We start from the raw sequence: 144179 nt of genomic DNA, 5'->3' as shown, positions 1-144179 counted from the left end.
TTTTTTTCGCTTCTGAATGAACTGCAGCTGTCTGATGGACTTTTTAGGGAGACCTGTAAAGACACTGTTACAGTAGACGAGCCTGCTGAAGATAAATGCATGGACAAGTTTCTCTAAGTCCTGCTGACACATACGTCCTTTTATCCTTGACACATGCTTTAGGTGATAGTAGGATAGTTCAGGTCTGAGTCCATGATTACACCTAAGTTTCGTTAGCATTACGTTTTGAAGCTGTGTGCTGACTTTCAACCATTCTTCCTTGGCTCATAAACCATAGTTTCATTTTTTTCTTTCTTTATTTGGAGAAAATTCTGCTCCATCCAATTCCTGATTTGCTCGATGCATCTACTCAGTGCTTGTATTGGACTATAGTCGCCTTCAAGACGTCCTGGTAGTATGTTGTGATCGACTGTGTTGAATGCAGCACTGAGATCCAATAATACTCAAACTGAAATCCTGCCATTGTCTGTGTTTAAGTGGATGTCATTGAAGACCTTAAAATGAGCCCTCTCAGTGCTGTGGTGTGGTCTAAAACCTGACTGGAAGACGTCAAAACAGCCGTTCATTATCATGAAGTTGTTCAGCTGTTTAAAAACTGCTTTTTCAATGATTTTGCTGAGGAATGGGAGGTTTGATATTGGTCTATAATTGTTCATTAGTGAAGTGTCTAAATTGTTCTTTTTAAGGGAGGCAGGAGTTTTCAGGGCCCGTGGGAAGACACTTGAGAGAAGAGACGTGTTTACAATCTGTAGAAGATCTGAGGCCACGCAGTTTGATATGTCTTTGAAAAGGCCTGTGGGGAGAATATCGAGGCAGCAGGAGGAGGATTTCAGATGTTGTAAAATGTCCTCCAAGGTCCCGTGGTTAATTACATGCCATGGTATTTGAATTGATTTGTAGTGGACACATTGACCTGGGAACGCCTCAGGATCCCCCAGTTAGAGCTGGTTAATGTGGCCCGGGAAAGGGAAGTTTTGGGTCCCCTGCTAAAGCTGCTGCCCCCGTGACCTGACCCCGGATAAGAGGATGAAGATGAGATGAGATGAGACATTGACAGCATATGTCCTGCACCTGATGTGGAGGCAATGACTGCTTGCCTAACTTTTTTAATTTCTGTCATTGAAGAAGGGGGTAAATTCATTGCAGGCCCTGATGGAAAGCAGTTCAGAGGCCACTGACACAGGAGGGTTTGTTAGCCTGCAATCTGTCCTGTAGTCTGAGCCCAGCCTATACAGTGTAAGTAGATTGTATTGGATTGTACGGCAAGCTCCATGTTCATATGCAGAGTGGACCCTCTGTAGTTTGGGAGAAGGCAGTCATGTCTACAAAGCGCAGCTTTATGAGAACACGCAGAATTGTCCACATAAATGACATTGACAGAGTTACAGTAGATATGTTCATTGTGGAATACTGACACCATAGGTCTTCCAATATATAGTTTTTCTTAAAAATCGGCTCTGTTGTTGTGTGGGTTATTTGGGGTGGACGTTACAGGTCTATACTAACAGCATGACAGGTCAAATATAACCAGTCTCCTCATCGAGTCTGAAGCAGATAAAACCCCTGAAAGGTGCAGGGGGGGTTACACTTGCAGGCCCAATGCAGAGGTAGAGTTGGGAGGTCTCTAAGTCATCAAATTTTAAAATGTTGACACGTTCGTATTCATCAACTCATGTTACAAATAGACAGCCAAGCGTTTGTAACATGTTGATCTCGCTGGTCGGGAAGACAGAGCGTGCTCAGGATCCAGAGTAATCACTGAGCCAAGATGATGTATGCCTATGTCCTTGGTTTGTTTGTTGTATCATTTGTTGACGTATGCTGTATTTTTACATGTGCTTTTATTTATTTGTATTTTGTTGTGATCAGGGCGTCCTTGGAAAGGAGACCTTGCTCTCAACGCCCTTCGCTGTTTTAAATAAAGGTTCCAATCTACAAGGAAGCATGACACCAGTCCTTTTTTGAATACTGTAGGTTATCCACAAATTATTCTTACGCCAAACCTGCTCACCATTACATTCAAACATGATGATGCTCTTGGCAAAAGTGTCATCTGAATGCCAACAACAGGAAAGTCTGTGATGCAAACACAGGAGTATTTTCAGACCTCAAGTCAGGAGTTCCATTTTGAAGGCAGCGCGGGTTACACGTAAAGGATCGGAGCTTCACTTGTAACCTTTACGCTGCACTTGAGGAGAAGTGACATTTACAGTACATCCCTCATTGTCTCATATGCTGTATATTACAGTGACTGCCCTTTGTGTGTGTGTGTGTGTGTGTGTGCGTGTGTGTGTGTGTGTGTGTGTGACTTAGATTTTCTAATTGGCTCCACATGAGGAAATGGACTCTCTAGTCACACAAATGGGATAAAATCACACACACACTCACACATTAACACTCTCCCTTACTCACTGTTGTGCAGGTTCCTTGTGGAAAAGTCAAGATCGTGCTTCATCATCTCAATATCCCCCGACTGCCTCTGCTCTCCAAATCTCTATGTTGGGGAAAATAACACAGATTTATGGGTGGGGCGCAAACAATATCCTCAGTTATTGCTAGAAGCAAATGAATAAATCACCATGCCAAGATGCTTCGGCTCCACTGCCTGGACTCATAAGAGGCAGTGTGTATGCGCGCATTTCTGTATTGCATAGTGTGTGCAAACTCATTTGTTCCTCCACACATTCACGCATCTGTATGTTTGTGCATTTCATTGCAAATGTACCAACGAACCAACGGCAGCCTCCTTAAACCTCTCCTAGTGTGATTTATTCAGTTGATTGCCGTTGATTTTTTCGTGGCCGGATGAGTCCGGTGAAATGCAGTCAGTTGTAAATCTTGATTGCAATAAACTAAATGTGATTCAGTTGAAAAAAATCTCCTTTCCTTCTTCATTCTCTTATTTATTAAGATATGCATTAGGTTTCGCTGAGCTGCTTGGAGAAACATGTGTTGTGGATGTTCATCCTCCTGGAGTCGACTGTGAATTCCTAACACAAAGGGAGAAATGTATTATTTATTGTATAATAAGTGGACATGAATATAAACACTCAGAAAGGATTAAAAGTTCTGTGTGTGTTGTCAAGAACCAGAAAGAATATGTCCAAGGGGCTCCACGCGTGAGGCCTGTAGATTATGTTTTGTCCAGGGGCAGATCTTCAGAGCGGGCATAGAGAGGCAGCTGCCACCCGACTAAAAAGAAAAGAAAAGTTGGAGCTGGTCTTCTTCAAACATCTATCTATCCAAATCCCGGCTGGGGCCCTTCTGTGTGGAGTTTGCATGTTGTCCTCGTGTCTGCGTGGGTTTTCTCCGGGTTCTCCGGTTTCCTCCCACAGTCCAAAGACGTGCAGGTGTTCGGTTAATTGATGACTCTAAATTGCTCGTAGGTGTGCATGGTTGTCTGTCTCTGTTCGTCTCTATGTGTCCTGTGATAGACTGGCGTCCTGTCCAGGGTGTCCCCTGCCTCACACCCAATGTCAGCTGGGATCGGCTCCAGCCCCCCACGACCCTAACAGGGACAAGAGGCTGAAGATGAATTAATTAATTTTTATGGCCACAGTTTAGGCAGAAGGAAAGGGCTTATGTTTGAAAGGGTCTGAGTATTTGGAAATAGAAGAGTTTATTCACTTCTAATGCCTAGTCTAGTACACGGGTCTGCAACCTGCAGCTCTTGGGCCGCATGCGGCTCTTGGGCCCCCTTTCAGTAGCTTTGCCCAAAAACTAACATGGAGATAAATAGCATGTTTTTTTTCAAAGGGAACACCTGTAATCGTGGAGTTGAAGGTCATTAAAAAAATGTTGAAACCAGAAAATCATCACATCCTTGGTCTATGGCCCAGTGCCTTTCACTGCAGGTGGCTAATCTTGAGTTTCAGACACATGCTGTCCGTATGCGAACCAATAGACCAAGAACCCCCCCCCCTACCCCCCCAAAAAAATCAGAGGAAAATAGTGTCTGTGGACATTAATTTGCTTTCACATGATGATGTTAACTGTATGCTTGATATGTGGTGAGGAAGTCTATGCATTTTTTTAATCTATTACTTGTTGAGTATCATAAAACGTGCATTTCGGCATTTCATTGGTGTTTATTATTTAGAGACATGAATTACCCAGTTCGATCGTATAGGACAGAGTTGACTTTTGAAGTCTTGCTCTTGTGATCACGTCTTGTTGGACTCTGTTAATGAGATCTGATCATGTTGTTCCTGTCTGCTGATTCAGGATCAGTTGTACAGAATGTTGCCTCAACTCTATGGATTGATTAGTTTGATGTGAGAGGATAGATCAGTCTTATTTACGATTCCAACCTTACTCCTTAATCTCTATATTAGCATAGGATAGACACTATTGCACATAGTCTTTAACCGGTCTTGACTGCCTTTGGACTTGGTCTTGACTTGAACCGGTCTTGACTGCCTTTGGACTTGGTCTTGACTTGACGACCGCCCTCCCTACCACTTCTGACAAGCAAACCAGAGAACTGCAAACCTCCATGCAGTCAAGTGTCACTGTGCATTACAAGCACGTGGGAAGTCATTTCCCTGGGTCCTGTTTCTGGATTTGAACTGTGGAGGCTTGTACGTGACATCATTATGACTTGTGTGGGGAGTGGGGTATCAGAGGTGTTGCTGTGATAAGATTCAGTATCATTTTACAGCTTAATTATGCTCAAAATGTGCGCATTGCTTGCAAATGTTCATTTTTAGTGTACTGACACGGACTAGGGTATGCGGTGGGCTGCTGGCCTTCCAGGGTGTGAAGCCATGGATAAATCCTCCATAGAACACCCACTCTATCCAGTTATTCATTCTTTGACCCGGATACATCGCATCTTCTCAAAGCCATGAACAGTAATGCAGAACAACCACTTGCCAAACAACATGGTTATAATCAAGCAAAGTATATTATGTGTTCTCATTAGTCCAAAGGTGACTCTCGGGCCAATCCAAAAGGTCACTGAGGTTGTGCGTGCCTGGCCTTACTTCAAGTTCTATTTCAATAAAACAGAGCTATGAGAATATGAAGGTATGGGAGTCAATAAATATAATTAATACAATGCAAGATGTGGTGTACACAGCCATGATTTACATCTGTGGTCATTGCATTAATGGTCCTAGTAGTATTTAGTTGACTAATTGCATATATTCAACTTTAATGCAAAGGCTAAGAAATCCATTCAGCAGCTGCTATTACCATTTTGAGCCAAGAGCATATTCACATATGTTTTTAAAAGAAAAAAAAACTGCTGTAGGCCGCCCCTTCATACACGGTTTTCTAAAAGTCTATGTCCTCTGCTATCAGACGGCTAATAGCTTGTGACCTGCTGTCCAAAGAGGATTAGACCACAGCATGCTTCATTGAACTGGAGCTTGCAATGGTATGCCCGACTATTATAAGTATAATCTTTAAGCAGTAGTCTTACAGTAGGTCCTGTGTAAACTAGCAAATTAGCACATTAGTTATCCCATATTTTTTGGGATAACTAGCCGTTGGACTAATGACCCTTATGTGCAATGGGACATTTTTTTCAAACTAGAGTGCTGCAGGAAATAATTTGTTTTTGCACTTTCAGTTCCCTGGTCTCTGTTTACATCAGTAAATACCACACCTCTAAGCTTCTGTGTGCCTTATAAGAGGGTGGCTAATAAGACTATAAACATCATCACGCCAAACACACAGAATCAGCTGAAAGACAGTGGTGGTGGTGTAGTGATGCGGCCGTGGTGTTGGTGTAGTGATGCGGTCGTGGTGGTGGTGGTGTAGTGATGCGGCCGTGGTGGTGGTGTAGTGATGCGACCGTGGTGTAGTTAGTTTATAGCCTACAGTTAGTTCTTCACTTCTTGCAATTGCATTAAACTTTAAAAATCATAAAGGGGGTAATCTTGCTGAACAAAACCTTTAAGTATAAAGTTTTTTTTACGACATTACTCATGATCAAAATGTTGCAATGTTGCTGTTTGCTAACCAACTGTTATGTGGTGAAATGCATGAAACTGTCTTCATCTCGAAAACCTATTTAAACTTGCAGCTAACTGAGTTTGACAGTCTCCGAATGCCTCTGTCCTCCTTTTCCAGCACCTCGGGTAATTTTTGGAAACCTGTGTTCTGAGGAGCAGCTGTTGAGTCTCCTCCAAGAAACTTCATGGCAAAAAAAGATATTTGACTCCCCTCGGGCTGACCGTCAGCAGCGCATTCAACAATAAAAGATCCAAATAATTACTGTGCCTGCGGTGGTGATGTGTCTGCAGCCCCCAGTGGTTTTCCACACAGTTCTGTGGTACAGGGGGATATGAGGGACTGATGGAGGGAGAAAGTTAGTGATGAAAGTACTGAGGAAAACAGGCGAAATGGAGGCATAGTGTTTCGAGTATAGGTGAGAGAGCACATTTCTAGACACATTTTGGGCCTTATTTCAAGTCCCTGAATACCCACACAGGTGATATCTGGCTGATTAGCCTCTGCTTGGTTTGAAGGTGGGCGGACCTTTGATGGAAATTTATGAGGTCACAAATCTCCATCTACCACTAAGAATGAGAATGGTGTTATTTGTCTTACCTTAATAGGTGCGACAAAGCAGGAAACTCCGGAAGATGTCAGTCAATCACAGTAAACACACCCACACAGTCCTGAGAATAGGTCTAATTAACCACCAGCATTGGAGCCACACTCAGTGGAGTCCAGGTTGCGGGCCAAACAGAGTCGATATTTAGTGAAATTGTTTTTTTTAGATGTATTTTGCACAAATAAATCTAGTTGTCAGGTAAGTGACTATCTATCAAAGAGTGAGTTAAAACAATGGTGATTGATCGTATGACCCACTTATAAAAGCCCTCGTTTCCTCTTTCCTGAGTATTACAATCTGAGTGTCTGTGGAGACATTCCCTCCCTACGTACGTATGCGCCACACGTTTCATTGTAATCAGAAATCGTAAACTACCAACTTCCAAGAAGGTGACCTTTAAGGAACGGACTGGAAATAGAGAGGTGAACGTGTGTCGATGAGGTTTACAAAAAAGCACAATAACAGTCAACACGCAGAGCGACCACAAACGTGACAAGATGGAGGCTCGCCTGCAATTACATCCTACATCTGATTTAACCATGTTCTAAATGCCTGGTTGACCAATCAGATTGCCTTGTTGGATAACTATGGTACACGTTTCTCTTCGCAATCCTAATGATGGAAAAGAAACATGGTTTGAGAATGGCTCGTAAAGAGGTGACTGCAAAAAAATGTTGAAATGTGAAACTAGAAGTGACAGCTCAGGAGCACAGCGCTGGATCATGGATGGATAATATTTGAAGAGCTTAGTCCCCTATAACTCTAATCCCCCCTCTGAGGGAAGAATATTTCTGCAGGAGAAAATGACAAAAAAAAGTTTTAGTATGAGAAAATAACTAAATGATACTGATGCATTTGATATCCAATGCAGGTTAGTTTGCATTATGTACTCTATATGAAATATCCTCTCATATTCCTTGTGAGTTGAGGATCAGACGAGTGTGGAACAAGACTGTCTAATCTATTAGACAATAATGAGATAAAACACTCTTATTTCAGGTCTGTGTGAGGTGAAGCAGTCCTTTCACCCCTGTCTCCCCAAGCGCATGGGTGATATGGTTTTTGGTGGCATCAGATGTTCTGTTCTGTGTGGCCATCGATCCGATCGCTGGTCCAGACTGAAATAGCTCCTCTACCACTGATGTGACTCTGATGTGACTTTCAGCTGGGTCCATAGGTGGAAAGTGTCAAAGTAAGCTGTGAAACTCTTAATCATGCTGAGAGCAGTCTCCTGGCTTTGCAGTGCAGGCACAAGTAGGTTCTACGTGGACTCATACAGCTCAAATGTCTTCTTATTGAAACTTATATCAATGTGGACAACAACATTTATCTTAAGAAAAGATTTGTCTGAAAAATGATCAAGCTGCCGCAAAGCCATGTGCTGTGCTGCAGCTACATTTGTCGTTCCTAATTTGTCTTGTAAGTGCTCCTGCGTCCTGTCCTGTCTGCAAGATAGAGCTGCGGTTGTCACGTGGCTCAGAGACTGACTCAATGAACCTTAAACTGAAAAGAACCCTAAAGCCGGGGAGCGCTTCATACAGTCCGTCTGCCTCCTTTCCAGCATCAGAACCAGAGCTCATGTCAATGCCCTGACAGCTTTCACACATCCCGCACACCAGACTGTGTTCAGTTTGGTTTTACAGTCTTAGTGGAGGGAAGCCTCTTTAACCCTGAGACACAAACTCCTGCAGAGCTTGAGTCAATGGATCCACTCCTTACACTAGTGCTGTCATAAATCCACCTAATTCCATTGAGTGCTCAGTGGCATCCGCTGAGATCGACACACCAAACTGAATGTTATATGTCAGATCTCAAGAATGTTCTGTACTGACTGAAACAGAATGACAGCTGTAATTGTTGGCCCAATCAAACACTTAGCTATTTCATACACATTAAGCACCCAGATACCAATCATGTACCTAAAAGGTCAGAATAAATGCACTTAACATGGTTCAGAAGAAGAGAAACTGGAATCTTACACAAACATAAATGCATCATTGTCACTTAACCGTAACTCTTCCATGTGCACAAAGTCTTAATGCTGCCCTCCAGAACCATGTTGCCCAGATATATGTGGATACATATTTTAAATTAACTTTTATTTTCTGCTTTAAGGCTACAGAAAATGGTTCACCAGCTTAAAGAGGCCTCAATTGCCCATCACTACCGATGAGGAAAGTGGTAAAAAAAAATAGTTTTTTTATTGGAGATGGTGGAAGTAGTGCAGGAGTGAGTATTCGGTTTACTTCTCATCTCTGCTGAGAGTTGACAATTAACTGTAGTCTTTGGTGTTATTTCTTAACTGCTAAGGGCGCACTCACACTGTCCTTCCGCACCGCGCCCCGGGCTTTAGGATACTTGTCCAGCCCCCCCTCCCTCTCCCCCCGCTGGCCGGCCCGTTTGTACTCACACTACCTGGGCCTCGCCCAAATGCTACTTGCCTATCTATACGTCATCACGCCATAACACGTCACACGCATTGATGACGTCATCTCGAATGTGTCGCTTTGTTTACAAATCTTTCCATAGACCTCTGAGTTTTTGTGCGTCTTGTCGACTGTTTTGGAATCTTTTCATCGATCAAATCTGCAGTTAACACTCCACCTCCGCATCACACCAACGTGAACCTTTCGTCGCCATTGTTGTTGTTGTTAGATGTCCACGCATGGTCCATCATGGGCCGTAGGGGTCGTGCTCGTGCTCGTACACGTGCGCACGCTCGTGCTCGTACATGTGCAAACGCGCTCTACAAAAGCCCACCTCTCCCAAACGGGCCGTGGACGGCCAGCTGGCCGCAGCTGGGTGCAGAGCGGTTGCACACACACTGGTCAAACGCACTAGGCTTTACCCGCAAAACCTGTTTTGGCCAGGTGCAGAAGGACAGTGTGAGTGCGCCCTAATAAGTAAGGGTGGGGTTGATGGCTGCTGTCATTGTACATCCACTGGCAGTCATGGACTACAGAGCCCCACATTGTGATGTAACCACCCGACCCCAAAACCCCCCGTTTGACTCGCTTAGCACTAAAGCATGTGGTCTTTCCCTGTCCATCGGAGCGCGAGCGAGAGCCACGGATACAGTCACAAATGCACTTCTTTTTACAGTCTCTGGAGCGGACTCATTTCTGGCCATCTCATCTGAAGGTCACAACTGATGACAGTCATCCTTTGCTTCATAATGGCGGATATAGCTCCTGTCACAGGTTTTGTGTCCACATGATTTAAGTTTCACTTTCAGTCAGGCAAGTGAAAAAGTTCAAACCCATCATTGACTATGACATCATCGTTTGAGATCCTCAATAGCTGTCCTGCCAACAGGGTAAACAAAATAACTATAATTATCTTAGTTGTGTAATTATTCCTCTGAAAGTATTTTTGCTTTGGGATTAAAATATCGACCGGTTGGATGGAGGAGCTAAACAGAAACTGAAAACAATTAAAACAATTACCAACAACTGATTTTCAGACCCACAAACAAAACAAGGAAAAGTAAAACGCTCGATCGACCTTACTTTCACAAGAATGCCGTTTCTCTGAGAGAGAATAACTACAACATACAATCCGATCACTGGATTTAAATATCATTTTATGATCCAAAAACAACATAGTACCAAGAATGACATGAAAACTGTAAAATTAGGGTTTTCAGAATATAGAACGGTAGACTTTGAAAAAGACGTGATGGGATACAGTGAAAAGAACCCATGATTTGAGCACTAGCTTTGTTAACTTAGGTAGCTATTAATGGTTTAATTGACACACACTACAACATGGAAGAAAACCCCTAAAAGGAGCTAACTTCCACGTTGCAACTTTTTGCGGTGGGCTGATGCGGAGGTGGAGTGTTGACTGCAGATTTGGTGAGATAAAATGTTCAAAAACAGACAAAACTAAATATCCGAGGGTTGATCACGTATAAGCAAGCAGTCGAGGTGAGGCTTGGATCATTTCAAGTAATGTGAATACAAGTGCGCAAGAGGGAGGATCACGCTAGAGCACAGCACGGATCATCTGAGCAAAGTGTGAGTGCGCCCTAAAATGGCAAGTGGGCACTGGGCGCAGTGTGGGGCTCCTACCAGTAGGTTACTATGACATCATCGTTTGAGATCCTCAATAGCTGTCCTGCCAACAGGGTAAACAAAATAACTATAATTATCTTAGTTGTGTAATTATTCCTCTGAAAGTATTTTACTTTGGGATTAAAATATCGACCGGTTGGATGGAGGAGCTAAACAGAAACTGAAAACAACTAAAACAATTACCAACAACTGATTTTCAGACCCACAAACAAAACAAGGAAAAGTAAAATGCTCGATCGACCTCAGTTTCACAAGAATGCCGTTTCTCTGAGAGAGAAGAACTATAACATACAATCCAAATGTGAGTGCGCCCTAAAATGGCAAGTGGGCACTGGGCGTAGTGTGGGGCTCCTACCAGTCGGGGGCCACCCACGCACAACGGGGCCAACAGGGCTTCCCCAACGCCAGTGATAATGAGTTGCTGATTGTTGGCTACAACGTAGGTCATTTTTTACCTGATAGTTGTCCTGAGATCAGCAGGTAACATGATATAGACCTACAGATTACAAAATGAGTGTTACATCAGAGCAGTCACAGTAAGCTATACTCTTTCTACTGTTACAGGTTTCCCTAACGTTATTGGCGTGCTGGGGTGTAAGCACATTAAAGCCCCTGAGGTGCACATGATGGGATTTTTGTGAACAGAAAATCAATGTTCAGGTAAGAAATACTTATGCTTGCTGCAGACTTAATTCTTTACATGAGATGACCTTCACATACTGTATGTTTTAGATGATCTGTGATGCTGACAGCATCTTCAGCACCAGTTAGCCATGCAATTTTGTTGATAAGCACCTTGAACAGGATGGTGTCAAAAGTTTGACTCTTCTATTTATGCAGCTGCAGCAATTGTGAATGTGCTCTCAGGAGGATTCTCTGGTGTGTAGCTTTGAGGCAAGGGTTTTGACTGTCAGCCATTTCTACTTACTTCCTGTGCAGACCCCAGACAGCCACACAGCACACAGCATACAACCTTGACCATGCAAGAACAAGGGCCTGCACTGAAATGACATTCAGCCTTTTCAAGTCAAGTTTCCATTGCCTTCGCCACCACAGGGTCACCCCGGACAGGGCCTGTGGCATCACTGCTGCCTCTGCTGTCCTTCACAACATTGTCTGTCTCAGGAAGAAAGGGCTCCCAGAGGGGCCTTGGAGGTGGACTGGCACAATGCTGCATAGTTTCCAGACAACATCAAGGCAGACTGGTCTGAGACCAATATGTTGCCCATGCCCTCTTCAGCCAGTTTGAGCTCAGGAAGGTGAAACAGAGTCCAGCTGGCAACTAAAAATATATTAAAAAGTACTTTATCCCAAGTTCCATCACCATCCTTAACTCAACAAGTAAAAGTTAATCCACAAACATGGAAGGAATTGATGTTGCTGTCGCTATTGTATGAATTTTTAAATTAATTGTAATAGGGATGCACTATTGACTCATTAGCTGCATCGGCTATCGGATTATTATCCATGGACTGATCCGTTCAATTTGCTGAGCGTCCCGTGTGCAGCATGCAATATCTGCAAAATAGAATACAACAAACATAATCAAGCACCTACAAAAGCACCATGCTAAAGAGCACGCAGAACTCCTGCAGTTGAACAAAACAATACTAAAATACAGAACTAGATATTTACAATTTTTTTTCATTACTGTTTCTTAGTTAAGTTACTTTATTCTCATGTTCACTGTTCCATTTAATTTTAATTTTCAGAAGTTTAAGCAAGTGCACAATAGTTTATCTTAATAACAAATCAGTACATTTGTATCTATGTGTCAATTTGTTGTCTTACAAAGTTAACTTTAGTCTAACGTTGTCTTACAAAGTTAAGAAAGTAATGTTTAAGCCTGATGCCTAGAGTCTCTTCCACACAGTGAGGTGAACCGTTGATACAGATTGGTATCAGGTATCCACCGATATGCAAGCCCAGGTATCGATATCGAGACTGAAAAGTTGGATTGTTGCATCCCTACCTTGTAACTAACTCTCGTTTACTAACTGTATGACTGACTCCTGTCATGTAATACATTAAGTTATTTCTTGTGCCCTGTGAGCCGAAGACACATTTCCACCACGGTGGACAATAAAGATCTATTCTATTAATTTAAATTGAGGATCATATACAGTATAAATACAGTATGGTACTCTTCTACCACCACTCTTAATTATGTTCTGAAATCAAAGCGTATTTCAATATTTATCAGTTACTCTTGGAAACCCCATGAACCCCCGTCACATCATTTGCTGTAAAACACACTTTCTTGCAAAGCAGCGGTGAAGAACACCAGCAAATACAAGGAGTTGAGTTTTCATTAGAACTTAAGTATGACAAGTGTGTTAACTGCATGCTAAATTATTCAGGAGTAAAAGCCAAATGGCCTGCTAAACTACAATATGACCAGTTGCTGACGGCATTTACATGGCTGCATTGCATCTTTTCCAGCAAACTTCATGGAGAACAATGAGGGCAAAATGGCGTCAACAATGTGTTTTTACTGAAAACACTGATCCAATAACATTTAAGGATTCATTTCACTACCGCAAGTCCTTTTTTCTAACCGGTAGGCTTAAAACAATGTTATTGTCACTTCACCTGTTCAACTGATTTGAGCATTTTAGATAAGAAAAACTTTTGGCAAACAGTCAGATTTGCCACTCGCTGCTGCGTCTTTATACTCGCCCATTCATTTCTGCAATTCAGGAACTCTTCCCTCGCCAGCGTTTTTCAACAAGGCAGCGGAGGAGATATAAATGTGGGAGGCGTGGCCTTGTGGCTACATAGCCTTTTTATACTTTATGGTATTATCATGCTTCGGTAAAAGGTTGTCACTTTCAGTCTTGAAGAGAGTTCAGTTCCACTGAGCAGGGGTGTCGCACACTCTGCCCCTTCAAGGATGATGTTGGTGAAAGTGTCGGAATACGTAGATGAATATCACAGTGAAGGTCACAGCTGGATGTGTTAGTGTGGACTACATTGAGTTTAAGATGCTCTTTATGATACAAAATACAGCCAGAGAGCCAGCTAAACTGAGAATTGGGCAGCCAATGTTCGTGCTGCCCCGAACTAATCTGTGTTAGCCACATTCGGCGACTGTTAACGACAGTCTGGGATATCTCGGTTATTAATGGTTACGCAAAAGAATTGTCTCAATGGCTTATTCAATTCAATTCAATTCAATTTTATTTATAGTGACAAATCATAACAACAGTTATCTTAGGACAGTTTACAGAGTAGGTATAGACCACACTCTATGACTTATTTATGATCTACACCGACCCAACAATTGCATTTGAGTGGACTATAATTGTATATGTCTGTATCATTCGTATCAGTAGACACAAGTTACAGTTGGAATATTCTCTGTAACAGAAACAAGTTAGACTGGACATCTAACAATTATACAAACAAACCCAACACACACACTAGCATGGTGGAGAATATTGAAATTCAGTTGATTTGGGCCAAACAACAACAACAAACAACAACAGAGACATTAAATCAGAAGTTTGAGGACATAACATACCTGTCCTGGTGGCAGATAGAAGTCGGGAGAGGGACTCTGACTTATTTGATGAGTGTATTTGCCGAAAAGACCCTGGGATGACTTTAACAAATGTATTCACCTGTAGAAGAGCTCATCAGCAACTTGAAGTTCAGTGGAATGGCCTTGCCCATAGGGCTGCCAGTAGTCTCCCGCATACTAATGTCGGGCTGTAATTGGAAGGTGCTTCCTTTGAAAAGCAGCATATACTCGGGGGGGAAACCCTGTTTTCCTTTTATTAAAGGAATCGGTAGCCTCTGTACTCTTTTCAGCAGATACAATGCTTTGCCACCCGCTTTTCTCAATTTTGAGAATGGAGTGAACGTTTTCTCAAAGATTGAATCAATGCCTCACAGTAAAAACCTTACTAATGATATGCATGTGGCGTGATAGTGGCACTGTCAGCTTGTCAAGTTAGAAAAGCATGAAGCAGGCACACTGTACGGCTGCTATGCTCTTTCTTGTGTACTTTCAATTCAATTCAGTTCAATTTTATTTACAGTGCCAAATCATAACAAAAGTTATCTCAGGACACTTTACAGAGTAGGTAAAGACCACACTCTATGACTTATTTAGGATTTACAGAGACCCAACAATTCCCCCGTAGAGTACGGTGGCGTTGAAAACCTTCACCATAACAGACAGGAACGTCAGACAGACCCAGCTCTGTGGAGGACGGACATCTGTCTGCACCGGAGAGAGAGAGAGAAAAGACACATAGATGGACAGAGAAAGAATTTTCTTTTACTTGTCTGCAAAATAAAATTTAAAAGAATTGGGAAGAAAAGCAGAATAAATGTTCATGGGCAACAAATTAAAGTATTCCTACTGTGAACATTTGTAAGCTTCATACCTTGGATTCCATTGTAGCTACTTCCTCACAAGCGTCTTAGAGGGACAGTCTGCATCCCCCTCACAAAGTATAATGAATAGAGTTGCTGTGGTTAATACTTTCCCAATGTCACCGTAGGCTCCATGGTAACCATTTCAGCTTCTGCTTCGCCTCCTCTGTTCGTCTGAGCTTCTGTTGTGCCTCTTTTGTCATTTCCATGCTCTTTTGTCATTTGTTGTCTCACTTTCAGGCTCTCTTTTATCTTTTCTCCCTCAACATATCGCAAAAGCAATAGTCTGACAATGTGATTTTCCTAAATGTGTCTACAATGAACACATCCTGCAGCAATCTTAGACGTATAAATAACCTTTGCCTATGTGGTCATTGAAATACTGTATCAAAACCAAGCAAGGCATTGGTCAATGTCATTTCCACTGGGCGATGGGTGAACGGGTCATGTCAGACTTTCTTATGTGGAGATTTTTATACATGTGTTGTGAAGTGAAGGAACTTGGAGTAGAGCCACTGCTCCTTTGTGTTGAAAGGAACCAGTTGAGGTGGTTCAGGATCATCTAGTAAGGATGAACCCTGGGCGCCTCCCTAGGGAGGTGTTCCAGGCACGTCCAGCTGGGAGGAGGCCTCGGGGAAGACCCAGGACCAGGTGGAGAGATCTTAGACGTATAAATAAACTTTGCCTATGTTTCATAAATACTATTTTCTGATCGTAAACATCCTTTTTATCCTGTAACAAAACTCTCACATTATCGACATCAGCGGATCTTTAGATTACCTTTACCCTTAGATTTCCCTTGATGCACCTGGCACTTGAAATGTGACCCTAGCTTTTATTGTCATACTGTCATAATGTTTTGTGCTGTTCAGACACTGTGTACATGAAGTGTTCTACACATATTTGAGGGCTTTTCAACTGATACATATACTGTATATAAAGATGCAGTATCGAAGGATCAGGATACAGTAGTTATCTCCTTTCTAAATGTGAAAATGTTCATTTTCTCATGAATGAATTCATCATATTAGGCTTTGACTTTGAGCTTGAAAAGAAAAATGTTACGACACACAACAGTAAAATAAAACAAGTAAAAACACAAAAGTGAACAAGAACCCATTAATGAATACAGTATGATTATAAACAGGTCACAGGTCAGTGACATTACGGTTCAGAAAGTGGCCCTAACCCTCAACCAGTTACTTTAAAGATTGCAATCGCGACCAAAGCACAGACCTTATCAGACTATCATCCATCCTTGTACGAGAAATTGAAGTTTCCTTTTCTTTTCTGAGCAACGCAACATCTGCTTTCAAAAGAGCTTCATGGTATTTGTTCTGCAATCAACATCCGCCACTTTACTTCCGCGGTATTGTTGTCACAACTGTGTAGCCCCCAGGAACAAGCTGCTTCTGTTGCTAGGAGAAAGGGCACTGACAAGCACATGGTTTCATTCTCATAGGGGGGAGGCAGCAGTAGCTCAGTCTGTGGGGCCTTGGCTTTGGAACTGTGGGGTTGCCGGTTCAACTCCCTAGACAAGTATGTCGAGTATGGACTGGCATATCCTGCATTGTGCCAGTTAGCCCACTCACTCTGTTTGTGCATGTGTGTGTTCAGGCCTGTGTGTGTGTGTAAAACAGTATTATTCTGGGCCCAGGCTAAATGTGCTGTAAGGAAATGATTAACCTATTAATATTTACAGCTCTAATACTGTATGACGTGTTGAATTTTGACCTCTTTAGAATATTTACAGCCCTTGAAATACTATATCAAAACCAAGCAAGGCATCAGTCAATGTCTTTTCCACTGGGCGATGGATGAAGGGACATGTCAGACTTTCTTATGTGGAGATTTTTATACATGTGTTGTGAAGTGAAGGAACTCGGAGTAGAGCCGCTGCAGCTTTACGTTGAAAGGAGCCAGTTGAGGTGGTTCAGGATCATCTGGTAAGGATGAACCCTGGGCGCCTCCCTAGGGAGGTGTTCCAGGCACGTCCAGCTGGGAGGAGGCCTCGGGGAAGACCCAGGACCAGGTGGAGAGATTAGATCTCCACACTGGCCTGGGAACGCCTCAGGATCCCCCAGTTAGAGCTGGTTAATGTGGCCCGGGAAAGGGAAGTTTGGGGTCCCCTGCTAAAGCTGCTGCCCCAACGACCCGACCCCGGATAAGAGGCTGAAGATGAGATGAGATGAAATTGACTCTTCAGGTCACAGTTACCTCTGAGATGCTGCACTGAGCTCCAAACCTGCATGCAGCTAAATGGGAATGTAAACTAGAACTAGAACTAAATCTGTTGCATCCATATGAAGTGTTTTTACAGGCTTTTTTTAAGTCCATCACTAAAATTTGTCACGGAACAGATCCAGTTTGTTTTATTTAATGTATAAATCCACACGCTTTTAACACTTCAAATGTATTTATGTGAAGCGAAATCTGCATTGAGGGTTCTTTAAATGAGAAGTGAAAATAATGTTTGTTTTGTTTATTGTTACGTACCATATGCACTCCAGTAACTGCCCTTTCACAGCCGTACTGTCCCTGAAAAAGAGGTATCTCATTTAAAAGGCGTCCAGTGCACTCACTCTTAAAACACACCGTAGCTACATTTAATCGCTTCCGGCCAACTTTAGCAGTCCACCTGACTTTAGCAGTTAAGATAACAGACTGTATTGTCCGACTGTGATTACAGACATGCGAACGAACCCGCAGGCTTGTTGTGCATCGCTGCAGTTAACAGCAGGAGAATGAAACACTGATGTATGAAACTACCAATTAGATTCATTTACTTTAACCCCTGGTAACAGTATGTTTGAGCATTTACCAATTTATTAAGTAATTGCTGGCCACAGTTCAGCAGACGTCACGCAGGCATGTTTTATGTGACTTATAGACAAAAGTTGAGACAAAAACCCCAGAATGAATTGATCTGGTGTCGTGATTTTTACGATGCCGTATAAAGTAATGTGCTTTACAGTTCTACGTAAGTTCCAGTTAAGTGTTTAACATGTACCTTCTCCTTTATTCTATGAACTCACTCATTAGAAAGAAGAGGGTTTCAAGGGAACTTTGATAAAATAGAGCCGCGAGAAAATGTAACTACCTCACTGAGTCAACAGAAGAACTGGCATGAACAGGAACATAAAGTGTTTTCCATTTAATTTTCAAGTAACTCAAACCGCAGACTGCAGACGGGAAGGAGAACAGGAGGGGTAATTCAACAGAAACTCATTTGAAAAGGTGACAAATCCTTCCTTCTGCAAGAGTGCTACACCACAGACAACATAAGAGGCATGCAAACACAGACAGACAGTAGTCATGGCAACCGTGTCTGAAAAGGTGACAAGGTCATTTTTTTTACTTCAGAATCAGAATCAGAAATACTTTAATAATCCCCGGGGGAGATGATGAACTGTGTTTGACTCTTCAGAAATGATTTAGAAGATAAAAAGTAGATAAGAAAGTTTACAGGAAATTATAAACTGCTGTGTGTGCGTGTGTGTGTGTGCTTGTGTGCGTGTGCATGTGCGTGTGTGTGTGTGTGTGTGTGTGTGTGCTTGTGTGCCTTCACCCTGTGATGAACTGTTGATAATGTCCCACTAAAGAAACCTCTAGGTCAGATGAGAAGTCCAAACGTCCACACCGTAACAGATGTGAACTTTCCACACACCACTTGTGTGCAGGAAGTGGCGTACGCTTCTTTCAGTCACCTTTTTTTTTTTGCATACGCACCGGGGATACATGAGACCCCATCTGTGTGTAGTGATAAGGAGACTGTAACCTTTAGGTTCGACTGGTGCTCTTTTAATTGCATAATGTTGTGTCCTGTTATGAGCTAAATTAGCACCGCCGGTTGTTCATCTGAGTGCACTCACATTTTTTTTAATTGGGTATTTCCTAGAAATGCTTTAATAATTTGGATACATTTGAAATTTCGCCAATTTTACCACCTTTTTTTTAAGAACCACGATCAGACCCTGATGAAGTACTGTTCAAAGGCTGAGTAAAATATCGATCTAGTCTCCATGACGTCACCTTTAGTGTTTTGAAGAGCCAAAATGAAGCTCCGCCATCTCGGCGTTGTCATGTCTTCGCCTGCTCCCAGCAAATCCAGAAATGGCCGAAGAGGTGGAGCCAAGGCAGGCCGAATGGAGCCTGACTCAAAGCTTCAAGCATTTGAAGGTTAACGAGCTAGACTATGGTGGGACAGCTGAGGACAGCAGCCTGGGGACAGAGCTACTTAGTGAATCAATTACAATTCAGACAGCTCTTGCTGCAGCCCCGGGGGTCGGGCTGGAGGCCTACAGCAGTAGTAGTGCTGGGTCAAACCTGGTCTTTAGTCCCACCCTGGCGCTGCAATTTGTGCTTTCTGAACCTGAGCTCCTGCAGCGGCTAACTGAAGGTCTCCCATGGTCAGTTATCACTCGTGATGATGATGGAAAAATTCAGAATACTATAATACTATAATGTGTAAACTCCTGCCGTGTAAACTGTTTAGTCTTCCACTGTGGGAAATGGACCTAGTTCATGCAGTGGCTGCTGAGGAGAGGACTGTGAATTGTCTTGGAAACAACGGCGATAACAACTCAGGTTTTCAAAGCAGGTAACCATGAGGACTGTTTCTCTTTCACTTGGCCGTTAAAAGACTTGGTTCATGAGGACTGACTTCAGAACATGCTGGGAGACCCTGATTTGAACTTTGTACTGTGTGTTCTTTTCTTGTGCAAGAATAAATGTAATTTTATTATAACTTGAGTCTGATTTGTTCTTATGTTAAGAGTTTTTCAAACAGATGAGCAAATGAGGCTTCATTAATCTATATGAACCATTTTCTTTATTTCCACTTGATGGGGCTCTTTGTTCAACAAAGGGTTGAAAACACACTGAGGGCGCACTCACACTGTCCGTCCGTCCGTACCGCGCCCCTTGCTTAAGGGTACTTGTCCCCCCAATCCCTCTCCCCCCGCGGGCCAGGCCCCTTTGTTCTCACACTACCTGGGCCTCGCGCAAATGCTTCTTGCCTGCCTATACGTCATCACGCCGTAACACATAGATTGACACTGGTCAAACAAACTAGACTTTAGCCATGAGACGTCCTGGGGCACGGTACGGAAGGACAGTGTGAGTGCGACCTGAATCACCATTCATTGAGCCCTTTTCTTTAAACCAAGAGCTCTTCTTTAAATCAAGTGGGCTCAACAAATACAACTCATGCTTCATGAAGCCTTATTTGCTTATCACTAGTTACCACAACAAATAGATTCTAAGTCTGCAGGAAACACTTAATACATGTCTAACAAACAATTTGAACCAAATGAATTAACCTGAATTTAGATTTCACCAACGCATCAGCAATGAGATGAGATTCCCCACACCGCTACTGCAAACAGTGCATACGTGAATATGACTGTTGTGAAATAATATTACTAATGCATGAATAAAGTTTCTTAGCCATAATATTAGTCCCATAATGCGATGAAATGCATGCATCCATCGAGTCAGTTTAGTATCTATTCACCAACACCACAAACGCAGCTGAGAACTGAGGCGTCGTGTCAATCGTGAAGCACACAGCTAGCAGCTAATATTAGCCTCCTGAGACATTACGCACCTGTCCCTCAAGCAGCCCATAATTATGCAGAACTTTAAGCCCTAATATTATTGGGACACCTGAACAGTTGTCATGAAAAGTGAAATACATTAGACATGTTTATTTCTGGTGTAAAGTTTATCATTTTATCATGGGTTCTTCATGGGGATTTGCTCCATTTTGGAGCCTCATGTGGCCACTTGATGAAATGCATTTTTGACACGTCCGCGTCGGCTCCATTTCCAGAGGCTGCCGCTTGGTACTGTACTCTTTTCCCCCCTCTAGCCTTACAAAGATGTGAGGCCGATCCACAATGGCCTGCATGATGACTGAAGGCTGCAAAGCATAAGCCATTTGTGTCCAGGCAAAACAATTCAGCATTATTATTTTTTTGGTGCATGTGATGCCGAATGAAACAGCCTTGTCGACTCATTCCGATTTATTTGGTGTTGAAATGCAGACTTCAAGGGAGGTGGCCCGCAAAATGGGACACAGTACAACAGTGGGAATTATCATTTGTCTTTACATTCACACTGAAATGACTGCAGCACACAAACTAATCTTGGCAATTTACCGCAGGCATCCCAAAGCAGACTGTGAGATATCCAAAGCAGATACAATCAGGCCTCATGGCATGAATATCTCCCTGATGTGCACAGATTGCTATATGAGGCTGAGTGCCTATTAATGGGGGAAAAAAGTAGTGAATGTTACTGCAGAGCACAGAAACTAAGTCTTAACAGATAAAAAATGTCCAGGGTGTTATGTTGTAATTGCATCAAGTTTAATCAACACATAACTTTTTTCTCTACAGGAAATCTCACCTCTGAGCTAACTGGATTTTAAATTAGATGTAAGGCACATGAAACTAAATCAGAGAGCTCTGATCCTTGATGGGGTTTTCTTAATATGAAAATAAGCGTACGTCCACACAATTAAAAACAACCTTTTTTGTCTTGTGTGTGTGTGTGTGTGTGTGCGTGTGCGTGAACTGTATGCTTAGTTTGTCCACACGGTCACCATCAGCTGTCCCAAATCAAAGGCATTTTGTCTCCAATGTCTAAAGATCTGATGAAAAGCTTTAGGTGTCGGGTCAAAATGTATTTGAAAGGCTGTTAAAACTATTTTCTTCTCACTCCGAGCCATAAATCTTTACCTCAGTCACACTTACGTAAACCAAACTTTCCAGTTTCATTACTATCTATATTCTGAAGGTCTTTACTGAGGCATTTGTTCAGATATCATTCAGAGTCTAATGAAAGGGGAAAAAAGTAATATACAACATTTTTTTTTTTTTTTTCTGAAAAACTGATCGTTTTTTAAAAAGCTGTAGAATCCCAGCTGGGGCGTTAAATATCACATTAAGCCTTGCACTCTGGTGTGGGGGTTAGCACTGTCGCCTCACAGCAAGAGGGTTCCTGGTTTGATTCCCAGCTCGGGCCCTTCTGTGTGGAGTTTGCCTGTTCTCCCGGTGTCTGCGTGGGTTTTCTCCGGGTTCTCCGGTTTCCTCCCACAGTCCAAAGACGTGCAGGTGTTCGGTTCATTGATGACTCTAAATCACCCGTAGGTGTGAATGGTCGTCTGTCTATGTTCGTCTCTATGTGCCCTGCGATAAACTGGCGTCCTGTCCAGCGTGGACCCCGCCTCACGCCTGATGTCAGCTGGGATCGACTCCAGCTCCCACGCGACCCCGATAGGGACAAGAGGTTGAAGATGAATGAATTAATGAATGAATGTAGCCAGTATATTTATGGAGTGATAAAAAGAGATATCCAAAACCCCTCTATTGAAACATTTGTCTCTAATATAATAAAAATATAAAATCACACAGGATCTTTGAGCCTGGCTCAATCCATTGTCCACATTTCTGCTCTGGAAATATTTGCAAATTGTGAGAAATATTACAGTAAATTACAGTAAATTATCCCTAATCTATCTCACAAATACAGAGGGATTAATGAATGCTATTTGTTTCGTTCTTGCCCTCATACTACCTCTCTCACTCACACACACACACACACACACACACACACACACACACACACACACACACACACACACACACACACACACACACACACACACACACACACACAGTCAGTTGTCAGGAGAAGCAGTGCTGCAGACCCTAAAGCCATGTCATAAGTCAAGACAGTGTAGAGGGTGCATGTAGCTCTAATCCTCCAATTAATTCTCATTCCCCACAAGTGGAGGACCCCTGAGAGCTTCTTGACACTTCTATTAAAAAGTAAAAATGAAACACAGCATGAAGGTGAAGCAAGAGGGATCTCTTTCTTCTGCCCATCTCCTCTGAGAGCAAAGTTTTACAACATTTTTTGGCAAACAGTAAAATGTTCTTTCTTCTTTCTTCTGCTCATTGGGGAAAAGAATCAGGGTGAGCTGGCAGTCATTAACACAATGCATTTTGTAGAGTACAGTCATTGTCATTGGTTAAGGCAATTACCACACACACACACACAACACACACAAACACACACACAACACAACAAACATTCACCTAGAAAATGTCCAAATAAATGGTTTAAATATGCACCAAATCACACGTTTCAAGATCTTCCTCAGATAGCAGCAGTCAGATCGAAGCCAGGAATCAGATTAATAAATGATGCGAAAATGTTTTTGATCGTGTGTGTGTGTGTGTGTGTGTGTGTGTGTTCGTACCCTTAGAGAGTCAAGAAAGCTCATCGCCTTGCAGACACAGGGCCCATATTTAGCTTGTGTGTCGTGCAGTCTATCTATCAGCTACGTTTTTCTGCACACAACCACAGCTTTGAGAGATTTAAACACTGTGTTTATTTTGTAAATTTGGACTTTTTTCATCACACAAGTTTTAAAATGTATATTTCATAAAATTCAAGAATTACAATAACAATGGATAAACACAAAGGAAAATTATTAGTGCACCGATTTAGCATGACACCTGACACTTGTCTTTTATCTTTTTCCTTATTTAAACCGGGCGCTTTCATTGCTGTTGTTAAAGGTATAATATGTCAGGACCATAACAGCCAAATTCGTCTAACAGTGATTAGCTTGGGGCAGTAAGGTGAACGCATCAAAATAGCTTTTTTAGCCACATATACTGCTTATGATTACACCAAACTTCTGCAGTAGCATGATTACAGTCTGTACACATTAACCAAAGCATCAATGGGCTCCTTCCTGTTGGATTGACATGTTAATTGATTGATTACTATGAGTGGAGCTGGTACAGGGGCCAGCAGGCAAGTCTTTCAAAAACATTCCTTTAATAAACTCTGGGTTCGCTAACTACGTTGTTGGTGCTTCTGTTTATGTGAAGGGACTCTTCTCATGCTACTGCAAAGGTTTGGTGTCATCTTGAGCAGGATTAGTGGTGAAAAAAGACGTTTTAATGCGTTCACCCTGCTGTCCCCAGCTAATCAATGTTAGCCGCTTTCGGCTGTTAGAACTCTTAGCAACTGTCCAGGATTTCTCCGTTAATAGTTGTTACAAAAAAACAATTGTTTCAATGGCTTATTTGATGAGTGCATTTTCCGAAAAACACCCTGGGATGATTTTACGCTGGAATTTCACTTTCAGCTAAAGATACCGTGTCACCAACTCACTGGCCCCGCTGATTGACATTTCCAATAACAGAGAGTGTTGTTAGAAAAAAGGATGACCAATCACTTTATAAATATGTTGTAAAAAATAAGACAAGTTAAGTATGTTGAAATATTCTGTAAGATTAAGTTAAAGTCCCTACAATGTATTCAAAGATGAAAGCGGAGTGATTTAGAAGTCTGACAAGGAATTGGACGTCATAGCCGTGATATACAGGAATTATATAACGGCCAACAACCAATCAGACTGCTTGATTCAAGTCATCTGTTTCATGAATTACAGTACAACACTGCCAGGGTCCATTTCTGTGCATTGAGTAGTTTTACCTTAAATTTACTTTGGTACATTTTCACACTTTTGCACTTTTGCTTACAAGATATTGTCTCTTTCTTTTGTAGTATGTGAATACTGCAGACGTGTGTGTGTGTGTGTGTGTGTGTGTGTGTGTGTGTGTGTGTGTGTGTGTGTGTGTGTGTGTGTGTGTGTGTGTGTGTGTGTGTGTGTGTGTGTGTGTGTGTGTGTGTGTGTGTGTGTGTGTGTGTGTGTGTGTGTGTGTGTGTGTGTGTGTGTGTGTGTGTGTGTGTGTGTGAGAGCCGGTAGCTTGTTGTTAACATGCAGGTCATACTCAGTAGCTCACCTATTCAAACTACCAGCTCTATATTGGACTATACAGACGAATACAACAACATTGGTGTGTCTGTGACAAACTGTCCTCTTTATCACTTAAAAATATTATTCACCTCCCCCAGCTTCTGCTGAATTTCAGTTGCACAAGACTTCACTTCCTCTTTCCTCAAGTTTGCAAAAGACGCTTTATCTGATAATCTGCACTGCAGTAATGTCAGACTCTCCTAACTTTCCCCTGGCCTTGACTTTACTCATGACAAACCAGAGAAAAATGGAGAGAAAGACCTCTTATCTGAAAGCATTACTTTCTGCTGATGCCCCTATTCATTCCTGACAGCTTGATTTTTTCCCTTCCTCTCTCCTCTGGTGGAAAGAATGGCAGAAATTTAAGCCTGGGTAACAATTTGTCACAGAGCAGCGTGCAGGGTTGAATTTAGCAGTGCCAGAGATGGAAAAATTAGGCGCTGAGACAGGAAGAGTGTGACAGGTAATGTGCCAGGGCTTTAAAAGAGAACCCATGCTAGGAGCAAACGTTGGTGTTTAAATCCATGGGTGGGTAAATTCTAAGATAACTTGTGACTGGTCTCACTATTTTGCAAGTACATGCTTTCTAATATTAAAGAACGGATCCAATATGCACTAAATTGAAATTGTTTTGTGCTATTTTATTCAAATGAGTACTTTCTTGGAGTGGCGTCTGATTTATGATTCTATTTGTCCAAGTTTTGCTAGATTTCTGCCACCACCCCGATACGTCGAAGGTGACTCTAGGTGCCTTTGCGAACAGAAAGGGCAATTCCAAAAGACACTCTACACCAAGGGTGTCAAAGTGATCCAGTAAAGAGTCGCTGTGGCTGCAACCAATCAAAAACACACCTGGTCCAACAAATCAACTGTGTGAAGATAGTTCAGGTGATTGAGTAAGTCGAGTCAGGTGTGTTCTTGCTTGGTTGGAATGAAAACCTGCAGCCACACGGCCCTTTACTGGATCAGTGTGACACCCCTGCTCTACACCCATGCTAGTGGCTCTATGAAGCTAAAGTCATAGGCCCAGCTATTTTCTTTTATAGTCAATTGATTTAAACTGCAGATCAGTTTCCTGCAGGCCTGCACACCACTGGTGGTTAGCACTGTCGCCTCACAGCGAGATGGTTTCTGGTTCGAATCCCAGCTGGGGCCCTTCTGTGTGGAGTTTGCATGTTCTCCCCGTGTCTGCTTGGGTTTTCTCCGGGTTCTCCGGTTTCCTCCCACAGTCCAAAGACGTGCAGGTGTTCGGCTCATTGATGACTCTAAATCTCCCGTAGGTGTGAATGGTTGTCTGTCTCTGTTCGTCTCTATGTGTCCTGTGATAAACTGGCGTCCTGTCTAGGGTGGACCCCGCCTCACGCTGTAAACCACATTTGTTGAATGTGAAGACCAAATTTTTTGATGTTCATCTAGAGCTGACGTTTAAACTTCCACTATACATCATGAGAAACATTTTCTATGTTTATATATTGTTTTACATTAACAAAGTATATATGTATGTCGTGATTAGTTGCAATCTTTGTCAAGTTTTAATGGTGAAGGCCTCATGATTGTTTTGGTCACCCTATAGTGAGCCTTGATTATCTGATTACCATCAGATGTGCAAGTAGTGTGTGGCCCAGGCCGATTGAACATCAGTGAATGTTTGTCTGATTTTAAAATGTTGACTGTCGATAAGGCCTGAGGGCTGAAACGTTATTTCTATTAAAGAGAAATGCATATGCAGCCAGAGTGTAATACACTTCTTTTCAACCTTCAAGCAGGTTATTGGAAAATAAAAATACAAAAAGCAGTTAATGAGTAAGCTCTGTTCCTGGGCATTTTTGTTTTTTAGTTCTATTTCTGAATTGTTGGGTTTGTTTAGGGAAACTTTCCAGATGAGACTTTTTTTCCTCCACTAAACATGGAACGCTAATCCTAACCCAATGCTCTGTAAGTGTGACAAGCGTCCTTAGGAAACAAGTAAAAGGGATGTAAAAAACAGAAACACATAGCATACTGAGTCAAAGGTTTGATTTAATCAAATAGCTTAGATGTACACAGGCACATGTGAGAGCCAACTCAAAGGAAAACAAAGTAATTTAACTTCCTTTGTGATGCAGTTTGCACACTATGTTTGAATCAGCCGTCTTTGTACATGGCGTAATTAAATAGCAATTTTTACAAAGGTCCTGGTTCATTATAAGTGCATCTAATAAAAAAAACTTTAAAGTAATGACAAAAGAGACAACATAAAAACAAAACATGAACAAAATCAAAACGGATATAGTCAAAAGTAGCCGTGTGTAAAAAGGCTGAACAATGTGTGTGCACACTGGGGAAGCACACTATACTGTACATGGAAAGTCTATACAAGATGCTCTACTGTCAGATGTTCAACACGTAGATTGTATGATAAAGATTGACGTGAAGCCAATGCAGAAGTTCCTTGGATGTGCATTCTTTCCAGCAGGGGGCGACTCCACTGGTTGCAAAAAGAAGTCTGTTTGTATAGAAGTCAATGGCAAGATGAGCTACTTCTCACTTGAATTTATTACCTAAGTAAATATTTTGAGTCAAGTTTATGGGCTCAATCGCTAGTTTCAAGCAAGCCCCCACCACAGCGATCTGTGCAGAGTCAGTCAGTATTGCATACTGCTCTGATCCATGCTGCAGTGTGATTCTCTCTTTGCTCTCACACCAATCTAATCTTAATGCTCACGTAAGGAGATGCAGATAACTATTTACACGTGGCTAAAAATGTGTTGGGTTACCAAGTGTTGTCTGACACACTTTGAAAGATACTCTGCTGTTTTAATCAGTGTATTCAGTTATTTCCGACTTAATGGGCGAAACAGTATCCCTACATGTATTTTACAGCACTTCCTTGGGTTGTCTTTAAACCCACGGTGTTGAACACACGGCGGTCCTGAGAAACAAAGGGCTTCCTATACCTAAAGCTCATTTCGTGTACTTTTTGTGGACATATTGGTTTTGCTGTGCTCACTGACAGAGACATGTTTCTTTAGCGACGGGAAACGTTTCACCAGCAGCTGCCTGAAATAGTTCTGGAACTTTTTACCAACGAATGTGTAGAAGATGGGACTGATGCAAAAGTACATGTAGGCAATGACACGAGTGACTTCGAGAGCATAACCTATTCTCTCCTGCTCCTCACAGGAACTGGCTTCATTCATCCGCAACAGCATTACAATGTTGAACGGGGTCCAGCATATAAAAAACATCAGGACAATGACGAATATCAACCTGACTGTCTTGAACTTGGTGACTATCCTTGATGACACGACAGTGATAGCGATCCTAACGTAGCAGTAGATAATAACAGCCAGAGGAAAGATCAAGAAAAGGATCAGCTGAAGGTAAAATCCAGATGTTCTCAGCTGCTCCACGTCAATGTAAGTTAATTCACCAGGATAGTCCTGACAGTACGTTGTAGTCTCCATATATTTAAAAGTGGTGTGGAGAATCATCGGCCTGATGCACGCCAGGCCGCTGACCAGCCACACAACGGCACAGGACACTACTGCATAGCTTCGACCTCTCATCCGTGACACACCCAAGGAGTACACAACTGCAAGGTGTCGGTCGAAGGTCAAAAGAGTAAGAAAGAGAACAGAACTGTAGAAGCCCAGATAGTAGATGGTGCCAATAATCTTGCACATGACCTTGCCAAAGATCCAGTAGGAGAGCTGCACATAGACGCCCATGAATGGAAGGCTGCTCATGAAGATCAGGGAGGACACCACCAGGTTCAGTAACAAGATGTTGGTCACAGTGGTCAGCTTCTCAAACCTAGGAGGGGGTCATTTCAACAGTTAGATGGAGAGAAAGTGCGAATGTTTATGGGTCACACAAGCATTTTGACACTGATGTTTCACACTGACTCAAGGTGGTTTCAGTAGTAAACAATATTAATAAAACATTAATCGTACTCTTGTTAAAAGTATCATATGTTATTTTATCCTAAAAACAATGTGTAACCTAATACAAAGACAATCCCTTTCAATCATCATGTATGACCAATTGGAAATGTGTGGTGGTGACATTTCTGGGTGTAGACTTGGCCTATGTGGGTTTTTCAGCCCCCCAGCCAATAACATCTGCCAATCTGTGGTGCCCCTCCTCCTCAGCGTCACATACTGACACACATAGCACAAGACAGTGTGTCTGTCACTAACACACACAAACAGAAGCAATGAAGATCTGCGTCACTTATGATCTGAACCTTCTAGCAGGAGTGCGCGTGTGTTTAATTGCGCTTTAAACATAACTTAAACCGGCAATGATCCTTCCGCAGGTTCACCTACGGAAACCTTGTTCCGATTTTTACTTCCTCTAGATAGGCGTCACGGTGATATGGTGGTAGTCACTGTCACCTCTCAGTAAGAGGGTTGCTGGTTTGAATCTGGGCTTGGGCCCTTCTGTGTAGAGTTTGCATGTGCTCCCTGGGTTTTCCAGCTTCCTCCCAAAGACGTGCACGTGTCAGGTTAATTGATTACTCTAAAATTGCCCGTAGGTGTGAATGGTTGTCTGTCTCTGTTTGTCTCTATGTGCCCTGTGATGGACTGGCATCCTGTCCAGGATGGACCCCGCCTTACGCCCAATGTCAGCTGGGATCGGCTGCAGCCCCCCCACGACCCCGATAGGGACAAGCGGTTGAAGATTGATGGATGGACATAACTTAAATAGTTGACTGCTGTGCGTTTACGAACAGTAGGCGATGCTTGTTACATATTACACCTTTTCATTTTGATTTATAAACCAGCAAATTATCTAGCAATGCTCATGAAAGTAAATTAAACTATACTGTTATACAGATAAACATTTGTGAATGACACGGCATTGTGCAGGGGGGTTTTTTAATCTTCTTGGAACCAATAAGGGACATTTTTCCTATTTGTAGGACTGCTTAAAGGTTAATTTTACCCCCGTGTGAAGCATTATTCTGTTTGTAAAGAAAAATAGTAACGGTAATGACAATAATCTTGTTAAAAGGTGCTCGGTTTCTTTTAGCTAATTCAGCTTTTCCCTATGTCAGATCATTTTGGGGGGTTGGTGGAGGGGTAATGCTGTATTGTGCTGGCTTGAACAGTGCCATCCTACCACTAAGAGTCCCCGAGGGTTTGAATCCTTCACGATTTCTTAAAAAATGTCTTAAGAACCCTGGAGGGTGTTTTAAATGTGGATTTGCATGACATTTTCGTTACTGAGGGATGTTTTTTTTCCATTTTATTTAGCCCTAAGGAATCGAACCATACATAATTCATACTGCAAATTTAAAATCTGAAATGGCAGCCAACAAATGGAAACAGGAAGCAAATATCCCCAGCTCTAGTGCATCGTAACTCTTGTTCTCAATGCATCAACGTAAAATAATATTGATTGAAAATACTTTTAGTCTGGACTGTGGTTGAAAAGAACTGAACTGAAGCAGTGTTGATTTTTGTTAATTAGGTTTTTAAATGTGAAAAATGGAACGAGAACCACCTTTTAATATGTAATTCCTGAGCTATGAATGGTACCATAGAAATTGGTCTTTACTTTGCTTAAGAGCTGTCACCCTGGCATGCAGCTGACATAGCATCTCTTCAACACTCTTTATAATACACTGCATTATAAACACTCTTTGAATCCAGGGCCAGGGAGACTTTGCTGAGCTCATCTCTGACATTGTCGTTTTGTGTTTCCATGACCACCTGAAATACATTTTTGCACACAAAGGTAGAGACCAGAGTGGATAAAGAAGTTTGCAGACAGTGACAGAATGGAGGTATGTATCTCAGGGGGCTGAGAGAGACTTTACCGACTGTCTTCCTCGCTCTCTGGATACAAGAAAAAGAACATATTCCTAGTACGACTTCATCTCTCACTGTCCAAGTGTGTGCCGTCTTTCCAGCTGATGACATCTCCAGGCATGTACACTGGTGCGCCAAATGGTCTAGAACTGAAGCCTGTCATAGCACTGCTCTGTCCATTCTGACGTCCAAATGTCAGAATTGCATAAAGGAAGTGGACTAAAATCTTTAAAATCTCTCTTTAGGACAGTATGGATCAAATCTTCTCTACTGTATATTGATGCAATTTTGGGCACTAATATTTTGTATACCGCATTTATTAAAAGTAAGCAAGTATTAAAAGAGGGTAGTAAAAATATGAATCAAAGTTTGGCTTTGTTGGCATTAAAAATACAGAATCATAACAACACCAGTCCTTTGCCACAGACTTTGATTTCAATTTAACAGCATTTAAAGTAGAATTCAATTGTATAATCCTAAAGATTTTCATTAAATCAAACCCATATTTGACCATTTAATGGTCTGCATATGGTCCGAGTATTTGCATTATTTTCCTCTCACTGTAGTTGTTTTCCTCGCCAGTGGTCCACCATTTTCACGCTGAATTTACATTAATTTGCGCATGATTCAATGGAAATGAAGCAGCATACAATCCAATGTGGCTATCGTTCATTTTATCACTTTGATATAAGCCCCACTGTTCAGTGTTCGATCTCCCACAAAAGTGTAAGAGCTGGTTTAAAGATATAATCCGTTAGATTTTCATCTAGTAAGAGTGAGTTAAAACAATAGTTAATGATCATATGACCCATTAAAAAAAAGCACTTGTTGCCTTTAGCGGAGTGTTTGTGGCAACATTCCCTCTCTAAATGCAAATTCGCCGCCATGTTAATGACACTTCTGATAGCTGTTGGTCTGTCTGTGGTGCTCGTCACTGATGGTTATGCTGCGTTCACTTGTAATCAGAAATCATCAGGTTTGCAGTCAGGGCAGAAGTGTAATAGGAACGTGTCTGTGTGTGTGGATAAATATTAACATGACAATATGGAGGGCTCTGAAAGAACAGGCTCACCTGCACTCAACATCTTACTCCCGCTAGAAAACAAGGCATCAATAATCTTATGATGTAAGACTTTAAGTTACTTTTAAGAAACCAAATATTTCCTACTGCTGCTGTAAATATCCCATTGGCAAAACATAGGCTGGCTTTTATTGTGAAGCATCAACAGGATACACAATGTATTTGTCCTTGAGGTTTGACCACAATCAACAATGTGTCTACAAAACATTGGATATTTTCCATTTGTGGGTCATTTTTATTTTTGCAAAGGAGTAATGTAAGAAGAAGCAAACCACAGTGAGGTAGTGAAATGGCCAAAAATGAACGAATTATTATCTCCTGATTCTTTCACAAGGTCCGTTTATACCAGGTCTGTGGTCGGCCTCCAGGAAATAGCCATATGCATGCACACAAAAGTTTGAATCGTTGGATTTGTCCATGTACCAGAGTCAGTGCTAGTTAGCCTGGGTAGTGGCCATTACTGCTTCTATATGCAGAGTTTAGCTTACTTTTAGTACATAGTGTATTTTGCTGCATTTCTGGTACTTGATTCAACAAACGTGCAAAACTGGTCAATTGTTGTTCATACAGAGGCATCATTACACTCAAATGACCCAGTACTACAGGGTGCTGCTAATTGAAGAGCTGCCCCTCCAACTCCTGTGAGCTCATAGTTTTTCATGAGGTGATGGAAAAAGGCTTTTCATTGACCAACTTCTTTGTTTACTTCTTCTTTCAATTATCTAACGTCACTTTGTGTGGTTGCTCTGTAAACATGTAAAGACCCAGAGAGATTTCTCTCACTGAAGAGCACAAGCAGGCACCACCGGAGATTCAGTATGCCAAATTGACCGAAAAGCCACAGACGAAGGCCAATGGTGCGTGACACACAGCACAATCTAGAGCATTAGAGGCTCACAGACAGCACTATATTAACAGAGAGTCAGCCTGGTGTATAAGGGCCTTCACTCTTCTGTTGTTGATGTATAAAAATAATTTAAGAAGCTTGAAGTTCCCAATTTTTAGGATTACAATGAAGTGCAGCATAACCGGCAGTGATGAGCTCCACCTGGCAGACCAACGGCTACGGATTGAGTATACAGCATCACAAACATGGCGTCCATTTGCATTTAGAGAGGGAACGTCACCACAGACACCCAGATTGGAATAATTGGAAAAGAGGCTCCTACAAGTGCTTTCATTAGTGATGATGATCAATCACTCATCAAAGTGATCACTGGTCATATGATTGAATTGTTTTGACTCACTCTTTGATAGATTGTAACTTAAAGAGAATTAACTAGACGAAGATCTTTCAGATTATATCTTTAACTGACTTTTGCAGTACGTTGTCAGTGTTTTCATTTCGGCTTAGAGTTTGTGTTGGTCCACCTACCGATGGATGATGACCAGGACCAGCCCGTTGCCGAAGAGACTGAAGAGAAACATCAAGTAGAAGAGGATGGATAGCTGAGCTCCCAGATAGTTTACACCTTCCAAACTACACGGTTGGGCCGGTGAGACTTGCTCGTCGCTGGTGTTATCGTAGTCATAATCATATGTTGTAGTTTCAATCATCCTCTCGAATGTCACTGGGACAATCTGTCAAAACCAAAAATGCAACCTCAAACATAACATTCACAGCATGATGCAGTCAGTATGAGTTTGAAATGATCAATCCCTAAGAAAGGCTTTAAGGTGTGCAAGAGCTATTAAATGCTTAATGTGAGCTCCTGTAAGGCATGCAAATAAGCAGAGCTGGAAAACAACCGAGAACCTGGGAGGAGCACAGCAAATAAAAGCAGATGTGTGTGGGAATGAGGATCATGCTGAGCTGATCTGACTTACCGCCCGGCCAGCAGAGAAGCTTCTAATTGTTGTCTGACTCTGAAGGCCAGAGCTGTCTGACTCACAGTGAGTTGAGGTCACTCCATGATAAGTCAGTCAGCGAGGGGAAGGAAGTAACGCAGAAGAGTGTGAGGGAGCGCGTATAAGGGGGAGGGGTTGGCTGATAGCACAGCATACTGTAGCAACACACCCTCTGAATCACAGTCTCCTCCTAAGACTGTACGGTTGAGCCTCTAAAACGGTGCATCTGTTCACATCACATGTTAATGTGACAGTCAAACCGCATGTGACTAACTGTTCATGTTGGACTGGTGCTGAGAGTTGTCACCGCCATGAAGGGGCAAACTACTGCAGAAGACAACAGACAAACTGATCAAGATGGTTTGATAAAGTTAAGACAAGTGGGTGAAAGACAAGTTTGAGACCTTGGGAACCCAGAAAAGTGCTGAAGAGACTCCTGCTAATATTCTATAAGCTTTGCGATGGACCTGGAATACGGCTGTTCAGTCTGGCGTAACACCCTTTCAAAATACGATTTCCGGGTCAAAACGCTCCGTTGAAACCAACAGACACAACGGCCGAACATGTGAATGATTACGATCACCTATAATGTCAGTTAGACACCTTTTTCATCAATTCATGACAATTACGTTGTTTTTTTAAAGCTCAGATCTGTTCAAACAAAGGGGAACACGGCGCTGCGGTGTTGGAGAAATACGTGGATGGACCGACTTGGACCCGGGAATTCATATTTTGAAAGGGCATTAAGTCATGACTTAACAGCCGGATTAGTTACATCTTTTAGTTTGCACTTGTTTAGACCAAAAATAGTGCTTTTAGGGATTGTGGGACAGATAAAATGATTCAATTCTGGATTTTCTCTCACAAAATGCAAATTTTGGCCATGATATACAGGAATTATATAACGGCTAACAACCAATCAGACTGCTTGATTCGAGTAATCTGTTTCATAATTTACAGTATAACGCTGCCAGGGTCCATTTCTGTGCATTGAGTTCTTTGACTATATTTTTCACTTTAACTGAGTAGATGGGCAGGTAGCCTCTGCCATGAGTATGAGTGTCTGTGTGCGTGGCTCAATGTGACAACTATATGTTAAAGCAGTGAGTGGTCTGAAGTCTAGAAAGATGTCATTTACCTTTACCATCCATTGAGTCCATTTACCTTTACCATCCCAACCTCCGCGGAGATACAGGGCTAAAATTCTATTAACTACTGGGATTGTGAACCTCTATCACAGCTAGCATAATCAGCCTTGCTACCACACTTACCTGAACATGGACATGAATCTTCAATAAATATAATAGAGAATTGTTTTGAATTGTGCCATGAATTACTCATATGATGTTTGTCAGTTGAAAAGAGATTTAGCAAGTCTGAGCGAGGTATAACCACAGGATAGTCGTGTTGCGCAGCACAAACACTAATGCCGGTAATTTTACTGAGAGACGAATCTGCCTTGACCTCTCTGGTATAGCGACACCTTTCAGTAATGCAGGATGAACACAACACTAAGTGTGCAGGAGCTGCCGATGACTCAGCTTGTGTTGAAATATTACTTTCTGGTGAACTATGTCATATGTGCCTCAGCAGTGAAGTGAAGCTCCACAATGATCCGAGGGGAATGTAGTGTATAGTTTGTGTACAGAGCCTATGATTTTTTGTCAAAACAGCAATGCAACAGTAATGATTTTCCCCTACTGAGGGGACAATGTTGTTTAGAAGCAAAGAAGATTAAACGTGAATGACTCCCCAGTGAGCGTTATTAGCATTCAGTTCAACATTCAGGTTGTCTGCGAACACACCGATGCCACTGCTCACATGCGTTTGAGTGTGTGTAGCAGGTTCAGTGAGTTCAGATGCATGAACTGAGCTGATGGCAGGATGCACATTAAATGTTTAACGGTCTTAAACAAAGGGGAAAAGAGATCAATGTTCACTCACTAAAGCCCACTCAGAAATATGTCTGGGGATTCGGACAAACAACCCTTCTCCTCCAATCTTCACCTCAGCTCATGATCAACATCAGCTTTCACATGATGCAATTGCTCAAAGTGTGTTCATACCTTGCTGCTACCGACTACTGAAAAGTACAGAAGGTGAAAGCAGCCCAGAAAGAGAGATTTACAAGAAAAGGCGTGTGTTATTCTATATTTTTCATATCAATAAATACCAAAATACATGTGTAAAGGGATTTTTTCTCTGTCGCTAGGACGGATATCCGTCAGTTGGATTCCAGAGAGGCCGTTTATGATATCAGTGTAACTAAAAATAGAGTTTTGGAGAGATATAATCCATAAGATGTTAATCTAGTTAACTGTGTGTGTGGGGATTTTTAAACAGGAAGTGTTAATTATGGTCACAAAATAATTTAAGTGTTGTTATGTGTACATCTAGAAGTTAAATAAAAGTGATTAAGCATGCTTTCACATTATTATCAATCAAGCAAAGATGGCGTAATTAAAGGATGCTGCAGATAAGCGCCAGTGCAGTCAGATGAGAGAGGGTCAGCCCACCAGGAGGTGAAGCTACAGCAGGGAGGGTTCTTCCTACAGGAGCTGGTGGATCATTGGAGGAACCGTGTGCCCAGGGGGCGGAGGATTCAACTTTGTCAGGGAGTGATGGAACCAGGAACCAGGAACTGCTTCAGCAACATTTTGAACCAATCACAACAACCCAATGAACTTTATTGCACTATAAATTCTTTACGAAGTGTAGGAATTTTACACAATACTTTTCAGAATTTCACACAAATCAAAAGGACCTAGCACAGTATATATTGCGTAATTCAAATTCTACAGGAGGCTTCCTGGAGTCAGCAGAGTCGTTGGTAGTTTAGTGCGCCAGCAGGCATTTATTAGCAGGATGACATCGGATAATAACAGACGTCTGGAGAAATGTTCTATTCTCTATCTAGAGTAACTGTGAGCACACAGTACCCGTGATCAGAGGCAAGAAGTTCTGATATCTATTCTAACTACTCCAGCATATAAACTTGTTACAAAGGCGTGGTTATGTGTCTGCTTGTGCGTGCATATGTGTCTGCTTGTGCGTGCATATGTGTATTTCAGAAGTAGCAGTTGCTCCAGCCTCCATCTTCCTCCCTGTGCGTAGGAGTAGCCTCTGTAGAGCAGGAGTCTTCTTCTTTATCTGTGAAGAAAGCACAACACGTACAGCAATTTCCCTAATCTCAACTAACTTTGCCAGGTGCATATTTGCAACATGGCTAGTTCATTGTCTTTGTGACCTTGACCGACTTACTGTTCCTGTGCTTTTGGAGAAAGCAGAAAAAGATTGAGTCAAAAGTTTGTGTGCTTTTGGAAACAGAAAAGTTTGAGCTTGGACTAATAATCACTGTCACACTTTAAATGATCATACCTAATAATCACACTTATCACATTCTTATTAATCATTACTAATAAACTTGCTAACATATGATTATTAATTCTTCAATCATTGATTATCACACTCTTATTAATCATTACTAATACACACACTAACACGTGATTATTAATTGAATTATTACTAATACACACACTAACACATTGATTTTTAATTCTTCAGAAGGAGGGGCTCGGTGCTCTTTCTTTCTCTTTGGTCACAGCAAAAGCTTGGCTGAAAGTCAAGATGTCGGCTTCTGACCCCAGAGAGAGTCCTTGGCCAAGCTGAAAAGTCTTTGCTGTTGTTTTTTAAATAAGCTTTTTAAACTTTAAGAAGAACTCTGACTTTCCTTGAAAATAACACGACGTGCGTTTAGTTCCTATCTATTGAAGAGTGAGTTGAAACAATGGTGATTGATCATATGACCCACTAATGGAAGGACTTGTTGCCTCTGTGCCGAGTATTCCAGTTCAGTGTCTAAGGAGACGTTCTCTCCCCATATTCACATGCGCCGCCATGTTAGTGACGCTTCTCACAGCGGTTTGTCTGGTGGTGGAGCTCGTCACTGCCGCTTATGCTGCGTTCACTTGTAATCGGATATCGAGAACTTCCAACTTCTGAGACAGGCTTGCAGTAAGGGCAGAAGTGTAACAGGAACGTGTGTGGATTTAAGAGGGTAACATTTGGGGGGCGGACTGGAAGTAGGGCGGTGAATGTGGGTCAGTAAAGTTTACAAAATGGCAAAAAATAAATATACAACAGACAAAGCGACCATGAACGTGACCAGATGGAGGGCTCTTACCACCACAGAGGCTGCTAGAAACAAGGTTTCTAGGACAAACCCAGGACAAAACCCAGAACCAGCTTCCTAGCATGTAATCTATATCTTATATCAGTAGGTGGCAGTTCACTAGAGACTATTGTGAGTGGGTACGGGTGCCGGTCTAGCTCATCAAATGACTGCTGAAAAGTGACAGTGTGTTTACTCACTGCCCTTTACAACTTCTCCAGGTTAGTAATAATTGAAAACATATCTGAAACAACTTACGCAGGAACGTTTCACAACTGTATAATTGGTTTTACGGTTGCAGTTTGCTAAATGATGATAGGAAATGTGATGATGAATTTGCCGTCTAATCTTCTGAGTTGTTTAATTGTCAACCTTTAAACCAGCCCACACAGATCACGCTAAATGGGGCGGAGGAGGAGTCAGTTTTTAAGGTGTGAACGTTCAGCAGGTTTTATCAGCACAGGTCTTTTCGGTTTGAGAGCACAGAACCTCATGGTGTATAATATACTGACAGGATCAAAGAGGACGTAACAAAGCCAGCGTGTTGGTTTATACAACATATTCTTGATCAATAATTAACCAAAGGGTAGATTTGTATAAACGCTCCCTTTGAATAAAGCTATAGCTTATGATTTACCCAAAAACTGTACTGACTGGGATATTATTTCTTGACTTACTTTTTCTGTTGCTATATTGAGGTCGCGGGTACAAGCGGCCCAAATGTGTTTCCTCAGGAGGGGGTCTGGAGTCTCCCTTAGAGAGAGGGGGAGAAGTTCAGCCATCCGTGAGGAACTCGTAGTAGAGCCGCTGCTACTTTGCGTTGAAAGGAGCCAGTTGAGGTGGTTCAGGATCATCTGGTAAGGATGAACCCTGGGCGCCTCCCTAGGGAGGTGTTCCAGGCACGTCCAGCTGGGAGGAGGCCTCGGGGAAGACCCAGGACCAGGTGGAGAGATTAGATCTCCACACTGGCCTGGGAACGCCTCGGGATCCCCCAGTTAGAGCTGGTTAATGTGGCCCGGGAAAGGGAAGTTTGGGGTCCCCTGCTAAAGCTGCTGCCCCCGCGACCCGACCCCGGATAAGCGGATGAAGATGAGATGAGATGAGATGAGACCTTTACTGTATCATCTTTAAAAGAAAATTGGTAGATGGACGTGTTGAAGCTTATGGCTGGTGTGTTTTGTACAGGGAAAAAAAATATCTTTCTCTGTAAAATGTTTTATTTGTTACCAACAATCAATAAAATGACCTTCTGAAAGAAAGCAGTCAGTGAAAAATCAGTTACATAATTAAAGTTTATTTTATTATAAAATCATTTTACAACCAAACTAAAAATACAATGTATTCGCAAAAAAAGAAAAATGTATGTAAAAATAATCAAAAATACCGCTGTAAACATTGGATTTCTTTCAGCATTTACAAATATTAGAATATTATGTTAACTTTGAAAAGGTTATAATGCATTTTTTGGAACATCTTACAAATATAGATGATAGACAGCATTATGCAAATGTGTGTTTTCAGTATTTTTTGTTTGTTTGTTTAACCTTTCTCATCTTAAATAATAAAATTAATGACAGTAAAACTCGACTCAAAATGCTAAAGGTGACCAAATTAATCATGTCACCATCTGCAGTGGAAAAATATGCTTTTGCACACCTTTCACACAAGATGGTTACTGATGGGCTGACACCTTTTCCCGGAGGTTTCAGTTCTCAGCAATGACACTCAATGAAATACCAACGATCCTGTTAAAACCAACCGCAGCCACACTTTCCAGACTCCCTCACAGCGTTAAATGTGAGGCAGTACTCCGCGGAACAAAAATTGGAGCTTTCTCAGCAGCAGAAGCAGAAGTTGCATGACATTGATATAATGCCGCAAATAGCCCAAGGTAGCAGGCTGGAGTGGGTAGATGGGTGTACGAAACATGTCATTTCAACACTGCAGACCTTGTTCTGTCATGTGTTGTTAGTTTTGGGCTTGTAAAACACTTGGTTAAAGGGGTACTCCAGCATTTAAGTCTTCTATTTCCATAAAGTTGAGCAACTGACAACAGGCAGATTAAAAATAGAGTGGTCAAAATTGAAGCAGCCATACTATCCTGACTTTAAATATTATTTTATGGGTCAAGCTTAAAAATGCAGGATCTTACATTTCCCATAATTAACCAAAACACATCTTTCATTAGACCCTCGCTACTTAGTAAACTCCCACGTCTATGAAGCACCACTACCCTGGTTTTTTAGACATCTTTTCTGATCAATTCTGATACTCAAAGGGGAGTCAGAGCTGGGTCTGTCCGACGTCCCTAGGAAGGTTTTCATTGCCACCGAACTCACCGGAGGAATCGTTGGGTCTGTGTAAATCATAAATAAGTCATAGAGTGTGGTCTATACCTACTCCGTAAAGTGTTCTGAGATAACTTCAGTTAGGATTTGGCACTGTAAATAAAATTGAATTGAATTGAATATGGTGATAGTACGGGTCAAGCCCCAGCTTCGTTCAACATTTCCCATCATGCATTTAATAACAGTATCTTTACCCTGAATGCATTAGACTTTTAGTGTTTAATACCAGGCCCAGATAACCCTGATGACATCATTGGGGTGATAAAACATTGATAAGCGCCCTCTATAACCACATAGACATTATACATCTGATTTCACAGACTAGTACTCCTTATGGAAAGTAAATTGGACTAAATGTGTAAAATCTGGGGATGAATCCTAAATTAGTTGAATGTGAACATATTAATATACAGTATATATAGTCTTAGGGGACTGACATGAAATGCATGCTCCTCTGCTGATGAACCCTTTCCATGACGTTTTCTCTGGCACCTTTTTTGAGGATGAACCTTTATTATCTGAATGACCCCAGTGCCTTTATGTTGGTATCTCGGGCACATTTATACCCCTGGAACGTTTCGACAAACTCCCAAAATAACTGTTTCAACTAGTCAGTACTGTCAGATGTGATAAACAAAGCAGCCTCTGTGCACTGCCGGCTAAAGCTTTAGCCTTTTAATTTTCCCTGTTAAAACACTTTAAATTTAAGCAACATATTGGTTGTAAATTAAGAAACGGAAAAGCTGTAAGCGAATGGCATAATGTGGCAACATACAGCAAATCTGTGTAATATCTTCACAAAGTAAAATCATATTTTCATCAAACAAACAAAGAAGCGCTGCAAAAACAACAATAGTAATAAACAGTAGGATAAAATCGTTCCTCTTCCAGCGGGACAGGTGGCCTGATGCACGCGGGAAGTCTTCCAACTTTTTAAAGACTTGAATGACTTTGTACAACACAGCAGTGATACTTTGAAACCTGCAAAGCTTAGTTTAACGAGTCCAAATGTACAGTTAGAGAGCAAAAAGCAACAGCCTGGAGAGGGCACGCATGCATGACGCCTGAACCCTCGGGCGCGGTGCGAACCCGTTTGTTACTCCGCAAGAAAGGATTCCAAATTGTTTTACTTGTTTGTCTTATCAGCCCTTACCATACAGGCGATGTTAAGTCTCTATCCTTGGGAAACTGGGACATGAGCAATGAAACAACAAACACTTTCTGTAAATGGGGACGGGATAAAAACAGTCTTCTGAATTGGTGTCATTAAAAAAAACATGTCTTGTACTGCTCAGTGCAAACACATTGTTCCACTGCTTATTCCTGTTGTCGAGCTCATTGCTGCTCTTTTATTTGGCTCCATAGACATGATGTGTCACTTCTCCACGCCGCTTATCTGAATAACTTTTGCAGAGTGAAGTGACTTTAGATGGAGGACGTAGTTTTAATTATTCAAGCAGCAAACACATGGCAACAAAAAAATGCCAACACATGGTCTGCAGGAGTCCTTTAAAAGCAGTGACACATAATAGCAAAAATCCATCCATCCATCCAGTCACATTGTGGGCCTGCTGTATAACTTCACAAAATGAACCATAGTCAGACAAAGAGAGGGTCCAACAGAAAAACACTGAAGAACAAGTGGGGAGAAGCAGCTGCTGAACTCAATGAACAAGATACGTTGAAGAAATCTACAATTAGAGCATGGAACTCCAATCTCAATGTTAAATTTACATTTTTCAATATTTCGTATTGACTATCTGTTCAGTATGGCTTTCCCTAAAAGTGGCTTTCTTATTATTACAAATGATTAACCATGAATTATCAAATAAAGCCTGTATTAATTAATGGAAGAGTCTCAAGCAAGTAATACCCATGGCCACCACACTCACAACTCTGGGTTTCTATTTTAAAGGCAAATATTCTTTCATTCACTTTTTATTTCCAGTCGCTTCATTTCTGGCTTTTGTTTTCTGAGAGTGGTAAGGTTACCGTGAAAAAAACTCAACACTTCCTGCAGACGTTTCAAAGTAAAAGCCTACCAGAAAACGGGGTGGATTATTCCCTTTTGAGTCGCTTTTTGAGGTGTGAAGTGTTGAGGTTCATTGGCAGTAACTGAACAGCATAATCATAATAATTGATGCATAAAAGTATTTTTGTTTGTTGAGCAGCAAAGTGGTGATTATGGCGTGACTGTTGTACCGATGGTCTTAATGCTGTGGAATTAAATTACACTGAATTCAGTAGAAGTGGATAAAACTTTGAGTTTGGGCAAATTAAAATTGAAGCATATTAATAGACAGAGAGGCTTCTTTCTTGAGCTGGGCATAAACTGTACGATCTGAGCCCGTTCCGCCAAAATGTTTGAGCCGCACAGCTCATTTTAGAGTTGAACTGAATTTCAGCTTCCCCAGGCGTCGTTTGTCGTGCATTGTACGGGGTGGAAGGATCTAGACCCGACCAACTGCTCCCAACCAGCCATTGGATATTCAGAATTTTTTTAGTAGGCCGTCGTCAGTTTCTAGCGCAGTTGAAGGAGAGCTACGGGTCTATTCTGACTTTTTCTCTCACTGCACCTACGCAAAATGGCAAACAGAGTGTATGAAAGTCCCATGGCGACATGATTGTGAGAAGGACAGGAAGTAAAGTTGCTGAAACCACTGTGTGTGTGTGTGTGTGTGTGTCTCGCGTCTCTTATGATAGGGAGAATTTCATTTTCCCTAGACGGTTTGTGTTAATGTTCCATCCTTCTGTAGTACAGTGAACAGCTCTTAATTACAGGACTTCTGTTAGATTACTTCTGTGTCAGTAAGTCTGCCCTGAAAACTCTCTGGAGCCTGCCAAGGCCACGATTCCCTTGGCACAGCTGCCGGCTGCAAGATACAGCTGTAGGGTTAAACGATAACACTCACTTCCTTAAAGTCTTGTTTGTGCATTATAGCCAATGAGATGTAAGCATATCTCCGTTCGCTGGCTCGGTCCACCTTCTAGTGTAAGAATCTGATCTTTGCTGTTTGAGCTTTGGACTTGAAGTGGCTTTAAGCACTTCTTTATGTTGACGACTCTGGCATTTTGTCTTCTGTTCTGGCATCACAGTAAAATCCTCCCTAACATGTCAGATGTTTTCGGTACAGTATCGTATCATGTTACAGAGGTCAGAGGTGAACTGTGAACCCTTGGTATAATGTTACAGATCTCCACTAGCAAACAAACCTCTACCTGCCTCAGAGCTTTCAAACAAATCTCTATTGACAATTGTCAATGGTCCACATGTTTGGACGGTTCGTTTATTTTCTATTTCACGCCCAGGTCGTGGCTTAATGATCGGACCGCACAGCCCGAAAATCATGAGCGCTAGCTTAACATCGTTTAGATTTAATCGTACATTATCAGGTCCAAAACCGTCCAGAGTATGCCCAAAGGAGAAGTTAGAAATAAAGGTCTGTCAATAATATAAGCCTGCATAAAATCCTACATTGAGGTAAAGACCACTATTTGAGAACCCACTGTAATCCACACACGTATACAGGCAATGCAAAATAAATCTATATATTATTGGCAAACAAAAACACAAATGTGATACGTTAAAAATAGACAGTGACAGGATTCTTACAACCTCATGTGTCACAGTGATGGATTAGCCGAACCCCCTGGTGCTCCATATACAATAGGTGATAGAATATGTTTTTCCATCAGAGGGGATTACATGTAGGATGCACTAGGAGCAGACTGACAGTTAAATAATGCACTGCAAACTGACAGTGTTGTGGTTGGATTGATTTCAACCTTGAGTTTTCTCATTTATTCGTGAATGTTTTGACCAAACCGCCTAACTGTTAGCTAACCTTTCACACGATGATGATAATGATGGGAAAATGGTGTGTCCCATTCTTTTCATTGTGACATATCTCCATTCATTATCAAGGAGTGTATTATACTTTTCCACATCATTTATAGACACAATCATCTCTCTGACAGCTCCGCTCTGACGGCAGGGATAATCTCACAGGTTGATATGAACCTCACCCGGCAAACCACAGATTTCAAGCAAAGCATAAACACAGCTAAGTCTTATCCACTAAAGTCTGAATTGAATTGAATTCTGTAAATAAGATGCAGTTTGCTTAATACGACTCATAGACTGGAATAACTTCGTAATTATTAATTAATTAAAGGAGACTTGAGTTCTCACATCTTGCTTTGCCACCTTAGACCACATAGGGAAGCCCAATGTCTGTTAAGGCTTTTAAACATGCATTAAGACCTCTTGTTTTAATTATTAAAATGATTTAATATCATGCAAATTTGTGTAGCAGACGCAGGTGCGGTTTCCATTTGTACCGCAAATAGTATTGAGCAACCACGCAGAGTTGTTCTGATACCAGTATCAGTGTTGGTCATGCCTCAAAAATGCTGGTCTCTATATTGGCAATTCTAATTATTAATTACTACGTTATTAAGCCCAGAAAGAAATCTACTTTAAAGTAGTTTATTTATGTTCTTTTCCAGATATGATTGACTGTCAAACGAGATATCAACAGAAAGTTCTGTGGTATTTGTTTATGTTTTTTATAAAGGGTTTAACCTGAGCCAGGCCATACAGCAATGATAGCAACCATATCACATCCATAATAACAAAATAAATAATAATATATATATTTATCGGTATCGGATCAATACTTGGCATCGGCTGATACGGAAGTTTGGATATCAGAATCGGTATCAGGACATCTCTACAGTCATGTTTAAGCATTGGTCGCATGCAGAGAAACGGTCCTTGAGGCAGAACGCTTTGGCCGAAATGCAATCTGGGAACCCAACGGTTATTGTCTGATGATTGTTTAGCATTTCATTAGCTTTTCGTTATAATTTATCGCCATTTATATGCAGGAAATTGTCTCTTTACTCCAACTCCATTCAGCCTCAAGTTGCTAATCGCACCGTAAACAATTAGCGCCGCTTGGATGAGGAACTCTTGGTCTGGATTTTTGCTGGCTACACCGGAAAGCCTGAAATATTGGACTTTGCCCCCTGAGGCTAAATTGCACTTAGACCGATAACCAAAGGGTTCTGGGATTGGCCCGTGAGGACAGTGTCTCTTTACAAAAGCCTTCAGTAACATTGACTTAAACATAGAGAAACTCAGGTAAAAGAGGAGGTAGCATTTTTTCTTTCCATGTCATTTCAAATTCTAGTTGTATTGCTATTTACACAAAAACCAACATAACTCAGTTACATTTTCCATTTTGGTGCTCACCTTGGGATTTGACCTCACTATTTAAACCTGCTGTTCCAACTTTGAAAGTGTTAAGAGTAGCCATGTAAGCCTCAGTGCCCTGCATATTTCACTTTATCTCAACTAACGGGGTTATTTCTGCCTCCACTGCAGCTGTTCTCCACACACACTCTGTCATAAAGGACTCAAGAGTCACACACATTTCTTTCAGTTTTTACAGTAAATCGCTTCCTTGAACCACTTGGGTGTGTTCAAAAGCAGCCTCCTCCAAGCTGCTGTGTCATCAGACGTTGGGTCCTTTGCTGTAATGTTCCCTGAGGTTGTAGGTCTGATAACACATGGAAACATCACAAATCCCTGGAAGCCCTGTGCTGCCCCGTTTACCGGGATCTCCTGGTGGTCCCGGTTTTCCAGGAATGCCCTGGTTTCCTGGGTGGCCAATTCCATCGAAGCCACGAGGACCCTGAATCCCTGCGAAATCAGATAAAGCACAACTGTTACTGGTATTTTTTTTATCATTTATGACGAGAAAGTTCCATTAATTTTGATCATTCATATTCTATTAACTAAAAATAGCACTTGCTGGATCATAAATTACATCTGCTCATGAATTCATAAGCTATTATAGCTACCAGAGAAATACAGCACTCACTGTCTCTCCTGCCGTATCTCCCGCCCCACCTAGCAAGCTGTCACTAAAAGGCCTCATTGAAAATTAAGTACAAACAGGGTCCACCCACATATTTATTAAAAATGTAACACTACAAGCAGCCTTGATGCACTTTTGTTAAAAATTGCAAAGATATGAAGGGCCAGATGTCAGAACACTGAGGTACGGTTGCTGAAATAGCTTAATGGGAGAGAGCATTTTAGAAAGCAGCTTGATGGATGGGCTTTTCAAATACCTGGCTGTCCAGGTGGTCCTGGAGGTCCAGTGTAGCCTTCTCCTTTGCTGCCTTTGAGCCCTCTTGGTCCCATGTCACCTGGGGACACAGTATGTCTGCTTTTAAAACAAAAATACCATCAGAGCTTCTATAAATGTGCTGTCGGGTTGAGATAAAGCTCCTGAGTCCAGGCCTGTGCTGTGGAAGAGTACAAAGCATCTCACCACAAGGTGACACTACAGCAATTTATATAATTATTGTTTATTCATATAATTCTGATCTCTCTTTTTTTTATTTAACCAAATTAAGCAAATTAAGCACTTATTTGAAGTTTTGCATCCATTACAGCACATCAACCAAATGATTTTAAAAAAGAAAAAAAAAATGAATTTAATAGGTTTTAATCAACAGCATTATTCAAATCATTAATATCAAACTTCAATTTAGGGGATTTTTCTTTCTTTCTGGGACCAACATTTTGTGCAGAACATGACGCCCGTCCACACGTAGGCGCATTTTCCTGTAACCGCACATCTTTAGTACCATCCACACACAGCCGGAGTTATTGGAGCCAGAAAACTGGATCTTTAGAAACCGGGTCCCAGAGTGGGAAGATTTGAAAACGTCCCCCATGGCGTTGTCATCTTGACGGCGAAACTGCATGAAGATTGTTAAACCATGCCGTCAAAGATTCAGCAGCCATGCAATCAGCTCTGTCAGGCTGTACTTGGGCACAGTGGTGCTTTGAGCTCAATGCTAATGTGCTAATGCAAATCTGTTAAAGGTTTGAATTAAAATAATCTTACGGTATTTTCTCTGCCAAAAAAAAGTCCTATGTAACCTTACTGTAGGCTACAACTGGAGTGGTTAGCCCCAAAATTAGCTAAATGACTCAGTACGGGTGCAGGAGGCTTCTGTATGCAGTTAACAGCACTTCCACTTCATTTAAAACTAACTGAGTCTATTCACGGAGTGGCTCATGAAGAACCAAATCACACTGGAAAGCAAAGGGGTACTGCTGTGTCCATTTCCCCTGGTTTAGGTAATGAAAACAGCTACTTTAGAGGAGTACGGCTTGGCCGAAACCACTGAGGGGGAAGAGTTTGATGAGAAAGCCTGGAGGATCCAGCATTTAAGGAGCGTCTCTAGGGACATTAGGGACTTACGTCAGGATGTCCCGGCCTTTGCTGTATTGATTTGATCAGTTTTATTGGATTCTTGCAAAGCCCCCAAACTTTATGGAAGTACAGAATTAGATTGCTGCAGTGGAGTGGTACAGTTTGGCATCATTCACAGCTGATTAGCCACTCCCCGTCTTGAAGTGGTGATAAATCAAAGGCAGCTCATTGAGATGGGTTTGCATTCAGTATCTGTTGTCTTTTGCTCTGCTGACTTTCACTGATGTTCGCTTGTTTAATGAGCTTGTTTTATGGGGTACAGTGAACATTAACACATCCAATTTTTTAGTCGTTGACACTGTTTTGATTTTAATCGTGGATGAAAGCAACAGTAAATTTTGTCTTAGCTCTTGTTCATGAAGTTGTGTTGTTATTTATTGTCTTGTTTTCATCAGGGTAAAGAGGCTCATTGAAATATTTTTGTCTCCGTTTCAGAATGTTTATCAGGCTTAAAAGGAGCGTTAAGAGACGGACGGCATTAACCTGTGATAATGTCTTATCGTTGATTAATCTGTTGATTATTTTCTCTATTAATGGATTCATTGTTTTCTCTATAAAATGTAAATTAGTGTTTCCCAAATCCCAAGATGACATCCTCAAATGTTTTAAAAATCACTCAAACTGATCGATTATTGAATTATTGTTGCTGTGTGATTAAATAGTTGACGACTAATGGATTCACTGATTCATTTTACAGCTCTAATGTCAATCATGTTGATGATTACCTTAAAATAAAGGTAAAGAGGCTGAAGGTCCTCAAGGCAGCGGCCCTGGGTTCGACCCTGCGGCCCTTTGCTGCATGCCCCCCCCCTCTCTCCCCCCCATTTCCTGTCTGTCCTGTCTAATAAAAAAGGATAGGTCATATCACCTTTGAGGCCCGCAGGCCCCTGCATTCCAGTAGGTCCCGGGTAACCGGGAGAGCCACTCGTGCCAGGATAACCTGGAGTTCCCATTGAGCCTTTGGGTCCCGGTGCTCCTGGCCCGCCTGGGGGTCCCTTCACACTGTGGCAGGGCTCACACCTCGCTGGGGGGGCCAGACTCTGGAGCAGTGCTGGAAGTTGATCTGCAGGGCACAGCCAGAAGGTTCTGAGTAAATCAGTATATTGAATATTCATCTATCCATCTTCAGCCTCTATGTGTCCTGTGATAGACTGGCGTCCTGTCCAGGGGGTAACCCGCCTCACGCCCCATGTCAGCTGGGATCGGCTCCAGCCCCCCCGCAACCCCGATAGGGACAAGAGTTTGAAGATGAATGAATGAATGTAAGCCTAAACACACATAGAAAATCCATATACACTGTATATATTTATCCTGTTAAAGTGTAATCATAGACGCTCTGGGTTCTATTTAATGACCTGTGAAATATTTGGCATTTCAAGCTTCTCAGGACTGTTTGGTGCCATGACATTGGGACTGGCAGCCAATGAGAAGCCTGTTTGCTGCAGAAATATTGGGTGCTTTCCAGTCAGCTAATTATTCTCCCTCCTGTCCTTGTTCCTCCAGCCCATGACCTTTAAATCACTCGATGGTGACCATTGGGAGGATATTCCAACTATATTAGCCAATTTTCTTAGCGCCACAAGAAATTGGGCAAACTAAAAGTAAAAGAGTAAAAATGATCATATCTGCCTACAATCAGAAGGAAAATGACTTTGTTCAAAATGACTTTATTTCACTAGGAAGTTCATCTCACTTAGGGAAAGTGAGTGGGTTTTAATATTCGCCATCCATAACAGCAAATAGTCACAGCTGTCAGTCTTGTAAAATCCAGCCTGAGTTAAAAGAGGCCACCTGGAGCCTTCCACAAACCAAATATACGTTTCGATGATTGCCTTTTAGTGTTATTCAGTCACACTTATTGATACTGGCAACAGATCTAATGAGCTCTGGAGCAACAGGTATAACCTGTGTGCATCGAGCATCAGGTGATTTTATTTACATCTGCATTCATCAAAATACTTTATTTATTTTTATGACTGATGGGAAAAAATTAATGCATGTAATATTAAAGGGGATACTTGTAGTGACAGGAGGTTACAGACTGCAACTTCTTTTCTCTCAACACCCTCATTAACTTTGTTACCCACAGCAGCAGCAGCAGCAGCAGCAGCAGCTGTGTTCAGCAAACAAGCTCCAACAAACCCACTGTACACTTTCTGTCCAGCACCAAACAGCAGACAGAGAAAGTTAGCGAACAACTGGTGAACATAGTGGAGCAGTTAGCAGCTAAAGAGTTCGATCAGAAGCCGAGACGAGACCAAACCAGAGCTAGATGGCCAGAACACATTAGCCATATCAGGTTAATAGGGTGATCTCGGTGTCCCAACTTGTTCCGCTGCCCAAAAGTTATTATTTTTATTTTTGGTAACATAAAGACCCAGAAGCTGTCTTCTTAAAAATGACAATAGAGTGAGCGAGAATGATCTGTCTGGTAGATGTGATTGCATCCTCTTGCATCATTGTTGGGAGGAGCTATGATGCGTAGAAGAGACGCTTGGAGACGAAGGGATGTTTGGAAGCGAGGAGGCATGTTAAAATGGTAAGCAGCCGTAGTTCTGCTTGGTTTGCTTTGGGATGAGGTTAAAACGGCAGACTGTAGACTGCTCCCACTTGACACATGACTGATTATGTACATTCACATGCTTTTCAATAACTGAACATACCCATTAAATCATGAGTGATTTAACATTGTGCTTCCTTTTACAGAGACCATAATCACTCAAATTGTTCACCCCGATTTAACCCTAGTTTGTTATAAATGGTGCAAAATCAACCAATTGTGTGAAATGTGCAAATCATTTTTACAGTGTGTTGGTCGGGAGTTCAGACCCTGGTCCTCAGCTAAGTGACATAAATACAAACAGATACTTACTACGCAGAACATCAGTGCAGAGCTTTAGAAGATGTTCATCTGAGGGAGGCTTGCCCTGCAACACACAGTTACACTTTGATTCAGCTGAATCCACTGTGGGACTGGGAAAACAGGCTCCACCTGTGATTGAGTGTGCCTGCAGATTTACAGGACCTTCTCAATGCTCCATTTTGTCTTCACACAGCCCACACACACTGACACGCTCCCATTACTCCCCAACATAACTCCCCCAACAGGCAGGAAATCACTGACTGTTTCTCTCCCCCGCCTTTTTTAATCAGACCTGAGGAGATAGGCACGAGGAGGTGTGCTTACAGGTTTCCCAGGATATCCTGGTTGGCCCGGTTGGCCCGGCAACCCATCCTGACCAGGAGATCCCCTGGGACCAATAGCACCGTTGTGGCCCGTGTCCCCTTTCTTTCCTTCGGGCCCCCTGTGGCCTACGTCACCTGTCACTCCTGTCTGAAGAAGCAGTTAGACAGGGCAGAAAATCTCAGGTTACAAATGGAAAAAAGGTGAAATTTACGCTTATTTTGACTGACTTAATTGCGTTAAATGCGTATTTAGGACTCGTTTTACAAACAGCCTGGTTAAATGACAGTATGGGGCTACGTTAGCTTAATTAGCGAGCGAGCTACAGCTGATAAAATGGGCCAGCTGTCACTTCAGCCAGCGAAAATCAACGGCCTCCAGCTACAAATGAGAAGCTGCCTTTGTCTTCCTCTTTCTGACAAGCACTCATTGTTCAAAAATGACTTAATAGTTCAAGTGGTTATACCAATTAAATCTATACACAGCATTTCAAGGTGTTCCACTCGCTCCCAGTTTTTTTTTTGTAAGCGATCAAAAAGCATGCGAATACAGCGTGGAACTGTATCAAATGATATCCTACAAAAGGTACAGCACTCGCACAACTGAGGGAGGCCATTTCTTCATAAATTGTGATTCTGCAGACAGTACTGTAAGTGTTTGATATTTCAGATGTGTGCGCCTTTAGAAAAGAGGGCCTTTGTGATGTATATTTTTGCCCGGGGGGCCAGATTTCCCCAGGCCTGGAGGTATTGGCTCTGTAAGTCTTCTATAGCAGCCGTGCAGGCTTGACAGGGCTTCTCACTGCGGTGCAGAATAAGACAGAATGGATTATATCTAATACCGCAAAGTCTAATTCGACAAACCTCTCCTTTCCTTCCCTTGGGTCCCACTTCACCCTGACGGAAGAAAGAAAAGAGAGCGGGAAGGGTGGGGAGGGAAACAGAGGAGGGGAGAAATAGAGGGAGACAGTTAGAAACTTCTGCTCACATATCAAAGGCTAAGTTAGCATGTCAGAGACGCTATGCTCGCTGCTCTGCATTGCTGATGCAGAACCATTCTCTTCTCTGTCAAAACACGTGGCTTACAAAACATTTTAGATTGGTTATTGTAATGCAATCTCTAAAGCTTTTTTTGCTTTTGCTTAAAAAAGGCTCTGCGTGTGTTCTGCTTCCCTTAAAATGCTTCCTCTTTTCCATCCACATGTACTGGTAAGTGATATAAGCCGCCCTAGTGCTGTAAGAAAAAATAAACTAGTTCCTTACGCCTGCTTCTAAGAAGTTTTGTCCAAGGAAACACGAGTATCACAGGTTCCTTTTAAAGCATATGAACACCCACAGCACAGGAACGCTGCTATTCTCAGCTAGCATGCTTGAAGGCCCCATTCACAGATACAGACCCAAGCACTGGAGATACAGCAGGATGCCATTTATTGTCACTTGGAACATTATGGCACCACAAACCACTACTCAAAAGCTTGTGTAACTTAACTGAACTGGACTAACCAAACCCAAAACTACTGTTTTACAGGAGAAAGCAAATATATCAATATGTATTAGGGGTGTCCCTGACTAAAAATGGTCATAGTCGAATCTTATTGGTCACGTCTTGCCCGTACTCGACTAATCGTCAAATCAGTTTGTTCATTCATTCATTCATCTTCAACCGCTTGTCCCTGTCGGGGTCGCGGGGGGCTGGAGCCGATCCCAGCTGACATCGGGCGTGAGGCGGGGTCCACCCTGGACAGGACGCCAGTCTATCACAGGACACATAGAGACGAACAGAGACAGACAGCCATCCACACCCACGGGCAATTTCATCAATTAACCTAACACCTGCACGTCTTTGGACTGTGGGAGGAAACCAGAGAACCCGGAAAAAACCCACGCAGACACGGGGACAACATGAAAAACCCTCTGATCCGGTGGAGAGCCATGGACATGAAGCAGACAGCGGCGGGTGCACGTGAGTCCAGCGCTGCGTGGTTATGCGTGTCAGGCAGAGGGTTACTGAGAGATGTGATTTCTGATTTCTGATAGGAGCATCTGATTAAAAGTACTTGTTGTTAGAACATAAACGTGTTTGTTTGTATCTTTCTTTGACAGTAGCTGACGGTATATTTAGAAGTGTAGTTTCACTTTAACGGCGCTGTGTCGGACTGAACGTCTATAATGAAAAACAACAAATGGGCAAATATTCAAAGGAAATGATGCTGATGATGAAACAGCAGCAGACGGTTGTATTTCTGGCGCCCAGAGAGATTTAAAGCCAAGCCAAGATGGGCTCTGATGGTGCCTGATCCTGGATAGTACAACTTAATCTAAGAGGGGTTGGGGGTTATTCCTGCACACTAAGGAGACGGATTAAAAGCACATGAGTTATTTTCACATTTTTAGCAACAGTATTTATTAATAGGCTTATATTTATAACCAAATAGGCTATTTATCATGGTTTATTGGGAGAAACTAAGCATCTATATGTAATTCAGACATTCAGCACCCCCAGAGCCAGAATGGAATAATCCATTGTTTCATAACCACATTTCGCGACGATTCGACTGTGAGATTGGCAGAATCGGGCTCCTCGGAGCGAATCATTGAATAGTCGACTATTGGGGGTCACCCCTAATTTGTAGCATAGTTCTTGGTGGATTTATGTCCAAATCTTAACATTTTAGTGTATGGTTTCTCAGCGGGGGCGTTCGTACAAGCTTGAAAATTCATGGGCCGTATTGACTGACGTATTTTATCTGGTAGATCAAAATGTTCAAATGGTTCTTGTAATACAGTCATGGCAGCGCTGAAGACTGTGGAGAGGAGTGGGCGTGTCTCCCGGCCCTACCGATGTCGTCACTGTTCTCAGAGGCATTTTTTGCATTGCCAGGGTAGAGATACTTAAGCCAAAACTCTGGGATTTGGTGACTATCTAATAGAAGAATGGCGAAATCTAGAAAGGTTCAGCTTCACGCAAATGTCCTCTGAAGCACCGGAACGACACCCTGGAGACGACTGAGGCAGTAATTTTAAATACCTTATGAAACTTAAGGAAACAGTTGTTTACTACGTCGGTCTGCTATGTAGAAGTACTTCAAACAACAGGAAAAAAGCTAACAAAGAAAAAGCTGCAGCAGCTTCCCAGTTCTCTGTGATTGAATTTTAACGAGCTACCGGGACTCGACAAAAAACAATGCGTGGAAACACCACTGTAGTGGCAATCATAAAATAACTGGCCCTTTGGAGCTCAACATGTAAATAAGTTGAAGTCCACACTGATGACCAACAGCAGCAATGGTAGCAGTTTTTGTGTCTGTGTATTCCCAGAGGCCTCGTGTCTTTTTGTTTTCCCGGCTCCCACTTTTGTGCCTTTAGTTGCTCTGCCATGCAATTTTCCCCTCATTCTGTAATTGGCTGCCACAACTGTCTCCACAGAGTGCATCTGTACGTGATCTGCTGGAAATCCATCCTGCACCGAAACTTCAAAGAGGTGAAAGGTGTGATTCTGGATTTCCTTCTATCATATTTGATGTACAACACTCAAATGAACTGTCACCCTTGATTTTTAAGTCAACATGGATGAGAAATCCTAGAGACAGAGTATGAATACTAATCTCTTCGGCTCCATTGCAACTGAGCAAACGAAATCCACTGATGACACTGTATTGCCGACTAACAAAACATTTGCTCTGGGAAATAGGAGCCCTCTACAGCTACCGGGATTGTTGCAAATATGCTGTTTCAACCCGTAAAGATCTCCTAGCTCACACTGTAGTATAAACTGAGTTCTGATAGCTACTACTTGCATTCTACTTCAAGGTAAGTCAAGGGTGTCAGACCGATCCAGTAAAGGGCCGTGTGGCTGCAGGTTTTCATTCCAACCAATCAAAAACACACCTGGTCCAACAAATCAACTGTGTGAAGACAGTTCAGGTGATTCAGTAAGTCGAGTCAGGTGTGTTCTTGCTTGGTTGGAATGAAAACCTGCAGCCACACGGTCCTTTACTGGATCAGTCTGACACCCCTGAGGTAAGTGGTAGCGAGGAGGGGGAACCAGCAGAACACACCCTCTCCTGAACTGCACTGCAGAGTCAAATCTATTTTACCCAGGATGCATTAAGAAGTCTGTCTGAAGACGAAAATGTGTCACATTTATTTCAGCAGTGACACACTTGTGATTCACTGCTGATGCATTTAGCCTTGAGAGGGTGTCCAAATGAGGCTGGGCTGCTCTCAACACTGTGGAATTACAGAGTGTGAACATTAAGCTGTGTACTGGAGGAATACACTGGCTTTATCTGTTAAGTGTCACGGACAAGACTACACAACTCTATCTCCACGTGATGCAATGTTGCTACTACTTTGTGCACACACACACACACACACACACACACACACACACACACACACACACACACACGCACAATGTACCTCGGACTGGATTGATTGTCTAAACCCCCTCGACATAAAGATCCATACCTCAATAATCAATCACTACGGATCAATTCCTAAATGCTACTCATTTGCTATCATTCCTATTAAAGCGTATAAGCTACAAAGCATGGCTTGAAAGATAGAAATTGCAGCACACACGTCCATTTATATCATTAAATTTGCTCATTACCACATATTGATAAGGATGATGGAATCAATGTGGATAAACATGTTAAATCAATTATACACTCGACTGAATCGCTGTGACATAGCACCAGCAACAAATCACTTCCAGGTGGACGAGTGGCAGTAGATTTACACTGCAGAGGTACGTAAACATGTTCATTTCTTATTTTGAATCTGCTTTTTTTTTTTATTTCAGAAGCATGTAGAACAATTAGTTATCACAATGTCATCTAAGGCATCTACCTGTCTCTTAGGGGCGCACTCACACTGTCCTTCCGTACCGTGCCCAAACTGGATTTACGGGTAAAGCCTAGTTCCTTTGACCAGTGTGAGTGCAACCGTACCACGCCTAGCTGCGGCCAGCTGGCCGTCCACGGCCTGTTTGGGAGAGTTGGGCTTTTGTAAAGCGTGTTTGCACATGAACAAGTACAACCGTGCGCACGTGTACGAGCACGAGGCCTACGAACATAGAAAAATGTTATGTACCACAGTATTTTAAAGTAGCTGTAATTAAACCTCTTCTTAAAAACTCAGTCTTGATCCAGAGGTTCTAGCCAACTGTCGATATATTGAGACTTTCTTAGACTTTTTTAAACGTTCTCTCTAAGCAACGTATTCTCATTACCAGGTCGTAGGAAATCGCACGAAAATTTTTGCACAGAAATTCGTAAGCACTGCACGAACCAGACACTGATGGAACGGAAGTCGGTCGTGTTGTGGGAGTTTTGAATATTTGTAATTCATAATCATAGTTTTGTCAGGTCAGACACAGTTCATGGTCTCCTCTGTCTCACATTCTTAATGGATGATGCAAATAACTAACTCTTGATGGTATAATGGCATATGTGTGCATCTGTACCCTGTGTTAGAGACCTTGTGATGAGAGAGGTTCAGAATGTCTGAGGCCTGAGTTTCTGTTTGGTCTAAAGACGTCACCCAACCAAGGTTTAGCACGTCCTGTCTCTTCACCTAAAAGACTGGGCACGATTTTGCTCGTTGTCATTTCTGCTAGACTCAAGGTTTTGTGAGGACGCAGGGGTGAACGTATTTTTGTCTACAGAAAAAAATGCTTTAGCAAAATAAACCACGGAGAAAAAGCTAATCCTGTTTGTTGATCTGTATTGAAGAATCCATTTTCACAAGTCGCTAAAAGCCGCCGTCAGACTGGAAGTGGTCAAATTGTGACAACAACAGCTCTATTATTCATATATATTATCATTAGTTTTATAAGTTATAATATCCATTACAGTTATCAGTTGTATGTCTTGTTTTGTAGTATTGCACTTGTTAATATACTACTCGTATAATACGATAATACGATACATATTTACCATTATCATATAGATGAATATCACCTTAACTGCAATTGTTTCTACTATTCATATCACTCTGGTATATTAACCTCCCTAATTTGTAAGTCATATTCAAATTACTGTAGATATTATTATAGTTAATATTCATTTTGTGGTTACTTACTTACTTCTGGTTACTGAGTCGGTCGGTTGGTCTATCTGTCTCTCTGTCTGTCTCTCTGTCTGTGTGTCTCTCTCTCTCTCTCTCTCTCTGTGTGTGTGTGTGTCTCTCTCTCTCTCTCTCTCTCTCTCTCTTTCTCTCTCTGTCTCTCTCTCTCTCTCTCTCTCTCTCTCTCTCTCATTTGGCACTAAAAAAATTGTTTTGCATTGAATTGAGGTGAATGGGTAAACCTAACAGTACACTGAGTATCCTCATACCCCCCTTCAATCCCTCGCTTCTATTAACAAAGTCACAGGTGCCATTCGCTCCTCATATGAAGAACAGTTTGAGAGAGGACGACTGTCACTCTTACGTCAGTACGGCAGATACGAAGCTACTGTTTGCTTAGTTAATCACAGGGGGGGGAGACAGGCCTGGCTCTGTCCAAGTTAATTAAATTAATGAGGACACCTAATGAACTCATTTACACTATATCTACTTTGTTTAAATAAAACCAAAGAACTCAAAGGACATGTTCTGGATCCGGTAGGTCACATGGCACATCTTCTGGCACACAGACAGGTGATCCCTTTGAAATTCATTTTCACTCCTCACAGCTCTAAGACCTGCTGCCTGTCTCTGACCTGCCCTTCTGCCTTCACGTGTCACATTTTTTACCCTTTCAGAAAGCCTTGAAGTTGCCAACTGTAAGGCTATGTTTGAAACTGCACATTCAAGTACTGCAAAATACATACCCGATGTGTATGACTATATCAATGCATGACTGATGGTCCGGACAGCAGCTCTCACATCTTCAAAAACATTGCAGCAAAGTCCTAAACAGGCTTTTTTTTTAAAATCAAGAATCTAAATGGCTACTTTCTCACCTGAAAAAACATAAAAACTTCATAAAGTGACATTTTAGCAGCTTTTTTCCATAATCTCTGCAGTGAAATGCATTGTGGGACAGTTGAGTATGTCCAGTAAGCTCGCGTCTCATACCATGGCGGTATGAAGACCGGTTCATTCCTATAAAAGCTGCTCGGTGGCGCTTGCAGCTGCAAGAAAGTTCAACAGCTGCATTTGAAATGAAATGGTCGCGTGCTTCTTCTAGACTTTTCCAAATGTTATCAGAATCAGAATCAGGTTTATTGCCAGGCAATTTTCATTGCAAGGAATTTGACTTGATTTGACAGCGCCTACATAAACATAAGCATGAACACAAGCAAACTAAACATATAGCATTGAATTATATACATGAAATATAAGTGAGTGTGTTTGCATGACCAGTGCAGGTGGTAGTGTGCAAGTTAAAGTGTCCAGTGGAAAAAAAAAAGGGGGGGGGGGGGGTTAATATAACACCTGTGATTTGGGTCAATATAACGTATGATCAGATCGATGAATGAACTTCCTGATTGTAAAACGGGGCATTTTGCAGGAGGTCGTCACGCCCGAAAAAAAAGTATCAGCTGATTCAGACAAATCTCTTTCCCAGTTTAACGTGGAAAAAGTATTTTTGGGCCGGGCCGAATCACGTGACGGACACAGAAGTTGTAATTCCACCGTGAAATTTGCTTCAAAGCCCGGCCCACTTCCTCGGGGCCGGTCTCATACTCAAATATCTTGCATTGTAATGTACATCCAGGCATTTCCTGCATATACACAATCCACATGGTGTGCAATTGGAACACACTACATGCTTAATGTTACATTTCGTGACGAATAGTGTAATAGTATGTCATTTCAAATGGAGCCTAGTCTGTAAACTGACCATTGCGTCTTAGTTAATCCCCTGCAGTTGAGTCTGCTCTGCCCGAGTGTCTGCACTGGGTGCTTTTGCTGTTGCCATGAATCTGAACCGTGACACTTTGATCCTAATATAGCAGTTCGGAGGTTGAGTCTAAACACCAAAGCGGACCATGGCTTTGCCATGAGGGTCCCTGAGACTCTGGAACAACCCTGCTAAACAGATTAACTCCGCTTAGTCAGTTACCTCCTCCTGCAGGCTGGAAGTTTACTTTTTATACATTTTATTTTTATGATTTTATATTACTGACTGGAGCTTCCTTGCTGTTTTATCCTCTGGTTTTTATTTTGTCTCTTCTCATTTAGTCAGTTTTAGTCTTGTATCACATTCTGCTCTGCACTGCTTTCTGCTTGCAGTGTTTCCTGTTTAATCTTTTATTGCATTTTTATGTTTTTATATGCTCTCTGATTTTGATCTTGCACAGCTTCTTGTAAAGGTGTTATATTTGTGGAGTTTATTATCATCATCACATTTATGTTATGATAAAGTCTTTATGATGCATCAAAGGATCCATGGTATTAACTACAAGCTTTACCAAAAATTAAAACTCAAGCTCTCACCTCAAATTAGCTCATTGTTAGTGCCAAGACGTTCTTCCTCATCCCTGTGTGTGCCCTTGTGGGGACATTTAGGCCCTCTAACTACACGCATACACACAAACACACACATTGAACACTCAGATTCTCCATTCAACCTATAGAAACATAAGCTTCGCTGCCACCCAGTGGAGGCAGTGAGATGCTACACTCACGGGTACACCAGGAGTCCCTGGATCGCCATCTCTGCCTGACTCCCCCTGCAAAGAGATACATCAAGATTAACTGAATGTTTGTATACCTGCTGTTTGGCTTCATGTTGTGTGTGTGTGTGTGTGTGTGTGTGTGTGTGTGTGTGTGTGTGTGTGTGTGTAAGGGTGAAATTGAATATGTGCAACAACAGGTGTGTCGATTGAGTTGTGTGTGTATTATTGTGTGCTGGTCCATGTCTTCACTGTGTGTGAGAGTGTGTGTGTGTGTGTGTGTGTGTGTGTGTGTGTGTGTGTGTGTGTGTGTGTGTGTGTGTGTGTGTGTGTGTGTGTGTGTGTGTGTGTGTGTGTGTGTGTGTGTGTGTGTGTGTGTGTGTGTGTGTGTGTGTGTGTGCGCGTGTGTCTGTGAGTGAGTGAGTAAGTGGAGAAAAGGTCATGATTACCACTAGCAGCCAATAAGAGAAACCCAGAGAGAGAGAGGGAATAGGAATTGGCAAGTGGTGACCTTTAACAAACCTGACTTTTTATCTCGTGTGTGGCTTTCCAACTGCATCCTGCAGCACTGAAACACACTGCTCTCCTTCCTCTGCTCCTCTGGGCTCTCACAGTGTTTTCCGACAGTGCACGCACAAGGACGCAGCTAAATCAGAGCATCCATCGCATGCTTTGATTGTTACATTGGAGACTGATACCATGTTCACAATGGCAGAAGTACAGCAGGTGTTGATGCTGGAATAGGCCCCAGCCCCGAGTGACAGGGAAAAACTAAAGCTAATAAATAGATATTTAATAATAATAATAAAAAAACATATAAACTGCAGCCAAACTGCACAGTTGTCATGTGAAGATGTGACTGTAATCACAGTTCAGTTAGGCTTCTTTCACACACTATTAGAAGATACTGGAAACTACTTAAAGTAAAATTCCAACGTAAAATCATCCCAAAGTCTTTTTGGGCAAATTCAATTTTTTTGTGGTACAACTATTAACGGATAAATCCCAGAGAGTCGCTAACAGTCCCTAACAGCCGAATGTGGCTAACACTGATTAGCTCGGGGCAGCATGGTGAAGGCATTAAAACGTCTTTTTTAACCACTAATACTGCTCATGACAACACCAAACCTCTGCAGCAGCATGAGAAGAGTCCCTACACATAAAACAAAGCACCAACAGCGTAGTAAGTGAACCTGGAGTTTATTAAAAGGGTGTTTTAAAGACTTACCTGCTGGCCCCTGTACCAGCTCCTCTCATAGTAAAGTCCATTCAAGTCAATTACCAAAGTCAATCCAAAAGGAAGGATGCTTCTTTTAATGTGTAGGGACTCTTCTCATGCTGCTGCACAGGTTTGGCGTTATTTTAAGCAGCATTAGTGGTTAAAAAAGCTGTTGTAGCTGTTGTAAGCAGCAGACGCCTCTGTTCATCCATGAAGTGATGCAGCAGTACAAAGTTCAGATGCAAAGTAGTCATGAGTCCGAACTTTGCCAACACAAAGACACGTTGTTGCATCCATGGGCATGCACAAATTGAGGATGTGACATCACATCAACGCTCTTTGTTACCCAGTAACCACAATGCACCGTAGTGGGCATCTTCACAAAGCTTGCTTTTGTGAAGAAGAAAGGCCAAAATGTAGAGGAAAATATCTATTTTCATAGATATCTGTATAAGTGTAGACAGAGCCAGAGACAGATGTTGAATGAATGAATATCATCCAAAAATGTTTTAATAACTTTACCACGATCTAATCAGTTCTTTGTCATCTTCATCCGCTTATCCGGGGTCAGGTCGCGGGGGCAGCAGCTTTAGCAGGGGACCCCAAACTTCCCTTTCCCGGGCCACATTAACCAGCTCTAACTGGGGGATCCTGAGGCGTTCCCAGGCCAGTGTGGAGATATAATCTCTCCACCTGGTCCTGGGTCTTCCCCGAGGCCTCCTCCCATTTCCAAAATCCTGGCTACACTCATCATCTGGACAATATACTGTAGCTGTACTGGAGTGCCTTAATACTTTCCAATCTCCATATATACAGATTTATTTACTTACATAATAGAAGATAATTAGTGATCAATTTAATTTACAACTAAGCAATTAAGCAATGAAAAAGGTTTGGATTATTGGACGGTCCACCTGTTGTTGATTCTGTTCTCTGGGATCTTTCCCAGCTGGTGAGTCTGCCTTACCAACACCGGTCTGACACCACAATTACTCAAGTTGTGTTTTTATAATACAGGAATTGTGCGACCGAACTGTGTGTATGACATTTCAGTAATAGTAGGAAGAAAAAGCACAATACCTGGTGTCCTTTGGAGCCCGTCTCTCCTCTCTCCCCCTAAAAAAACACAGAACATTAGAACATGATTCTGTCTGACTGTAATTTCTGACAGTGTCAAAACAAACGCTGCTCTCATCGTTGTAAGAAAACCAATGATGAGTGCTGTTCGCTGTCCATCGCCATGCTGTTGACAACATACTGCCACATGTTAAACAGACGGACACGGATTAGGATTGCTGGTATTAATTACCTAGAGCGACTGCCTTTAAAGTGTGGAGGACAACCTCTAACACAATTAAAATGAGTCATGTCATCTATGCAAATGTATATATGTATACATGAATAATACATTAATAAGTACACATTATGGTAAGCTGTCAATATTTCTACAGTAGGCCTACAACATGTGAATGTACTCCTAACAGCCAAAGCTGTAAATCATTCATAGTATTGCCTGTGTTGACAAAACTATTAAAGTGAAATTTCAGCGTATACCCATCTCAGGGTCTTTTTCGGCAGATACACTCATCAAATAAGCCATGTCATGTAACAACTATTAACGGAGAAATCCCAGACAGTTGCTTATTGATTAGCTTGGGGCAGCACGGTGAAATCAACCAAATGGCTAGAATTTGTCCTTGAGTTGAACATGAATGTATGTACTAAATTACATAATCAGTCCCAATAGTTGTTGACACTATGAAACGATCGACTAATTCAATCTGGACCAAATGGGGTTTATACGGAAGCCCTGAAAGGCAAGGTGAAAAAAACGACCGGAAAAATCATGCCCGAAAAAATATTTTCACCTCGCCTTTCAGGGCTTCCATAGATACATATTTAAGTACAACAACATATTTCCTCCCTGGATCTTTTTCGGAAATACACTCATCAAATAAGCCATTGAGACAATTTTACATCTGTTAATAACAACTATTAATGGAGATATCGCAGAGAGTTGCTAACAGCCGAATGTGGCTAACACTGATTAGCTCGGGGCAGCACAATGAACGCATTAAAACATCTTTTTTAACCACTAATGCTTCTCATGATAACACCAAACCTCTGCAGTAGCATGAGAAGAGCCCTTACACATTAACCAAAGCAGCAACATCGTAGTTAGTGAACCCAGAGTTTATTAAAAGAGTGTTTGAAAGACTTACCAATTGGCCCCTGTACCAGCTCCTCTCATAGTAAAGTCCATTCAAGTCAATTACCAAAGTCAATCCCAAAGGAAGGAGCCAATTGGTGCTTAGTTTAATGCGTAGGGACTCTTCTCATGCTGCTGCAGAGGTTTACTGTTATTTTGAGCATTGTTAGTGGTTAAAAAAGACCTTTGAATGCCTTCACTGTGCTGCCCTGAGCTAATCAGTGTTAGCCGTATTCGGCTGTTAGTGTCTCTCCTGGATTTCTCGGTTAATAGTTGTCACACAAAAAAAATGTCTCATTGTCTTATTTGATGAGTGTATTTGCCGAAAAAGACCCTGGGATGATTTTACGCCTGAATCTCCCTTTAAGGCCATTTGTTTTAACTGGTTCATTTATGTCATTATATGAATTGACTCTCACCTTGTGACCTTTAAACCCCGGCAAACCCATGGCACCTGGCAGCCCTGGATCACCTGAATCCCCGGTTGAGCCCTGGAGAGGTGAAAGATTATTGACGTCTGGAAATCAGTGTCCGGCATTCAAGAAAAAGACCCCAAGGATACTTCGACATGCGGACCGGTGGATCCAACTGCCGATCTCTTGTATTGAGGACAACCCACTCTACCACTGAGCCACAGTACCCCCCCCCCCACACACACACACACTAATACTGCTCATGATAAAGCTGAGCATGTATTTCACACTAGATAGAAAACAGTCGTAGCCGTCATGCATTTGTTTGTAATCCAACAAGGGAGACGATAAAAGGAAATGTAGAACTTGAACAGTTTCCAGGTGTGTGTGTGTGTGTGTGTGTATGTGTGCGTGTGTGTGTGTGTCTATTCCATCCCCTGTGTCAACTTCCCAGGCTGCTGCAGTGAGTGAAATGAAATTAATAAAGGTTGATTAAATTTTGGTTATAAAGATGTTTGAGTGGCAACTTTTCAACTTCTCTTGTTCTCATCACTTGAAAAAAAGAATCTACGCTTTGAGGAATTGCACCTTTAAAATAACCACAGGATAACTCGACGGTTGACATTTATAATTTCTCAGAGAAAAATGTCACGTAAACAGAAAAAGTGCTGCTGTCAGTCATCAGCAGGATCCAGAGTGCAGGCTGGAGAGGCAGAATGAGAGGAAACAGACGGAGAGTGAGGTTGGTTTAAAAAAAGAGAAACGCCAAAAGCTGTCGCCCTCGTCGCGCCCTTATCCCTTAGGGGGGAATTAGTAGTGCCCTAACTAATCTGACCGCCATGTTGAATCTTCAAACGCTCATTTCTATGCGCCCGACGCCGTCAGACTAACCAGGACTGGAACATACAGTAAAGCTGCCCCGGCTTAGGTGAAAGCATACGTGCTGAGTCAGACTGTATAGCAAACGTCTGTACGGCAACTCAGACTACAGCTGGAGAAGCTCCGCAGAAGTGCCGGGTGGATGGATCGATACACTGTTGTTGATCCTCGATAGTTACCGCACATTACCGCTAACAAATTGAGTTTGTGTCAGAGCTGCAACGATTAATCGAATAGTCGATTAGTTGTTAACTATTAAATTAATCGCTAACTACTTTGATGATCGATTAGTCGTTTTGAGTTGTTTTTTAAGCAAAAAGAGTCAAACTTTCCCTGATTCCAGCTTCATAAATGTAAATATTTCATGGTTTCTTTCTTCCTCTATGACAGTATAATTAATATCTTTGAGTTGAGGACAAAACAAGACATTTTAGGAAGTTATCTTGGATTTTTGATTGATCCGCATTCGTCACCATTTTCTGACAAATTCAAACAACTAATCGATTAATCGAGAAAATAATCAACAGGATAATCGACAATGGAAATAATCGTCTGTTGCAGCCAAAGTTTGTGTACAAATTAAACAAATTAGATATATGTTTAGAAGTGTCTTTAAATGTATGTTTTCCACCGTACTTTCACTTTGGCCAAGCTAGCTGTTTCCCCTTGCTGCTAAGCTAGGCTAACTATTATATTAAGGTACTATTATATTCACTAACTCTGAAACCAGACACTTTGGGCAAAAAAAGATGTGCAGTAAATGCATATAATTATCTAATGTAAGAGCATTAAAATAAAATAAAATAGGCATTACAGAAAACACATAATCCATAGTACAATAAAACACATATTGAGCTTTAGAAGTGTCTGTGTGTGTTCTTTCACTTGTTTAAAGATATACTCTGATATGGTCTAAATCTCTATGATTTCATTAGAACAAAACAAAAAAATAGGAGATTAAAATAGGCAAAGAAATACAAAAAAGAAATAAGAAAGAAAGAAATACAAGAGATAATAGAGAAAGGAAGATGTAGAGTTGGAAAGTGGTGAAAAACTGCTCCACTGCTCCACTCACCTTCTGGCCTGGTGGACCAACAGGACCAGTGAACCCTGGATCTCCACACTTCCCCTGAATAAAACACACACACACACACACACACACACACACACACACACACACACACACATCTAATTGTCTGGGCTCTATTTTAACCATCACAAAGACCGGCACATAGGTCAGTGAGACCATATCAGAGTGCTGCATGCTGTGCAGAGAGCAGCATAAATCACAGCACGCGCATGTGGTGATTAATCACTATCCTCCCAGCCCGTCATTACTGGTGTCTCCCCTGCTACAGCTGTGCCAATCACATCAGGTATGACAGTGGTGCATAATGAAAATGGCTCTAGATAAGAGACAGCTTCTGCATGTACAAAAATGATGCCGCTGTGTTGATTCAGACAGAGGTTCAGAGCAGCAATATGCACATCTATAGCAACAATACTGAATTTATGTTTAACACATTTGTATTTATTTTATTTAAATGATGCAAAATAATGAGTCTTCAGTTGCTACCAGGAAAACGTAAATATCAACAGGTGACTCGGCTGGGAACTGGAGGGTCACTGGTTTGAGTCCCTGTGTGGACCATGAATGGAGTGTGGACTGGTGGCTGGAGAGGTGCCAGTTCATCTCCTGGGCACTGCTGAGGTGCTGTTAAGCAAGGCACCTAACCCCCAACATCTCTCCATTAAGTGCATGTATATAGGTCCTACTTGTGCATGTGTGTGTATTTCGGGCCTGTCTGTGTGAAAAAATGTCCCCATTGTGGGATTAATAAAGTAATTCTTCTTCTTCTTCTTCTAATTTTACAGCCTGTTATAGAGAAAAACGAAAACACACTACTCCAAAGTCCCGTTTCTCAGAAAATACACGCTGTTGGTGGAGTTGTTGAAGTCCAGTGAATGCTAGCCTTACTGACTGTTCACACATTGATCCATTTAACAGAGTTGGGTACCCCGTTATACAGAGGAGACTCCTAAGTCATAATGCTTGATCATAATGCTTGACTCCTGAAGAAAGACTTTTCATTTCAGCTGATGTTTAACATTAACATTTTAATGCCTTCACTGTGCTGCCCCGATGTTATTTATCAATGTTAGCTGTCGGCTGTTAGCGACTGTCCGTGATATCTCCGTTAACAGCTGTAACACGAGAATGAAAAAACACTTCTCCAAAGTCCCCTTGCTTACTACCGAGACCACTCCTTCGAGGCAGACCAGAGCGCAGTAGTTTGGTGCACGCCAGATTTCGAATCAGTTGTTCACAACCACCCGTAGTCTCATTTTAAACTGAAGATATCAAGAGTTGCATGTTGTTGTTTTTTGTTTGTAGGAAAGCCGTGATGAGTGCAGATGTTGCTCCGTGTGCTTTGGTGTTTGCGGATGTGTAGGAAGAGGGACCAGAACTGTGTGACTTACGGTATGGGTCCACTTTCTTAGGACTACTCAGGTAAACAAGGACCATACCACCAGTCTGATGTGTGCACAGCTGCAGTTATTTTAAAAGCAGCCAGATGTTGGCTATGCATGATGTAATCAAGGTAACCACGGTGGATCATTGTGTGTAATGGTGCCGTTCACTTCATAGGTTGTGCGTCCCCTCTGCAATTATCTGCTCCGGCTGGAACACAGCCTGATAGGGAAGTTCCTGTACAGGTGTTAGGGCGTGCATAATTTCAAGTATTTATTTATGTAGAGTGCTTATCTATTTATGTATGCTGATTGACGGATCACATCACCAAATTATCTGGTGCCGTTTGGCTGGTCCTCGTTCTCAGCACACTGTCATAGAGCACAGGTGCATGAAACTCCAGTCGTTCACCCGCTCTCCTTCTTTCTTTGTGTGGCGCATGTTGCTGCTCCGAGTATACAATTTACAAAGAGACGGGAAGTTTGAATTTCAAGGTCAGGAAATATGAATACTCTGCTAGTCTTTGCAAAAAGGAGCATGCCGCTGATTTTACAGATAAAGGTTAGTTGTCATTTCTGCAGGTTTTTGGGTCTTAAAGTGTCGTTTAAATATCTATCAAAGAGTGAGTTAAAACAGTGGTGATGTATCACATGACCCACTAACAAAAGCACTTGTTGCCTCTTTGCTGAGTATTACAACTGAGTGTTGGGGTTGGTCTGCCGGTGGAGCTTGTCACTGCCGGTTATGCTGTGTTCACTTGTTGTCGGAAATCGCGGACTTCCAACTTTTGAGTCATGTGCGTGTGTATGGATTTATGAGGGTAACACTTAGGGGACGGACTACACACAGATGTGAATTGGCGTCAATGAAATTTACAAAAGAGCAAAAAGTGTACAGTGACTGCGACAAGATGGAGGCTCTGAAAGAACGGGCTCGCCTGCAGTTATATCTTACCGCCAAAGAGGCCGCTAGAAACAAGGTATCTCAACTCTTACGGATTATGACTTTACAGTCAGGATATCAGTCTCTGGTGCACCATTCTTGTACATTTGTCGCTTGCAGATCCCTTAACTTAACAAAAGCAATAGCAAATCACTGGAGTACCCCTTAAATATATAACTAGACTCCTTATTAAGTGAAATATGCTAAAACTCCCACTGCATAATTGTCTTAAAGAGTCAATTTGTTCTTTAAAGGACAGAAATATAAGTGTACACACACACCCGCAGTCCAAATATGAACTGTCCTTGGTGGAATAGTATTTATCACATATTCATAAACACCAACAATTTCACTCCAAACAAGTTGCCTCCCGCTCAGCAAAATGCAGTTTTCTCTACGGGAACATCAAGAGAACAGGGAGGGAGGGCACAGCATTAGAACAGGCTGTGAATAGCCCAGCAGCTTGGGTGCAGCAGGCCATTAGCATAATAACTAATTATAACGTTCAACACACAGACCTTGGGACCATCTCGGCCAATCTCTCCGGGCGGTCCCCGGGGGCCCTGGATTCCCTGGATGGAGAGAGATATTGGGTGAGAGAAGGACAAGGGGAAGGAGGGAAGGGACAAGAGAGGAAGGGAATGAGGGGGAGAGAGAGAGAGAGAATGAGATGAAAGAGACAGGCACAGTGCTTTGGGCTCAATGTGACAGAGTGTGTGACGGCTTAGTCAGGAGGCACTGAGGGAGAAATGAGATGGCTCAGGTCCACTCACACATTCACACACAAACACATGCACGTCCACACTTAAACGCTTTGCACGGGCAAACACAGCAGTTTGCATATTCAACAAAGCCTTCTGCTGTATCAAGAGCCCAGCTTGATTTCCCCACATGCCTTCACCAACACACACACACACACAAAAAATCTACTATCCGGTGATCTGATTGACTGTGAGGGAGAAACAGGTAATGGGACCTCTTTTCAATTAAAGGCCACACCATGACTATATGGATAATCTTCATAAATGTAATATTAATGCAGACATAGGAACGTTTGTTGATACGGGTCCTAGGATGCTGTTTATAAGCCAGGGAACCAGACAGATCTGTCAAGCTCATGACTCATGATTGCTCTGTCAGTTGGTCTGGCTCCCCTCCCATTCAGAAAGATTTCAAACAACTTGGGATCCGACGGGCCAATTGCAACCGTTTATCTCATGTGGGGTGGGTTTAAGACGATGACTGACAGACGAGTGCCATGCTTGAATAAAGTAGGGGACAGCTGCGTCAATTGAGGCTGGGGAGGCGACTGTGGCTCAATTCGAGATATCAGCAGTTTGATCCACCGGTCCATATGTCGAAGCATCCTTGGCAAGACACTGCACCCTGAATATCTCTCTGTGCTGTGCATGGGTGTGTGAATGTGGTGTGACTGATTAGATTAGATGGTATGTAGACGTCCACTGCCATCAGTGTGAATGGGTGAATATGACAAGTAGTGTGAAAGTGCTTGCGTAGTCAGAAGACTAGTCCGTTTTCCATTGAAACACTTTTTAGTTAAACCTCTTTTTCAAAGACGACGTTACCTATACAAATACTTTTACCATGTGATTAATAATTCACACGTGTGTTCTCGTAGTTACAGGTGTAATTAAATACATAAGTCGGATGATTATGCTGTTTCTGAACTTCGAGATGACATTTGTCGGGTTGTCGGAACGAATGAAACAGAAACGCGGGACGAATGAAACAACATATTTTACACAGAAACTATTGAACTTACTGTTGTTTTTATGCAACATACCAGACAACACACTAGTGTACTCGTTACTGCTAAAATCACACATCATTAAATAGGTCAAAAAAATATTTTGTACAGTTGTACATCCTGTCATGTATGGGCATTTTTTTCTCTCTTTGGTGATTAATCTGTTGATGCATGTTATAAACATGTTTTGTTCAGTCTCTTATTCAAAGCAGTTGTCATTCATTGCAAAACATTTAGTCATTTGTTAATTAATTAATTCGGTAATTTCTACAGGTTTTACTCACGCAATGTGACCACAATTAGGCATGGTGGCCTCTGACATTAAAACCTTTAAACCGATGGCATGAAACAAAAAACACATCACAGAAGATTTTACTTCCATCATTCATAAACAGGTTCGAGGGGATAACTTTTGAACGGTATGACGCCGTTACATGATCATTGCAGGGTTGGTCAGTCTTGCGGGCTGACCGTAGTGATGAAATTTGACGTGTCAGACTTGCGTAGCTTTCCAGGCAATCACTGTGTTTCATTCCTCCCCCGTTTCAATCGTACCGGCTCTCCTCTAACTGAACATAACCAGTCTCACGAAACTCAGATCAAACTGTGAAACCAGCCAGATTTAATCAAATATGTACCAAGGATCTGTTACTGCATGTGTTGCTCTGATTGGTTATGCGTCTATCCAGTTTTCTGTCCAGAGGCATTTTGGTCTGTACCGTTGATAAACCCCTCGGAAATCAGGATTTAATGAGCAGTTGCAGACTTGCCAGGTTAAATATGAATACCAATCAATCCTAATTCTAGTTTAACATCCAAAAATGTTTGTTACTATAATATTATATCAGGTGTGTCTGCAGAAAGCCAAAAAATAATATTAGGAAAAGAACGCACACACACATGGAAAGAATAATAGACTTCACCTGATTCAAAGCCAGGTGTGAATCCCAGAAGAAGCCAAGAAGTCAAGCTTTCAATTTTCACATGCCACAGCACATGACCACCTGAGGACGGTGGCAGATGTACCACTTCAAATTCTTAGTCATTTTCAAAACAATGGGTTCTTGATTCATGAGACTTGCATGACTTGATGTCTGCGTACAGACGCCCCAGCACGTTTCATGGCTAAAGTCTAGTTCGTTTGACCAGTGTGAGTGCAAGCGTACGTCTAGGCGCGGTACGCTTGCCGTCCACGGCCCGTTTGGGAGAGGTGGGCTTAAGTAAAGCACGTTTGCATGTTTGTACGAGCACGAGCGTGCGCACGTGTACGAGCGCGAGGCCTACGGCGGTTCTGACGTCCCTTTATGTGCGACGCATCGCGATGATGTCAATAAATGCGTGTGACTTGTTACGACGTGATGACGTATATGCAAACAGGCCTGGCCCGTGGGGGGAGAGGGGGGGGCAAGTACCCTAAAGCACGGGGCACGGTACGGATGGACAGTGTGAGTGCGCCCTGAGGCACTTGATGAATAACGTAGTGTAGATGAAAAGAAAGTAACTGTATTCTTAACGCCAAATAACTAAGTTAGATAGTTACGCTGCCTCCAGTATCATACTATAGCTCGGGTGGCTGTCAGCGTTACATTTACAGTTACATGTTGACACAATTGATGGCTTGAGCTGTGGTGCACGCCTGGTCAAATCAGATCTCCTTCGTTACATATTCAGTAGAACATTCTGTGGGAACACTTATTCAGTGTGTGGGAGCCTTTTCTCTTGATATTTTATAATCATAACAAAGTTCCACAGTTCAGAAATGAAAGGTTTCAAAGCTCAAGGACTTGAATGATACGTGTTGACATTTACACATTTTAAGCCCTTTCATTATGTAAAGTTGACACAATCCATTACAACTTTGATAGTTTGCTGCAGAAACTAACTCACAAGTGATTTTGACAACATAGGGAAATTAAATACATCATTTCAAGCAATAACAAACGTACAGTTTAATGTCTATTGATGAATAAAAAGTCAAACCAGGTGTATGCACATTTGAAATGCCAAATTTGATTGGTGTTGGCTGGGTCAACTGACAATTAGTTTGACGTCTATGTATAGTTCTTATATCTGGTTGCCTAGATACAAGCGATGGCTCATCATCCTACTTCCTCCTCCGGACTGTGTTTGGGACTGTGTTTGTGTACGTAAGTGTGTGCCAGATAAGTCAGTCACTGCAGGCATAACGTCATAGCAGCGTGCAGCTGACAGGAATAGAAGGGGGTGAAAACTGAAAGATGAAGCTTGTGGTTGTGGAGTTGACCTCTGTGCTGCGATCTATGCAGTAGACTACATAAGCTTGTAGCTGTTTTATTTTTATTTTTAAGGCCACAGAGAAAGTATGAGCCAAATGTTGCCTAGAAATATGGATTGATGGCATCTATATTCAATCCATTTAAAGTCCTCCTACAGTCAAAGCATGTTTCTTTTTCCTGTTCGTACAGTTTGCTGTTTGAGCTCGATGCAGAATAATGTATGCGCCGAGTTTGACAGGAGGTCTCCGGTGCACAAACACTAAGAATGGGCTTAAAGGGGTCTAGGGCCCAAGTATATCACTGATACGCTCCCACTACATAAGCCTTCTAGATCACTTAGGGCGCACTCACACTGTCCTTCCGCACCGTGCTCCGGGCTTTAGGGTACTTGTCCCCCACTCCAGGCCCGTATGTACTCACACTACCTGGGCCTCGGAGAATGCTTCTTGCTGCCTATACGTCATCACGTCGTAACATGTCACACGCATTGATTGACGTCATCGCGATGCATCGCTTTGTTTCCAAATCTTTCCATAGACCTCTGAGTTTTTGTGCGTCTTGTCGACTGTTTTTGAATCTTTTCATCGACCAAATCTGCAGTAAACACTCCACCTCCGCATCACACCAACGTGAACCTTTCACCGCCATTGTTGTTGTTGTTAAATGTCCGCGCATGGTCCCTGTTTTGTTCCTCCTGTGCGGAGTGATTTTTTTGTTTGTGGCTTTTGCTCTGTGCCACCTTCCTGTCGTCAAGCCAATAAATTCAGTGTTGATCCGCAAACCTCCACATCTGAGTCCTCATTCCTGCCTGGGCCTGACAGTATATGTCTTTATATATGTCTGGAGAGGGTCTTTAAGTTTCATGTTGTTTCATGTTGATGTTGGATCAGGATACATAAAAAAAAATTCTGTTTGATAACTTTATCCATGACCGTCCATTAAGTCATGTAAATGGTTTCCACGATGCAAATGTGTCTTGTAATGTGTGTTAAATGCCTTTCCTTCCATCTATATGCACTGTCACACTTTGACCACAGGAGGGCAGTAGATCTATAACATACTGCCCTATGATCACCATAGAGGGCTGTGTATTCACAGTGCTCAGCTGTAATTGCATCTGGCCGTGTGTAATCTTGTTTACCAGAGGGGGGTGCCCTGACTGTGTGTACAGGCGTAAATCTACACACACTCATCTGACTTTGGTTCTAAATTAACAGCCACTCACCGCCTTAATGGCATTGCTAAGTAAATCCAATGGACTCATATGGCGCCTGGGCTAAATTAATGATCTCATTACGAGCCTGCTGCTGTGACAGTAATGTGAATTGTAGTCTCTGGGAGATAAGACTACATTGCTCAACGACAGGAGAACCGGTGGACCCTGTTACTCACATACTTAGAATAGGCCTTAAATGTAGATCCCATAAGGGTTGAATGTGGGATGAGTAAGGATGGACTGGAAATAGGATCAGCATTATGATCCCTCTTGGAAAGCCCATGTGGGCAGTGTAGTCTAGGTTTCTTGCACAAGGTAATATTTGTCCTTTCTCCACTGCCAATTGGGACAATAATCATTAACCTTTAATTCAGGGGTGTCAAAGTGATCCAGTAAAGGGCCGTGTGGCTGCAGGTTTCATTCCAACCAATCAAGAACACACCTGACTCGACTTACTCAATCACCTGAACTGTCTTCACACAGTTGACTTGTTGGACCAGGTGTGTTTTTGATTGGTTGGAATGAAAACCTGCAGCCACACGGCCCTTTACTGGATCAGTTTGACACCCATGCTTTAATTAGTCAAGACTATGTAAGGCAGTGGATTTTCTTTCCTGTTTACCTTCATGCCAAAGTCCCTATGTACTAGCCTGGAAATCCAGACCCACATCTATCGAGACAGATAGTGTTCCACAGCAGAGCTCCAAGCTTGGGCTCCCTCCAGCGCTGGGACCCATATCCAGCTCCAGGACCCACGGTGGAAAATCACCTCAAGGGGTCTCTCAATCAAAACATGACGCCAATGTGAAGTAGTGTGTGTGGGATCTTGGTAGTTGTAACCTTGATTGCCGTGAAAATCTCAGGCAGAAATAATGTTTATGGATGATTTAATGTATTAAGGTTTTACTCATGTTACGTTTTGTAAGGTCGATTCACTTTATGTCAGTCTTTGTCGATGTAACCAGTGTAGTATGAAGTGTGTGTGTGTGGTGCAAATTAGCAGAATTCACCGGTGCGGCAACAAGACACGTGAACCCCTGCACTAGTTGTATTTGTTGAAACAAATTAGGTAATACTGGGAGTCATCAGTGAGTTATTACAGAAAACTGAAAGAGTGACGATGCTGTACCAACCAGTGTCCCATTCAGTCCAGATGGTCCTGGCGGCCCCGGCAAGCCCCCTTCTCCCTAAAAAGGACATTGAAGAACACAGATAATAAACAACCGATGAACTGAAATGACTTTAATTTTAATTTAATTAACGACCAGGTCGCAATTTTACCTGAGGTCCCTCTGGGCCCGCTTCGCCAGGAGGTCCCCGGACACCCTGAGGACGACACAGTGAGGGTGTGACAAGATTAAGTCATGTCACATAAAATTGCTTTATTCTGAACTTTTAAACGTACTATAAATGCTTTAATATGCAACATTTGTCCTTTAAATACAGAAATGGTCTGTGACCATGTGTGCACATTGAGTCCATATGTTTAATATGCGTTGTTTCAATCCGTCATACAAAATCCTTACACGCAGGAACCTTGCACGCTATGTTCGGTATGTTTTCCCAATACAAGGCGAAATGCTGCGTCATGCTCCTTCTCTCTCAGGTCCTCTCTCCACTGGAGGAACCCGGCTGTCACCACTCTCCGCCCGCAGCTTGTATTTGGCACCGTGGCTACCTGCATGGGTCGAGCTGTCCTCCCTCTCTCTGTCTCCATCCCTACACTGTTGCTCTCCCTCTCTGTTTGTATGCTGTCCTCATCCTTTATTTCGTCCATCTCCTCGTCATCTGAGTTATAAAATGATCATTTAAATACTGCCTCTCTTTGTCGTAAAGTGCTTTGTGCTGGGAGACAAAGTTTACCAGGTGGTTTGGGGGATGACGTCTGCATGTGCGGTGGATCTGAGTGATCTAACGGCTTCTGATGGATCCAAGGTTGTATTTATTTTTAACTTTGTGACAATTTTTGGGCAAAAAATACAGACTACTGTGTGCAAAAGCCTTCCATTCACTGATGCTCTGCTGGATGGACATAGTGTCTACACTGGCAGCATATAGCTGTGATTGCTGTCTTACCCAGGGTCCACCTACTGGCTAATAATCATGTTCGCTCAGTTGCCATGGAACTGTATTGTAGGTTTTTAAACTCTCCTGTCTTTCTTTTAACCTTGATAGCTTTTTTTTTTTTTTTTTACCTTGGGAACAATCTAACCTCAAGCTCCAATCACCCAACTAATTTCGTTAATGAAAACTGTGTGACATGATTGGAAGAATTACCTTGAATGGAGATTGCTTGCTTTTATCACGAAGCACCAACAATGTATTAAGCAAACCCCGAGTTTATTTAAAAAAAGACTGTTTTCCCAAGCTACAAGCCTTAGCAGCCGGCTACGTCCATATTGAGAGGCAAGCCATACGAGTCGATTCGTTCGGTCGGGTTCGTTTTTCACAGGAGTTGCACTTTAAGCCTCTAAAAAGACAGATATGTCCCTCGGGCGTTGGTGTACCCCAAAAATGAGCAAAAAGGAGAGTGAATGTTGGACTTGGTGGCCAGAGTATTTGCCGATCCAACACGACTCCAAATGAACACTAACGTTGCTCTTGTGTCTGCCTGATGTGTAAAAAAGCAACTCTTTGCTAATCTATTTGGCATGACTATTTTATAAGGTGAAGATACTCGTTGCCCCCAAGTGGCCATAGAATCAGTTCATCTCAGTTTGAAGATCATCGACCTACAGCTACCTCAACAAACAGTTGATTTTGATAATTTCAGGACATACTTCTGAAATCTAAAGCCAAAAAAACAAGGCTGGACAAACACAACACTGTTTGCATGGAAACATACAGTTGTTTCTTTGTACTTTTTGGGCAATCCAACACGACTCCAAATGAACACTAACGTTGCTCTTGTGTCTGCCGGATGTGTAAAGAAGCAACTCTTTGCTAACCCGTTTGGCAAATCGATTTTATAAGGTGATGATACTCATCGTGTTTAGAATTTGCCCCCAAGATCATTTAAAGATCATCGACCTACAGTTACCTCCATCTAGCCAACAAACAGTTGACTGTGATCATTTCAGGACACACTTCTGTGATCAAAGCCAAAGAAACTGGTCAGCTGGAGAGTCAGACACAACACTGTTTGCATGGATGTTGTTTTTGGACTTTTTGCTCGAGGATATAATGGAAACAAAGCAGGTTCCACAATATAAACGTTGTATTTTCTTTATTGCATGTGCTTTTTGTAATAAAACCCTCCTTTTCACGATTTGCAGACTTTCCATTAATTTCTTTTATTGTTATTTCTCATGTTTATTTCTTTTCAAAATGTCCCTTACACAGATTGATGGACGTATCCAATTATTAGCACCATTGTAAGTCTATTTTTGTGTCTCGGCAAGGAGTAAACACAGGATATGGCACTGATATAAGTACATTATGTAAAATATGAATGGGGGTTACATTATGCTATGTCCTGTCATGTAATGCATTATCGAACAGGTGTTGGATTATGATCTAGGAATAAATAGCTGGAGGCTTTTTGGAAAAGAGGCTCTGTTGAAGACTGCCATGCAAATACAAACAGATCAAACCGGAGGATCAAAGTGCTCTGGATTCAGACTACGTGAACCTGCACTGATGATTCCACTACAGATAAACTTGCCTTGTGTGTACGTGCGATAAAGTAAAGTGTAATCCTCTGGGTTTAAATAAGTCTGATAGATCCGAATACCAGTGGGTGTCTGACACGGTGGCTTTACTTCAACAACAACATCAGGGCTTTTTGCATCAAGAAGACTTCCTGTGCACTCTCCGTCTTCCTCTGCGAGTCTGTTTGTAAAAGATTTCAGTCGCATAGTAATGTCAGAACAGCCAAACAGACTAATCTCATCTAATCCAAATGATTTGTTAGATTGTGGAGGACTGTGATGTAGAACTAATATCAGATTCCAGTGTGGATTCACTGCGATTAGTACTAAACCATTAACACCGATTTGAGTTCTGTGGCTTTTTAGGTGCCAAGGAGAACGTCCCGAGTTGATACTTGAAACAAGAGATGCATCCGCTTCTCTGGTGAAAACATAAGCACTGATCGGGGTGATAAATAATTCACAAACACATTAGAGTGCAGCGGGCCCTGCATTGTAACCTTCCTCTTAGTCATCCATCTCTCCTCAGCATACCCGCAACTTTGTGGATGGATGAGGGTATGTGATCTGTCTTTAGCAGACCCTGGGTATGGAAACACCGTCATACCTTCACCCTGAGGTGAGCAGAGGGCAAAACAGAAAAAGGGAAGGATGACAGACGAACTGAGAGGCTAGATGAGGCAGCAAGGGTGAGAGGACTTTGAACAAAGAGGACTTTTAGACTGGACCACAGCTCATGGAAACAGTTCTGGACTAATGCCATAAAATAAATACTATGAAGTCTGAAATTATTCACACAACACAAGCCCGGGGCATTAAATCCAGTACCACAAGCATGACTTAACTTTTCGTAGCATTTGGTACGGACCTGTTCGTGTGAACTCTTTGCGCTTTTGTGTCTACATTTGTCTCATCTCATCTCATCTTCAGCCTCTTATCCGGGGTCGGGTCGCGGGGGAAGCAGCTTTAGCAGGGGACCCCAAACTTCCCTTTCCCGGGCCACATTAACCAGCTCTAACTGGGGGATCCTGAGGCGTTCCCAGGCCAGTGTGGAGATATAATCTCTCCACCTGGTCCTGGGTCTTCCCAGAGGCCTCCTCCCAGCTGGACGTGCCTGGAACACCTCCCTAGGGAGGCGCCCAGGGTTCATCCTTACTAGATACCACCTCAACTGGCTCCTTTCAACACAAAGGAGCAGTGGCTCTACTCCGAGTTCCTCACGGATGCTGAACTTCTCCCCCTCTCTCTAAGGGAGACTCCAGCCCCCCTCCTGAGGAAACACATTTCGGCCACTTGTACCCACGACCTCGTTCTTCCTCTACATTTGTGTGATGATCAAACACCCTGAAATGAACACGGAGATAGCTTAATGCAATCTCTGTTAGATGCACCTGCCATCACAGTTTTTGTAAACATCAGCTTGATTAGAAAGGGAAGGTTCAGTTTTAGGATGCAGTGGGGAGCTGCTCTGCAGGCAACGCTGCCTGCTACTGTGGACCTACGGATCTCTGCGTGTGTTTACGTGCCAGACAAACTGGGTGTTTGGGTATCAACTGAAGGCTGTGTAATTAGAAAAGACAGGAAAAACAGCCCCCTCCCCAGGTTTGTGTGTATGTGTGTGTGTGTCTCCATGCTTATTTGCTCTCCGCGCTACCTCCTATAAAGTGTGTGTGTGTGTGTGTGTGTGGTTGTGGGGTGTGACAGTGATGACTTAACCAGTCTGACGCTCACAGACACAGGATGTTAAAGTGTGAACATTTAGAGTGCATAAACATGGCATAACAACAGTTACTGTGTGTTGTTGATATTTTAAATTGATTTTGATATTTAAAATATAAATATAAATAATAAATGTGCTTCACTGGATATTCAGAAACAAGGTCGTCTCGTCTTTTCTTCCAAGGTTTATTTAATTGTTGTGGAAAACATTCTGAAATCATTTCTTTCAGCAGGTAATCCAACCCGACGGCTCACTGCTCAGGCAGACACGAACGCTTCGGACAGATTTGCCCAATCTGCATGTCCTTGTGTGTGCACTTGTGTGTACGTGTGTGTGGGCAGTGAGTTTACTAGCACAGAGCAGTGCGTAAAAGCAGCAATGAATCTGAGCACTCATGTTTATGTCCTGATTATTCTTTCCATCAAATCTTTATGGGGCCATTTAAAAAACAGTTATATGTACAGAATGCTGAGTTAAAGTCCCAGTCGGCAACGTTTGTTTGATCATATCCACTGAAGCCGACACTTTGCTCTGATAGAACAACATAAATCATCCGGTCTTAAAAAGAAAACCCGCGCCCCTACGTGCACGAAGAGCCTGTTGTATGTTTTGCAAAAAGCCTCAGCGCCCGTATCATCCTGTCCACTCAGAACAGAGCTGATTCTCAGGAGCAGTTTGTGCACACGTCACAGATCCCCCCTCCCCGCTTACGCATGTTACGATATCACAGGCACACGCCTCAAGCTAGGCCTACGCTAAATGACGTTAGCAGTTGCTGTCTATGAGTAAGTTAGCCAGCCTACCCCCGTGTAGCCTGTACTCCATGCTGTTTATTGATGAGAGAAGACATGGTGCGTTCACAGGAATCTGGTGCACGCGCACTGACGAGAACTCGATTGGAGAGAGCGTAGGAGCTTGTTAGTAGAGGGGGAGGGGCGTGAGAGTTGTACACACTCTAAATTTGACTGAGGGCGCACTCACACTGTCCATTCATACTGTTCCCAGTGCTTTAGCGTGATTGTCCTCCACTCCCCCTCCATCTTTCCCCGCAGACCAGGCCCGTTTGTACTCACACTACTTGAATTGATCCGGGCCCCGGCGCAAATGTGTATTGCTTATACGTCATCACCCCTCGGAATTTTGTATTGTCTGACCAAATCTGCAGCAAACACTTCACATCCGCATCAGACCACCACAAACCGTTCGCCGCATCTTTTTAAATGTCTGTCACAGGGAGCAGACGCGTATAACTAGACATCCGACCACTGTCAATGCTCTCGCTCGTACCCATGTGCACGCTCGTGCCTGTACCTGTGCATCCGTGCTTTACTAAAGTCCGTGCCTGGGTGCGGTACGGTTGTACTTACAGTGGTCCAACGAACTAAACTTTAGCCGTGAAGCATGCTTAGGCACGGTACGGATGGACAGTGTGAGTGCGCCCAACTCGATCTGCCAGACTTGCGGACTGCAGCTTTAACATCATTTTGTAAGCAGTCTCTGCATTCATCAGCAGCCACACAAGTATTTATAGACACTGATCTTTGTCAACATTTTTGACTTGTAATTGCTGCACAGAGTAGTTCAATATTAGCTCAATATCAAATAACGGAAAGCTTCAACAATCAGATATCACACGTCTACACTGTAATGTAACTTTATACAGCGTTCTGTAATACGTATAGTATCAACTCACCGGGGCGCCTTGAGCTCCAGCAGCACCGCTGACTCCCTGCACTCCCTGAGGACACAACAGACATGTCAGTACCTTTCACCTTTTGGATGGTGTTGTGACGAGCTCAGCACAATAGCATCACATGTACAGTAGTCTTTCAATATCTGTATTCACACGTTCCTGGCAAAGACGACAGCTGAACAGAGGATACGAATAAAATAACACACATGTCAAATATGGTGGACCTACATGTACTTACGATACTGTACTATGCGATACTATACTTACTATAACTCAGCATGTTGTAAAGCAAAGGGAAATGCATGGTTCTGGCTTGTAAGCAAGTCAGTTAATTAATTAGTTAAACATTTTACTGCATATATAGTTACTTAATTACACTATATACGCTTACATATAGTGTATTCTTGAAGTACGTACACTCCAACCCAATGTAATGAATGTTGGCATTTCTGCAAACCACAGATAAGTTGAGTCTCAACATTTCTGACCGGCTCAAACCTGTTTTTGTTCATTACTCGTCACATACAGATCCACAGTCACAGTTTAAACACGAGGTTAACGTTGTGAACTTAGGTTTAGGCATCAAACCTAGATGGTTAGGTTCAGGAAAAGATTGGGGTTTGGGTTAATTAAGTAGCTCTGTTGTGTAGTTAAGTTCACTTTCACAAGGAACGGGAAACAGAAACGGGACCTGAACCGCGCCTCCTGGGAGAAAGTCCGGTGTGTGCGGTTTGACCAAACCATCCACAGCAACCTCCTCCCTAGGTTTGGGGATTGTTCTACTACATCACGGTTACCTGCTCTGAACGTGTAACTCTGATTTGGATGGTTGTTGAAAGCCCTGTGTGACAGATACAGATGTAAAAGGGTGGCAACTACGTTTCATATCGGCATTTCTGTCTCATTGGTGTATTCATAATCATACCTCCAGCTGTATTCTGTATATAATGTCTGACTACGATGCAATGCCTTCTGTAACTGATGCACATGTTCATGCTGTTCATACAGTATTAACTTTAGGGTATTATTTACACTGTTATGTGCACTGTTATTACTGTATATATATATATTTATGTTTAATTTGCACATATTTTAATGGAATACAGACATAAAAAAAAGTAAATATAAATAAAAAGCATGAGTTTGTGAGGTAGAACTATATATATTTAAAAAAAGAAATAAAATATACTGTAGCAAAGCAAAGATAATGACACAATAAAATCTATTTCTATATATTTTAGTATTATGGCCACTCACTGTACTTAAAGTCCTTTTAAGTCAAGTAATTAAGCAAGAATTACCAGAAACAACTGAAGACAAAGTCAGATTATTCCATACGAAACCTAAACTCCAGCTCCACTCACATGCCTTTTTGAATCTTCTGCAGTCTCTTATTGTACACCTTGTTCAACGGAGACTGTCTCATTTTAAATTCAAAATATGCTGCAACACATATTGTTAAAGGCAGTGGCTTTAACATGTATAGTACACTGTGCAAAAATACACCTGTGCAGTGGATTGTAGTGGTTTAGATTCATGAAAAAATGTTCCTCTTCTATAATAAGTAAATCAAACCCGGGAGAACAAGTCATCTTCTGTGCTGCTTGCATCTATGGGAACTGTGTGGATATGGCGTGTCGTGAGTTTATCTGTGGCAGTGATACTGACGCATGAACAGCAGTTGTGTCCTGTGGTCAGAGATCTCGCAGTGAGGCGGGAACTTGTTAAAACAAAATGAACAGCAGCAAACAAACACATTTTGAGCCACAACACAACACGCAAATAAAGTTGAAACCATCTGCAAGACACCAGATCCACCGCTTGGCTTTCCTCTCCGACCTCGCTATACTGTTTAACTATGTTTGTTGAATGTATTATGACGCAAGTGGTATGTGAACGTATTCCAGCGTGTACCGCGGTAATGCGCTGCCACCGGCAATGAACATGAGAAACAAGCTGTAAAGTATATTCTGGTACTGCAAGGCATTCATTTGTTAAGTTACAATATGTTTTCTGCATATACCAGGCTTTTGTTGTAGTGTCCCAGATGCACACCACATCATATTTTCTCTGGCTTTTGTGGCATCAGGGATCAACAAAGCACCGGTTGTACTTAACAATACATTTGTACCATCAATTAAAGTTTTTAGGGGTACATATTTACTGTACTGTGTGAATCGTGTCACACGTTTTGTGCCTGTCTTGCTTTTTTTAAAGCTGCAATTGGCAAGTCGGGCACATCGAGGGGACATTCAGATTTTGAATGTTTACAACTCTCACGCCCCTCCCCAACCACCATGGAGCTCACTCTCGGGGCCCGTCAGTGCGTGTGCAACAGATTCCCGTGAATGCGTCCGTCTCTTCAGTATCGATTAACAGGATGGAGTACACTCTACATGTTGATAGACTGGCAAACTTACTAATAGATAGCATTTACTAACGTCATTTAGCCTATGTCTAGCTTGGCGTACATAACTGTTCATACTTCTCAGACACATGTCACTGTTTCTATGCTAACGTCTGTCTCTCCACCTATCTCCTCTTATGCATCAGCACTGCGCAGGAACTCAGTCGGGGTGGTAAAACACAAGTATGGCATTCTGAGATTTATCCACTCTGGGACCCTGGTTTCAGTAAATAACATTTTAGGCTCACAAAACGCTGCATCCATCTGGATGATCCGCGAAAAACGATATATAAAACGTTTGCGGTTACAGCAAAATGCGTCTCAGTGTTGATGGACCCTGAGAGATGAATTAGTGTTCTTCTTCTTGAAGCACATCACGTTCATGCTTGTTGTATGAAATGTGCTATATAAATAAATTTGACTTGAATTGACTTCTTAGCTGTACCTGTAACTCACTGTGTGGATTATAATAAGTACATTTGTGCACTATTAGGCACAGAAAACATTTTGACTGTTAGATGTTCAACGTGTCCAAAACATGAATTTAACTTGAAAGAGTCTATGTATGTCTCATACAATAGGTCTCCCCTGAGGAAAAGTCTCCACAGGATTCTGTAACTGTCTAAGCATACTGACAGAGAGAGCCCTGTGTATGAAGGGGATGAATACATTGAATGTGTGAGTCATAACTGTCAGCCTCTAACGTGCCACCTATAATGTATGATAATGCATTCTTTCTGATCCCACCCCGTATCCAAGTGCACCACAGGTTCCTCGCTGCGAAATCACCAAAAATGCATTTGGCCTGCCCTCGACACACTGGGAAGGGTGCACTTGACTGCAATCTGTGTCAAATGTTATTTTGCTTTAACATTGTGACAGACATACTTTCTCCTCTTTACATCAAATAAAAATTCAATCTCTGAGTGACCCCATGTGTGAATAGAACCGCTCACTGTGCGGATAATTTACAGTGAACATGTGGGCATGACGTTCCTATTATGTGCTAACCTAAACGACCCCAAAACAAACCTCTCTCATGATACTTGCTAAAAACGCTTTGCGCCGGCCGTTCCATTAATTTCCTATGAAGTAGGCGGCAGCGCCCAAGGTAGCAGCCTGACGCTACGTTTTTTGCCAATGACCTTTCAAAAGCGCAACCATTGAGATAGAAGCTTTGGGTGTGAAGCATACGTTTCCTAGGCGACCAGAGAGCACCGGCTAGAAAGATGGCGGAAAAACATATAGTTTGGGTGTCCAAGTTTCCTGGATTAATGACGCATCAAGATCTCAGACGAAAACGTAACGTGGAGGTTTATAAGCAGTCACCTTAGGGTTTCGAATAGGCAGTTTACGAGTTAACGGTTGTTTTATTAGTACCATGGATTTCGCCGTTTTCTGGGTCTCTGCGCCCAACCTTGCGGTGAGCCCAGCACCAAAAGCTTATCATGTGAAGGCCCCTTGAGGGGGACGAAGAAGGGCTTTCTACAGAAAGATGGCAATGAAAATGTCTTACTGATGGGACGAAGATATTCATGTTCCCCTGGAAAGGCAAGACACTTGGTTGTTTATGACCAAATAACGAACTGGCTCTGTCACCACTGTGTAATCTGCATCTTGTCCCACCTCCTGCACGCTCTACCCAGGTGCCACACCTTCCCTCAAGCCGAGTATTTCCAGTAAGTGAGAACGTGAGACTATCCAGACCTGATCCTTCTGACATTTTCCAGAGTTCTTATGTGAAAACGACTTTGGTGTTCGCCCATATAGACCTGCTCTTGCTGAACCTGGCCTCTCTCTTAACCTGGATTCATCCATGTTCTAACTATAGTTCTGGTTCAGTGCTCTGCAGGACTGCAAGTATGACACCATGAGGTTCAAAGCACTTTCTTTCTGTTCGAGCTCTCTGCAGACATAGCAGATCCCGCCAACATGTATTTTAAGTGCCGAGCTCTGCATGTTGGCAGTGAAGAAACAACTGAATGCGTCTGTTTTCTTTTGAAGTGTCTCGCCGCACTGTGCACATAAACCCGTAAGAGCAGCAGACCTCATAATTACACAGCCAAGACGCCCACCACGGCTCAATAAATGACAAGATGACATACATTTCTGGATGTAGAACAAGAGAAAATAGACAAGTGCACAGAGGGCAGTCTAATCCGTGTGCTGCAGACTAACCTGCTACTCACCAGGCCACACATTGTTGCAGACTGAAGAGACCGTCTGCTCGGTGTCTCTGAACGTAGCTACATTTGAATTAATTCTGGTGGGGGATCTAAAGGAAAATTCAATAAAACATAAAGACAGCTAGTACAACAAAAGGATAACAAAATGTGAACGTCTGACCAGATCCTTTTATAACAAAGGATCAAAGTAAACAGTGTCTATTGTTCCGTTACTGCCCCAACTAAAGTATCTCAAGGGCTCGTTCACAAGTGAGGGTAAAAAGGAACACATAATATAAGCCAATTGGTGCAGAGTTAACAGGGATAGAGACGGAAAAGAAACATGGGTAGAGAAAGAGAGAGAGAGAGAGAGAGAGAAAGGGGGAGAGGGGGGGGGATCCAACTAAAGTAGTTGGGGTATCTGACAAGAGTTCTCCCTTGACGCCTCCCTTTAGAGGTTTTCCAAGCACGTCCAACTGGGAGGAGACCCCAGGGCAGACGCAGAACATGCTCAGTAGGGATAACTTCTCCCATCTGACCTGGGAACACCTTGCAATCCCCCGGGTGGTGCTGGAAGATGTGACTTAGGAGATGCACAGGTAATTAAACCATCGAGTACCCATCAAATTACGGGGTTTAGATGCACTGCAGCAATGTATCAAGTGTGTAAAACCTTTGGACCCAAACCTTTTGCTGATGACAATGCACTGTTTGACCAGGAAAAACACAACAATCTCAAAAAGTCCTGGAACGATAAAGGGTCTGTTTGCTCAAGTGTGTCAAATTTCAACTTCCCACCAAAGAAATCATCCGTTAAGACAGTTGGAAGCGTTTCCTGTGCATTTTGCAGAGTAACAGGGACATTGTTTTTAAAATAGCTTTGTGTGTGCGTCATTTGAATCAACTATTTAACTCAGCTTTCATTAATGGCAAAGGATTTTTGTTGCATGTTTTGCGGATGTGTGTGTCACTCATCTGCAATACTCATGCTGGTGTACAACCACTGTAACCACTGTAGCTTTCTCCACCACCCCTACCCCCATATGTGCTAACCCTTTGGTATTACTCATTTAACTACACCCATCCTTGTTATACCATGCTCCTTTGCTGCCATAAAGAACATTTAGGAGACCTGCCAACTGCTAAAGGAGCAACTGTCCTCCCTCCATGGCAAAAACAGAAGAAAGAAAGCAGACTGTCAGCAAGGCTGATTAATTCTAACCCCAAATTATGAAACTACCTCAGAAAGCATGTCTGTGCACTGCATTATAAATAGTGTATCATGTGTATGCATTGAGCATCTGAGCATTTACATTAGGGGTGTAACGCTACGTTTTTAAAAGGATATTATATCTAATATTACGTAGCGCTAAAATGTATTATTAAACCAACAAAAAGACAGGTACTGGGCCCTTCATTTTCAGATTTCCACCACAGGGGTCCATTTGAGCGGAGGAGATAGACAGACAGACAGATAGAACAAGTCACTGGATACAGTTTGTTAGCATGCTTGCTTTATGTGGTTATAAATAGTAGTTTTGGCCCTAATTTATTTTCCAACCATTGTAGCATTACACAGACAGAAGGGACACGGCAGGGGAGTGAAATAACAGTCAGTGGGAAAGAGAGAGAGAGAGAGAGAGCTGCAAGCTGCAAATAGCTGTTGCTAAGCTCCTTCCCCTGCTGATTCTGACATAGAATTGTTATTGTTAAATATTTAGCGCTCTGCTAGTGCTACTTTCATGTCTGAGTGCTCAGATTAATAAATGTATTCCAAAATAGGCTATACATCATGATCTAGTTAGAAAAAACAAGAAATGATATGTAAAAATCCAACAATCAGCAGTTTAAATCAGTTCACATTTGGATTGAAGTCCTCCTAACACTCACTGTTTTAATATTTATTCAGTTTGCTCTTGTTTTGAAGTTTGGGCTTAAAAATCCACCTCAACCCTCCAAATACTGTACTTTTACACGTTTAGTCTGTTTACATATGAATACAAATGCCCATGCTCCAATGTGATGCATTCAACCAATTCTGTGCTTTCATTTGTGATAATAAATATCAAATTACATTATTGAAAGGAGGTGGTTTGGGCATCTAGTAAGGATGAACCCTGGGCGCCTCCCTAGGGAGGTGCTCCAGACACGTCCAGCTGGGAGGAGGCCTCAGGGAAGACCCAGGACCAGGTGGAGAGATTAGATCTCCACACTGGCCTGGGAACGCCTCAGGATCCCCCAGTTAGAGCTGGTTAATGTGGCCCGGGAAAGGGAAGTTTGGGGGTCCCCTTCTAAAGCTGCTGCCCCCGCGACCCGACCCCGGATAAGAGAGTGAAGATGAGATGAGATGAGATTATTTAAAAAAAAAATGTTTTAAATAAAATCTAAAGCTAAAGGCTTTTGTTCTGGTGGTCAAACTGACCGATTTTAAGACTTAAAGTTCTCAAAAAGTGGCGTATTGACTAAGAGATGTGCTTACACAAAGTTTCGTATATTAATCTGTGTACCACATCGGTAATTGTTATCCAACCCCATGACCCCAGGGGGCTCTGTGCATCTGTACTCGTGGTGAACAACTGATGATTTGGAGGTCTAACAGCCTGCAGGCTGGAGAAGCTGTAACTTAGGAGGTCTCTGAACTTACTGCTAAATTACAAGCACAGAAGTTAAAAATAAACCCAGTGGCTCCCGTCTGATTTGTATTAAATTCCCATTTTGAACATGAAAACGTCTTTCCAAATGTCTCCTTGCAGGTAACAGTTACACTTGTAGTAATTAAAGGGCAGGAATGTGTGATATACAGTATCTGTGTCTCTCTGTGACTTGGAAACCTCTGAAAATCCATAATTCTGGGTGTAGAAAACTCCGTGTGTGATAATTAGAGACCTACACCTAACACAAAGATAATTGTTAACTTGTTTCACTTGAGTGTCAAACATCAAATCCCAAATTGAAATTGAAAGTTGTTGTTTTATATTGCTATAAGAGAGCAGTTTTATGTGTATGTGTGTGTGTGTGGGAGTGTGTGATTAAAGACCGTGCTGACAGCCTTAAGCTTCATACAGTATATCTAAGTGTAGGCCTCATTAACGTTCAATAGAGCTGTCATGGATGGGTGGAAAGAAATTATTTACAGTCAATGGAAGTTGTTTCCCCGGGGCAGCGACCACACTGCAAGCTAATTTGGTTCTTCAAGGATAACATCTGGAGTTTTTTTTTTACTACTTCACTATGATTGGGTGTTCTCTCCCTGGCAGTAGTATGGGAACTGGCATAAAGGCTTACACAGCAGTATTTACAGGCCATATTCTGACGAGACCATTTTCACAGCACTGTCATAAGACATCTGTAATTTTAAGAATACAACTCTGTCTCCTAAAAAATGTGTTTTAGCCATGCTGTTTTAACCATGTGGTTAATGTTATGACTTGAAACAAAACTCCTTGGTGAGGTTTGGAAAAAAGACGACGCTTCTATTTAAAATATGCGGATTTGCTCTTCAGAGTGGTGTGGTGGTTAGCACTGTCGCCTTACAGCAAGAGCGTTCCTGGTTCGAATCCGGGCTGGGGCCCTTCTCCCACAGTCCAAACACATGCATGTGTTAGGTTAACTGATGACTCTAAATTGCCCGTAGGTGTGAATGTGAGTGTGAGTGGTTGTCACGGCTAAAGTCTAGTTCGTTTTGACCAGTGTGAATGCAACCATACCGCGCCTAGCTGCGGCACGCTGGCCGGCCATGGACCATTTGGGAGAGGTGGGCTTTCGTAAAGCACGTTTGCACATGTACGAGCACGTGCATGAGGCCTTTGGCGGCTCTGAGGTCATTTAATGTGCTCCTGTTCGGACATAGAAAAAAGGAGGGACCATGCACGGACATTTAAAACAATGGCGGCAAAAGGTTCACGTTGGTGTGATGCGGAGGTGGAGTGTTTACTGCAGATTTGGTCGATGAAAAGATTCAAAAACAGTCGACAAGACGCACAAAAACTCAGAGGTCTATGGAAAGATTTGTAAACAAAGCGACGCATCGCGATGACGTCAATCAATGCGTGTGACGTGTTACGGCGTGATGACGTATAGGCAGCAAGAAGCATTCGTTGAGGCCCAGGTAGTGTGAGTACAAACGGGCCTGGAAGGGGAAGAGGGAGGGGGTTACAAGTACCCTAAAGCACGGGGCACGGTACGGATGGACAGTGTGAGTGCGCCCTAAGTGAACAAAACTCTAGTGCACTTGGAAGCAAACTGAGACCCACATTTTCAGGCAGAGCAGCGATGGTTTGTTTGGTCCGCACCAGAATGAGGTTTCAAACCAGCCCAAACTATCAGACAAAATGTTTCAGGATTCAGTTACAATGGACCAAACAAACACCCTCACAACCACAGCTGGGGAAGTGTTTTACCGCAGCTAATTGTTCAGCATGTTGCTCTTTGAGCGAGACCTTCCTGCCTCTGTGAAATCAGCCTAAAATTTACCTCACTGTGGCGTCAGAAGGAAGTAACTTCCTGCCTCAATTGAGTTCTTGTGCTTGAGCTGAATTGAAACCTTGTTAGACCTGTGATGCTCTCAGCTCACTTGTGGTGTATTTAGATTCAGACTGCTCCAAAATAAATGTCCTGGTCAGTATTCAACAAATATTAAAAAGAAAAACTAACATGTGCGCCCAAAATACTTCAAATAAATGCAGCCAAAATACTTTATGTGTTTGCCTCAGCGATTCATAACAGGCCAGTTTGGTCAAAGCGGGGAACATTTGGTTCATGGCAAACATATTGGATATCATGTCATATGATTTCAAATGAATAAATCTATCAGTTATTAAAATGTCTCATCCTCTATGGATCTAAAACTAAAGACACCAGTGTTCTCTATTAACTGTAAAATGCAGGCTAAAGTCTGCATCCAAACTCTGACCTTCTAACTGCAACACTACACTCAACAAGCAATTAGTCCTTGTTACAGCAAACGTTGCTGCGCTCTGTTAAAGGCAGGCTCTCTCCCTGTTAATCATTAGGAGGTTCAATGTTCCCTGACTTTACAGGAAGAAATTCTGTTTGTTGGTCTTGTGTCTGTGATGCAACCCAGGTCGGGTCAACACTAGATTGTTCCAGGAATAAGTGATAAGTTAACTAACATCTGGGAGTCTAGTCAGTCTCATGTTGTCTTATTCAATCTTAACATAATGCATTCATAAAAGACGATGAAATAGCAGCAGTGACAGCTTAAATACTCAACAAGATATCAACACTGACGCTTTCGGCAAATGAGCGCCATGGGGGCACAAACGCTGTTGTCTAGCTGTTGTCACAAAGATGGAGAGTTGCCCACATCATTGTTTGTTTTTATTTTGCTCCAGTAGTGTGCTGTTCATCTGGAATCACGTAGGCCACTGCATCAGTGGGCCGTCGAAAAATCCATTAAGGTTTTATCAGCCGTCCGGCAGAGATCGGGACTCGAGTTTCACATTGAGTCACATTTAAGTCGCACACAAATGTGAATTGAGACTTGACTTGGACTCAACCCCACAAAGACTTGAGACTCGGCTCGGACTCAAGATTTGGGACTCGTACACAATCTTTGTATTTATGTATTTTTTGGAGCATTAACTTCCCAAGCAGAATGTCATTCCCTCCCACAAGGCATAACTTTACGCGTCGTGTCCATACTCCACAGATGACACAATGACGAGCACATCGCCTCATGCTGCTGACCGGGTCGAGATTAGTTTTAAGTTGGATATTCAACACATATTCACTCCGGTCCCAGCCTATCTATCGAATATCCAACTTAAAACTAACTTCTGCTGCTACAGTTTCATTATCGTTGCTCATATTGTTTGGTTTAATAACTTCAATCAAAGCCGAAACAAAAGAATCGCAGACTGCAACGTCTGTGTTGAGCTCAGCTGCATAAACTATCAACGTTAGCTTGTTACTAACATTAGCTTTGTGAGAGGTTAACTTTTAGCTTGGTGTTCATTAAATCACATATTTTTGAAAAGTGTTCTCTTGCCGTTAAACCGGGAGAAATACACGTTAATTATTCATGTCAGCTAAAGGCAAGTTTATGTTACAGGTGTTACCTCATTAGACTGCCTCCAAGTTATTTAAAACTTCTTTAAAATCATCCAATGAGAGCAGGACCTGGAGTTTCAGGTTTGTCTGCAATTCGTTCCAGGTAAAGGGAGAAATAATCTAGTTTATTTAGACTAGATTATAAAGTGTCATTAGTCGGGAACTTGTATAATTGTACGATACAGTTGCACTCCAACTCTGTATTATTATTTATTAAACCTTAAGAGACTTCATTAGGACTTGCTGCTTCCCTCAGAGACGTGAGACTTGACTCGGACTTGCAAAAAGTGACTTTAGACCGTTTCTGCCGTCTGGCCCTGTCTGTCTATTTATCGTATACTAAATCACTGTTCTGACACTGGCCCCACTGGCCAATCACTCTGCTGTAGCCTACTCCATTAATACTGTTGCAGCTGCAAAACTGTGAAATGTGTTTGAGCATCACAACCCCTACAGAAGGACTCATTTCAGAATCACATCGATTCGGTCCGATAACATTGGGACCGTCTACAATAACCGCACGATTGAATTATTTTACCCCCATTCTAGTTAGCATGGGGCTCAGAACAGATGTCATTGGTAATTTGTTGGGGGAAATCAGATCCTCCACAGAAACCTGTTACAGTGGAGGCAATGTCAGACTGAAGAGGATAAAAGAGTGTAACAAGTTGACAATTCTGTCTGATATCAGGCCAGTTCCCAGCAGACAGCTGTTTTCACTGATATAAACTCTGATGAAGCTGATGAGACACCCACACTACTTGCCCTGCGGCAAATAGATAAAGTTTGTTGACTAGTTGGTGAACATGGTGGAGCAATTAGCAGCTTTAGAGCCACATACTTTTCTAAGGGGATGAACAACATTAACCGTCATAAACAAAAGGGCTATGACTAAGTGCTGAAGACTCCCGTTGCAGAGCTGCGAGCCAAGCTACAACACAGGTACCTACACAGTGACTCTCTCAAGGATGAAATAAATATGCTTATAGTGTCTGTAAAAGCTTCACCCGAATCCCTGTCTGTGCAGTAGAAAGCCTGGCTGTAGCTCTGACTACCCTCTTTATGTCACTTTCCATGCTAAAGCAAGGAGTGATCGTTCAGTCTCCCACATATCCTTGACCATCTGTGTCACACCCTAATACTGTACATATGCACACACCTCCTACAGAGTTTCTGCTCTGATAATTTTGGGTAAACTTCTTCCTGAAATCTTTTTTCCAGGACTCGTGTTCTACCAACACATTAAGTTTTGTAAATATGTTGATTTAAAAAAAAAAAAATGGGCGCCATTATTGGTTAGGATTGGTTGGAGGGTAAATACAGAGAACACACTGGACGGAGTTTGTGTTCTCCAAACATAACTCAACATTTAGCTGCTTAATGTCTTTCCTAAACACATTTAGGACACACCCCCACCTCCAGACATCCACACATGGGCACCAACTGTGCTGTTTCAGCTCCCTGTGTACCACCACCCTCCAGTTGGTGTAGAACACTTCCAGATTCTTCGGGGAAAGTAGTTTATTATGATAACAGGAAGAGTCCCAAATTACTGAGCAGGGAGTCAAACTGGTAGAACACTCAAAGGAGTTCAGAGAAGACTCAAAATAGCATTGCACACTTGTAGCTGGTGGGCGTGCTCACATGCTTGCACGTGTGCATGTGCTCTCATTTAGCCCCTTGTTCTTTGCAAGTCACCAAAAAGGATCATCATAACACACAGTGTACAATATGAATGCACCCTAATGCTCCTGTAGTGGTGTTAATTTCCTCTACTGACAGATGTGGAGAGTGTTTTCAGATTTACTGTGTGATTTAACATTGATGCGTGTGTTTGATAATCTTTGTTGTTAAGCCCAACACGGGAAAAGATGTGACTGGGTGGTGGAGCCTTCACTTTCACACAGGAAGCTACTCACTTTCCCTTTTGTGAGAGAGTTTGTACTTGGCAGTGTGGCTACAGAAAAGCTTTGAAAGCTACAGTATTGGCAGGCAATGTGATGTTGCTGCACCAAGGCCAGAACTTGTTCCCTCAGTGGGCGTTTCAGTGTTTCATTGTCTTGAGTCATGGACGTAGGAGTCATTGGAAATGGCGTTGGCACAAAATGACTGGACCTATCCTTTTAAAATACGATACGATACGATACGTTACGGTATGGTACGGTACGGTACGGTACGATACGATACGATACGGTACGGTACGATACGGTACGATACGATACGCCTTTATTGATCCGACCGATATTCAGTTATTGCATTACAGCAACAACTGAAATAAATACGTACATAGAAAATTACTAAAACAGAATAGAATATCTTAAGACTATAGCGGCCTTTCAACTTTGTCAGCCATGCTTTATCACCACTGTGAGACCTCACAAATGTGCAAATCCCTGCAGCCAGATTCAAACATCTGGGATAGTGTTAATCCCTATGGTTTGGAAATTAAATATTCAGCAATCAAGCAGTGTAATGTCTGGAGGTCCACATATTTTGGGCTATGTAATGTATAGCCCAGTTCAGACCTGTTTTCAAAATCCATCATGAGGGATCTCAACACAAGTGGACAGCTACCTGTGTGATCATATCACTCAGACCACATTCGGTTGTGAGCTCTCTATATATAAACCGAAGGGATACGTGTTTATTTGCATACAGGGGTTGATATCCAATCAAAGGTGCTCACTGAAGATGCATGAGGAGACGCATTCTGCAGCAGGTGTGAACAGACCAACTGAGAGCTGTCCACCTGTGATCTGATCACTCAGGACAGATGGTAAATCCAGGACACAACAGGCCCTCTGTGTCTCCGACCTGGTCTCCCTGTAGCTACAGTGTCACTGACCTTTGGTCCTGGAGGCCCAACCAATCCGACGGTGCCTGGCAGTCCCGGCTCCCCCTGGTTGGACAATAAACACACTCTGAGTGGCAAAGTAAAACACAATCAGCCAAATGCAACACTATTACAGTAATTACCTATCCCACTTCAAACACTGCACTGGTAAAACTGCAGATGGCTGTGACAGGAGGAAATCCAAAAAACACACACACATGCCAGACCTCCAGAATTAGAGAACTGTTCTCTTTACTTATATTCTATATATACAGTGTATGTACTGTACTATCTGGCGTTACATGGTTAGGTTGTGACACCTGGCATTACGTTTTATTTTCATTTACATGCTGGAACTGTCAGTTCTGCTGGTTTAATGCATGTTGTAGACTCGTGACTGTTAAACACAACTGGATCTCACCATTGGTCCAGCCTCTCCTGGAAGTCCCGGCCCACCCATGTCACCAGGAAGACCCTGTATATGAAGAAATATATCAATATTTTTGTAGTGACATGTAATATGTTCAAATTTCATCATTTCTATATAGTGGTTTTAGGTTCTATGTTATTTTTTATCCTTTTAATTCAAAAGGACGCTGAAACTTTCCATAGTATCTCATGTTACAATCTGATGAGGATGAACTTTGGCATTGCTAAAATTGAAATACCAATTAGTCAGTTAAGATCGTAGGAGATATAAAATATGTAATGACTGCTTTTTTATGCAAGAGAAATGCTGGCCTCATATATTGGTCCATCCCTCACTATGGTATTCTGTTGGAGGGATCACAAAATGTCCAGCTGACTTGGTAAACGCGGTGTGATGTCAAACGAGACTTATCCTCATGCGGATCTCTTACTAGCGGGAATCCAAATCGCTTCATCACTGGAACAAGATGATAACAGTGAACACTCTGCTCTGAGTGTTACAATAAGCCCACTGATTAGGCCACAGTCCTGGCCACTAGTGGTACTAAAAAAAAGTTCTGGGTCCCTATGTACATATGAGGTTTGACAGACTTTCTTATCCAGGAAGACTTACAGTGCTGTTCCAAATTCATACAGTAAGTACGACAAGCCGTTACAGGATTCAACAAAGATAGAGAACTTGCAGTCACTGTCATTTGTATACTGGATTAAGAATCTTCAACCAATGACTTGTAGGAGAGTCTCACCTTGGGTCCTGAGGGTCCTGGTTCTCCTGATAAGCCTGGTTCTCCTCTCTCTCCCTGGGCAGTATCAGCACAATCAGGTACTGTCAGTACTGTCAGCAGATTAGAAAAGCCACAACACTGATACAGCTTCTTCTTTAAAGGCTTACCTTGTGACCTTTTAGACCGGGCTCCCCTTTTAGTCCTGCTGGGCCAACTTCACCCTACAGAGCCAAGGCAGGACAACAGGAAAGAGCATGCACAGTCAGATCCCAACCCTCTGATATATGGCTGCATTGTGTTTAAAGTAATTAGAAGGATTTTAAAATAAATCCCAAACTTAACAGGAAGCCAATGTGGTGAAGCCAGCACTGGGGTAATATGCGAACACCATGCATCCGGATTGTGAACTAATTGTAATTATTACAGATTTGTGGCTACAACAAGAGAATGTCTAAAAGTAGTTAAATATAAGAAAGACAACAATGGATGATCTGTGTACTGTAGTCCAGCATCATTTAACTGGTCTGAAAAACTGACTTAACACATTTTTGAGAACTTAAAGTGAAATTCTGGTGTAAAATCATCCCAGGGTCTTTTGGCAAGAGCCATCATCAAATAAGCCATTGAGACAATTTTTTCGTGTAACAACTGTTAACGGAGATATCCCGGACAGTTGCTAACAGCCGCTAACAGCTGAAAGCAGCTAACATTGATTAGCTCGAGACAGCACAGTGAAGGCATTAAAGCTGTTTTTTAACCACTAATACTGCTCATGATAACACCAAACCTCTGCAGTAGCATGATAAGAGTCCCTACACATTAACCGAAGCATCAATGGGCTCCTTTCTTTTGGATTGCATTTGGTAATTGACCTGAATGGACTTTACTATGAGAGGAGCTGGTACAGGGGCCAGTTGGTAACTCTTTCATAAAACTCTTTTAATAAACTCCGGGTTTACTAACAATTGTGCTGCTTCATTTTATGTGTAGGGACTCTTATCACACTACTGCAGAGGTTTGGTGTTATCATGAGCAGTATTAGTGGTTAGAAAAAGCTGTTTTAATGCCTTCACCTTGCTGGAGTATATATATATGTGTGTGTGTGTGTGTGTGTGTGTGTGTGTGTGTGTGTGTGTGTGTGTGTGTGCGCACAGTATATATAAGCCATGTTTCAAAGTTCCTTGGGTTCAACAGAATCATAAAGCTGGATATCGTCAGCATAGCAAGACACACAACCAGACACTTTGTCAGTAATGGAGACGATTTGATAAATAACAGATATGCCCATGCAGGTCCTCAGATCATCTAACAAAATATGAGGGTGTATAGTATTGAAAGCTGCGCTTAAATGATGAACTACTAGCATGCAATTTTGCCTTGATCAGACTGCAACATGATGCCATTTCTGACACTATGGTGAGGTGCCTTTGTGCCATAACTCGGACAGAATTGATCAAATACATTTTCTATTACAAATTCCAAAATGTACCCGCAAACAACTTTTTCTAGACTTTAGAAATGGAAATCAGTTTCAAGATGACCTGTAGTTTTGAGACTGAGCAAGATCAATCAAGAGTGGAGTTGACATGAGTTTAGTAAGAGTGCGGTGAACCCCAAGTAGAAATAGGGACTTGAATTGTGACGATTCAAAGGTTTTATACGCAACAGACTGTTTACCTTCACCCCTGGTAATCCAGTAGGGCCGGATTCCCCTGATTTCCCCTCTTTACCCTGTGGACAGAGACAACATAAGTTGATTCTATCATGAGAAGACAATATGTATCGTACAGACAGGTGACAGCTGTATAAGGTGGGGAAAAGACAGAAAGTGATGAAGAAGCTGGCACTTACAGGCTTACCGTCTGGTCCAGGTGGTCCTTCCCTCCCTTTCTCCCCTCGGAAACCCTGTAGCATTAACACATCATGACACACAAAGGTATATTCTTTGGACAAAGTACTGTACATCATACTGCTGAATAGTTATTTGAAGTGCATAGGTTTTCAGCTCAATTGTAAAAAGGAGAATGGTTTATATCTTCTTTCAATAGCAACAAGTGATTTCCCTTTTCACTCCAAGCAGACGGCCAACCATTCAAGGTATTGAGTGAGACTCACATACACCATAAGGTATACTGTATCTATTCTACTTCAGTCGAGTGTCCAAGTGAGCCGAGATACTACAGTGGGTGTGTGTTGTGAGATCCAACTCATGTCTGTGCAGGAGACGAGAGAGAAGTTTTAAAAGTGTTGAGTTACTGCTGATGAAAACCCTTCATTTCCTGATTTAGCTGCTTCGTAATAAAAGCGTTTAAATAACACAGCAACGGTAGACTTTTATAATGAAGATTTTATAGGAAATAAAACGTGTTTATCCGTTGTTTTACGGCTCCTTAAGCTCGCCAGCTTCTAAATAGCAACAGCAAATGTTACAGTGTACGAACAGGGGTGTCTGAAGTAATATCCTACATATTTGTGAATACGTTTTATGATACTGACTGTGGCTTCCTGAGCCAAACAACTCTGAAGAAGACACCACTGATTAGACGTTTACCCTCTTTTTCAGAGGTACTAAGCAGCTCTCCAAATAGATCCCTTGGAGATGCAAAAACCTCCCTGGGTAAACAAATAATACTGTGATTCACCACAACTAGGAGTCATTAGAGGTCATTAGAGGACAGAAATTGAGGTCTGGAACTGTATATTTTTGGTATAATGCACCAATATCACATCAAATACACACAAATTAGTCCCTTATAGGCTACAGTACAATATACCAATGTGGATCAGTATGTAAAGAACTATCAGTGTGTGTAATAACCTCTAAAATAAGTATACTATAGTGTTGTACAGTCTGTAACACCCTGTTACATAATAGCGCAGCAGTTTGGTGCTTTAAGACCCCACTAGAGGGGCAAGAGACAAGTCATAAATCAAATGTTCTTTGAGTCTTATAGGACAAAGCAATGTGTGTGTGTGTGTGTGTGTGTGTGTGTGTGTGTGTGTGTGTGTGTGTGTGTGTGTGTGTGTGTGTGTGTGTGTGTGTGTGTGTGTGTGTGTGTGTTACCATGGGTCCTGGCAGGCCACGCTGCCCTGGTGGTCCTACTACACAGTTGCAGTCTTCTTCCTCCACTGGGGCTGTTCGATTCAGAGGACACTGAGGAAACAAACAAACAAACAAACGTCTGCAACTCACACTCAGCTTTCTCATTAAGCAGAAAAGACTGAGAAAAACCTTACATTAAGGTCTTGTTACAGTCTCTATAGAAGACTTCTTGAGTAAAGAGTTATGGAGTCCGTTATTTCCTCTATGCACTATCGTATTAGCACTACAGGAGGCCACATCCACGCTAATATGTTTTAGTTTTAAATGCATCACTTTTGCTGAATCAGAGACATTTAAGACATCCGGTGCAGACAGATGTCCGTCCTCCACAGAGCTGGGTCTGTCCCACGTTCCTGTCTGTTATAGTGAAGGTTTTCGTTGCCACCGTACTCTACGGGGGAGTGTGGTCTTTACCTAGTCTGTAAAGTGTCCTGAGATACCTTTTGTTATGATTTGGCACTGTAAATAAAATTGAATTTAATTTAATTTAAAACCACTGTTGACCCTATTTTAGTTTGAAAACTCAGAGACTGCATTTTCAGCCTGGACGGGTGGAAACCGAGACATTTAATACGATAATGAAGACACCCACATTCTCTTCCTCACTGGGTCGGGTCTTATCAGTCCGGACTAAGTGACAACCATCTGGGCTGTTATGTGGCAGCTATGGGTGAAGTCACAGAGACTATGTCCATATTTTATACAGTCTGTGGTCAAGATGTGTCCTTCCCTGATTCGTCACCCTCCTATCGAGTGACTTTTTAAACTAAAACATTTTAGTGTGGATGTAGCCTACATACTTACAAGTAAAGTCAGATTTAAAGTTTGTAAGAAACATGACAGGACACTTACCCTTTCATCATCCTGTAGCGTAAGTGAGAGGACAAGAGAAAAAAATTAATCATGTTAATATTCAGAAGTACAAAACGTGACGTGGATGTTACAGTAGATACAGGCACCAGTGGATATCTTACCACGGAGTAAATCTCACACGCTGTTTCTCTCTCACTTTGATGCGGATCACAGTACAGACGCAGCTTCTGAATCTCCACCTGGAATAAAACACAATGGCAAATGGAAATGTGAGGAAAATGGGAAATGTCGTTTGGGGGAAAAGGTAATACAAAGTTAATGAGATGACAAATTAAATTATCAAATGTACCAAAGAGTAGGGAAACTAAGGTGTTGAAAAGTGAAATGAGCCTTTGAAAAACATGCTGTACATATAGTAGAGAAGAATTCATTTATTTTACCAACTGACTACAGGACAAAGGAAAAGCATTGCCTTGGTATGGCAATTGTTTTCTACATTGAAGAATAAAGAGACAGAAAGACGATGAAATACACGAGAATATCTTTTTTTTAACCTTTGTCATTTTCCCTTCTGTAAATAGATAATTTCTATTCATTGCAGTATTACTCACAGGCACCGTGACGTCTGTCCCTCGCCTCTTAGCAACCTGTGTCTCCCCATTGATGTAAATGGGCTCCACTGGTTCCAGCGTTATTTCCTGGATCGGTTGATCGTCAATGAAACCGGTGACCCGACGTGGTCTCACAAGGACTTTGAGCTGATGCCACTTTCCATCATAGAGAGTCTGAGAGAAGGCACAAAAATGCATTTCATAAATACTTTTGTTTTTCAGGGTTATCTCAGTTATAAAGAGACATTTGAAGAACGGAAACACATCTTCGCTCAAGCAAAGTCGTATGTGTAAACAACTACTAACTTGTCAATTCCGGATCTGATCATACACGCTAATGGACACGGATAGAGGAAGGAAACATACAAACACACTCATGTATGCTCAAGACTACATGCACGGGGGCGAGTGTGGCTTAGTGGGAGAGTGGGTCATCCTCCAGAGATTGGTGGTTCGATCCCCACATCCCCCAGTCTACATGTCAAAGTGTCCTTGGGCATGACACTGAACCCCGAATTGCTCCCCGTGCTGCGCATGGGTGTGTAAATGTGGTGTGAATGGGTACATTAGATAAGATGGTATGTTAATGTCCACTGTGACAAACATTGTGAAAGTGCCTTGAGTAGTCAGAAGACTATATCAGTACAAGCCCAATTACCAAATGACCACGCATGCACACAGACATACAAACCCTTAAAGCGTAATTCTGTTAATCGTTCATGCACGAAAAAAATTGTCTTGATGACTCATTTGATGATTTTGCAAATTTAAAAAATCCGAATTTGCCGAAAAAAACCCTCTGGATGATTTTGCACCTGAATTACGCTTTAATTGATGCACATACACATGTATTGTCGTGCATACATACACATATGCAACACATGTAAAATGATTGTGATATATATATATTGTAACTTTTATATGATGTCACATATTAACACATTTTCACTCCCTTCCTGTCAAATATGGCAGCTTGGTCCGAACCCCTTTGCATCACTTTTCACTACTCTTGGTACTCCGAATATTAGCTTCATTGCTATTGGTTTCACACGGGATATGAACAGCAGTCTCCTCTGGTGAAAGTCCTGTGTTTGTTTAACCCATGCACCAACCCCAACCTCCTTTTCAGTGGATTCTGATGCGTCAGCACCTCTCTTGGCGTCACTTGTCAGTGCTCCGGGTAGCCCTGCACGTGAAATGCATGTTGCTCCACTACAGTCGCTGTTTTAAACACGGGGAACAAGTGTTAAGGTTGTGAATTCAGGCAAAACTATGTGGTTAGGTTTAGGCAACAATACCACCTGGTTAGGGTTAGGAAAAGATCGTGGGTGGGGTTAAAATAAGTGCATGTTGAAAATAACTGATGCATGGGACGCACAAGACATGAATGGGACACGATCCACGGTCCTCTGGGTGAAGGTCTTGTGCTTCGGTGCCAAAGGCCAAGATTGCTGTATTTCACACTAAGGGAATGAGGGTGTTGTGCATTTGTATCAGACGCTGAGGGACACTGATCGAGCTGCACATCTATGAGAATGTCAGTATTTATTATGTGCTCAGTTTCACTAATGCACTCTTGGTAATGATGATATATTATGACTACGGACAGGGGTCGCAACAACCCCTCTGTATCATGTAAGCTGAATGTTTTGCATCGTCCCTGACAAATAAACTAACAGAAAAGAAAAAGATGTTGGCAGTCTCACATGTGCATGTGTTTCATTTAATCGAATTTTGTCCGCAAGGCCAAAAATGTGTTCCCTTAATGCTCCACGACTCGTAATGACCAGCGAGGTATTAAGACCAAGAACTCCTTCCTTTTTCCATCACAATCTTTTTTTTTTCTTAAAAGCTCAAACCATCCAGAGGGAGAGAGAGAGAGAAACAGAGCCTCTATTGTTTGATCGGGACTGAGCCACAGACATCATTTCCAAATGACTATCACTATCTCCCATCAAACCGCATCAAATCGAACATGTGTAAACACAAATTGCACATAACCACAGCCCTGTTCGGCACTCAAGTCTAGGTGTGTTAGGATGGAGGGTGGTGGGCGTCTTTTAGAAAAAACCTGGCTCGTCCAACGGGATGAATTATTACCTTGTGCTGCCATGGAAACAGTAGCATGTGCTCCAAGAACTACACACCCACCAACTTGTTTCCAGTGGGGAAATCTAGTGGTTTAGAGCAGGAAATGTTTTCTTTGAGTCTCGTCCTGGCTTCCATCACACTGCATCTTCCCCGGCTCAGCTCTGTATTGAACTGAACAGGGGATGATGTTTAAATAACTGCTAGTTTGGCTCTCTGCAAGTCATCGCAGTCAGGTTCATTCACAGGGACCAACATGAAGGTGAACCCGAGATTGGAAGAGACGCTCAAGAGTAAACTCCTAATACACAATATGTTCTTTCAGGAGCGGGGAAATAACAGTAGCACAGCACAGTACACTCTTTATATTCACCAATATAAACTGTTCTGACATTTATGTTTGCTCCATATTCATATACTTTATGAATCCACTCCCTTACCATTGTGGGGATATTATTAATTGTGCACGTTTAAGCAGCTTTATTTCTCTACAACTAAATAAACCATGTACTGTTCGTCCCGAAGAAATCATAATAGCCCACCAGGCCTTCTTTTGTGGGAACTTTAATGCATTTCAATTGTTGATCACCGATATACCTGAGTATTTCAGGGTTCTGTTGGAACGCAAAAGATCATTACATTGTAAAATCATTATCATCAATACAGAACAAATGTCTCAAATAAATCAAATCAAAATATGATTTCCAGGTCCAAGCGGCAGTGGCGTGTTCCCCATTGTTTGAACGGATCAGGGTTTTAAAAAAACAACGTAAATGTGATTCTACATCTTTCTAATGGATGAAAAAGGTGTCTACCTGACGCTAGAGGTGATCGTAATTGTTCACATGTTCGGCCGTTGTGTCTTTTTTATTTCTACAGAGCGTTTGGACTCACTTCACGACACTTCCTCCAAATCACACAGTTTACACGATCAGTTTTCCTCCTAAAAAGTATGTTTTAAGGATGATATTTTGTACATTTTGACAGGAGATGTAGGGTAGACCTTGAGTGAAGCAGTCCGGCTTTTAAGTCGTGATGTAACGCCCTTTCAAAATATGATTTCTGGGTCGAAGCCAGCCCGAGCTCGTATTTCTACAATGCGGCAGTGCCGTGTTCCCCATTGTTTGAATGGATCAGGGTTTTAAAAACAACGTAATTGTCATTTTACCTCTTTCTTATGGATGAAAAAGATGTCTAACTGATGCTAGAGGTGATCGTAATTGTTCACATGTTCGGCCGTTGTGTCTTTTTTATATCAACAGAGCTTTTGGACCCGGAAATCTTATTTTGAAAGGGTGTTACGTCACACTGAACAGCCGGATAGCCCAGCTTTCCTTCTTTTGTGAGAACTTTAACAAATTTCAATTGTTGATCTCTGAAATAACTGAATATTTCAGGGTTTTGTTGAGGATTTAAATAGAAATCTGACATCATAAGATCATTACATTACAAGATAATTATCATCAATACAGAATAAACTCACTTAATGACCCTCGTAATCACACCGTTTACCCCTTCTGTTTTCCTCCTAAATAGTGTGTTTTAAGGATGATATTTTGAACATTTTGACAGGAGATGCAGGCTGGACCTTGAGTGAAGCAGTCCGGCTTTTAAGTCGTGGCGTAACACCCTTTCAAAATATGATTTCCGGGTCCAAGCCAGCCCGAGTCTCGTATTTCAACAATGCCGCAGTGCCGTGTTCCCCATTGTTTGAACAGATCAGGGTTTCAAAAAAACAACGTAATTGTCATTTTACCTCTTTCTAATGGATGAAAAAGGTGTCTAACTGACGCTAGAGGTGATCGTAATTGTTCACATGTTCGGCCGTTGTGTCTGTTTTATATCAACAGAGCGTTTGGACCCGGAAATCTTATTTTGAAAGGGTGTTACGTCACGACTTAAAAGCCGGATAGCCCAGCTCGCCTCCTTTTGTGAGAACTTTAACAAATTTCAATTGTTGATCTCTGAAATACCTGAATATTTCAGGGTTTTGTTGAGGATTTAAATAGAAATCTGACATCATAAGATCATTACATTGCGAGATAATTATCATCAATACAGAACAAATGTCTCTCACTTAATGACACAGTTTACACGTTCAGTTTTCCTCCTCTATATTATGTTTTAAGGATGATATTATGAACATTTTGACAGGAAATGTAGGGTGAACCTTAAGTGATGCAATAGCCAGACTGATCAAGCCTGTAGCCATGTCCAGAGGCAAAGTTAGAGTCATTTTTCTTGAACTAAATTGGATTAACCAGCTCCCAAAGAGATGTCAGGCATTTCCTCACTTGGTCATATTGGTAAAAGAGCATTTGTCAGCACTTGGGAATCAAAGCTCGGCCAACAGCCATATTGATCTGGTATGGACGTGAAACTCAACCCTAGAACCAACCTGAACGCCTTTAAAGGTGACTCTCTGCTCCTTTTCTGTTATACTGGTGGTTGTGAAGATGACAGTTTGGTCCTTCCCACTCAGTGTCACCGCAGCCTGGATCTCCTTATCCTTGGACAGCACCCTCCAAAGGTCAAAGGTCAGCTTGCTAAAGGATCCCTTTAGTCGGAACGTGGCTACGAACACGTATGATGGAGGGAGGCCCTCTGGGAAAATATCCCTGTGTGAATGAAGTTCAATAACCAAATATAAACAGTAGCAGATCCAATGAAATTTTAAACATTGAGAGGAGTGATAGATTTTTAAGACCTTCATTACACAGCGTTCTACCTTGTGTTCTCAGTAACGTCTGTGGAGGCAGTCAGAGCGTAGGCTGCCTCGGAAATCAGAGAGCCGGGGATCTTCTTGGCCTTCTTCTGGATGCTCATGCCCAGCAGCAGCTCAAAGCCTTTCTCGTCACGGGATGCCACAGGGATTCGTGTTGGGCACACAGACTCTAGAAAGAAAGGGTAATTTATTCAGACAGAGCCTTGAAACCATTACAAGGCTATTTTTTACACCTGCCAATGTTGGATTTTTTGGTCAACTGTGTAATTTGGTGCTGTATTGAGTGGATTTTTTTATGTTTTTTGAATTTTTAAGCAAGCACTTGACCTCATACCATATAAAAAAATACACCCAAGGCTTCCAGAAAAACACAAGTGCAGGCTCAGTGCAAAAGTGAGCCATAAAACACAAATGGAATAGGCAAAACTAAGTAGATGCAGCTATTATTAATATCAGTTACACTCTCTTTCCTTCTGCTCTTCTGCCATTTTCAGTGAGGAGCATGAACTGCTTAATCTAATGTTAGCTAACAAGCTACATTATAACATTGTAATTTTAGGTCTTGGGTTTATTATCTTTTTTGTTGCAGCTTGGGGGCAGCTCTAGGCTAAAGGATTTATGCCTAATTTTTGCATATTACACAGGACAACATTGTGAGTTATGTTTCTGGTGACATTTTGAATTAAAGGCCCCATTAAGCTCTTTTGGCCTCCAACAACTCCTCATGACTGCATTGAATTGTGGTATACGGGAGTAAAATGAAGGATCCATCAAATATACCCTCAAATAAGTTGTGCATTATGGGTATTTTACAGTGGACTATATAGTGAATGAAATGAACCTCTGAGAATTCGAACACCGTTAGGAAATAGCGAACACACTATATAGTGAACTGCTTATGTGATAGGGAACGATTTCCAACATAGCTAGCATCATGTCAGACTTAAAGCTGCAGGAGGGAAAAAGCAAAACAAAAGCAGTGAATTGAAAGCAAAGAGAGCTCTTCCTGCAGCTCTCCCTCTCCCCTCTCTGTCCTGAGCCAAAGAGGAGGTGCAGAAGTCTCTCAGAACACTTGAATTACAACATTATCAAGTTATTTGCACAACTATACCAAAATTAAACTGCCTCCCCTAGCTTCAATGCACACTTGGAATAAAGCGTCACCATAAAATACAAAATAAAAGTCCCATTCATTTTAAATTAAACTAGTTGCCATAGTATAAACCTCATTGTTGCATTATCTGTAGGAGTCCTGTGTTTATATGTTCAGTAATATCGAGGTTGTTGTTTCAAGACAAATTTGAATGGGAATACAGTATTGAGAGAAACACTTCTGTAACCAGTGGCCCCTCCCACTTTATACCCCAGCCAGGAGATAAACTTTGATTTCCTGACCTTCACAGAGCTTTTGCTCCATGGAGTCTCGGATACGGTCGATGGTGGTGTAATCCTCAGCATACAAGACGTAGGTGGAGGATGGTCTGTTGGCGATGGAAACCAGCTCCGAGGTGGTGATCTCACTGCCGACTCCCACAGCAAATACTGTAATGCCCTGAGCACGCGCCTCCATACTGGCATCCACCTAAAGAAACATAGGCTGTCTTTGGTGAAAATTAGCCCTCCATGTTCAAGAGGCTTTCCATTAGACCCTCGACAGGGGGTTTATGCTGGAAGAACAATATGACAGAAATACAGTAAACAATATTACAGTTGAGGTGGTTTCGGGCATCTAGTAAGGATGCCCCCTGGGCGCCTCCCTAGGGAGGTGTTCCAGGCACGTCCAGCTGGGAGGAGGCCTCGGGGAAGACCCAGGACCAGGTGGAGAGATTATATCTCCACGCTGGCCTGGGAACACCTTGGGATCCCCCAGTTAGAGCTGGTTAATGTGGCCCGGGAAAGGGAAGTTTGGGGTCCCCTGCTAAAGCTGCTGCCCCCGCGACCCGACCCCGGATAAGCGGATGAAGATGAGATGAGATGATGAGATATTACAGCTTTAACATCAGCGCATAGTGTAGATACCACAGGCTGGATAGGGTTTCCTTGTTGAGGTTCTATGGATGTGGGAGCGCAGATCATCTTTTTTCACACTGACGCCCCTTAACTCTGCGACTAGGATAAATGGCCGCCCAAATAAACTTGACTTGATTTCACTCAAGCACTTGAACACTGCAAAATGACATTTACCACGTCATCCTGAGATTTGCCATCGGTAACCACCACAGCGATGCGGTTCTTGACCTGGCTGGCTCTTTGGGAGGAGGAAAATACGTGGTCCACGGCAAACTTGATGGCCCTGCCCGTCTGCAAAAAAAAAAATCAGAAAAGAGTGATGACCTTGTGGAGTGAATAAAAAAAAACATGATGCTGTGACGGATCATATGTGTGGCTGGAGGTGTATTTCTGTTTTTCCAAAAGCATATGATGTAATGTAAAGCAACCAAACTTAGTGTGACTGTGTGTTTATTTACAACATTCCTGTGCTTTGGGTGTTGCTGTGTGGTCATTTTGCTGCAGATGCACCTGTGGTGACTGAATGTTGGCACCCTTGGACCTGCCTAAGTGTAGTCTCCATAACCAGCCTGCTCCACTTTAGTAGTTGTTTTTGGAAGAAGCACTGGAAGTAAGCAGTGAAGGTTTTTATTGGACATTAAATCCCATAGGTTTCATTCTTATGCATGCAGGTGCCCCAATTAACCAGTAGGAGTCATTAGTGCAGTAACCATCCAGTGAATGCTGAATACTAAATAAATACAAATGTATTATGATATAAATGTATGGTTTTACATATTAATAGCAATAAAATAAGTACTTAATTTAAACACCATGATCTCCGCAAGGCATACGCCTGCAGAGATCATGCTTCAGTTTGAGTTTCTGTGTGTGTGTGTGTGTGTGTGTGTGTGTGTGTGTGTGTGTGTGTGTGTGTGTGTGTGTGTGTTTGTGTCTTTTGAGTTTCTGTCACAGCAAATCTCACATACTATTGGACGCATCAGCCTTATATTTCTGTGCACGTTTATTGCCTGTATTCTCAAGAACCTCATATGGTCATGGTGTTTCATACTTTTTAAAAAAACATATGTTATTGCTTGTCTCCTACCATCATTGACTGATGACTCCTCAATTGTAAGAGGAATTACAAAACTGCAACAACTGCTTCAGAAGCTAAATATATTTCTGCAAATACGCAAGGCTAAGAATAAGCCTTACCCAGGCTATTGAAGAAATAATTCCTATAACCCAGTGAGGAGTTAGCATTTATGCACTTTGGTTCCCTCGTCTCAATGTCAATGGGTTTTTGGTTGGATGCCTGACCAATAAGGTCTGTTTAACGCAAGCTTAAGAGATTTTGAAACTTGTACGTGTCTTTAACAATGCGGTTGCTGACAAGTGGCTAAATGAGACGGCTAACGTCATCACGCTGAACACACACAATCAAGTGGAAGCTAGTGATGGTAATGAAAAAGGGGGGTGTTTGTTTTTAGCTAATGTTAGGTTTTTACTTCTGCTACTAGATAGTTTAATCAGAATGACTTTGACCACGGTGTTGCTTTAGCTAACAGATGCTAACTAGCTAAATCTAGTAGTATATGTTCAGCTGGCTAGCTTAAGAAAGGCCGGGAGCACGTGATTGACTGAAGAGGGTGTTGACAACACCACTGCCAGGGAAAGAGTTGTGTCTAGATGGTAACCCAAGATTTGTGAAAGTCTCGCATGATTCTTAGGGCGCACTCACACTGTCGGGGGTGGGGTGTTGGTTTGGCGTAGACCTTGAATGATTAAGGCTTGTATGGGCATTCGGGAAGGAGTGTCATGCGAGTTTTTGTGTTATTTAAAATATGACCCAGTAAAAGTGTCATCATGAAAAGTAACATTATGAAATAATAAATGGCATGTTATTATATTTACAGGGAAAATGCTATCATGAAATAAAAATGGGAGGTTCAACATATGAAAATGATATTATCATGATGATAAGAATGGATGATGATATAACTTTTCATTATAATGGCGGTGGGTTTTAATCCTTTCTTTGTTTCATAATGATTTATGTGTTTAATATTGAACATTTTGAGGTGAACCTTCATTGGCTTTTAACCCATACCGACAAGCTGTGTTTTCTACTTATCTGTTCCTACAGTGTGATTATAACGTGATTTATTTATTCATTTAATTGATAAAATTGTTTGTCACATCTGTCCTCCCCTTAGTAAAATGCAGGGGCCCTATTTTCATGGCAGCGCGATGACCAGAGCAGGCAGCACTCCAACACTTCGAGTGTGAATCAGGACTGATGGAGTTGTACAGAGAAAACATGCAGTCCTGCCTGTGTGTTTCCTCCCAGGTAGGTGATGCTCTGTATGGCCCGGATGAGCTCTGCTCCACCCTGATGTTTCCCCAGAGAAATCTCCAGACGAGGAGTGTCGCTGTACTGGATCACAGCCACCTACAGCAGGTACGAACACAACTAATGTAGAGCAGTGGCGCTTGGTATGAGACAAAAGGCTGTAACAATATGTTATTGTTGTTGTTTTTAGTATCATCGCTGTTGACAGAGAGAAAATAATGGGGTGAGAGTAATGAGACGTTCAGAAGTTCAATGAAAAATTGTGAATGGAATTTACAATCTCACAAACTGGATCCACCCTCAGCACAAACATTATAATGTGGTTTATATTACCTGCGTGTAGTGGGAACTGATGTCAAACTGGCTGGTGATGTTGATAAGCCACTGCTTGGCCGTCTCAAAGTCAGAGACGCCGACACTCCACGAGCCATCAACGATATAGACCAGGTCATTCACAGCTGTGCTGCAGCCTACACAAGCACATAGTTACACTCAGTCATCAAAGACAAATATCTCAAAAATGCAAATACATGGAAACTGAAAATCTCCATTTCAGACTCAAGAGGTCAGTATCTAACACTGTTATCATTTAAATGTTGTGACTATCTCGTCTCAAATCAACTGAGACAAGATGCACTTTGTTGGCTCTATACAACAGTCAGCCCTACCTGCTCGGACATCCTCCTCCTCTGCAGCCTCCAGGGGGGTCAGTAGCAGTAATGCGCTCCATAATAACCACAGCAACATGGCTCCGTAGGAGTCTACCTGGGTCCAGTCCAACCTGGCTAAAATAGTGTTAAAAACAACAAGGATTTCAACAATGACCACATTAACTTTTCTCCCGCCCCCATCAGGCGAACGTTTCCAACTGAACAACCATGGCTAGAATGTAATGAAATAGGACCCCCTCATGTCACATGCAGACCACAATGTCCTGGAAGATGAATATGTTCAATTAATTTCCAAAGAGATAAACCCTTTTTTATTTTACTGACCCATAATGCCACACTGACATATTTTAGCCTCTTTGATGTACGGCTTGTTGCTGCCAAGTGCAAAGATGGCTGAGGTTAGGCTTTGACCTCGGATGGTAGGGGTCAGGACAGCCCATTGTTCAGGGTATACTGTAGGTTAAAAATACATTGGTTTTACTGTACAGATCAGGTACTTACAAGGCTCTACAAATAGCAAAATCATCATGTTGTTTCATCTTTCACACACAGGGAAAATGCACACTATGTCCTCTGGGGGCCACTAGGGAGGCTCCAGACTTGTAGCATGTTTCCAGGAACCCAGAAACCATTTTAGTAACTCAAGAACTTCACCTTTCACCTTCACCTTTTTTAGCATAAGGTTCTACATGTTGTTTATTACAGTTATCCATTCAGAGTGTTTCTAACTGGACAAACACAAATCATTGTGTACTGCTTCGTTTTCTTCTACACAGTATGCCTGCACTGTTTGGTGAAAACGCAAACACGGTATCTGCAAAGGGGACTTTCTTCTCCTTGTTTAGTTCCTGAGTTTTCATTCATTCATCTTCAACCGCTTGTCCCTGTCGGGGTCGCGGGGGGGCTGGAGCCGATCCCAGCTGACACCGGAGTAGAGCCGCTGCTCCTTTGCGTTGAAAGGAGCCAGTTGAGGTGGTACGGGATCATCTAGTAAGGATGAACCCTGGGCGCCTCCCTAGGGAGGTGTTCCAGGCACGTCCACCTGGGAGGAGGCCTCGGGGAAGACCCAGGACTAGGAGGAGAGATTAGATCTCCACGCTGGCCTGGGAACACCTCGGGATCCCCCAGCTAGAGCTGGTTAATGTGGCCCGGGAAAGGGAAGTTTGGGGTCCCCTTCTAGAGCTGCTGCCCCCGCGACCCGACCCCGGATAAGAGGCCGAAGATGAGATGATATTAGGGTGCACTACTTTCTGTAGTTATATGTAACAACAGTGTACAAGGACAGACTGCCCTGCACAGGACCGGACACATAATACAAAACGCCAAAATACAAATGTATACACACTCATCATAATACATACAGTAGTAATACATAAGGACTCTTTCCAACAGTCTATAAAAAGACCAACGAATAGATTGTGCTCTAATGTTGAGTTGGCACATGCGATATAGCATGTCTGCCTTGTGAAATCACCACATCCTTCTTTTCCTCTCCACTGCCGCAGCTGTTCTTCTCTCCTCTTCTCTGTAAAATGCTTTTGTGAGTTTCCATGTTGTGCCATGCGCCATATGGACTCGTAGTGTTGTGTGTGTTTTCCGCGGAGCTCTCCGTGTGTTCAGTTTCGCAGCGCAAACATGGTTCCACCGACCACAAAACCGGTCCGGAGAAAATAACAACGTGAGCGCTATGCTGGGATGGGAAAACAGAAATATAAACATGGCAGAGAGGACGGCAGTGTGCTGGCAGAGGCTTTAAAGACAGGGGAGGATCAGTCAGCTGAAGAGTTAACAGCTACCACAACCTTTCTTCTACAGAGTCTCCTCCCAGCTCCTCTAACTCTCTCTCTCCTCTCCTCTTTCTCTCTTTTGTTTGACTTTTGAGTTCAACTCAGTTTGCAGTTTTTTATGGTTAACAGTATAAAATAAACATTGCAATGTGCAAAAACTACAATTAAATAACTGAAAAATACAGACAAACGAAATAAAAGAAACTGGTAAAACAGTACAGTTTTCTGTTTATAGTATTAACCAACATCATTATTATACAACTTACTGTTTATAGCTTGTTAATATTTTTGAATTACTGCGTATATTCAAAGAATTTATCAACAAAACTAAATTAATGAAGTCATCATTGTGTCGAAATAACCTGTCAACACCTACATGTGCCCCCCATATGAATGTGGGCAACGTTGTCTTGAAATTGGCTCCACAAGGGCTAAATGTGGACTTTGTGCACTATACAAGACCCTTATACTGTATGTTCAATAATATGGGATGATTGTATGGGCCTCTACTGGGTTTCATGAGAAAAAATGCTAGTAAAGAGGTCTTGGCCAAATGAGAGCTAATGCTAACAGAGTGGCGTTCTGTCGTGTGCCAATAAGGCACTTCTAATCTTCCCTGGAGTTGTTTGTGCTTTGTCGTCTCTCAGGTCTCTGCTGATGGTGGTGGTGCCTGCTGCCGTGGTCCTGCATGACGCTTCCTGCTGCTATTATAATCTATCACCTTAGCTGTGCTTGTTTCTACTATTCTGCTGTATTAACCGCCATAACTTATGAGTCATATTCACATTACTATAGATATTATAGTTACTGGAAGTGTGTCTGTCTTTGTCTCTCTCTGTCCATCTGTCCCTCTTTTCTCTCTCTCTCTCTCCTTCTCTTCCTCTCTCCGGTGCAGACAGATGTCCGTCCTCCACAGAGCTGGGTCTGTCTGACGTTCCTGTCTGTTATAGTGAAGGTTTTCAACGCCACCGTACTCTACGGGGGAATTATTGGGTCTCTGTAAATCATGAATAAGTCATAGAGTGTGGTCTTTACCTACTCTGTAAAGTGTCCTGAGATAACCTTTGTTATGATTTGGCACTATAAATAAAATTGAAATGAATTGAATTATTGACATTGGGGACACAGAAACGACCACCAAAGCTGCATTTCAACCTCCAGTCACCAAGACTTTTAAAAAATACTTTTGAAACAACTTCATGACGATTAAAATTCAAGCAAATGGTTCCACTGAAGATAACGGGAAAAGGGAAGCTGGTGGTCGCAGCGGTGAACACACTCTGCAGCTTGCAGTTTGTGCCAGCCCGTCTCAATTAAAAAGCATATTAAAATGACTTTTAGCTTAGGTTTTGTCTTACTGTGATGACATTTACTGTTGCATTGGATTATTTACTGCTGCATGTTTGATGTAATGGATGAAATATAGAGGTGGAAAATGAAACTCCACAGATTCTCCACAGTAAATCATCTGTTGTGTTTATTTACCTGTGCTTTATAACATAACCGCAGTGAAACAACCAGAAAATAACACTTTATTTCTGTCATCCGCAGCAATATGTCATGCTGTCTCTCTCTTCCTCTGTCTCTATCTCTCTCTCTCTCTCTCTCTCTCTCTCTCTGTCCTCGCCCGAGTTCAACACATTATACTGTAGTCTCTGCAGCCTGCAGTTCAGTGTGAGTTGGGTAGCTGACAGCAGAGCCTAACTTTAGTCTTAATGTTCTCTAAATCAATAATAGAGCACTACCTTGCTTAATGAAGCCTATACGAGTTGAGCGGCCGTGCTTTGGCTGTTTGACCAATCGATCCCTGCAAACCCCATCTGAAAGTATCTGAACTTCCAGAAAGTACTACACTTAAACACCTAATTTAGACCCCAGAAACCAAACACAATGAGCTCCACAAAAGGAGCAACCAGGGTATGGTTGAATACCCTGAATGAAACGGGTCTATCTCGCCGAAACGCCCCTAATTTGCATGTGAGTCGCTCGAGCTCAAACCCCTGAGAAAAGGCCAGTTGCTGATTGGACGTAGCTTTTAGTGGGATGTGACATGTGGTAGCACAGACGCCACAACGACACGGCAAAGTAGAGTTGACACTTTTATCCAGTGGTGTAGTAGAACACAGCGCAGACAATTATCTGTGTATGCGCATCTTTGCACGGGCTTGCGGATGCGTTGGATTCTGACCTTTGGTTCTTTGCTGCATGCTCCCTCTCTCTCTGTGTCTCCCTCTCTCCCTCTCTCTCTCTGTCTCCCTCTCTCTCCCTCTCTCTCTCTCTCTCTCCCATTCACAAAAAAACGCATACACACAAACCGTGCTGTAAGCGGGGTGCACGCATGTCTGTCAACAAGCACTTTTACAGCGTCTCAAATTTTTAAGGCAGAGTGTTTTCTTTCATGTTGCTTGTACATAAATTGATCAAACTACAACTACTCTGTATTTCACACTCTGAGAAAGAGCAGCAACTTTCCGAGCAGCCACATTTTACCCTGATGGAAACTCGCCGAATGGTCAGCCCTACGCCATCTCTAAGCATACTCAACACTCAATTCTGTGGATGTCATAAATCAGTCCATAAATCAGTGTTTGTTTGAAGACAGATAGATCACGGTTGAAGAGATAAAGGACAGGAACATGAGGAGAAGGAACAAGAGTCAAACTGCTGTGAGGCCAGAGTGAATAACACTGAAACAGCATGCCGGCAGAGTATGTCCTCAAAAAGACACGTTTATTTTTCCCTCCATGGATCCATCTATACATCCTCTCCTCAGCGCCTGACTCTTTCATTTTAAAGCTAGTCATTACAAAACACAGAATGTGGATAGGTGGGTAGTGAACTTGAATTCTTCCGAACCTCACTCAACATTCGGCAAACCCGAAGTGCAGTACAACGACCACATCAACCGACCCCGCTGGCTTCGGTGTCACAGAACATTCCTTGTGTGCAGATGTTGCTGGGATTGCTCAGTGCGTTTAGTTGGCTTACGAAACAAAGATGACTGCAGAGAGCAACTCTAGCACTGCTATATATTCCTAACATGATCCACCACATTTCTGACTTAGACTACTGTGATGCGGGGTCTGGCCGAATATGATTTTGTCAACGTGGTGACAGTTAATCAAATACCTTTCTCTGAAACATCAGTGTTTTTGCGTGCTGTTTACTTTAATTTACATATACTTACAAACACTACTACTCACACTTTCCAAAGCATGATGTGTATATTTTTGCATCTTGAATGTGGTTTTACAACTTCCTAGTCATTGCTTTCCATTCATCAAACTGTGGTAGGGAAAACAATTTGCAGTGAATTGAAAATTTGCATCCAAATAATCATTGTTTTCTTTTCATGTCAGCATATGTCCGTTATAATAGTCCAATACCAGGCCTTCAGTTTCACAAAATGCAGATGAGAGGTCCTCTGTGATGGTGATGGTGGTGTATGCATTTATTATGTAGTGAAAATGAAAGCCCCCAGTGCCTGTTTGAAAGTAAAACAAGATACATAAAAAAAAGATTCACGTATAGTACAATAAGTGTGTCTCCATCCATCTGTACCTGACTGGAGAATTAATGCCCTATGTGCCCAAGTCCGATTTCTGGTAGTCCTGTTAAAGTTTGTGCCGAATTTGGATAAAAACTTGACTAATGATGCACTTGATTTGTAATTAGTGGGTTCAAATTACGCAAAAACATAGCTACCGTATTACAATGTACACAGATTTTTGTCACAGAGTGTTCTCTAGGACGGAAGTAAAATGTATTATTTATGTGTTGTTCTACAGGTTGTGATCTCACAAATGTGTTCAGAAATGCCCGTAAGACCAACCAACGATGTTTCTCCAAGTTTGCCGTAGCACAGCAGAGAAGAAGAGCAGAGTGGAGTGGGAAACATTTTAAAGTAGATCCCCAAAGAGCGGTCCACTGCTGGACAAGACATAATGACACAGGCTAATGTAAGACGTGGTAAGGTCACAAGTTGAAACGGTAATGATGATTGCTAAAATATAACGGTAGCTCAAGAAGAGAAAAGTCAGGGAACTTACTCTGTAATGTCAACACACACCAATATCTATGCTAACATTAGCCACCATGAGTTACTAGTCATACCAGACCCAGACAGACTGTGTGTGAACTGAGCAAGTGTATGTTTTAGACAGTCCTCACCAAAAAAATGTCCATATTGTCGATAGTTCAAGCAGCTTATTACACACAGAGAGACAGGGACTTGAAAGTTGGTGACTTGCACTTGAACTGACGCAAGTCACTGTTTCGGTGACCACATGTTTATGAACTGTGACTGTTTCACAACATTAAACAGAATGGTCATTTTAGGAGTCATCGGCAAATACGTGTTGTATGTTTTATGGTTCATAAATCCTAATTTGTATTTGTGGTATTGGCCTTTCAGACCAAACTTGTCAACAGAACTGCTGCGCTCTAAAACCCACTATTTCCAATGGATGTGTCATGACAGCAAGCTTGCTCTGCATCCCTGAACCCCACGCGCTTAACACAGCCAATAGAAACGGCACAGCTAGCCCAGACGAAGCCTGCTAACATGGAGGAGAAGCTGACAGTGTGTGTATCTGAGTTCCCCGAACTGTAGAACACAAGTTTACAGTCGTATCAAGACCTCGGACACACACCCTCCTCTTCCTCGCTGTTCTTCTTCTAGTGTGAGTGCATGCTTCTTAGCCCGGGACAGATGATGCATCTTCGTTGCTGGCAATAACAAAATAGTCCTGCAAGAAGTTTGGATATCAATATGCATTTTGTTCTATCCTACCCAACGTCCTGAGCATCCTAGTAGAATTACATATTCTTGCTTTAAGGTATTTATGGCATCAATAACTTCCAGTCAAAGCAAAAATAACTACAGTCACCAAAGTATTTTCGCTCTCATGTCTTGATGACAGATAATTGGTGACTGCCTCCGAACACTATACTTTTCTGACATTCAGCAATGAAATGACCTTTACATGATGAAGCTATATGCCCCAAAACAAAAATAGCTGCTGCCTTATTCCCCGACTGTCTTGTGCACCATCCCGCACACCTTTCCCACCCTTGCCCAACTCATCCAGTAGTTGAACATCCAGTAATTAGGATGAAAGAACAAGCTATTTCAGACTACAGACTTATCTTACTGCATAACTTTGAAATGCCAAGAGACACACAGAGAGAAACTGGTGCCTTGTACTATGACGGACAACCCTGCTGACCCATAATCACAGAGGTTGATGTATGCAGTTATACTGTATATTTAGCCTGTCTTCTCTTTGTCCTGATGGCCAGTCACTCTTGGCCAAACCAAAGACCATGCCATGGTAACATCAAGTTTGTGAAAAGGCTACTAAGAACAGCGATGCCCTGGTAACATCAAGTTTGTGAAAAGGCTACTAAGAACAGCGATGATACATGTATGCATATATATCATGTTGACAGCTGCAGGTTAAGCAGTACATGAAACAACCCCCACCAACGAGAGCAGAGAGCACTTCTCTGATTGACTTACATCACGTTGATATTGATTACGCTTAGATCATATTTGATGTGCATGTATATCACAAAATAGGATCTACGCGTCCATCACACCAATTGGGCAGGCGTACGCTCCATCAAGTCCCTAACAACACACGCAGTAAAGAAGTGATGACAGGGCCTTACCTTTCTCTCTCAGCTGCTAGCGGGCAATGATGAATGTCTCTGAGGAGAAAGTGAAGAGAGTGAAGTCCTGACTTGGTTGTGACAGTCCTCCCTCTGGTTGGCAGAGGGAGTGGTGGGAGTGTCAGGGCAGCCTTTATAAACCGTGGCCAGCTTCACCACAGAATGTGACACTACGGAGACCGATGTGGATTTACACAAACATGCACACACACACACACACGCACACACACGCATGCAGGCATACACACACACACACACACACACACACACAAACACATCCTGCCAGTGTGAAGCTGTTTTAGTGTGAATCACTGCTAACACCTGCCATTTATTTAATATTATACACATGTTTATGACTTAAATAATGTCCACTAATCTAATCCAAAAGTACAGTTTGCTCTTATTTTGAAATGAAGGGATCATGTGTGCAATGCTGAAACCACGATCAGGAGTCAAAGTGGAGCAGGGCTGTGGTTCAACAGCCAGCATGTTTACTGCAGCAGTGCAAGAGTTTAATAAAATTACAGGTTTAAGAAGCTGAGGCAGGAGATGAAAGGGAAACCGTAGCACATGTTGTACCTCTGTGATACTCTGTGTAAGGAGTCGTTCAGACATTACTGATTCAGAACCAGGAGTTATTCAAAAGTGACATAGAAAAGCATTTAATTTGTATTTTAATGACCGATCTCTAACGACCGATGATGTCTCAGTTTAACACTTCTGATTTATCTTATCGTCTGATTTGATTGATGCCTAAAAGGAAATAAGCAGCTATCGACAGGATGTAAGTGAGTTCATGGATGGAGTAAAGTGTCAAACCTCCAAGGGCTTGTTCATTCTCCATATACATTTGAAGGATAATGCAGCAGTATTGCAAGATTGCTGGATTAATACTGTAAATATTATTATTATTATCATTAAAGATGGTGTGACTTGTTGGTCATGGGGGGATTGTTGTGTCTCTGTAAATCATGAATAGGTCAAGAGTGTGGTCTTGACCTACTCTATATGTGAACTGTACATGATTATGAACTATGAATCAAATCAAACCAAACTGAATTTAATTATTTTTTATTTATGTTTTTGTCAACAAATTCCATAAAAAAAGCTCCAAACAAGTATTTTGTGTGTGTGTGTGTGTGTGTGACCTTGATAAGGCTCCTTCGGACTGCTGTTTAAGCCAGAGTTCATGAGCCGATGCACCTGTCCAATAAGACTTTCACAAGTGCAATACCTACGTTTTGAACGGACACTGCCCTACTACTCAGTAAAGCACGAAATGTGTATTAATCCACCTGTCTCAGGGTTTCAGACGCCTTAGAGCAGCTCGCCATCTTGCAAAGTGACCAGGAGAGCTGCAGATAAATAGGACGTGTCCAACAATTAAGTCAGTTGTCACCAGGTGCCAGATTAACACCAGTAACTGGGAGGGATTTAAAAGTATTTTTGAATTTATTTATTTTTAATTTTAAGAATAAAGGTTTTTGTTGAAGTGCTCATGGTTATTAAAAAAACTAAATATTTTAGTACAGCGGATATTCTATTAAATTCTGAACAGCACAAAATAATCACATTTCATAAATAAATGAAGTATTAGTCATGTGTTCTCTAATGTTGATGTCCAGTGCATGTAAATTTCAGTTTGAAACATGTTTGAAATGTTGTCTTTGTGATATTTCCAATTACATGTGGGGTTTCAGTGGTTTGCAAATAATTGCTTTCTGTTTTTAGTCATATTTGAAACAGCATCCCGACTGAGGGTTGTAGCGTAAAATGGAAATAATGATGTAAACTACAAGTACCTGACATAAGTTAAGCACAAACATCTTTATACTACACCTCTAAAGAACTACTATCAAGTTGATCTTGACTGGTACTGCGTTCGTACAAGGACAAGGAAGTCTGATCTGCCATTGCCCCCTGTTGGAGCAGCACAGTGAAGTTGAAGTTGCTCACTTTTTCTCTAATGGACCTCACCAGGCTGGAAAACACAGAGGACTATAATAAGCTCCAAGAGGAAGGTGAGGAGTGTCAATACAGTTCACTTTGGGATGCAGGAATTAAATTGGATTAACTCCAGAAAGCTCTGGAGTGTTTAAAAGTCCTTTAGCTACGACTTTAGGGAGTTCATCCAAATGAATGAAAACTGTATATATGCAAATGGCCTCTGAGATCTCCCAGCCTATACATTACTTTTTGTTTGAAATGGTATGAAGCTTATTTATTTAACACTGGGTCACTTCGGTGGGTTTCTCTCACACCTCATTTCTTATCTTCTTATATCTGGCCTCGTGTTTTTGGCGAGCTAAAGGAGACGTAGGCGGGAAAAAGGAGGCCGTTGTTTGACTATTCACATCCCGACTGTGCAAACACTCCAGTTCCCAGCTCCACTTACTGACACATGTACACAGAGAAGGTAGAGCTGCACAGAGCAGCCACATTTACCCATTCTGATGTCCTGTCCTCTGTAATCACAAGCATTTTCCTCAAGAGGGCGCTGCTGGCTAAATAAAAAAAGCCAGTGAAACATCAATTTTAGAAAAACTAAAAGTTGTTACAAGCTTGCAGATGCACTGTGAATGCGTTTTTCTGTAGCATTGCTGTTTAACCCTTTAAGTTTTCAAGTTTTTGCAACATAAAAATGGAAAAAATACAAATTAATTCTGCCTGAAACTCAAAGGTCTTAGTTTATTTTATGAGATATCATGTACAGACAAAAGAAGTACACGCTACTATTCCCCACACATTTACGTCCTGTGTGCAGCACTCTTTCCCTCTGCCACCTCCACCACAAAAAGTATCGAACCACACGTCCATTGTTAATTGTGAGACTGATTAAACATACATGTCATCTCTATTGTTTAAAATTTAGATAAAGACAATATATGTTAATGGTTTATGAAGTAAAATTGTATTTCACACCCCAAAATATGTCCCGGGTCTATTTGACCCTAGTGATCCCTGAGGGTCACAAAAGTGATGACCACACAGGAGTTAAAGGCTGTCTGAATGTGTGTGTATGCCAGTGCACCCCAAATATTTGTGTGTGGGCCATGTCAAAGTCCTAGCACGTAGGGCATGATGAGTAAGAAGGGGCCCCATACAATGAGTAGTCTAGGGGCCCATGACCACCTCGCCACTGCAAACAGCAATATCTATTTATTAAGTGCGATATTCAATTTTGTGCATCAAGTAAGGATGAACCCTGGGTGCCTCCCTGGGGAGGTGTTACAGGCACGTCCAGCTGGGAGGAGGCCTCGGGGAAGACCCAGGACCAGGTGGAGAGATTAGATCTCCACACTGGCCTGGGAACGCCTCAGGATCCCCCAGTTAGAGCTGGTTAATGTGGCCCGGGAAAGGGAAGTTTGGGGTCCCCTGATGGAGCTGACGGAAGCGGTTGACGATGAGATGAGATGAATATCAAATAAGTCAAGTCCTGTAGTACTGTTACTGACTTGTAGATCTAGTTCAATTAAAATCTTTATTATTTATTTTTTTTGCTCATATGGTGCATATACAGTACAGTATTATTCATTCATTCATCTTCAATCGCTTGTCCCTGTCAGGGTCGCTGGGGGGCTGGAGCCAATCCCAGCTGACATCGGGCGTGAGGCGGGGTCCACCCTGGACAGGACGCCAGTCTATCGCAGGACACATAGAGACAAACAGAGACAGACAACCATTCACACATACGGGCAATTAAGAGTCATCAATGAACCGAACACCTGCACGTCTTTGGACTGTGGGAGGAAACCGGAGAACCCGGAGAAAACCCACGCAGACACGGGGAGAACATGCAAACACACAGAAGGGGCCACAGCAGGGATTCGAACCGGGAACCCTCTCTCTAACCACCACAACACAGTGTCGTCCAGTACAGTATTACTGCCTGTACAATAATAATAGTCACAGCAAGTCCTCTAACAGTCGCCAGGGGGCAGCAACGTGCTCACGGTGCGTAGCCACTCTACCGGAAATGAGGAGTAGAAGAAGAATGTACCGTAGGGGGAGAAAGCTCCAGTACTATCGCCGCGTCAGATCATTAGCTAATAGTGAAAACACTGTAAAAAGACTGACAGTTCACCTCTCTTTCAACACCACGGGCCGGGGGAAGTTGTCAGTAATGTATAATAGTCCGTTCTTTACACTTTGAAGCCTCTCTCGCAGCGCTGATAATGCTGAAAATGAAGCTACCGATGCAAACGGCCGAGGAAGGAGGCGACGAAACAGCCGAGGACGATTCATTGGATCGGTCGGAGCACCAACATATTCCCAGGGCGGTACCTCCTTCGGTGTCCGACGGGCTGGATGAGTCGCCCGGGTCCGGTGTGCATCCATCCCAGCTGGACAAGGAGACCGTCTTCGAGTGGTTCGGCCTCCATCTGAACCCCGCTAAGCGGATCGAGTTCATGTGCGGGCTGCTTCATATGTGCCAACCACTGGAGCTCCGCTTTTTGGGATCATACTTGGAGGACCTGGCGAGGAAAGATTATCATGTTTTAAGAGAATTTGAGTTCCGGGCGAATAGTCCGAGTGATATGGGGGTGTTGACGGACGTGATCGACCCGGTGGTTCGGTCCAAACTCCTGGTGTGCCTGTCCCTCCTCGGGTCCGAAAGCAGGGAATGTGCTGGAATACTCTTTCGGATACTGAGCCATGTAGATCCGGCCTTGTTCTCCAAACATTACGACTACTCCCTTCCTCCATTCAGGGACCCCCACCACCACCACCACCCCCACCACTCGTCCCCCACTCCCTGTCAGGACACGAGTGTGCCCGGGCGGTCAGAGCAGACCTGCGGCTCCGACGCACACGACGTCGCGGTAGGACCCCTGGAGCAGTTAGCGCTGCTGTTCGCCATGGCCTCTCTCCACCCGGCTTTCCACTTCCACCAGCGGGAGATTGTCCGGGGGCAGCTGGACAAAATAGAGCTGGCCATAGCGGAGGAGAGGCGGCGGAGGCAGCTGAGAATAAACGCCCAGATCCTAACGGTAACGAGCAACCGTTACATGCTAAGCTAGCTCGAAGCTAGCTCAGACTAAAAGGGAGCTGTGTGACGGATATAATGAACTTTAGCTTTAATATATGTAACGTTAAAGCTTTGTTAATAATGTTACATTACTTTATTACATTAGTGGTTAAAAAGTTATTTCGCATTTTCTACCATAAGAAGCTAAAATAGTTAGTTTAGCTAAAGTTCAGCAGGTGGTTTCAACAGGGTGCACGGTTCTTGCCCCAGTGTTATATTGCTATGACTGTTGCTTTTATTTGGTTATTTATTCATTATTATTATCATAAACGTTATTTGCATGTTTTCACAAATTTAATACAATAATTGCAGAACATTTCGGCATCAAACTTGACAAAGAAAACGCATATTTAAGGCAATAACTTCTCCTTTAAGTGAACTTAAATTGTAATGACATAACATAAGTAAGCTTAGGAAGAGAGAGTACTTCAATACACAACATAATTAAACCACAATCATTTATTATGTTGTGTATTTCAGTACTCTGTTTTCCTTAAGCTTACTTATGTTATGTCATTAAAATGTAAGATTGTAAAGTTCACTTTAAGGAGAAGTTATTGCCTTATATATGTGGTTTTTTGTCATGTGTGATGCCAAAACGTTCTACAGTTATTGTATTATATTATATATAAGTTCAATAATAATAATAATAAATAAATAGAAAATAAAACTATAAATAAAGCTAAAATAGATACATACTAAGAAATTAAATTGAAAAAATGGGCTATATTATTACATTTCCTTAAACAATATTGTAATATATCAGCAGTATAAGTAGATTTCTTATTATTAATCATTTTAATAGACTTTAAATAATTTTGAAATTCCATTTTGAAGGGATTAAAGTTTGGTCCAGATTTCGAGAGTTTAGTTTTATGGATATTACATTTTTCCTTGTATAATTAATAAGTTGACAAGCAACTATTGTTTTGTTTTTGTTTCTTTAGCAGGTAACGACATCTTCTGCCTCCGTTTAATCAAGTTATTGTACTGAATGTTACTTGTTTATTGTTTCTTATTGTTATTATTTGATGCTCTGCACAACAGGGGTTTTCAAGGTGTTATTAAAGGCCAGGACCCCTTATCTGCAAGAGAGACGAAGCAGGGACCCCCCTACGACAAATATTATATTATACTGAATTACATATTAACATGGGCCTAACATGTAGGGCGGCCTGAAGCCTGTACACAGCTTTTCATGGTGCATACAATACTAAGATATTACCAAGATCATTTAAATCCCATGTTAATGTTAAACATACATTTGAAAGGCACACAGCTCAACTGTAACTGTGCACGGCCACCGTAATGTCGACCTTGCCTATAAGTCAGTAAGCTTCCCATCAAGGGTGTGTAAATGTATTTATTTAATTATTCACCAATGTATATTTGCTGATAATTCTCTGCATCCATGTCAATATATATTTCCAAACATATCTTTAAAGGAAAAGACGTCGGAAAGACCTGTTGAGGATCTCTGCCGTACAGGGAAAGCCATTAACAAGCTTACTGGATGCTAAGCGCCGCGTCTATTAAAGCTACATCCATGAAATGCCAGTCAGTGTTATAATGTGTAATTAGCGTTACCGAACCGTCTGTAACTCCAGACTGTCTGCCTCAGCCGGTGTGTGCTCACACTCCTGCAGCAGGAGTTGGATAAAGTAACGTAAATCATATGTGTGTTATGTGTTATCACTGCAACAAACAGGACAGCAGGTGATTATACTAATTACTTTGTGCTTCAGTGCGTTGCAGTAGACATTGTCGCCCAGGTAAATATGGCGTGGTGCTCGGTACATTGGATGAATTAGTAATAATGTTAACGGCCAAGGTTATCAGCTATACCGATGTCTTAAATTACAAGACTGAGCTGTTGCCTACTTTTCACACAGCGGTTTGTTTGTTTTTTAGTTATTTCATTGATTCATTTGTAATTTACCATCACAGCTTTTGATAAACAAACAACTTAATGAACTATTATAAACATGATGAGATTGAGATTCAAGATTCAAGAAGCTTTATTTATCCCGAGGGAAATGATTGTGCAACAGTTTCAATACTAAGGTGTGAAAGGATCAGAGTGACAATAAGCATAAAAACATAAATCAAACAATAACTTAGTGTGACAGAGTGCAACAGACATTGTGGTTAAACGTTGGTTTATACGATATACAACAATACGCAGCGCGCAGTTTAGCAGCATGTTGGAATAAAATAAGTACAAACTAAATAAGTGATGAAGGTGCCAAACAATATGAGCATATGTGATAAACCTTGGGTGGGGCAAGTACCTTAAAGCACGGGGCAAGATACGTACGGACAGTGTGAGTGGCCCTAAGATGTTCTTGATGGCTCTTTTCCTGTGCAGTCCGCAAATCCCCAAGAGTCCTAGGACCCGGTGTAGAGACTTACCTGCGAAGCCCCTGCAGCCCACTTCAAAAGGCGCACAGTGGGCCTTCCACCCGTTCCCTGACACTTAGCTACCAGCTCAGTGTACTTGGCCCTCTTCCTTTCCTGTGCTTCCTCCATTCGAAAAATGACCTCCAACACTAAATTCTGGGAAAACCAAAACAAACCCCTAATCCTAAAAGCTGTGAAATGCACTGAAGTCATGCTGTCAAAATTGTAAGGAGCCAGGAACTAACTTAATGTTTTTTTGGTTTCCAGGAGCTGCCGAGTCAGAAGGCAGACTACCTGCCCTCCCCAGCACTGGGTTTGGGGGAATGTACCGCCTCCCATCCTCCTTGCCAGAGCCGCCGCTCCAGCCGCTGGGCAACACAAAGAGAAGGTGAGAATAACAGCCATTAATTTGCCCCGGCTGCAGCTTCAGCCAGGAACTGGGCTGTGTTTTGATTTGTGGGTTTCGTCATTGTTCGCTTTCGTTTACTCTGTCAAAGCAGTGAACTGTTTACAGTGTGCACTTGACAAATACCTGTCAAACTAACAGGTTTCTTCCGTAATGCTTTGTCACTACAGCTCAAATGATGTAATCTTGCCACAGCGTACAGTAAAGCCCCCTTCAAAATTTCTGCACGTCTTAAATATGTTTTTAAGCAGTAAGTTGTCTGGACACTTACAAGTACTGACTGATTCCTAGTGAGAGCTATAATAACTTGTATAGGCTTGTTTTTCTAAGTCCAAATAGAATAAAAAACATCTCTTTTGTCCTGCTAAACTTGTATCATAGTAGTTTTATGTGATTATTGCTCTGTGTTGTTGCAGCAGTGCATATAGAGGGCATTGTGCTCAGGGGCATCTCTCGGACCAGAATAGACAAGGAATACAACTTTGAGGTAGGTAAAAACACTGTGCACACACACACACACACACACACACACACACACACACACACACACACACACACACACACACACACACACACACACACACACACACACACATACTCACACTCCAAACAGTTTGCTTGATGGTGGAGTGTAATAGCTTGGTGAAAAGCCAATAAAATACACTTTCAAACACTCCACATCAGTGGCTTTTTACCATGGCTCTCTGGCATCGATGTACAGGAAGACAGTGATAAGTCCGCATGGTCTCTTTAGTCCAAAAACGGCAGAACTTCACTGCTCAGTTATAAATGTAAGACCCTTCCTCTGCAACATGGAGCAATGAGGTTAAATCCTAAATTTGTAGGTGACTATAAATATTAAACTTTACATCAAACACAAACGGATCACCATTTCCACACTTGCTCCTGTCCTTATTATAAAGTTAAAGTCCTTACAGTCTGTAAGAGGTGGTTAGTTATTAGACAAACACTATGGAAGTAAATCTGTGTCGTTTGAGTTTGAAATTAAAATGACACATTTCTAGCACTGAGTATTTATGTTTTGAGTTATGGACAAGGTTTTTTGTGCCTCTGAATTTAACTCTTTGAAATTTCAACAACTTATTTCCACCTCTGTGCTCATAAGTGCTCATAAGTTCAGAATCAAAATTGAACATGAAGTGGCTCTCTGAAAGATGTTTGTTACTCTTGTTATTTACATCTGCGGTGCACTGTGCTGGTAATACCAGTGCCAGCCTGGAAGTTAGGCTTTTTAAAAAAATCTTCAATAGTGTAGTGTGGTCTATCTTCTCTTGACTATCTATACTCAGTTTATAACGCCCCTGCTAAATCTTTTCTGTACGGCTGATAGTGTGGTGACTGTGCATGTTCTACATGTGTCCATATTGTTACAGGCAGTCTGTGGGTTAGATGTGGTGTGCACATCCTGGCAAACTTTCTTTACTTTTGCTCCTTTTGGTCATTGCACCAGGCTAATCCCAAGCTCTTATTCCATAGTGAGTCTGTCTCATCACTGTTTTTCATTGTGATCAAAGTTACAACAAACATAAAAAAAACACCTTACAAAATACATACAAAACAAAATCAGTACAGACAAAAATTAAGAAGACAAGAAAGGTGAAATATAAACCCTGTGGAGTTCCCTCCCTCCCCGTTCCTTGGGTCTCGATTTCACATAAAGACGATAAGCAGGGAACGCAAAATTCACATTTCCAGAGAAAGATCCTTCACTTTTCCTTAAATCAATTCCCATGACGAGATGGTGACAGCTGTAGCACCATGCACTCTCGCCACTGACAGCTCCACGCCACTGACAGCTCCACACCATGCACTCTCGCCACTGACAGCTCCACGCCACTGACAGCTCCACGCCACTGACAGCTCCACACCATGCACTCTCGCCACTGACAGCTCCGCGCCACTGACAGCTCCACACCATGCACTCTCGCCACTGACAGCTCCGCGCCACTGACAGCTCCACACCATGCACTCTCGCCACTGACAGCTCCGCGCCACTGACAGCTCCATGCCAATGATATCGACATTTGTGTTAATCATCTGGATTTTTGTGACTGCGTGAGGGGGTTCCCAGCTCAAGGCTAGCATCTTTCTGGTCGCAGTGATGCCTGTTTTAAAGAATGTGTGTATGTATGCCTGTTAATTTAAATGAGGTTGTATCATCCAGGAGCAGCAGAGCAGGAGAGCATGGCACAGTTACACCCAGTACATCAGATAGAACCGCACAAACCTCACCCCATCAGTGCATTCCCAATAGATATAAATAAAAGAACCTGCAAGACCTGCTGTGCATGATGTGCAGTTATCTCATCACTGGTAATGAGCTTGTTCCTTTAAGAATGCGGTCTTTGGCTCAAAGGTAGAGCGGGCCGGGCGTGTGAATGTGGCGTGAATGGTTAGATTAGATTAGATGGTATGTAGATGTCCACTGCCGTCAGTGTGAATGTCTGTGTGAACGGGTGGATGTGACAAGCACTGTGAAAGCGCCTTGAGTAGTCAGAAGACTAGAAAGGAGCTATATAATTACAAGTCCATTTACCATTTAAGAATGGATGTTTTTCAAACGCGGATTCACAGTAACAAAAAGGACTATTAAGTGCTCAATTCAAGAAAGAGAAAAAAAGGGTAAGACAGATGGAGAGGAGAAACTGTCCTGTTGGCTTGACTGAGCTTCGACAATCAAGCCAACAGTGAGACGCTCTCACTCGCCATCTGTTTCTACTGCTCCGAACCACTGATGCACACACACAGACACGCACACACAGTAACACATGTACTACCCATGAGCTGTAATAGGCATGTGTCATTTCCTCATGTAGCATAATTAATATATGTTAGCTATAGACGCGGATACTTTTTATTAATAAAGACGACCAAATTAGGCTGCTGGTTGTGGTGGGAGGGAGTAAATGGCTATCTGTCGTCTTTTTGGGCCCGTTAAGTACATGAACAGATTCATAATGTTGTGTTTCCTGCTGCTCTATCATGAAAAATGGGGATTTCCAGGTCAGGGTGCCAGTACTCCTCACCAATACTCACCGTTTCCGGTTCCTGAACAATCACGTTTTTTAATCAGGGCTCGACCTCGATAGTCGACTGTTCAGATATTCGTTTGTTGGGTAGGTTTTCAGTTTCTCGGTTTTAGGCTTCGGATATTGTTTTTTCTAACAGAACACACAAAAAAATAATGCCTTTAATTAAACAGAGAGGCAGGTGTTGCGTCAGTTCTTTAATTTCAGCTCAGTATGAGACTCTCTTTTACTGTCTTTCCCTCCTCTCCTCGCTGAGGCTAGGTGCAAAAGGGAGCTGCAGGAACGTCTCAGCAGTTTCCTTACTTGTTGCCCTCGCTACCAATATTAGATCATCTATTTCAACAATGTCAGTCTTAAAAAACACGTCTGCTAGTATTTATTCATATATGACATCCCCCACGGACGATGAGTCCTACTAAAGAAGCTACATGTTGCCTTACGTCTGTGTGTTGCCCACATTTCTCAGAATTATTGATATTTCCCTCTATGGTCTACATCTAATTACTCATTGAAGTGCTGTTCTTGATCCAGTAATCATGGTTTCTTATATAACTGAGCTACACAATACTTAGTCTGTAGTCTAATACCATACTGTACCAAATACCACAGTTGCACTAACCGTGGTTGTATGCTCATTAAAGCGTATTGAAATACTTGGCCCGATTAAAATGCGCAAAACCAGTTCAGTGTAGGTAAGATAGAGTACACTCGCTAAAGCCTAACTGAGCACAGCTTTCTTATAAATACAGCCTGCGTCATGTCACTTGTGATACTCTTTATAAATGTATCTGGTGTTAAGACGAGGGACGAAATAACAGTATTTCAGAATAAATCAAGTATTTATAGTTTGTTCTCTTATTTTGATCTCCAGTGTAAATCACTCACAACAACATAAAAAACACGGCGGTAACATGGGCATCACACTATTATTCCAGTGTTTTTATAAATGATTAAACTCTGTAGGGCTCTGGCAGCATAATATACAGCTAGCATAACTGAACGTACATGAGGTGGATGGGGAAACGGGAGAGTTGAGAGCTCCACCTTCAAAAACGGTGCTTTTATCCGCCTGAATATTCTGCACTTTTAGACGTTTTACCTCTTTTACGTGCAAAAATCTGGTTGCACTGCAATGAGCATCGCTATTTGCGTCAGTTTTGGTGAAGTCAAGCCAAACTTTGGACCGCTTGGTTCTCTCCACCATCGCTCTATCGCTGTGTGTGTGAGAGTGACACACATGCAGTGAGTGAGCACCCTGCACAGGAGGACGGCGAGGACCGTTAAGCAGAACCAATAACCTCAGAGCCTATCGATACTACGGCCTTTCAAAATCTTCTCCCGGGCAAATTTAGAACCAGGTTTCAGTGCCCATCCCTGATCCCCCCAGTTGCATATTGCGTCATAACCATTACATGCCTTCAGCGCTCTAAGGGTGTAACTAATGCCATATCTATATGATCATAGATGGAGAGGAGAAGGGATGTTTGTGTAGACTTTGACGGTGGGGAATTGACCTGCTCCCTCTTCTTTCTTTTTCCAAAGTACTGATTCCACTAACTTGTCACTCGGTGTTATGAGCTGTATGTCAACACTTAACCACCGAAAATACATCCCTTAAATTAATGATGGTGTCCTGTCTTTTTGGGTGTGCACTTGCATGAACGTGTGCTCACAGTGTACCATCAAATGCTGCCATAGCCCCATTTCCTTTTTGGTGTTGTCAGATTTCTCATTGGAGAATTTCCTTTCCTGTGTTTCAGGTGAAGTGGTCAGACTCTTCTTCTAGCAGTGTGACCAAAACCCACCTGGAGCTGGAGAATTTCCTTCTTAAGGTACCTACTTTTGTTACTGTCACTCCTCACTCCTCATCCATTCAGTGCGATGACAAATTGCCTCAGTTATGGGTGTTCTAACCAGTCTAACCACAGCTCCTTTTTAACTTTGCCACTCAAACTAGGATTATTCAGGATTCGTGCTGCTGTTTATTTACACATGCAGTTCCAAAATGTTAAGTTAAAACAATTCTTTCCTTTCCGGCATGTCGCACTAGCCTTGTGAGACCATCCTGATCTGGCAAGCTTTATTGTATTTTACTCTCAGATCAACGACTGAACCAATCAGCGCTGGTTTCGAGAAGCGACTGTCTATCGAGCAAGCCGCTCGCTTACTCTTTTTTCTCTAGATCCTTCTGTTGAATATGGACCGGGCTCCTGAAATTGGGCCTTTGATCCGTAAATTCACGTTACACAAACGGCAAATATCCTTTATTGACATGTTGTTTACTTGCTGAGCTTTGCCTCCACGCTGTTAGCACGTGAAATGCCTCGTTGATCTGATTGGTTGATTTGGCCCGTATGTTGGTGATAGACAGATGGTTTATCCAATCAGCAACCAGTATTTTCGCCGCTTCCCAAAAGATCTCCAAACTAAAGTTCCCAGGCGGATATGCTGAGCAAATGAGAATCAATCCATCTGGCGGAGAAAGGTTAATGTCGCACAGCAAAACTCCGCCTCACTCCAAAGGCGTGGGACTCTCAAGCATTGACAACCGTAGGAACCTGGAAGGGACGCTGCCACGATGACAGACAGGAAGCTCAGCAGATTGTTCAGACTTTGATCAGAAATATATGAGTATTAAGTATTGACAAGTTTCTACACCTGGTGGATTTCTTTTACATTTTACTGTGCCATACGCTTATTAGCTTAGGAGCATTTTATGATTACAAAATAAAAGTGTAAAAATGCCAGAAAGGAGAGAGGAGAAGAACTTCTTTCATAAAAAGGACACGAAAGAAATAATCACATGAATCTTCGGTGCAGGGATCTATGGACAGAACCCTTTCTTCATAAATTTCTTTTTTAAATCTCTGTCCCTCCGTTTTAATAATCTGGCTACACAGATCGACTATATTAGTATTTATCCATCACCTCCAGCAGTTTGAGGTACAGTATGAGGGATTGTCCGTGTTTGAGTTTGAGTGATCGGCCCAAGTGCAGAGGGTAAGGCTCGATATGCCGACACATTCTTTGGCTCAAGCTGAATTGCATTGATTTGAAAGGTTTACAAGGAAATGACTTCTGCTAGCCTACTCTAGCTGTAGTTGATGTTGATTGTGCAAACCGTGTATCCTGTCTGTTTTTTCCCCTGCAGCTCCCAAAGGATCAGTGCACTGAGTCTTTTGAGAAGAGCATCCTGAGGCTTCTGAGCCAGGGGGACCGAAGTGAGAGCAGGGAGGTGGAGAAGAACCTCAGGTATACACCTACAGTAGTGTGTCAACTAAGGAGGATATTGCAAGAATGACACCACAATAGTAATATTTTTGTATCAATGTGGCTTCAGTGTGTGAAGAGTGTTCTCAAAACTGACTATGTTGTTAAAATGTTTGGGTTATTTCTAGTGAGTTCATTTATTTTAACAAACAAAAACAACGCTGAACAAACATGACTTTTAAGGTGAGCTTCAGCGGCCACTCATCCTTTTATGTCAGACGCGTTCATAGCTAGATAGAGGTAAAATAAGTCTTTCAGCTTTCGGTTCAATCAGCAAAACCTTGTTTAAAAGTTGTTTGCTGTTCTCTCTGGCATCCACGCCATCTAAGATGACGCAAAAACATTGCAAACTGCAGCCTTGACCGAGGATAACCCAAAGTCCCCACTATGATCTTTTCATTAAGTTGAGTTCTCCAAGGAGAAGATGTCAACATCTGTCTTCTTTTACCCCCAAAACTTTGCTTTTTCTGAGTCATTTCCTGTTTGTATTAAACCCATTAAATACATTTTTAGAAGAGAACTAACACTCGTGCTTTCTGGCATCTTGAAGCAGTCGGTAGAATCCGAGCATCATCATTATCACCTAGAATAACCTAAATCAATTAAACATCTACTGCTGCGATTACAGAATATACCCATGTGAGTGAGCTACTGGTTCTCACAACGTGACTTACTGTGATTGAAAAAGATCTGCAGCCAGTTAGTGGTACCCATGCAAATATTCTATATTGGTTGGGAGTTTGTGAACAGCAGCGTTGCCAAGTAAACACAGGATGAGAAGCGCAAATGACTTTTAATCTTCAAAGTCTGGCACAGTAGACCGAGCCCTGACTCCCAGAGGGATTTTCTGACACAAATTGGGGCTATTCGGCTCCAAAGGCTTTAAAGCACGCATGCCTCCATGAGCTTTGTGTCACAGCCACTGCTGCCGCACCAACTGCTGATTGGCGAGCAGGCCAAATCAGCGGGCTAGACTACAATAACTTCCTGTTTTGTTCGGAACAACAGCGTGTGCGTGTCCCTTTTCCCCTCGTGTAGTGTATTTGCCTCATGTCTCTTCCTCCACGGCCCTCAGGGGAGATCTCTGCTCGAGAGAACAGCTGCACTCAGATTATATGATTGTGTCCTTTAAATACGTCCCAACGTCATTTCCAACCATTTGTATGGAGGTTGGGTGAGTGATTTTCTAAGCCGACCAGCCACACACACACACACACACACACACACACACACACTCACACTCACACTCACACTCACACACACTCACACTCACATTCACACACACACTCACGCTCACACACATGCACACACACGCACGCACACACACACACACACTCATCATGTCCATCAGTTTTGTTTTGTGTGAAGTGAAACTGTGGAAAGTGAAACTTAAGTGAGCTCCAGTTTTCCATCAGTAGACCTGCCCACAACCCAGCTGTGTTACAATCATCCTTGTTTCTTGCTCATGCGTCCCTCTCAGCTTTAATGTGTCTGGGCTTAACGGGTGCCAGGGGAAAGCTTTTTACTGTAATATTTTAACTACAGTATGTTTGCATTACAGGATTATTCTACAGATCGGTGCAAGTTTGTCATTAAGAGCTAATTTGCGTGTACAGGAAAAGTATGTTGTATGTGATTTGATCATAACCAGACAAAACCCAGTACTGTGTAAAACATGTATAGATCATTTTAATGTAATTCCATTGCTAGGCAACAGCCTTGCTCCTTGTTGACCTCCTGTCAGCTGATGTCATTCACATTCACTGCAACAGGAAATAAACTGGGACACACACATTTAGGATATTTATGGTTACATCTTTAAAAAAGCTCTTCATGTCCATTGTTCACTCTGGATTTTTTTTTTTAAGTATTAAAATGTGGCTTTTTATAAAGTGATCCTTAGGATGCCTTCCTCCAAATCATATATATACTGTATATAGAAAGCATTTCCCCTCAAATGTCTTAGGGCGCACTCACACTGTCCATCCGTACCGTGCCCAAACAGGTTTTACTGGTAAAGTCTAGTTCGTTTGACCAGTGTGAGTGCAACCGTACCGCGCCTACTTGGTGGGCTTTTGTAAAGCAGGTTTACACATGTACGACCGTGCGGACGTGTACGAGCACAGGCACGAGGCCTACAGCAGCTCTGAGGTCATTTTATGTGCGCCTGTTGGGACATAGAAAAAAGAAGGAGGGACCATGCGCGGACATTTCAAACAATGGCGGTGAAAGGTTCACGTTGGTGTGATGCGGAGGTGGAGTGGAGTGTTACGGCGTGTTGACGTATAGGCAGCAAGAAGCATTCTCCGAGGCCCAGGTAGTGTGAGTACAAACGGGCCTGGAGGGGGGGACAAGGACCCTAAAGCACGGGGAACGGTACGGACGGACAGTGTGAGTGCGCCCTCAGATACAGTATGTGCTGTCAGACCCTTGCTTTGATAACTTGTGTGGAAGTGACAAGGAAAATATATGTATAAGTATGTCTAAGCTTTGCTCAGCTGCGAACCACAAATGCTAGTAGTTATTCTCTCTCACTCTGCATCATGTATTAATTCAGTCATGTTCTTCTCTGTGTCTGTCTCGTCCCCTATGTCTCTGTCCGCCTTTAGGGAAAGGTTCCTGTCTGCTCCTCCAGTCTTCAGACAGACTAGAAAGGTCTGCAGCTTCTTCAATTGTGACTCCAGTTACTCTACAAAACCCACTTGCTGCAGATGTGAGTACCGTGAAGTTGTAATCATTTTTCCCCCCTTTCAAATTTGGCTTTTTTGCAACGTATGTTTAGCGTTAAAGCAGGTCTTGACACAAAGTCTGCAGGATGAAGCAGATTTGGGTTGTTCAGTTGTCTTTAAAAGTGTCACAAGGATTCAAGGATTACAACGTAATCTTTTTCTTTATAGGCAACTGCCAGCTGGGTAAAGCCTACCAAGGAGACTGTTCTGATGCTTCCAGTCAGGAGGAAGGTGAGAGGGACTTTATTGTTATTCTGTGGGAAGTAGAAGTGGCAGTGAGAGAGCAGCAAAGAGGACAAAAGAAATGCACAAGAGCATGTATAATGAGTGAATGAGGCCTGATTGTGCGCACAAAGCAAGGGAACAGCCCACTAACCAGGGCCGCAGCTGCAGCTACACACAGCACTGTGAAAAAGTATTTGTCTTCTGTTCTTTTTTTGTCACACTTAAATGCTTCAGATCACAAAACAAAATTAATATCCGACAAAGATAACCTGAGTAAATACAAAATACAGATTTTAAATGAAACCAACCTGGCCCTATGTGAAAAAGGAGTTGTTGTTAAATCATGAATGAACAGTGTTAAACAAAGTCATTGACATCTATCAGTCTGGAAATGCGTCCAAAGCCATTTCTAAGGCGTTGGGACTCCAGTGAACCACAGTGAGAGCCGTTATCCACAAATGGAGAAAACAAGGAACAGTGGTGATCTTTCCCAGGAGCTGCTGACCGACCAAAATGGCTCCAAGAGCGCATCGACGACTCATCCAGGAGGTGACAAAAGAACCCAGGAGAACATCTTAGGGCGCACTCACACTGTCCGTCCGTCCTGTCCCCCGTGCCCCGTGCCCCGTGCTTTGGGGTACTTGTCCCCCCCTCCAGGCCCGTTTGTACTCAAACTACCTGGGGGCAAATACTTTTTCACATAATAGAAGAAATCATCATTTAAAAACTGCTTTTTGTTTTTACTCTGGTTACCTTTGTCTGATATTAAAATTCCTTTAATGATGTGAAACATGTAAGTGTGAACAGGAGAAATCTGTAAGAGGGCAAATACTTTCTCACAGCACTGTAGTAAACATGAAAAGCTACCTACCGTTTATTTTAGGAGGTCGTTTGGAAAAGGCTGAGTCTGTTTCAAATCCTCATATTTCACAGCTATATTTGCCCGATCACGTGCTCGGCTGAGTTGAACCCGAGCAACAGTAACCATAGCCCCTGACCCGCCTCATACTTCCATCAGGATTATTAGTTTTAGAAGATCTTGTGTGTGTGAGATTAATGTTTTCCTGTTTTAAACAAACGCGTCTCTTTAACCTCAGAATCAGAAATACTTCAATAATCCCAGAGGGAAAGTGTTTTCGTTTCAAACTCCAGCTATACAAACAACAATATTATACAGATAACATAGATTTGTAAAAAGAGAAGTATGTAACATAACAGTGTTACAATAGTAACATATACAGATCACATGTACTGCAATAATGTGCAAAGAACAGTTAATGATTGACTGCATATTACAGAGAGGGGGTGACAGACTCTCCTATGGATGCATTGTATAGTTTAATGACCACAGGCAGACCTGAAGGAAATTTGGCATTAGAAAAATCATACAAATGTCTTTTAACGTGTACAGCGCTGCATGCAACGGGGCAAAGCAGAGTCAAAGGGACTCGGTGCAGTGAGATACAAAGACAAAGGGCTAAAAATATCAATCACTGTGTTGTTTTTGATGTATAGACACGGATCATCATGAATAGTTTTAAATGTTCCCAACAGAGAACAACAGAGAGAAATCAAAGGCCTGAAACCAAAAGGCTACATCCACACTCTCATGTGTTTGTTGACAATAACACATCTTTTGCTGCCTTAACGCCTCGTGTCCGCACAACTCCGGCGTTCCTGAGCCTCTAAAATGGAAACTCTTTAACATTAGAATCAATAGGAAAGGGTTAACGAGAAATCTTTGCCTTCATTTGAAAGGATATCTCTGTTTTCTTTGTCATTCATTTGCATTTCTTTGTAGTAAGATTCAGTATCCATGTAATGCCTCACTCTGCTGCTTCGACTATACTGAAGTATAGTGTAGTATTTCTCGTGTAAGGGCTTCATTGGGCTTTGGGTTCTAGCAAGGGCTTAGCATTAGCATTGCTAATTTCATTCATTTCTATATCCTCAAATGTCTGTTTGTATATTTTATATCTTCAGATTTGTCACTGTTCATCACAAAGTCATTCCTTGTGGATTTCATTTCCCTGTCACAGTGAGAAACCATGTCAAAAGCATTTACTTGACTTGACTTTTGAATATTTATTCAACTGTGGGTGTAATGGCGGTTTCTTATCTCTGTCAGATTTAGAGTCGTACGCTCAGGGACACAAGAAAAAGCATGGGACCAAGAGTCCATGTCAAAGGTGAGTAGACTGCCTGTGGTCTGACGTGGGCCTCTGAAATGGTTTCATCTTCACTAAATAATAATTGAATACTGTACTTTGTTCATCTATCAGGAGCTAATGAGTAAGAATCCAGACAAAGGTGTTTATGCACATTTCCAATAGATCTTAAAACATATATTTGTATAGATGGATGTATGAAAACATATTGATAACAGCATTAAATGTGAGCAAATGAGCTCAGAAATGATGTCATACACACCTGAAGGGAAAACACCTGCAGCATGTTCCTCTCTTCTCCACCAGTCACTCTAGTGCCAAGGGCTCCCAGGGGGATAATCGGAGGGGGGGCCACGCTGCAGAGCTCAACGGTCCGGCAGAGAGGAGCAAGAGCTGTACACTGAGGAGCAGCCAGGACGCTGAACAGGTGAGGGTTGTGGTAGGGTCGGGTACCGAACCTTTGACTTTTAAGCCGACCGATTCACGTCAAATACAAAAATTTTGGTACCTGATGCCCCCTTTTCGACCAAGAGGTTTTGAGGGCCGGTTCAGAGCCGGTGCCTCATCTTGAACCAGTTCTTCCTGTTTAGATGCCAAAGACTCGGCTCTCGGACAGGAAAACTGGTTCCAGAGCGGCACCAACTCTTTGCCGGTCTTGAATCGGCAAAACGAAGTCTTGCACTCCTTAAAAATAAGATTTACGCACATTTACATGAACTGATGAAGCCTCTTGGATGAGAGGTGAAACGTCTTCCCAGACAAATAACCAAGTCCAGTTGCTTTTGACGTAAATTGCTTTGGGGGTTAAGAAACAAACGTACACACAAACGTTACAAATGTACACAACAATAAAAAGGAACAAGCTCAATAATGAATCATAAGAAATTGATCATTTTTAGGGGTTTGTTTGTCGGTGTGTTGGGGTGAAGGCCGTGCTGCGTCAAGATGTTTAGTTTTCTCTCATGTAACAGCAGCAGTGTAATGATTAACTCAACTGTAAAGCTCAGCACCACCGTTCACAGGTAAAGACAATTCCTTGAACACTAGTTAATCATTACAGCTTGCAGTTACATGAAGGCCTGTAGGACACATAGCCGTTCCTTAGTGTGACTAAGACATGTACGTGTGTGTGTGTGTGTGTGTGTAAGAGAGAGAGAAGTGTTTAGTTGGATATGTCACACTCGGCCACGTGAATGGGAGTACTCCCCGCTAATCTCACTGATATAGGTCAAGACTCTGCGCGTGTGTGTGTGTGTGTGTGAGAGAGAGAAAGAGGCAGCTGACGAAGCACACACCCCCCTCCCCTCCCCTCCCTCACTCTCTCTCTCTCTTCCCTGTCACAATAGAGGCTTAATATATTGCAAATGACTTCCTGTTGTACTGGACGTTGCTACCCCACATTTGTTTGTTGTTCCAAATGTTAGAAGTTCTCCATGGGATTGTTTCTGAGAAGGTCAAATACTTTTTTTGTAAACACATAATGTGAAAAACAGAACAGTTCATTCATCTGGGTTTTTCCAGAATGCAGCAATGTTATATTTGGAATGAAGATAAGAGCGTACTAACTCTTTTTAAGTCAGTCAGTGGCTTTATATCCAGTGCTTTGAGTGGGCCGCTACGCACTAACCCCACTTCTACATTTTACCTCCTGGCGTATCAGGATTTTTCCTTCGTATAGCGACTTCTCACAAGCTCCCAGAATGCTTTCCATTGCTCTACGTATCTGTATCTCAGCGATTCATGGCGGTTAAACTACATTACCCAGGGTGCACTACGTCACTGCAGCCAACTGCAACGCTAACAATAACTTCCTTCAAGATGAATGGCCGCACTATTGGTCAAAGGATCAAGTAAAAAAATGAGCATTATCTTTGAGTCTCTTATTTACTGTAGAAATTCAAAAGGTAGTACTTAATGATTTGCCTGTGTCACACATGCAAACAGGTGATTAAGGGAATACTGTCATTTATGTTTTTGAAGCAATGCTATATACAGAATGAATATAAAACAATATGTGCACCAGCCATCACCTTATTGTGTTGGAGAGGTTTGTACGTCCCCGTGAACCTGAGGGCTGTGTTGTCTGGAGTCTAGTGCTCCTGGTAGAGTCTCCCATGATAGAGTTGTCTCAGGCGAGGGGCCGGACTAAGAATGGTTCACAAAGACTCTATGGACAAACGAGAAAAAGGAAGAGAGACCCTGCCCGGAGGAAGCCTGGTGGCTGGGTTTGCCTTGGAGCCCGGCCGGGAGCAGCCCGAAAAAATTACGTGGCACCTCCCTCGTCTTCTGATTAATGTGGCCCGGGAGGGGACGTTTGTGGTCCCCTGTTAGAGCTGCTGCCCCCCGTGACCCGACCCCGGATAAGCGGTTGAAGATGAGATGAGATGTGCAACACACTTTCCATCTAGAATCTTTGATAACAGGAAGTTATAGTCCCACAAACAACAATAACCTGTCCCTCTGTCCTCCTCACAGAGTGTGATGGTAACAGCTCAGTGGTGGCAAGAATCAACCACCTCTTAGAGGAGTTCTCCGTTGAAAAGTCACATTATGGGCTTTATTAGCGTTATGGTCCTCAATTAATTAAGTTCTTTGTCGACGATCACTCATTATTAACCACTAATTTATTAGTTGATTTAATCTACAGATCAGTTAGAGCACAACTTTAAATGTTGTGTTTACCAGAGATGTATGTTCATGATATTAAGTCATTCAGCATGAAATGACTTAAACTGCTGCTCCTACCTGTTAACATGGCAACTAAAAAAAGCTCTGGTAATGGTGCTACCAGGAGTTTGGTGACTCGGGTGTTCATGGTTTTGGTTAAAGCGTGTGGAGCTGTTCTGACTCGCTGTCCTCCTCCTCCTCACAGCACCAGGACTCTGAGAAGAGAAGCCACCCAGGCACTAAAACAAAGAGCAGAGGCCTGCCCACAGACAGGTAGGTCAGCGACGGCTAATCGCATGTTTATGACTCCTCTGGTGACTCTGCAAGTATCAGTGTCAGAGGGTGAAACTGATAAGTCAAATATAAACAGAAAAAATTGCATAGGATGAGAGATGTCGTGCTTCCACTGTGTCACACGAAGCCATCAGTGGATTTTTACACTCATGTCTTTGCAGATGAGTGATTTGATCAAGTTTGGGATCTTTGACACAAGAGAGAGAGCGTAGTGTAACTCGTGTTAGTGGACTGTGGCAGCACTGACTCTACTCATCACAGACCACATCTGTGTTCTCTGTTACTGTATTTTTCTGTTAACATTACTCTGTCTTCTTGTGTCCCGTCTCCGTCTCCTTAGGGATAAGGGGAAGGGTGCTGCCTTTGTGGCCAACGGTAGGTTGGTACCAGCTCTGTCACCTCAGAGAAAAGGTGAGTGCCTGTTGTAATGCCTATAATAGAAGTCAGATGGTTGTGTATGGTTGTGTTTAACCTAACATTAAATGTTTATACCCCTGGCTAAGTCTCTAAACGTCTGTCAAAATGAATCATTTGCATCATGTTCAAATGTTTCAACCAATATTGGGGTGATTTTGCCTCCAAGAGGCAGCGCCAGGTTAATTACACAATGCCGTGTACATATGCCAACGTCAACTGTAGTGCGTACAGCACTGCATGCTCAACCACTATTACTTTAAAAACACTTAGTGCCTGATTGCTGTAATTTGCATCAACTCTCCTTCTCATAGTTAAGTCAACATCACCATCATTATCTCTGATGTTCGACCTGCCAAAGGGACATAAATCCACAGAAGTCACTGAAAAATCCCTACTCTGAACTTCAGAACTTGCCTGAGGATCATGACGCTTTTTACGTTTTCTTCTGCCTGTATATGTGTGGGTAAAATGCAAATAGTTCAGCATACTTTTAATGCTGCTAGTTTGTCAAAATGTAAATGAATATAGTCATTAAAAATAGTACAAAACAAAACTCAGGGTTGCAGCCAAAGAAGCGGCCTCAGCAGACATTTAGCCTGCTAGATATTTGGAGCTCCCAGCACCGTGCGCGGCGCCAACTCCGATTTACCTCCGATCTGATCGGGGAGCTCCATAAGGTGAGAGGAATGTCAGGGCTAAAGTTTTGTAGTGGGCACTTGGTATTAGGCATTCACCGGGGATGCATGTAAAGGTAGATTTCAAACTAGTGTCACAAACTCAGCCAACGGTTGGATATGTTTAATACTTGGCTTGAAAACATTCATCTTTTCAGTGACGCGGAACACGGCTGTTGAGGCTGTTTCCGCTCCACTCAGCTCCATACCACTTTACGCAAAAGTAGCTCCACCCTAATGAAACAAACACAGGGACATACTTTCACAATGAGTGGATGCTCTGTAGCTGGATGTTTGGCAGCTCTTCAGCAGTTTAACACACACACACACACACACACACGTGTTGTTACAGATGGAGGTTCTGGTCCAGATACTTTCGGTGAGACATCGTCAGAAAGCTACAGCTCTCCATCGAGCCCTCAACACCGAGGACCAGAGAGCCTGGATAGTGAGGACGACAACAACAAAGGTAAAACACGCACACACACGTATGTACAGAGTTCACTTGAGGGATTAAAGTTTTTGTAGTGTGCTACATGCTTCTTGTGTGACGTTGACTGACCCTGTGCTGACCCGCTCTTGTTTTCCTGTAGATACAGATAGCCACTCTGATGACTCCAGCAAAGGTCTTGGCCCTGGCATGTTCTTCGCCAAGCAGACTGACCCAACTGTGCTGGGGGAGGTCTCCTCTATCCACCATCCGTCTTCCAGTAACCACCAGGCCCAGACGGAGCTGCTCTGCCCAGAGGCCATCACAGATTTCCCACCTCTCTCCTTCATGCGTTCTCTGCCCTATGTGCTCCCTAACGGGTCTGCTGACTCTCCACTTCCACTGGTCCCTCCTCCCAGTCAAGGCATCATCCCTGATGGGAAGCCCCCATCCGGGACCCTGAAGATGCAGTTGCCCCTGGTGCCTCCGGCTGTCCCGGGCCCTGGAATTGTGGGGGACCCAGAGAAGAGGGACATGCTCCCAACCTTTGGGATTCCTCCTATTGGCCTCCACCCTTCAGGAAGTCCTGCTGTGAGGCCTCTGGTTCACAGGTTCAAAACGATTTTGCCTCACAGCCAAGGTGGCACTGAAGGAGCTTTAGGTAGTGGTTGTAATCCCGCTGCCCCGCAGGCTTCACACCAGGCTCCTCTAAGAGCCATCAGCGCCATGTCTCCTGGCCCCATATCCTTCTCCTCTCCTCTTCAGCAGCCTCCGCCCTGCCAAGACCCGGCCAGCTCAGGCCTGGCCTCCCCTCTGCCACATGTGGAGCCTTCACATGCCAAGCACCCCGGCTTACCATCTGGCCTGCCTTCTGCCTACACCCTGCCCCCTGTCCCCACCTCTGTCATGCCTACAGTAGGAGCACCTGCAGCCCCTGGAATAGCTCCACCTCCTGGACATGTACAAGCAGTTGTTCCTCTAGCTGTGCCCACCCACACCCCTGGACCTGCCCCGAGCCCCAGCCCAGCGCTTACCCACAGCACAGCACACAGCGACTGTACATCCTACAGCAACAGCAGTGCTTCCTGTGGAAGCGCCCCTGTTGCCCCTAACAACCCTATCACTCTCCAGCAAACCCAGCAGCAACAATTGCCCCCCCAGCAGCCAACGCAACCACAACAGCAGCAGCAAACTATGGGCTGCGGGACTTGTGGTTGTCACAACAACTGCGGAGGCCGAGGCAGCGTCAGTAACAACAACAACAGCGTGAGCGGCGCCCCCGGCTGCCAAGCACCCTTATTCTTCTCCCACCAGATGGCAGCAGCAGCAGCACGGCAGGTGTTCAGCGTTCCACCCGCTCTCTTCCAGCTCACAAGCCTGTGCAGTAACAGTTACCTCACCCAGGCGCAGCCTCCTCACCAGGCCAACGGGGCTGCCACCATGCCCCCCTTCTTCCCCACTGGGCCACCTCCTGCGCACCCGTCCCCCTACGGCCCCCTCCACACTCACTCTCACAGCCACGCAGACGTGCCGTCACACATGTTGGGCAACCAGGCGGTAGCGGTGGCCGCCGCCGCAGCTGCAAACTACAACCTCCAGCAGCAGTTGGCGCCAGCATCGTTCTGCCAGCGCGTCTACCAGCACGTGTACCCAAATCCCCTGGGGATGCTGCCTGCTGCTACGCTGGGGGGAGGTGGAGTCAATAAGAAGAGCGGCAATGTGTCCTGTTATAATTGTGGTGTGAGTGGCCACTATGCTCAGGATTGCAACCAACCCTCCATAGACTCCACACAGCAAGGTAGTGTAGCTGCACGGAACAGAGAGAAACGGAGAACCCCTTAGTTATCCTTCCCCAGAACCCCAGCAGTCATTGATCAGAATACAACATTCAGCCCAGACTTTGATAAGTTGTTGAGCTGTTTAGTTTCAGTTCTGGTGGGTTACCTCCTTCAGTTTGGTTGGTCTAACCAGAAGAGAAGTTCTGCCACTGAACATTCAAATCGCACCCAAATAACAACACTAAAATGCTTCAGAACGCTAGTGTGGTGGGTCTATCTGAGACACCTGCATCGCAGTGTGGTCTGAGTCAGAATGTGAGTGTTCACACCTGGAATAAACACCAGGGAAGGAAAAACATGTCGGAGAGCAGACACGTTTGCCATACATAGCTATCGGCCTCTGGTTTGCATGTAGTTGGACAGAGTGAAATAACCGAACCACTAAAAATTAGAAGGACACTTGGAGAGCGCAGACCATGGCCTATTTCTAAATGATGTTCTTACTTGGCAGTGCTTCACACTTCCACCAAATTTCATGGGCCAGTAGTTTTTCCGTAATTCTACCGACAGACAAACCGACCCCATACATGACTTTCTTGGCGGAGCTAACAACAAGCAGTGGTTGTGCCCATAGTCTTGGTATGTTTTTGCCTCAGTTCTAGGAGGTGGCTCATAAAACCGGCTCACTCTTTGATTAACGAACTAACTCACAGACTCATTCATGCGCGATTGATAGGCTGCAGACTGATGCAAGGAAGAGGACTTTAGTTGTTGTCACCATCGGCAGTTTCCCCTGCCGACCTGCACCACCGAGAGATCTGTAGATGCGTCAGTGGCCTACAGGCAGTTAAAGTAATCATTGAATGGCTGAACACTGCAGTTTCGTGTGTGTTTCGAGGTTTTAACATTGCTTTTTTTTTTTTTTTTAAACAAACTGCAGCAGTTAACTGGGGCTGACGTAAATATGCAGATGTGTGCGGTCCAATGGGAGTCATGTCTCCTCTGCTGCTGCTGCTGTTGTTGTTGTTTAGCACTTGTAGGCTCCATGTAGGAAGTGACGGTTGGTCTATGTGGTAGCGTGTTCGCCCCGTCTCTACTCCACTGTGATCGGACGGCTCGGAAAAACAATGACATTGACGAGCGCAGCTCTTAATTTTCAGCTCTTGGCGACCAGAAAAAACCTCCGAACGTGCAGCACTCAAAGCAAAGTAGACACTCATCGCCTCATCACAGCTGCTCTTTGTAGCAGAATGTAAATACGTGACACTCCCTTTGCAAAAAAATACACCCACTGCCCTCAGGACAAAACAAAATGTTGGACACTAGGTAAAGTGTACCGAGTACACTGTGGACGAGTGAATTAATCTAGAGATAACGTACCTTTTCTTTTTTTAACAAGCATCGGTTGGTTGAAGAGTAGGTAGAATTTCAGTCGACCGAGATTTTCTTTGGTTGCCTACCGCCCCACTGATCACGCTCTTTGAACACAGGTGGCACACGTGCTAACATTGCAGACACTTTAGCCCCCTTTGGAGCTGCGTCACCCACTCCACGGGTGGCTCCTTTAAATCTTTGCTCTTGTAAAAAAAAAAAAAACATACTGTATGAAAACACTTCTGATAAAGTTTAAATCTCACCTTTGTGTTTGAGTGCAATGTCTTCTTTGCCTCATTTTGGTGCACCCGTCGTCATGGGTTCATCACTGCCGCCTGAGGCTGAAGGGAGGAAAACACCCACATTTCTTTTTCTAACACCGGCCACACGTCGCAGCAGTGCTTGAAAACAACCTTGGACTAGACACACAGGTGAACTACCCTCACAGAGCAGAGGTGCAACGGCTGGCAGAGTCTCAGTGTTAGTATGTAAAGGGACAGTTCACCCCACCTCCTACCTATAGTGCTATTTATCAATCTAGATGGTATCGTTGTGAGTTGCCCCGTGTTGGAGGTATCATCCTTCTCTTCGATACAACTTGAATAGATGACACTCGCCAAAAAGTACATTTGAAAAACTCAACAGCGGCGTCTCTTTCCGCAAATCTCACAAACAAACTTAAAAGGCACACCAAAACAATCTACACTGATTAATAGCACTATAGGTGAGAAGCAGTGAGTGCCAGGATAGTACAACACTAAGTTTGAACGAGGTGAATTCAGAACGTAACGCTGATGAGGCTCCAGGGAGCTTCATGAAGCATCAGTTGTATTTGTTGAGCCCACTTGATGGAGCTCTTGGTTTAAAGAGAAAGGCTGAATGAAATGGTAATTCAGTGTGATTCAACCCCTTGTTGAACAGAGCTCCATCTAGTGGACAGTAAGTAAAGGAAACGCTTTATGTAGCTTCATGTAGCCTCATTTGCCCGTCCCATCACTAGGTAACATGAACAAACACATGTGTAGGTCCTCCCTGACCCTCAGTAATGTTCTCTCTTATCCAACTGTGCGCTGATTGCATATCCTCTGTGTGTCTGGATGCATCTCTGTATGTGTGCATGTGTGTTGGTGTTGCAGGTGGCTTCCGGTTAAAGTACGCAGCCTCCCACATTTCAGAAGCA

At 42.6% G+C, this 144179-nt stretch overlaps 3 protein-coding genes across 4 annotated transcripts in view; 1 reads left to right on the top strand and 2 right to left on the bottom strand.

Annotated features, from left to right (window-relative positions):
• Positions 1-27545: 27545 nt before the first annotated feature.
• On the bottom strand, positions 27546-33625 carry LOC310963144 (C-C chemokine receptor type 3-like). The gene is made up of 3 exons (XM_083935826.1): positions 33575-33625; positions 33123-33328; positions 27546-28663 (listed from the first exon to the last, which is right to left on the bottom strand). The coding sequence occupies exons 2-3, from the start codon at positions 33302-33304 to the stop codon at positions 27805-27807; spliced, it is 1041 nt and encodes a 346-aa protein (XP_083791952.1). The 5' UTR covers positions 33305-33328; positions 33575-33625; the 3' UTR covers positions 27546-27804.
• An 11046-nt stretch (positions 33626-44671) lies between these two features.
• Positions 44672-108736, bottom strand: LOC310963498 (uncharacterized protein). The gene is made up of 31 exons (XM_083936359.1): positions 108626-108736; positions 108291-108427; positions 107937-108056; positions 105797-105913; positions 105008-105194; positions 103616-103781; positions 103286-103505; positions 98800-98973; positions 98350-98427; positions 98228-98239; positions 97337-97426; positions 96124-96177; positions 95950-96003; positions 94440-94493; positions 94294-94347; positions 93540-93593; positions 93119-93184; positions 79642-79677; positions 73860-73904; positions 73712-73765; positions 67858-67911; positions 65000-65053; positions 63052-63123; positions 61504-61539; positions 59217-59261; positions 51460-51492; positions 50600-50746; positions 50285-50339; positions 48281-48475; positions 46256-46333; positions 44672-45821 (listed from the first exon to the last, which is right to left on the bottom strand). The coding sequence occupies exons 1-31, from the start codon at positions 108702-108704 to the stop codon at positions 45634-45636; spliced, it is 2808 nt and encodes a 935-aa protein (XP_083792485.1). The 5' UTR covers positions 108705-108736; the 3' UTR covers positions 44672-45633.
• Positions 108737-120104: 11368 nt separating this feature from the next.
• The window catches only part of zcchc2 (zinc finger, CCHC domain containing 2), a 24350-nt gene continuing 275 nt past the window's right edge, over positions 120105-144179 (top strand). The window contains exons 1-14 of one of the 2 annotated variants that reach the window (XM_083936584.1): positions 120105-121079; positions 123785-123905; positions 124340-124410; positions 128734-128805; positions 130125-130225; positions 132853-132956; positions 133141-133203; positions 135326-135386; positions 135672-135792; positions 138238-138305; positions 138667-138737; positions 139770-139886; positions 140011-141587; positions 144136-144179. The exon at positions 144136-144179 is cut by the window's right edge and continues 275 nt beyond it. In XM_083936584.1, coding sequence (XP_083792710.1) covers positions 120264-121079; positions 123785-123905; positions 124340-124410; positions 128734-128805; positions 130125-130225; positions 132853-132956; positions 133141-133203; positions 135326-135386; positions 135672-135792; positions 138238-138305; positions 138667-138737; positions 139770-139886; positions 140011-141587; positions 144136-144150 — 3378 coding nt within the window. In that variant the 5' untranslated portion in view covers positions 120105-120263 and the 3' untranslated portion in view covers positions 144151-144179. Of the gene's footprint in view, positions 121080-123784; positions 123906-124339; positions 124411-128733; positions 128806-130124; positions 130226-132852; positions 132957-133140; positions 133204-135325; positions 135387-135671; positions 135793-138237; positions 138306-138666; positions 138738-139769; positions 139887-140010; positions 141646-144135 lie in introns of both variants that reach the window. The other variant, XM_083936583.1, reaches the window with a different exon arrangement.

This window comes from Echiichthys vipera, assembly GCF_963691815.1.
Source record: "Echiichthys vipera genome assembly, chromosome: 21".
Lineage (NCBI taxonomy): Eukaryota > Metazoa > Chordata > Actinopteri > Perciformes > Trachinidae > Echiichthys > Echiichthys vipera.
The sequence above is the reverse complement of the archived record's forward strand: the minus strand, read 5'-3'. Positions and strand labels throughout refer to the sequence as shown.

Excerpts from the sequence above, each read along its gene's own strand:
- LOC310963144 (XM_083935826.1), bottom strand. The coding sequence starts at position 33,304 with ATGATTGAAACTACAACATATGATTATGACTACGATAACACCAGCGAC. Across the intron at positions 28,664-33,122 it reads GTCCTGGTCATCATCCATCG|GTTTGAGAAGCTGACCACTG; the intron begins GTAGGTGGACCA and ends ACCCCCTCCTAG.
- LOC310963498 (XM_083936359.1), bottom strand. The coding sequence starts at position 108,704 with ATGTTGCTGTGGTTATTATGGAGCGCATTACTGCTACTGACCCCCCTG. Across the intron at positions 105,195-105,796 it reads GCAAATCTCAGGATGACGTG|GTGGATGCCAGTATGGAGGC; the intron begins GTAAATGTCATT and ends ATGTTTCTTTAG. Across the intron at positions 96,178-97,336 it reads GTGGCCTGCCAGGACCCATG|GGTTTCCGAGGGGAGAAAGG; the intron begins GTAACACACACA and ends TTAATGCTACAG.